Source organism: Macrotis lagotis, chromosome 6, assembly GCF_037893015.1.
Source record: "Macrotis lagotis isolate mMagLag1 chromosome 6, bilby.v1.9.chrom.fasta, whole genome shotgun sequence".
Lineage (NCBI taxonomy): Eukaryota > Metazoa > Chordata > Mammalia > Peramelemorphia > Peramelidae > Macrotis > Macrotis lagotis.
Genome location: NC_133663.1, coordinates 206,424,598 through 206,568,776, shown reverse-complemented (window position 1 = coordinate 206,568,776; position 144,179 = coordinate 206,424,598). Strand labels below are relative to the sequence as shown.

General features: G+C 35.2%; 1 protein-coding gene and 1 long non-coding RNA gene across 6 annotated transcripts; one reads left to right on the top strand and one right to left on the bottom strand.

Moving 5' to 3' along the window:
• Nucleotides 1-38,569: 38,569 nt before the first annotated feature.
• On the top strand, nt 38,570-119,360 carry LOC141491990 (casein kinase II subunit alpha'-interacting protein-like). 5 transcript variants are annotated; one of them, XM_074192678.1, is made up of 7 exons: nt 38,570-38,664; nt 40,736-40,782; nt 43,563-43,700; nt 82,030-82,123; nt 111,456-111,522; nt 116,391-116,448; nt 117,962-119,360. In XM_074192678.1, the coding sequence occupies exons 4-7, from the start codon at nt 82,085-82,087 to the stop codon at nt 119,337-119,339; spliced, it is 1,542 nt and encodes a 513-aa protein (XP_074048779.1). In that variant the 5' UTR covers nt 38,570-38,664; nt 40,736-40,782; nt 43,563-43,700; nt 82,030-82,084; the 3' UTR covers nt 119,340-119,360. The 5 variants fall into 5 exon arrangements, with proteins under 5 accessions (XP_074048779.1, XP_074048780.1, XP_074048778.1 ...); XM_074192679.1 differs by having other exon boundaries at nt 43,522-43,700; XM_074192677.1 differs by having other exon boundaries at nt 43,489-43,700.
• Nucleotides 47,923-55,430, bottom strand: LOC141491376 (uncharacterized). Its single transcript, XR_012469580.1, has 3 exons — nt 55,325-55,430; nt 54,067-54,144; nt 47,923-48,077 (listed from the first exon to the last, which is right to left on the bottom strand). It is a non-coding gene; the product is annotated as an uncharacterized LOC141491376 (long non-coding RNA).
• Nucleotides 119,361-144,179: the final 24,819 nt, after the last annotated feature.

Sequence of the window (144,179 nt, the reverse complement as noted above, 5' to 3'; positions counted from 1 at the left end):
GACAAATTCTTTGATTAGATCACCCAAGGCTGGGGATTATTTAGAAGTAAATAACATAATCAAAATTATAGTTCCAAGCCTATCATCAGAGTAAGTCCAACTCTCATTATAATATTAATTCTTATTAATTGTTAACCAGTCAAAGTTGATTGTCACCCTCAGGAGCATCTACTTTTCCAAGGGCATATAAACTATAAAGTCACTGCTATGAATCATCTTTGGTCCAAGAGATGTGGCCAAATGACCATTCTTTTTTTTTTTAATAAAATGCTAGCATTATTATTAAAATGATTAATTACCCATAAATTATGTCTCTCAAGCTTTTTAAACATTACAGATAACAAAGTACAGTGAAAATTGAGTTGGATTCTGAATTGGTTTACAATTTATCACTATGAAATAATGTGATTATTTGATGAACATGCTACAACTAATAGATATTGGTTATTCCCTTCCAAATAGTGACCCATGTCCAACAGTACTTCTGTTCTTGAGGAAATCTCTGAGAAATTCCTTCAGACATCGAGAAGAAGCCTAACATGGTAGCTACATTATAAACCTCAAAACAAAGAAAGCCTGAGGTCAGGTCTTATTTATTATACCCAGTGAATGTGTGGTCATGGGCAGGTTATCCAGCCTCTAAGACTTTCAGGGGATCCAATGTATTGTCTATGCTGATGAGAGTTTTCTATACTGATTTCTTGGCCATTAGAATCACAAGTCCAGTCCCTATCTTTGATAGCAGCTAAGCTTCAGTTTTTTGAGGTACATTTAATTTTTCTGAACTTGCCAGTTGATATTTAGTGCCAAACTTGCTAAATGAGGCCGATGAACAAGCTAAGTAGTGACAACTAAGGTTCAAAAAGTGATAATTCTTAAGCTATAAATATTTGTTTGCATGACTTATAGAAGGGATGAAAAATTCATAACTGGAAGAAATATCTGGCCCATCTCCTTCATTTGAATAGATAAAAAAATGTAGGCTCATCAAGGTAAAGTTACCAAAAATGACAAAAGGAATAAATTAGAATAACCATCCAAAGCCAGGTCTTTTGATTCAAGTTTTAATGCGTATTTAACCCCGACCATGATACTTCCCTGAAAATCTCTGAGTTTTGAACAATGGTAATATAATTAGAATTAGTATATAGACTTCTAAAATTAAAATCTACTGGTATTCCTAGATAAGATAATTTTTTTAAAAGTCTCTTATTTTATATTTTATCTTATCATTTTATGCCATTTTAGATGATCTGAACTTTAATAATAAATAAGACTTATTTCAACTGAAATTCAAGACCAACCCAGGAAAACTAGCTCTTTCATCAAGCTAAGAAAGAAGCTAACATGATGTCATCAGATAGTGGTAGCTCACTGTCATGTGAAAGTAAAAGAAAGTACAAAAATTTGCTCAATTTAAAGGATGAAAAAATTACTTGGTAGGATGTTTTTTTAAAAGAAAAGTTTCTTTCTCTTTTTCCTTCCTCCTGTTCTTCCTCCATTCCTCCTCCTTTTCATCGTCATTCTCCTCTTACTTCTCCTCCTCCATCTCCTCTTGTTCTTCCTCTCCTCTCTCTCTGCTTCTCCCAATCCACTTCCCTATCCTCTCTCTCATTCCTCAATAGTTAATATACCAAGCACTTAAAAAGTGTTATAAATATTGCATAAGGATATAACCTTGCCACTAAGAAATGTGAACTGGATAAGAATAATGAAAACTGAAAAATGTTTTCTTGGGTAATTTTAAAATTTAAGAGAAATCAAGAGAAATTATAGATAGCTTGTTAATTGTTGTTAAAGTAAAACAAAAAAATCTAAGGCTAAATTGTGAAGATTATAAAAAATTAAAAATAGCTACTCTGGTAAGATCTAAAAGCTGGGTTGATAATTTTAGGAAACTATACAATAGTCACTTTGAGATTTCCTAGTAATGGTAGTGACCTAAGATATATTATGAAAGTATATTATAATATAATGACCATGAGAATGAAGAAAATGAGATATGATCCTGGAATAGATGACTCAGAGGGAGTCAAGAAAACATATCATGAAGGGCAGCTAGGTAGCACGGGAAATAAAGCACAGGCCCTGGAGTTAAGAGGACCTGAGTTCAAATCTGGCCTCAGACACTTAATAATTACCTAGTTGTGTGGCCTTGAGCAAGTCACTTAACTCCATTGCCTTGCAAAAAAAAGAAAGAAAACTTCATGGAGGTGTGCACATTCTTATATGTGCACAATGGAATCATTTATAGAGTATCAAAAGATCAATTCAATCAAAAGGATGTAAACTTAGGTAAGGTTGTTCCTAGGAATACCTGAATGGGAAATTCTAAGTAAAAGTAGTGCTATGATTAGAAACAAAGGGAGTATGAAAAGTTTAAGGGAGGAAAGAAAAAGTCTCCTTTAGTCTCCATTTTCTTCATCTCCATGCTTCACATTTAAATACAGGCATCTACAGGTAGATCAGCAGGGAAAATATATAACTGTGTTTAACCACTTGCTTAGATTTGGAAGTGATGACCAAAGCAAGACCTATTTTATAGGTAAACATTTGATTGTCACAATATACATTTCTTTTTTTAGGTTTTTGCAAGGTAAATGGGGTTAAGTGACTTGCCCAAAGCCACACAGCTAGGTAATCATTAAGTGTCTGAGGCCGGATTTGAACTCAGGCACTCCTGACCGGTGCTCTATCTACTGCCATCTAGCCACCCCTACAATATGCATTTTAAGAGACTTTTGGTAGAAGGAAGTCACAAGTTCAAACCCATTTTCATATAAAAGTCCCTCAAATGGCAAGAAATTATATTTTTAAAACTGACTAAAGTCATAGAACACAGGTAAAAATCATTACTTAATCATTGATATATAATATTGCTAGAACAATACCATTGTATATACAGAGGACTAGAAATTTAGCCACACAAGATAAACTATGGGTGCCAATCAATGAAGAACAAAAAGAAGAAAAAAAAACACCAACAAGAAACAAGTAGTCAAAAACACTGAAGGGAAGAAAGAAGACTTTAATTTAGATTCTTCCAAGCAATATAAAATGCTCTAAATACTCCTTCCTTTCTCCCTTCATTTCTTACTCCATTCCTTCCCCTTTTCCTTATTTCTTTTTTACTCTTAAAAACAGAATTTGATTATAAGAAAAACAAAAGAACTGACCCTAGTTTGTGAATATTAATGGAATAAACTTTCTAAGAAACAGAAAATGATGGTAGAATGACTTATAAAGCAATACCCAATAATTTGCTGTACAAGAAAAGCACAAAATATAAATGTCTGTATGACATAAAAATGAGGTGGAGTAGAATTTATTATGCTTCAGCTAAATCTTTCTTTTTTTTAAAAAAAGTAGTGATAATCACATTTCAGACAAGGAAGCAGTTCAAATAAATAGTGCCAAGAGGGATAAACAGAAAATTCAGTTAGAGAAAAAGAGCATTTAGGGGGGAAAGTAGGCTGCAAGGTACTATATCCCCTACACCTTTATCAATTTCCTACTAATTTTCTTGAAAGTGCTGTCTAGATTTTAGATCGTATACCTACAAGATATTATGGAACTATTTTTTTTGGCTCCCATGAAAATAATGAAAGATATTTATTTCCTTTCTCTTCATTACCTTCTAGATAAAAATCATTGTAATCTTTTGTCCAAAGTCTGGTGAAATCACTTCTTCTCTTGACATCATCCCTAAACCATAGGCAATATTTTAATTTTTGGTTTGGTTTTGTTGTTGCTATTTGTCTTGAATTAACAGTCATTTCTGAATCTATGCATCTTTCCTTCACCTACCAGGGAAGATTTCTTTTGTAACAAAGATTAAAAAAAGAAAATTTTGAACAGTTCAGCAAAACCAGACAACACATTCACCCTGACTAATACTATATGCAACATTCCACACTCATAGCTCTTCAACTCTCCATTGAAAGAAGACAGATTTTCTCAGTTCTTCTCAGGAGTGAGGTTTGGTTATTATAATAATAGTGTTCAGATTTTTTTTTTGCACACACACACACACGTACACTCAGAAGGTTGAATTTAATTTTAACTTTAGGACACTTCCAGCCAAGATGGCGGAGAGAAGACAGGCACAGTTCTAAAGTCTCCTGATCTCTTCCCCATCACATGAAACAAACCTCTTAAAAGAAATCTGACCCACAAAACCCAGAAAGAAAAGCCAGGAGAAAGAACATCTACCTCAGGATTTGTCTCCCGCAGCAGCTTTGGCCAAGTTCAGGCAGGTGAGTCTGGGCTCAGAGGGAGGATCAGCCCTGGATCAGCCAGATTAACAGGTGAATTGGAACTGGGAGTCTGAGGGCCGGAGAGCTGGACCTTCTGGATCAGTGGTGGGGCTGGACAAAAGGGGCTTGGGTCCACGGGGAAGCAGAGGCGCTGGTGTTGGTGCTGTCCCCCTGGAGCTTGGGGAACTGAGCTGGGGGGGAGAGTTCTGGTGCAGGAGAGCTGCAGATGCCATCCCTGGGCTCCTCGGGTCTGAGAAACCCTGAGTCTACACCTCCATTGCACTGAGGCCTCTTCCCAAACAAACAAATGCAAACTACTTCTGCCTCAGGCCCAGGTGTGTGAGCAAAAGAACCAACCCAACTGAGGAATGACCTCAGGCCAGGGTAAATCCCACAATTGATTGAAGGCTAAAGAATTCAATAGTTCCAACTCCTGCCCTCGGGCAAAGGGAGAAGGCCTCTCAACCAAGGTCACAGACAATGCAGAGAAAGCAACCAGCACCTCCTACTGGGCATCCAGAGAAACTGCACTCTGTGAGTAAAGCCTTTAGCGATCCCAAACCCAGGTGAACCAGCCCCCCCCAACTCAAGGTCTTAGCATAATGATGAAGGGTCAGCGGAGAGGTGGATCCATAGAAAAATTCCTAGAAGGGAAAGACCCCAACTCAGAGAGACCTGGAACCTCTGAGGAGAATACAATCTGGTCTCCAGCACAGAAAGACTTCCTTGAAGAAATAAGGAAGGAGCTTAAAAATTTGGGAGAGACAATACCTTGCAACAAGAAAACAAAATCTTAGAAAGAACAATTGGACAAACACAAAAGGAGAATAAATCTCTCAGATCACCAATTGGGCAATTACAAAATGAGAATAATTCTCTCAGATCCTCAAATGAGCAAATGCAAAAAGAAATTAATTCTCTCAAAACCTCAATTGGTCAAATGGAAAGCTCTTTCAAAAGTAGAATTGACCAATTGGAAAAGGAGTTGCAAAAGGTTAATGAAGAAAACTCCTCCCCCCAAACAAGAATGGAGTCTACAGAAACTAATGACTCCATGAGACAGCAAGAGTCAGTTAAACAAAATCAAAAAATAGAAAAAATAGAAGCAAATGTAAAATACCTCATCAACAAAACCACTGACCTCGAGAATAGATCAAGAAGGGGCAACCTGAAAATTATAGGACTTCCGGAAAACATCAAAGAGAGAAAAAGCCTGGACTTTATATTACAGGATCTAGTGATGGAAAATTGCCCAGATATCATGGAATCAGAGGGCAAAGTAGTTACTGAAAGAGTACATCGATCCCCACCAGAAAAAGATCTTAAAATGAAAACACCAAGGAATGTTGTGGCCAAACTCTAGAACTATCAGATAAAAGAGAAAATCCTGCAAGCAGCCAGAAAGAAACAATTTAAATATCAAGGAACCACAGTAAGGATCATGCAGGACCTGGCTGCATCAACTTTAAGGGATCGAAGGGCCTGGAATGAGATATTTTGAAGAGCACAGGAGCTTGGAATGCAGCCAAGAATCTACTTTCCTGCAAAGCTGAGCCTTCTCTTCCAGGGAAAAAAGATGGACATTTAATGAAATGGAAGAATACCAAAAATTTCTGATGAAAAGACCAGAGCTAAACAGAAAATTTGGACACCAAACAGGAGGTTCAAGAGACACATGAAAAGGTAAAAAAAAAGGGGGGGTGGTAAAAGGAAAGAAAAATGCAATCCAGTAAGTTGAAACTGGCTATATCCCAGCATGGGGGAAAAACAGATCCTCATAAATCTTGAGAAATGTAACTCTAACAGAGAGAATATACCTACCCAGAAATGATGGACATTCATGACCCATCCATGAGACTGCTATCTAAGGCTTTAACCCCACTTGGGAGAAAGACTCTAATAACTCTCAGGAATTCTGACTCTATTCAATAGAATATACTGAACTAGAAGGGACAGACACTCAGAATTTTCTATGACTTAGAATGATCTAAAAAAAACACACTACCTCCCTAAAAAAGGGGACAGGAAAGAGACGGGAAGAGGGAGGGGATTGAATGGGGTAAATCTCATTACACTAAGAGGTACAAAAACCCTATGGTAATAGAAGGGAAGAAGGGAGCAGAGGAGAAACACCTGAATCTTCTTCTCATCAGACTTGGCTTAAAGTCAACCTACACATACTCAGTTAACTTATAAAACATCTAACTTTTCAAGTATTAAAAGGGGAAAATGGGAGGCGGGATGGAGAAACAGAAGGGGAGTGGGGGAAATAAGGGGAAATAACAAAAGGAAGGGAAGGGAAAAGGGAAAAAAGGGAAAGGGGAAAGAAAGGGGAGGGTGTGATATAGGAGAACGAACACACTGAAGGGGGTGGTATTCAGAAAAAAATAGTGGGGAATATGGATAAAAGGGGGGAAAGGGGGAAAATACAAACAGAGGGAAGAGAGCATAGAGGGCAATAAAGAATTTGTAATCATTACCTTGAATGTGAATGGGATGAACTCTCCCTTAAAACATAAGCAAATAGCAGAGTGGATTAAAAACCAGAATCCTACAATATGCTGCTTACAAGAAACTCATTTGAAGTAGAGAGATACATATAGAGTAAAGGTAAAAGGTTGGAGCAAAATATATTTTGCTTCAGCTGAAGTAAAAAAAGCAGGGGTAGCAATCCTTATCTCAGACAAAGCAGCAGCAAAAATAGATAGCGTTAAAAGAGATAAGGAAGGAAACTTTATCCTCCTAAAAGGTACCATAGACAATAAAGTAATTTCAATATTGAATATATATATGCACCCAGTGGGACAGCACCCAAATTCTTAGAGGAGAAGCTGAAAGAACTATAGGAAGACATAGACAGCAGAACTCTACTAGTTGGAGACCTCAACCTCCTGCTATCAGATCTAGATAAATCGAATCATAAAACAAGCAAGAAAGAAATTAGGGAGGTAAATAGGTATTTAGAAAAATTAGATATGGTAGACTTATGAAGGAAACTGAACGGGGATAGAAAGGAATATACCTTTTTCTCTGCAGTACATGGAATTTATACAAAAATTGACCATGTACTAGGACATAAACACCTAATGATCAACTACAGAAAGGCAGAAATAGTGAATACATCTTTCTCAGATCACAATGCAATAAAAGTTATATGCAATACTGGGCCAAGGAGATATAGACCCAGAACAAACTGGAAACTGAATATCCTCATTTTAAAAAATGAGTGGACCAAAAAACAAATTATAGAAAGAACTAACCATTTTATCCTAGATAATGATAATAATGAAACAACATACCAAAACCTATGGAATTCATTCAAAGTGACTCTCAGGAGATATATTATAGCTCTAAATGCTTATATGAATAAATTGGAGAAAGAGGAAATCAAGGGACTAAACATGCAACTAAAAAAATTAGAGAAAGAACAAATCAAAAATCCCCAATCAAATACCAAATTAGAAATTTTAAAAATTAAAGGAGAAATTAACAAAATTGAAAGCAAAAAAGCTATTGAATTAATAAATAAAACCAAAAGTTTGTATTATGAAAAAACCAATAAAATTGCTAAACCTCTGGTAAATCTGATTAAAAAAAAGAAAGAAGAAAACCAAATTGCTAGTATTATAAATGAAAAAGGTGAACTCACCACCAATGAGGAGGAAATTAAAGTAATAATTTGAAATTATTTTGCCCAACTCTATGCCAATAAATTTGATAATCTAAGTGAAATGGATGAATATTTATGAAAATATAAGTTGTTCAGGTTAAATGAAGAAGAGATTAAATACATAAACAACCCTATCTCAGAAAAAAGAAATTCAACAAGCCATTATTGAATTCCCCCCCAAAAAATCTCCAGGGCCTGATGGATTCAGAAGTGAATTCTACCAAACATTTAAGGAACAATTGGTTCCAATCCTACATAAACCCTTTGGAAAAATATGGAAAGATGGAACTCTGTCTAACTCTTTCTGTGAAACCAATATGGTACTGTTACCTAAACCAGGAAGAGTTAAAACAGAGAATGAAAATTATAGACCTATTTCCCTGATGAATATAGATGCAAAAATCCTAAATAAAATCTTAGCAAAACAACTACAACAAGTCATCACTAGGATAATACATTATGATCAAGTAGGATTTATTCCAGGAATGCAGGGTTGTTTCAATATTAGGAAAACTGTTAGTATACTCAATTATATCAACAACAAACCTATTGGAAATCATATGATCATATCAATAGATGCTGAAAAAGCTTTTGACAAAATACAACCTCCATTCCTATTAAAAACACTAGAGAGTGTAGGAATAAATGGACTGTTCCTTAAAATAATTAGCAGTATCTATCTGAAGCCATCAACAAGCATTATATTCAATGGGGAGAGGCTAGAGGCATTCCCAATAAGATCAGGGGTGAAACGAGGGTGCCCATTATCACCACTACTATTCAATATTGTTTTAGAAATGTTAGCATCAGCAGTTAGAGAAGAAAAAGAAATTGAAGGAATTAAAATTGGGAAGGAAGAGACAAAACTGTCACTCTTTGCAGATGACATGATGGTCTACCTAGAAAATCCCAAGAGATCATCTAAAAAACTACTGGAAACAATTAGCAATTTTAGCAAAGTTGCAGGTTATAAAATAAACCCTCATAAATCCTCAACTTTTCTATATATGTCTAGCAAGAAACAGCAGGAAGAGCTAGAAAGAGAAAACCCATTCAAAGTAACCTCAGACAATGTAAAATATTTGGGAGTCTATTTGCCAAGACAGACTCAGAATCTTTTTGAAAACAATTATAAAACACTCCTCACACAAATTAAATTAGATTTAAATAACTGGGCAAATATCAACTGCTCATGGATAGGTAGAGCTAATGTAATAAAAATGACAATTCTACCAAAACTAAACTATCTGTTTAGTGCCCTACCAATCAAAATTCCAAAAAATTAGTCTAATGAGTTAGAAAAAATTGTAAGTAAATTCATATGGAGAAATAAAAAGTCAAGAATTGCCAGGAGCTTAATGAAAAAAAAAGTGCAAACGAAGGTGGCTTAGCCCTACCTGATCTAAAATTATATTATAAAGCATCAGTCATCAAAACTGTTTGGTACTGGCTAAGAAATAGAGTGGTGGACCAGTGGAATAGACTAGGTGTAAAAGCAGGAGATGATTTTAGTAATCTCCAATTTGATAAACCCAAAGAGTCCAGCCATTGGGATAAAAACTCCCTCTTTGATAAAAATTGCTGGGATAATTGGAAGTTAGTATGGAAGAAAGTTAGATTGGACCAACACCTCACACCCTTTACCAAGATAAGATCTAAATGGTTACAGGACATAGACATAAAAAACAATACTATAAGCAAATTAGAAGATCAAGGACTGGTCTACCTGTCAGATCTATGGAAAGGGGAACCGTTTATGACTAAGGAAGAGTTGGAGAACATCACCAAAAACCAATTAGATGATTTCGATTACATTAAATTAAAAAGCTTTTGCACAGATAAAAACAATGTAACCAAGATCAAAAGAAATGTAACAAATTGGGAAACAATCTTTACAACTAATTATTCTGACAAAGGATTTATTTCTAAAACATACAGAGAACTGAGTCATATTTTTAAAACAAAAAGCCATTCCCCAATTGACAAATGGTCAAAGGATATGCAAAGGTAATTTACAGATGAGGAGATCAAAGCAATCCATAGCCACATGAAAAAATGCTCTAAATCATTAATTATTAGAGAAATGCAAATTAAAGCTTCTCTGAGGTACCACCTTACACCTCTCAGATTGGCCAGTATGACCAGGAAGGATAATGATCATTGTTGGAAGGGATGTGGGAAATCTGGGATACCATTACACTGTTGGTGGAGCTGTGAACTCATGCAACTCTTCTGGAGAGCTATTTGGAACTATGCCCAAAGGACAACAAAAATGTGCATACCCTTTGACCCAGCAATACCACTATTAGGTCTATACCCTGAAGAGATGAGGAAAAAAGGTAAAAACATTACCTGTACAAAAATATTTATAGCAGCCCTGTTTTTTGTGGCAAAGAATTGGAAATCCAGTAAATGTCCTTCAATTGGGGAATGGCTTAGAAAACTGTAGTATAATGTATGTCATGGAACACTATTGTTCTATTAGCAACCAGGAGGGATGGGATTTCAGGGAAACCTGGAGGGATTTGCATGAACTGATGCTGAGTGAGATGAACAGAACCAGAAAAACACTGTATACCCTAACAGCTACATGGGAGTGATGTTCAACCTTGAAGGACTTGCTCATTCCATCAATACAACAATTGGGAACAATTTGGGGCTGTCTGCAAAGGAGAGTACCATCTGTATCCAGATAAGGTGCTGTGGACTTTGAAAAAAGTGCAAGTACTATTCCCTTTAATTTAGGAAAAAACAGATATCTTATTGTCTGATCTTGTTACCTCTTAGAATTCTCTTCTCTTTAAGGATATGATTTCTCTCTCATCACACCCAATTTGGATCAAGGTACAACATGGAAATAGAGTAAAGACTGACAGAGTGCTTTCTGTGGGGGGGGAGGGAAGCAAGATGGGGGGAATTGTAAAACTCAAATAATATCTTTAATAAAAATAAATTTAAAAAATTTAACTTCAACTTTAAAAATTATTTATTCTTAGCATATTTTTCTTTTTAAAATTTGATTTCCAAATTCTCCCCTTCTTTTCCATCTTCTCCTCCTCTCCCTGAGAAGGCAAGCAATATTTTAATTGTCTATGGAAATTATGTAAACATATTTCTATATTGCAAAAAAATGAGAAAATTATACTTCCACTTTTACTCAGACTTCATCAGTTCTCTTCAATGAAGGTGCATGACATTTTTTTCATCATAAATCCTTAGGAATTATCTTGGATTCTTGTATTGATTAGAGAATCGAAATCTTTCACAGTAAATCCTCATTATAACACTGCTATAACTATGTGCAATGATCTCTCCAGCGAAAACTATGGCCACTGCTCTCCTTGTCTGCCCAGAAGGGACTCTGTGTCTTGGAACCGACACCAGAGTCCCTGCTCCCTTGTGACTGACCACCAGTGCTCCTCTCTACCCTAGAACTGAATATGACAATAGAGTTGCCAATCACTGTTAGCTATACTCAGAATCAGGAAAGGTTCCCCTGTCATCTCTTTCTGATTAGCTGTCTGATCTCCTGACCATCACTGGTGAAGCTACCGCTTGTTGCTACCACTGTTGCCTTGGTGTGCCTAAGCTATAGACACTCTGGTGTCATAGGCTTCTGTTGACTTTTTCAGTTTTTTTAGGTTGCTCCAAAATTTGATGTAAGGTGTTATTTTATAGTTCTTTGAAGCAGAATGTTGAGAAAATTCACCTGAGTTATCTCAACTCCTCCATCTTTTCTTTCTATTTATATTGATGAAAATACTGTATTTATTATTTTTCTAGTTCTGTCCATTTATTATTGGACTAGTTTTGTTCTTTATATCAATTCCTACAATCTTTCTTGTGTTAATTATTAGTAGATGCTGATGTTACTAGCATAATTCCATTGTATATAGAGAATACTAGAAACAGCAATAATCCCTGTACGAAAATTTGTCTGGCCTGTCTGCAGTTGATGGATTTCCATTTTGTTTTTGCTCTTGTTGGATGCCTATTGAATCTTTGGGTCAAAGGATATGGTTATTTTAATTACTTTTTGCAGGACATAATTCCAGTTTGATTTCTAAAATGCTGGTCAAATTTGCAATCCTAACCATCAACAGGAGATTCTTGTCTATGATCATACTTCAAGAATATTTCATTAATTTATTTTTAAAAAATTTTGGGGGGCAGCTAGGTGGTGCAGTGGATAGAGTACCGGCCCTGGACTCAGGAGTGCCTGAGTTAAAATCTGACCTCATACACTTAATAATTACCTAGCTGTGTGGCCTTGGGCAAGCCTCTAAACCCCTTTTGCCTTGCAAAAAAGTTGTAACTTTCCCCTTCAGTGTGTGATGAAGTGTGATGAAGTGAGTGTTTCTGTGTGTTGTGTTGGGGAAAATTGCATATCTCTTGCCACTTGGCTAAGGAAAATAAAATGAGTGAAGATTATCTTTATTTCTTAAAGATTTTTCTATCTTATCCTAATTTGGCGTCTTAGTTGGCTGGAACATTTGCTCCTTATGTTTTCCATTTTCTTCCTAAAAGGTCCCCTTCCCCCAGTAGCCTGGATTGGGTTTGTCCTTGGATAGTAAGGTAACAGGAGAGTGATAGGAGTATATAGTTCCTGCTGTCTCACAGTGTCCTGTGGTATTGCTTTGCTAGTCTGAACTTGGAGGAGTCACTGATCATTTTTCCTCCTTTTTAGCTCCCTTTCTCAACCCATACACATATTCTTTTGTGGGGTTGATTTATTTTTTGTAAAGGAATTAATGTTAAAAAAATATTGACTTTAAATGAAAATTAGAAAGTATTCTATTAACAAAGATAACAGGAGCTATTTTTCTGGTAACTTCTCTAATTTAAAGTATTTTCATCTTTCATTCCATTTGCCAATTTGTTGGGTATGAGATGAAACCTAGAATTGTTTTAATTTGGATTTCTCTTATTATTGATGGAATAAGCTTTCATATGATTGTTTCACAAAATTCCCTTCTTATGCTAGCTGCATTGATTTTGTTCATGCAAAAGCTTTTCAATTTAATATAATCAAAATTATGATATTTTACCCAGCTCAGATCGGTTTTATTCAATATTTACTGAATAGTAAATGATCCTTAAAGGTCAAACTCACAATGCATGCACAGTGTCTCCTCTCCATGCTTTGTTTAGAATTTAAGACATTAGAAATTCTGTGCTGTGACTAATGAATTTGTGGAGCTACATGTTTGTCTCTGAGGCTTCTATGATACTATCTTTGACAAATACCTCTGAGGCATAAGAGGATGAGAGTGCAACTTTTAAACTCCTTAGATATTTGCTGTTCCTTAGGTTTTAAATTTAATAAGGGATTTCTAGTTAATAGAAAGTTTGGTAAATCAGTGTTTTTTTCTGTGTTTATAGTTGAAAGACAAGTTAATGAAGTTAGGGATGTGTGAGTGTCTTTGTGTCTGTGTATTATGTGTAGTTTACTTTTATGAATTAGGAAAAATTTTGCTTTTATAATTTTATATTTGAATAATCTGTAGTATTTAAGTCAATTTATTTTTCTAATGTTAGTTTATTGAAAACCTAAATTAAAAACCGCATTGTTTACTCAATGTTTACAATTGTTTAGAACAAATAAAGTAACTTATTTGTTCCAAATGGTTTACTTAGAATCCCTATGAGTAGTACTGGTGATAGAAGTTTGTATTTCTTCATTAGATATAGTCTTAATAATAATAATAATGAATGTTGGATTTAGAAAAAATCTAATTTAAAATTTCAACCTTATCATTTAACTCACTATCTCATCTTGGGCAAACCTCTCCAACTCTCTGTGCCTTAGTTTCCTCATTTGTCAAATGCATGAGCTATACTAAATGAACTGTAAGATCCCATCTGGCTCTAAATGTGTTATCATGATCTTTGTGGTTGAATGTCAGCAATTTCTTTCCTCTCAAAGAACTTGTTTTTTTTCCTTTTTCCAAATAAAGGGGGAAAGGCAGAAGGAAGAAGTAGGTTTTATTATGAATTTTGAAAAAAAATCTTTGAAAATGTCACTTTAGGGGCGGCTAGGTGACGTAGTGGATAAAGCACGGGCCTTGGAGTCAGGAGTACCTGGGTTCAAATCCGGTCTCAGACACTGAATAACTACCTAGCTGTGTGGCCTTGGGCAAGCTACTTAACCCTGTTTGCCTTGCAAAAACCTAAAAAAAGAAAAAGAAAAAAAAAGAAAATGTCACTTTAAAAAAATGTCTCTTTCCCCTCCAACAATGGGAAAGGCAGAACTTTTACTTCCAAATTCAGAATTCTTTGATCACTAAGAAAAGAACTCATAATTCAATTTAAATATCATTTAAGGTGGGGAAGAGGGTGAACTTAACAATTAGAGGTAGACTCCACCAATAACACTCCCATAGGTTTGGTATCTCTGCTGAGTGCTTAGCTCCTATGATCTACTCTTCCAATTCTCAATCATCTCAATTCTAAATTATCAGGGCTAGTTGTCTCATGAGTTCATAGTCAATTGACCATGTCCACTCTGCTCTCTCTCTCTCTCTCTCTCTCTCTCTCTCTCTCTCTCTCTCTGCTAAAGAGCCTTCTTCCAAAGGTAATTCTTACTTTAAATGCTTTAAATGATTGACTTCCTTTTTCTATGTCTGTCTGGAGGATGTTTCTATTCCTTCTATATCTCAAATGTTCTTGAATTGATTGTTAAATTTCTGCTAGGGGGTGTCTCCTTTTAGTTGAGTAGCTCTGTTGCTAGATGCCATGGTTGATATCAGGGAAAAGAGATATTGAGGAAAGAAAAAAAGAAAAATCTCCTCCTAACTCTTTTCAGTGATGTCCTCCACAGATAGTTCTTGTTTTTACACATACAGAACAGTGATTCCAAAACTCTATAGTACTTAGCTATTTAAAACTCCCAGGGACTTGATCCATTTTAAGCTCATCTAAAAACTGGGCTTTAGGTTGGCCCTTCCCATACTTGTAGACTTGAATTGAATTGACTTGTAAAAGCATCAGTGAATGTTAATGTTATCAACCTTACTCTCCCTTATCTATTCTTTGCTTTCTATAAATAATTTTGGGGAAACCAAATGCCCCTTTACACATACATCCAATCCCATTTATGTCAAATTCCTACAGTTTGTTTTATTTAAGGCAATGAGGTTAAGTGACTTACCCAAGGTCAAGGTCACACAGCTAGGTAATTATTAAGTGACTGAGGTCACATTTGAACTCAGGTCTCCTGACTCCAGGGTCAGTGCTCTATCCACTGTGCCACCTAGCTGTCCCCATATTACCAAATTTTGATAGCTCTCTAGTTTCTAGTAAATTGAGGAGGCTCAAGGATTTACCATTTAAGTGAAAGTACATTTGGTATAATCATAAATGATCTAGAAACAAATATTCTTCCATGACATTACAGATCTATCACAGCTGGAAATAATGGAGATTATACTCATTTCTAAAGTCAAAGTTATATTATATAAAAAAGCAGCTATAAATTTGTAAAATTCTTACAGGCTATTCCATGAGTTCATGCTTACAAAGACTTTCTACTACTAAAAGATAATAAAGAAAATAAAATGAAAAAAATTAAGTTCTTCCTCTCAGAGGAAAAGTCTAGTCCAAATAGAACTATCAGAAAATATAAGACTCTAACTGGGTTATACTTTAAATAATAACAAAATCTAGAACTCATATAGCACTATAAGATTTTGCACAGCACTTTACAAATATTATCTCATTTTGTCCTCACAACAACCCTTGCAAAGAAGGTATTATACATAATTTATGATGAGAAAACTAAAGCAGATGGAGGATTAAATGACTTGCTCAGAGTCACACAAAAAGTGTCTCCAATGGAATTTGAATTCAGTTCTTCCTGAATTCAAGAATGACACTTCCTCTTATGTAACACCAAGCTGACTTAAATCATATCTTCACATTTTATGAGAAAACAAATTTTCTTGAGAGAAAATTCCTTTGGATACCAATAACACACAAGGTATCAACATTTCCCAATGGATCCTGATAATACATAGGCAGTCTAAAATTACTTTTATTAGTTAAAACAAGCAAAATTTAAAAGAAATCAAATAAATTCAGAAAGCTCCCCCCCCCCAATGGGGAACTCTACTGCTTCCCCTCAACAAAAAAGGGATAAGCAGTTGCATTTGAATACTGGAGATTTCTAGAGCAACAGATATATCTTATTTCACAAACCTGTAGTCCAAAGGGGTTTCAGAATAATGTCTGCTCTAACTCATAGAAAGGTAAGGGGGAGGGGCAGCTAGGTGGTACAGCGCATAGAGCACTGGCCTTGGAGTCAGGAGTACCTGAGTTCAAATTTGACCTCAGAAACTTAATTACCTAGATGTGTTGCCTTGGGCAAGCCACTTAACTCCATTCCCTTGAAAAATCTAAAAAAAAAAATCACTTTTTTTTAGAAAGGCAAAGGGGAAAAAAAATATGGATGCGCTCTGTAGTGAGTAAAAAATGATGCTGAGGAGAACTGGTAGGGCAGAGCCAAGATGACAACAGGAGAGGACCTTCTCTCAGTTGCTCTGGAGCAGAACTTATAAAATATGGACTCTAACTACATAGAGAGAACCCACAGAGTGATCCAGTGAGGTAATTCTCCAACCCAAGGTAACTTGGAAAAGAGCAAAAAGGCTTGGCTCCACGGGATCAGAGGGGTGGCCCACCCCACCAGAGGGGTGACCCGCCAGAGCAAAGGAACTTCAGCCTCCTAGAGGCAGCCCCAGGGTGCTGGGAGCTGGGGCTCACAGCAGCAGGGGCAGTTTCCTGACCTACAACCCAGGGAGCACCAGGCAAAACTTGGGGGAACAGCAGGGGCACCTCTGCAAGAGTAAGCACATGAAGCCCAGCCCTCAGCACACACAGCAACCAGCATGGCCAAGGCAGCCCAGATCCAGGAAATAGAAGCAGGTAGACCCAGTAAGCATGAGCCCAATGAGCCCAGGGAGGGGAGTGAAGAAAGAGACTGCAGAGCTCTGTCCTCTGCCCTGAAACAGGACTCTGGGGTTCTGACCACATTCAGATCCTGATCAAAGTCTAGAGCACCCATAGAACAGCAAGGTGCCCCCCCACTTCAGCCCCGTGGCAGAGGGGGACACCTATGGTCATTCACAGACCAGGAGGAAGGACAGAGCCTCATACACAGAGATCCTTGTGGGGATGTCCCAAAAGCTCAGGAAGCACCCCCAAAACAGGCTCAGGCTGGAAAAATGAACAAGCAGAGAAAAAAGAGGAACACGATTGAGAGATATTTTGCCTGTGACCCCAAGAAGGATCAAAATATTCAATCTGAAGATGAGGAGGTATAAGCTCCTGTATCTAAGACTCCAAGAAAAACAGAAACTGGGCTCAGGCCATGACAGAGTTCAAAAAAGACTTTGAAAATCAAGTGAGGGAGATAGAGGAAAAATTGGGAAAAGAAATGAGAGAGATGCAGGAAAAAACCATGAAAATGAAGTCAACAGCTTAGTCAAGGAAATCGCCCCCCCCCCCCAAAAATGCTGAAGAAAATAGCATGCTAAAAACCAGCTTAGGTCAAATGGATAAAACAGTTCAAAAAGCTATTGAGGAGGGGTGGCTAGGTGGTGCAGTGGATAAAGCACGGCCCTGGAGTCAGGAGTACCTGGGTTCAAATCCGGTCTCAGACACTTAATAATTACCTAGCTGTGTGGCCTTGGGCAAGCCACTAAACCCCATTTGCCTTGCAAAAACCTAAAAAAAAAAGTTATTGAGGAGAAGAATGCTTTAAAAAGCAGAATTGGCCAGATAGAAAAAGAGATAAGAAAGCTCTCTGAGGAAAACAAATCCTTCAGACAAAGAATAGAACTCAGGGAGATTGCTGAATTTATAAGAAATCAGGACTCAATACTTCAAAACCCAAAGAATGAAAAATTAGAAGAAAATGTGAAACATCTCATTGAAAAAACAACTTATATGGAGAACATATTTAGGAAAGATAATTTAAAAATTATTGGAATACCTGAAAGTCATGACCAGGAAAAGAGCCTTGACATCATTTTCAAAGAATTACTACAGCAAAATTGCCCTGATATCCTAGAAGCAGAGGGAAAAATAGAAATGGAGAGAATCCACCGATCTCCCTGAGAAAGAGATCCAAAAAAAAACCCAACCACCCCCAGGAATATTATAGCCAAGTTCCAGAACTCCCAAGTCAAAGAGAAAATATTACAAGTAGCCAGAAGGACACAATTCAAATATTGTGGAGCTGTAGTCGGGATCACACAGGACTTAACAGCAACTACATTAAAGGTTCGTAGGGCTTGGAATATTCCAGAAGGCCAAAGAGCTTAGAATGCAACCAAGAATCAACTACCCAGCAACACTGAACGTTCTCTTCCAGGGAAAAAGATGGACTTTCAACAAACCAGGGGAATTTCAAATGTTCCTGTCAGAATGGCCAGAGCTGAACAGGTTTGATCTTCAAATACAGGACTCAGGTGAAGCATAGAGATTGGAGGAGAAGGGGAAAATATGAGGGACTTAATGATGATAAACTGCATGTATTCCTGTATAGAAAAATGATACTGATAATACTCATATGAACCTTCTCATTTAATAGAGCAGGTAGAAGGAGCTTTTATAGATGAAGCACAAGAGAAAACTAAATTTGAGGATATATTGTAGTATAAAAATGGAGTCAATAGATAAAAGGGAAATGTAATGGGAGAAAGAAAAAGGAGAGGAGGAATACACTAAGATATTTCATATAATAAGATTTTTCTTTATTACAATGAGCTATTGCAATGCTATGGAAGCAGGGAAGGCAAAGGGGGAATGAGGGAATCTTTGCTCTCATCAGAGGTGGCTAGGAGAGGAAACAGCATATACACTCAATGGGGTATAGACATCCGTAGTAATAAGGAGAGAAGGGGGACTGGGGGAAGGGGGTTGTGAGTGATGGAGGAGAGGATAGACCATGGGGGTAGAGTGGTCAGATATAACACATTTTCTTTTTTACTTCTTGCAAGGGGCTGGGATTGGATGGTCTGTCCGGGACCATAGGGCCAGGTGGATGCTGGGTAAGAGGTGGTATGTGGGTTCAGGGCCTCTTGGCCCCAGGGCTGGAGATCTGTCTGCTGCACCATTCAACTACCCTACAGCAGAGAAAGAGTGAACAGAGAGACAGAAAATATAGTTCATGGTAGTAGAGAAGTATGATGGAAGGAGTTGCGACCAGCAATGGCAATGGTGGAAAAATATGGAAGTAACTTTTGTGATGGACTTATCCTAAAGAATGTGATCCATCCACGACAAAGCTGGAGGTGTTAGAACACATACTGAAGCACATTTTTCATTATTATTATTTTATGGGGTGTGTTGCAGGGCAAATGGGACTGGGTGGCCTGCCTGGGACCCCACAGCTGTGTGATTGTTGGGTGTCTGAGGCCGGATTTGTACCCCGGTGCTCCTGGCTCAAGGGACAGTGATCTTTCTGCCACCCAGCCACCCCTACTATTATTATTACTATTTTATTTTATTTTGGGGTTTTTTTTTATTTTTGTAGGGCAATGGGGTTAGGGTGACTTGCATGGGGTCACACAGCTAGGTGATTGTTGGGTGTCTGGTGCTGGATTTGGGCTTGGGTGTTCCTGGCTCCAGGGCCAGTGCTCTGTCCACTGCACCACCTGGCCATACCTACAATTATTATTATTATTATTTTTTAATTTTAATTTTTTTCTTTCCCCTTTATTGCTTATGCGGGTCTATATTTTCTTGGGGAGGATATTATGTTTGCTCTTAAAAAAGAATACTTTAGTAATGTATAAAAAACATTATTTGTACAAAATAAGAATAAATAAATAAATAATAAAAATGATGCTGAGGTACAGTTATTTCAAGGACAAAATATTTTTAATATTTTATTTTTATTTTTCCCCAGTTATCTAAAAAAATTTTGACAGTCGTTTTTAAAACTTTGAATTCTAGGATCTAACCATTCTGGAGAGCAATCTAGAACTATGTCAAAAAGGCAATAAATCTCTACATACTAGAAATGCTAGTCTGTATCCTAAAGAGAGCACAAACAAGGGGAAAAGATCCACATGTACAAGAATATCCATAGCATAGAATATCTATGGCTCTTTTTATGATGACAAAGAATAGGAAATTTAGGAGATTTCCATTAATTGGGGAGTGGCTGAACAAGTTGTGATATATGAATATAATGTAATATTATTGCTTATAAGAAACAATGAGCAAGCAGATTGCAGAAAAACTTGGAAAGATTTGCATGAACTGATGCTGAGTGAGGTCATCAGAATCAAGAGAACATTGTCCACTTTAATTGCAACATTGTTCAGTGATCAACTATGATAGCTCTTCTCAGTAATATAGCAATCAAAGACAATTTTAAAAGTCCTGCACAGGAAAATGCCATCCACATCCATAGAAAGAATATGGAATCTGAATGCAGATCAAAGCATACTATTTCCACCTTCTTAAATTTGTTTTTTGCTTTTTCCTTCTTGTGGTTTTCCCCCTTTTGTTTTGATCCTTCTTTCCTAGCATGACTAATACAAAAAATGTGTAACCCAATTGTATAAATATAAACTCTATGAGAGTACATGCTTCCCAGGGTAGGGGGAAGGAAGGTTGAAAGGGAGAAAACTTTACAAAAATGAAAGTTGAAGATTATCTTTACAGTTAAGTGGAAATAATAAAAAGATAAAAAAAATTGAAAAAAATTTGAGCTCCAATTTTTTTCCCTTCCTCTCTTCTCACCCCTACTCCCTTCTTTGAGAAGGCTAGCAATTTGATATAGGTTATATATGTGTAGTCAAGCACAACACTTCTGTAATAGTCATGCTGTGAGAGAAAAAATTAAAAAAACAAGAAAACTAAAGAAAGCAAAAAAAATATGCTTCCATCTGTATTTAGATATCATCAGTTCTATCTCTGGGGATGGAATTTTTCATTATAAGTCTTTCAGCATTGCCTTGGTTCATTGTATTACAGAGGACAGTTAAATCATTCACAATTAATCACCTCATAATATTGCCATTACTTTGTACACAGTACATTTCAATATGTATCAGCTCATGTAAGTTTTTCCGGGTTTTCAAAATGGATTTGTTCATTTCAGTAGTAAACAGACAATTTTGGGAGATTTGTGATGGATATGGATATGCCATCCATATCCAGAGAAGGAACTATGGAATTTAAATGAAGACCAAAGCTTATTACTTTCAATTTTTTAAAAGTTATCTTATGTATTATGTAATTTTGTTATCTCTAATTTTTTTTTCCTCCTTTTGGATCTGATTCTTCTCTCACAACACATTCAATTTTGATTTATGTTTGACATGGTTACAGATGTAAAGCTATATCTGATTCCTTTCTGTCAGGGGCAGGGGGAGGAAAGGAAGTGGGGGAGAAAAATTGTAAAACTCAAAGTCTTAGGAAAAGAAGATTGGGGTGGCTAGGTGGCGCAGGGGATAAAGCACTGCCCCTGGAGTCAGGAGTACCTGGGTTCAAATCCAGACTCAGACACTTAATAATTACCTAGCTGTGTGGCTTTGGGCAAGCCACTTAACCCCGTTTGCCTTGCAAAAAAAAAAAACTAACTAAAAAGAAGATTGGTAAAAACTACTATTGTATGCAGTTATAAATATAAATAAAATATTTATTAGAGGCAAGAGCAACCTGCTCATTATTTCCCTCAGCAGAATAGTAATCCATCACAGTCACTTGCAACAATCTGTTCAGCTATTCCCCAACTAATGAACACCCCCTCAATTTCCAACTCCCTTCCATCAGAAGAGAGCTGCCATAAATATTTTTGTACATATATATATTCCCCTCTTTCAGTCTATTGTAAAAGTTTTTTCAAGCCTCTTTTATGTGAGATAATTTATCCCATTCTACCTCTCCTTTCCTTTTCTCCCTGTACATTCTTCTTTCACCCCTTAATATTATTTTTTTTAAATTATCCTTTCACATTTAACTCACACCTATGCCTTCTGTCTATGCATACTCCTTTCACCTGCCTTAAAAATAAGGTTCTTAAGGAATACTAGTACTACCTTCCATGCAAGAATGTAAACAGTTTAACTTTACTAAATCCCTTATAATCTCCCTTTCCTATTTATCTTTTTAGGCTTTTCTTTAATCCTGTATTTGAAAGTCAAATTTTCTATTCAGTTCTGGTCTTTTCATCAAGAATGCTTGAAAAATCATCTGTTCCATTGAATATCCATTTTTGAAGGATTATATTCAGTTTTGCCAGGTAAATGATTCTTGGTTGTTATCCTAGTTCCTTTGCCCTACAGAATATTATATTTCTAAGCCATCCAATGCTTTGATGTAGAAGCTGCTAAATCTTGTGTAATTCTGATTGTGACTCCATAATGCTTTTTTCTGGAAATGTGCAATTTTTTTCTTAACCTGGGAGTTCTAGAATTTAGCTATAATATTCCTGTAAGTTTTCATTTTGGGGATCTCTTTTAAGAGGTGATCAGTGTATTCTTAAAACTTATATTTTTCCTTCTGGTTCTAGAATATTGGAGAGTTTTTGCTTGACAATGTCCTTAACAAGATGATGTCTAGGCTCTGTTTTTGATTATGGCTTTCAGGAAGGCTAATAATTTTTAAATTATCTCTCTTTGATCTGTTTTCTAGGTCAGTGGTTTTTATGAGCTATTTCACAATGTCTTGTATTTTTTCATTCTTTTGGTTTTTTATTGTTTCTTGATTTCTCAAAAACTTCTATTTGCTCAATTCTAATTATTAAGGGATTATTTTCTTCATTGAACTTCATTTGAACAATTTTGCATCTTAAGGCATTTTTCTCCTCATTGCTTTAAACCATTTAACCTACTCAATTTTTTAAGATTTTATTTTCTTCCAGAAAAACATTGTACACCCTAACAGAAACATGGAGGTGATGATCAACCTTGATGGACTTGCTCATTCCATCAGTGCAACAATCAGGGACAATTTGGGGTTATCTGCTATCTGTATCCCACAAAAGAATTGTGGACTTTGAACAAAGACCAAAGATTATTAACTTCAGTTTAGGAAAAAAAACCCCATTATCTTATTATGTAATTTTGCTCTCTCTTATACTTTATTTTTCTTCCTTAAGGATATGATTTCTCTCTCATCACATTCAACTGAGATCAGTGTATACTATACCATGGAAACAATGTAAAGACTAACAGAATACCTTCTGTGGGGGTGGGGGTGGGAAGCAAGAATGGGGGAAAAATTGTAAAACTCAAAATAAGTAAAATCTTTCTAAACAAAAAACAAAAAAAGATTTTGTTTTCTTTCATATCTATGTGTCTTTTACCAAGCTTTTGACTTTTTTCTTTTTTTGTTGTTGTTTCCTTATTTCCTTGTATTATTCTCATTTCTCTTCCCAATTTTTGCTTTACATCTCTAGATTTTTCAAAATTCATTTTTAGCTCCTCCATAACTTGAGGTCAGTTCATGTGTTTTAGAGGAGCTTTGACTTTGCCAACTTCTTCTGAGTATGTATTTTGATCTTCCTTGTCACATAGTAACTTTCTATGGTCAGAATTTTATTTTTTTTTGCATTTGTTCATTTCCCCAGCCTATTACTTGACTTTTAACTCTATCAAAGTAGGATTCTGCTTCCAGGGTGGAGGGAGCACTGTCCCAAATTTCAGGGGTTTCATGCAGTTGTTTTAAGAGATAGTTCTAAGAACCTATAAGTTTTCAGTTCTTCCAAGATAGTGTGATTTAAGAAAGATATGTTTATTAGTCTTTTGGCCCATGCTCTGATTTGTGAGAGACCACAAGTATCCTTTTTTTAAAGCAGAGTCCTACCTCAGTTCTATCAGAAACTCCTGTAATATCCTTCTAATTAGATTCTCAGCTCCCTTACTGTCTGTGGGTTGAGAGCTCAGGAAGTAGCAACTGCATTTGCACTGGCACAGTCTTAGGCCTTTTTTGGACTGTACCCCACTCTCAATCAGGTTCAACAGTCATTTCCTGATGACCTTCTAAGCTGTCTTTGGAGACTGTGTACTGGGGGATCTGGAAACTGCTGCCAGGAGTCAGTCACCCCAAGTCTGCTCCTGCTTTGCTGGCATGAACTGTGCTTCTCTCTCCCCTTGGTACAACTGACTTTTCTTGCTGACCTTCCAAGTTGTCTTGGGCTGGATAATTGTTTCACCTGTCTTTTTTGTGGGTTGTGCTGCTCAGGAATTTGTTTAGACCAATTATTTAAGGGTATTTGGAGGGATGTGAGGTAGTTTCTGTCTTTACTCTGCCATCTTGGCTCCATCTCAAAATATCATTTTAATAAAAGTAACCCATATCATAATAGTAAAAATGGGTCAGACTGGGGCCTCATCAGCTAGCCAGGGACCTGAGTATGATTAATTAGGCTAACCTAATTAGCTTGACTAAGTAACCAAGAAATTGAGTGTAGAGTCTTTCTCTTTTAATGACCAAAAACTCTGAGTGAGAGCCACTAGAGTCTTTTAAACCTACATTTATCTTCCTTCCAATTGGATTGACAACATATCATCTGAACCTCTCCTGGAAAAGATAATCCTGAATCAGAAGTAGGTTAACCTTCAGGTATAGATGATCAAGTCCTTCTCTGGCAATTATCTGCTTGATAAGGGCAGATTTAGGTTGTGCTGTGGATAGAGCACTGGGCCTAAAGTTAGGAAGACCTGGGTTTAGATTTGAACCTGAGTTCAAATTACTAGCTGTATAATCCTGGCCAAGTCACTTAGCCTATTTGTCTTAGTTTCCTTATCTGTAAAATGATTTGGAGAAGGAAATGGCAAACCACTCCAATATCTTTGTCAAGAAAACCCCAAATGGAGTCACAAAGAATTGGAGATACTGAACAACAATAACAATTGTTTGATGGGCATCAATTGCTTCTAATAATCTTGGGCAGAAAACAAACCAGCCTGATCAGAATGTTCCTTTCCTCTCTCCCCATAACCTGTCACTTGGAGACAAAGTCACCCCTAACTTTGCTAAGGAAAAGTCAAGGACAAAAGAAGGAGAAGAGAGTCATCTCCTAGGGAAAGACCTAGCCCAAACTGGTTCTTTGTTTACTTGTAAAACATCCTAGGGACACACTTTAAACTGGTTAACAAGGAGACGCCACTGGACTAGGAGAGATCATATCCCTCAACTGTGCCTTAGTTCAGACTGGAAGAGAACTTTTTTTTGAACTAGGCTAGGAAAATGGGGTTTTGACAAAATGGGGAAGAAAGAATGAATTGCAGTGTAATGTTAATTATCAAATGATATAACATATCAATATTTTCCTCAACTCTTATAGTGTGGTCTAGGTGAATTATTAGAAAATATAATTTTGAAATGCAACATCCATGCTGATCATATCAACCTCCATATTCACAATGGGTACAGTAAGACAATCACAGTACTTCAGCATTTAGTCATGCAATAGTTATTTCAAGTAAGCTGGTCTGCCTTGTAATGAGAACACACTAGAAAATTGAATGCCCAATTATAGTAAAAGTAAAAAGTGCATTTTTCTCCAAGGGATCCTTACTATGCTTGTATATCCAAGAAGAATCCCAAATGGAAGATATCTCCAGTAGGTCCTTGGTAAGGCATAGAAAACAGCAATATCCTGGATGAAGTCCTCAGTGTAGCACTGTCTCTGGGCTACTCCCTTAAAATGAGACTCACAGATATTCTGGAGGATATACTCCTACAGTGATAGTTTATAAGCCCACACTAGCATGCTTCCCTTTAACAGTCAGCCACTAGACATAATCAACATTGCTTTTGGAGGGTAATAATTCACTTAGCTATACTTATAATAAAAAGAAAGTTTAGTGATGAATTAATTGAGCAAGCAACTAAAAATAAAAAAAGCACCTAATTCTTTCACTTCCTCTCCTCTCATTCATTTTTAAATCCTCTACAATCTGGATTCCAAACTTATCTTTTGAAACTATATTTTATAAAAATTACCAGTTATTTCATATTTACCAAATCTCAGAACTTTCTCAATCTCCATTCTCTTTGACCTCTCTACAGCCTTTGACATGGTTTATAATGGTTTCCTATATACTCTCTGGTCTCTAGATTTTCATGACACTGTTTTCTGGTTCTCTTCCTACTTATATGACAACTCCTCATTCTCCTCTACTGGATCCTCTACAAAGTTGTTCCCAAAGGGTTTGTCCAGGGCCCTCTTTTTTTTTTTTAACTCTATCTCTCTTTGGTCACCTTAGATCACTTTTATTTTCCTCTACATTATCTTATTTGCCACTTCCCTGAATTCCCTGAAGTCAAGCACTATGTTTTTGCTTTTCTTAATGTCACCACAAAGATAAGCATTTAACATAGTAAGCATTTAAATGCTTATTGTTAACTAATAATATCAATGCCCACCCCTGGTACAAAAATGAAATTTTTTAAAAAAAATTAAAAGGATATAAACAAAATTGATTGAAAAATAAAGTGCTGATGTGAGTGATGGAAGAGAGGATGGTCCATGGGGGGGAGAGTGGTCACACATAACACATTTTCTTTTTTACTTCTTGCAAGGGGCTGGGATTGGATGGCCTGTCCTGGACCATAGGGCCAGGTGGATGCTGGGCCTAAGGGGTGGTGTTGGGGCTCAGGGCCTCTTGGCCCCAAGACCAGGGATCTGTCTGCTGTGCCACTCAGCTACCCTACAGCAGAGTCAGTGAAAGGAGAGAGAAAATATAGTACATGGTAGTGGAGAAATATGAAAGGAGGGAGTTGCGATCAGCAATGGCAACGTTGGAAAAATATGGAAGTAACTTTTGCGATGGACTTACCATAAAGAATGTTGGTGTTGGAACAAAGACTAAAGCACATTTTTTTATTATTATTATTGGGGGGGGGTGCAGGGCAAATGGGGCTGGGTGGCCTGCCTGGAGATGCATAGCAGGGTGATCGTTGGTTGTCTGAGGCCAGATTTGGACCCAGGTGCTCCTGGCTCAAGGGCCAATGCTCTGTCTGCCACCCAGTCACCCCTACTATTATTACTATTTTATTTTGGGTCTTTTTTTTTTTGGTTTTTACAGGGCAGTGGGGTTCGGGTGGCTTGCATGTCACACAGCTGGGTGATTGTTGGGTCTACGGGACAGATGTGGGCTCAGGTGCTCACGGCTCCAGGGCTGGTGCTCCATCCATTGCGCCACCTGGCTATACCTACAATTATTACTATTATTTTTTTAATTTTAATTTTTTTTCTCTCCCCTTTACTTTATTGTTCAAGCAAGTCTATATTTATGGGGGGAGGGGGTATTTTATTTACTCTTAAACAAGAATATTTTATTAATGTAAAAAAACATTATTTGTACAAAATGAGAATAAATATTAAAAAAAGATTAAAAATAGAAAAAGTGCTATAAATCATTAGTTAATTTGATTTTTTTTGTTTTTGCAAGGCAATGGGATTAAGTGACTTGCCCAAAGTCACACAGCTAGGCAATTAGTAAGTATCTGAGGCTGGATTTGAACTCAGGTCCTCCTGACTCCAAGGCCAGTACTCTATCCACTGCACCATCTAGCTGTCTCTGTTAATTTGATTTTAAAAAATGAGAATGGAAAGACAAACTATCTAGATTAAAAATATGAAGGGAAAATTCATGCCTAATGGAGTGGAAATAAAGAAAATTATCAGCAACAACTATTCTCAGTTAGATAAGAAAAAAAATCTGCCTGAAAACTTACATGAAATAGATGAATATATGCAAAAAATATAAATTCGAATAAAAAATGGGAAAAGACAAAAAAACTAGTTTCAGAAAGAGAACTTGAGTAAAATATATATGCACATCTAATGAGAAAACAAAGCAAAAAGTTATTGTTCAAGAATGATTTACAAATGCATTCCTTAAAACATTTAATAAACAAATACCTCGTATACTACTTAATTAGAAAAAAATAGAGAATGAAAGTCTCAATGAGTACAAGGCTTCCAGGCCCGTTGGAAACAAATGGAAACAAATAAAAAAACTCCTCTAGTTTTCTAAAAAAAAGTGGAAGTTTTAAAATCTGGAGAAGATGCCAATATCTTTCTTCTTCTGATGGTTTTGATATGGTTTTGAATGAAAAAGTGAGTTTTATTCATAAAAATATTTTCCCCATCATCAATATGCTAATCTCTTTTTTCTCTCATCCTGATATTTTTTTCCCATAGGATAGTTAAAACTTTTATTAATAGTCTTCTCACTATTCATCCAACTTTTTTTTTTAGGTTTTTGCAAGGCAATGGGGTTAAGTGGCTTGCCCAAGGCCACACAGCTAGGTAATTATTAAGTGTTTGAGGTCAGATTTGAACTCAGGTACTCCTGACTCCAGGGCAGGTGCTCTATCCACTGTACCACCCTATTCATCTAACTTTAAGAAATCTTCATCATATTGTATAAAAATCAATAACAATCCTTCAGTTGCTAACTCCCTCTGAAGATTTTCCCCCCCTGAGGATTAATTAGGTAACTGCAGGAATAGTTTGTCAGCTCTTGTCATTGATATCAATTTTCAACAATATTTTCCATTGTGCTTCATTGAAATTGATCCTGTTTCATTGGGCCTGAATGACCCTTGAAACATTTGACTTCATCATATCAACTGCTGCTGTAATATCCTTTCTCCTCACTGAAATCTGCTTTTAAAAAGCTATAATTTTCACATATGGCTATTTTTTTAAAAAATCATATGATTAATAGCTCAAAAAAAGAGGATAATGAAATGTGTACATGTAATAAAATAGCACCAAACTGTCAGAACTAACAAAAAGTGAGAAAATGATATAAAAGTTGTTTGTCCCAAGTAAGTTGCACACCACTGTAGGCTCCAAGGTCAATGTATAGGCAGAATGTTTTGAAACTCTCTCTTCCCTCTCACTTTTAGTCTGATTTAGTCCATTATAGATATTGCCCTTCCAAAATCCTTGGAGGAATTCACTTCATATTTGAAAGCTCCTTATCTCTCTCAATTCCTTTATACATCTCAACCTGTCAAATCTGGAATGTGTTCATGCCAACATAGCTAGCTTAGCAGGTATGATTACCCCAACTTTTCCCAGCCAATGGTCATGAATGTGGCAGAAGTGAATGCCGTGTATTGCTTAGATTTGGTTAAATGTTGAAGACACCAAGGTCATCCACTAAATCCTGGGTCATGGCTTTTGTCTTGCCATTGTTCTTTTTTTTTAAATTTATTTAAGGCAATGGGGTTAAGTAACTTGCCCAAGGTCACACAGCTAGGCAATTATTAAGTGTCTGAGGTCAGATTTGAACTCAAGTCTTCCTGACTCCAGGGACAGTTTTCTATCCACTGCACCACCTAGCTGCCCCCTTTGCCACTGTTCTGTCAGGAAGAGAGAGTGAGACTTCTGACTTTGTATGACTCTGTCACACTTAATCCAATTCTTGTGCAAGTTAAGACATTATCTTCGATGACATTAGTCCTCTTCAGAAATGAAGGACAAACTTCAACTAATGAAAATAGATATTTGTGCAATTATTTACCCTACTTCCTACTGCACCTCCATTAACAAACAAGGAAGAAGACCATTGAAAAGAAAAAGAAAAGCCATTCATAAGAAAGTAACCATCTATATCAAATTATTTATAGAAACACTTGATATCAAAAAAATAGAAACAAAGTTCTTCATTGATTGAGGAATGGCTAAATAAATTGTGGTATATGAATGTAATGGACTATTGCTGTGCTATAAGAAATGATATACAAATACAGAGAAACATAGGAAGATCCACATGAATTAGTGCTAAAGAGTGAAGTAAGCCAAGAAAACAATTTACAGCAGTGTAAATAGAAAGAACAGCATACTAGGAAAAAAATCAGATTACATAAATAAAGAGATATGAGAGAACACCTCCAAGCCACCCCTTCATGGGTGGGGATGTGGGTTCACAGGTATTAAACATTGCACATATTTGTGGACTTTTTCAATGTAATAATCAGTTGTGCTGTTTTCCCCCCTCTTTTTTTGTTGCCTTTTAAAAATACGATTTGTCATATGAGTTGGCTTTCATTCATTATAGCAGAGTAGTATTCCTTCACAATTATATACCACAACTTGTTTAGCCATTCCCTGAATGACAGACATCCCTGCAATTTCCAGTTCTTTGCCACCACAAAGAGAGTGGTTATAAATATTTTAGAATATATGGGTTCCTTTTATTTTCCCCTAATCAACTTTGGAAATAGACCTAGTAATAGTATATGAAGTAATTTTTAACCATAAGAGGCTCCACTTCTCCAACCAAGTCTTCCTGCACCCAATCCCTTCATAGTCCTGCTTGTGACATATACCTATCCAACCTATTTTTCTAAACCTTTTAGAATAGTGCTTAAAAGATAAAGATATACTTTCCTTAACTTTGGTTGAGAATAAGTTCTGATCAACCTAGCAACATCTTATTGTGTCCATTTTAACTATAGTATGATTTTGGAGCAAACTTGAATCATTTAATTTCTCTCATCAAAAAATTCTTTCTTTGTAGAATTGTGGGAACTGATTTAAATATCAGAATTTTTTTTAAATTTATAAATACGTCAGTATAAGGAAAACTTTGTTTTTTAAGACTTTCTAAAATTTCATTTGAAACATTTATCAGATAGAATTTCACAAACAATATTTTCCTACTTAAATAAAATGTTGGACTCATAAAAATCTACACTAAGTATTTGCATTCACTTAAGCTTTGCTGGCTTATTAAAAGTTTGGAAGCATGATCAGAAGTCCTTGCTTGTGAAGATAGATGATTTATTGTAGGCCTTTGTTGTCCATAATAGGTATCTACATAGATTAGATTCACATGCTCCACAAACTATTAGAAAGTGGACCCATTTTTCCTTTCCTTTGGAAAGATGTCAGTAAAGACTGGAGAAAATAATTAGTTTATATACATATATTTCAGCTCACAAATTCATAAGGAAATAGTAAATTATATTACCATTGATATGAACAATACTTTATTCAGTCATTTATTTAGTGCTTTTAATAGTTGTGAAATTTGACTAGTTGGTGACAGTTTCACCTACATATTAATGGAAGATTAAATTCCATCTTAAAAAAAGGAAAGCCTATGAAATGTATTAACTTCCCTTTAAACTGTCCTATTTTATTTTGTTTTCATTTTTCTTTCATCTTTTCAACAGTGCTTAAGGATTTGGAAGATGTTGATTAAAGCATTTCCTCTGATTAATTATATTTTGGCTTTCAATGGCTTTATTTCATTTTAAAATCAAGTATACACACATTGTCTGGATTATACGAGCATCTGCTCTTCTCAGTGCCTGCAAATATTTATATAAATCTTACTCTAGCCCTGTTTGCTCCAAGATTTTACTACTTAGCTAACCCTGATTGCATCTCTTTACAAAATCATCTTCAGGATACGGAAACACAAATAAGAAAGACTAATACTGCACATTTCAGGAATAGTTTTGTACATTGTTTGCCACATAACTGATACAATAAGTTTTCCAATAAACTTTATTCAGATACATCTTTATGTCGTGCATGGGGTTTCATTTACCTCTGATTAATAGCAATGTAAAATTTTAAAAACTACTCCGGATTTAAAAATAATCCTTCCCTTCTCCCTCCTTCCTTCATTCCAAACTCAGAAAAATACTCTGGATAAAAAGGCTCTAAGATGATTGTGCCTGAAAGGTCAGTTAAATGATAGAAGCAGAGAATGTGAAAATCTCCTTTATATTGTATTATATTATATCCTCTTAATGTTCTTAGTCTTTGTTCTTCCTTCTCTCCTTATCTCTGAACCAGAAGAACATTCAAAAACTGTGACTCTCTACATAAATGGAAGTAAGGGAGTAATTTATGCAAGAGATTGTTATTCACCTGGGTTTCCTTAACTTATTAAGAATTGCAAAGGAAGGATTCTAAACCTAAAAACTTATCTTTTATTCAGTGGTTTTGATACTGAGCTAGAGACATCTATATGACTTCATTTTACAAATTGTCCTTTGACCATATATTTTGCATAAAAGAATGATTTTTTTTTCTGATAGTGGCTTTCTGAGGCTGTAGAATTTCTGTTCTTACAGCTTTATGCAATTATGTTCAAAGGGGTTTGAATTAAAATGGAACAGATGTGTCCATCTTTAATTATGGTGTAACAAATTGTGTTACTCTAAGGCTCTTATTAAGTGAAACACTCATCTTTATGTAATAATGGGTCAGACAATTTCAAAATTATTTCAATGAACACAATATATTGCCTATACCACTTCATCTTCAAAAGAATACAAAGCTCATAGGATTAAGAGACTTACTTTTGTTAATCACTGAAATAGAAATAGAAATGTGTATGATTCCATTTCTGAATTAAATCAAAACAACAGCTAGAAGCATATTATGGGTCTCAGCGGTGCCCTGGTGGCATGTGAACCATGCTACTTTGGCAGGACATGGTAATCTCCAAAGAGGATTCAGTGCTGTGTGCTTCGGGCTGTTCCAACCGGCTGGAGCCTACTTGAGAAGAATATGCTTCAGTGTCCCTTCTGTTAACTCTAGAATAACTGTTCTCAGGACCTCTTTGGCTGTGCATCAACCATGAAATTTGGCCTCTTAAATGAGGCCAGCACAGCATAATCCCTAAGCTATACTAATCAATACTTACGACAACAGAAAAGAAGCAAAGCCAGGATTTTCAGTTTCCTTCCTAATTATCCCATTTCTTCCATGGTTGTCATTTTCCTAATGCAGCTTTGTCAAAATTGTGGTGTTATTTTTAAGCCTAGATCCATCTCCCACTTCCAACCTATCATCAAATGCTGCCATTTCCTCCTTTGCTATATCTTTTGGAATCATCTTTTCCCAATCCAACAAGCATTGATTAAACACCCACTGTGCAAGATATTCTGCTAAAAGCTAGATACAGAAAAGCAAAACAAAACATTACCTACACCAAGCTCCCTCCCTCCCTGAAGGTCGTATAATGAACAATAAAAATAGTATGATTTATTTCAAGGTTTGAAAAATGCTCTATAAATATCTCATTTTATCCTCACAATTCAGGAAAATATTTTACAGATGAAGATACTGAGGCAGCAGAGGCAGCAGGTGACTCCTCACATAATTAATAAGCATCTGAAGTGAAATTTGAATTCAGGTCTTCCTATCTCCAGGTATTCTATTCACTGCTATTTAACTTCCATCATAACTTCATTGTTCTTGCTCAGCTAGTCATGCCTGATTTTGTGATTCCATTTGGGATTTCCTTGGCAAAGCTACTGAATTGGTTTGCCATTTCCTTTGACAACTCATGTTATAGATGAGAAACTGAGACATACAGAGTTAAGTGGCTTGACCATAGTCACATGGCTAGTTAAGTGTCTAAAGTCCAGATTAGAATTTAGGAAGAGGAGTTGTCCTGACTTCAAGTCTAGTCATCTATATACTGTGCCATCTAGATGTCCCCAATTTCAAATCTATTCTGATTCTCTACTCTAATATATTTGGACAATATGTGCCCAAACTGTGGTGGAGACTTCCAAGTTTATAATATGCTTCTAGATGGACTTGGACATGATGTTGTCATTTTTGTCCTCTCTAGTACAAAGGACCAACCAACTGTAATTCTATATTCTCCCCCTTATCCTCCCCATTATCTCCTGCATCAGTCCCTTTATTAGTTTCTTTACTTCTACTCCTTTTCCTTCAATTTATACTTTTATCGACCAATTAATTAGTCAATAAGCATTTATTAAGAGGAAAACACAAACAGGTGGGAAGGATTGGAAAAGGCCCCTTTCAGAAGGTGATGTTTGAACTAAGTCTTGTGGAAGCCAGGTATTCAAAGATTCAAGGGTAAAAACAATGCAAAGACACAGAGACAGAACTTTATGTGTGAGAAATAACAATCAGATCAGTGTGACTAAATTGTAGAATGCATGGAGGGGACCTCTGTGTAGGAATATTAGAAAGAAAGATTGGGATCAGGTTGTGGAGAATTTTCAGTGTCAAACAACAGTGATTATGTTTGCTCCTAGAAAAGTAGAAGGAAAATAATGGAGTTTATTGGGTAAGCATATGTGTTAGAGGGGTCAAGAGGTGACATGGTTAGTGCTACATTTTATGAAAATCATGTTGTCAATTGTTTGTAGCATGGATTAGAATAGAGATATATTTGAGTCAGAGAGATCAGTTAGAAAAGTGGAAATATGGGGGCAGCTACCCTGGAGTCAGGAGTACCTGGGTTCAAGTCCGGTCTCAGACACTTAATAATTACCTACCTGTGTGGCCTTGGGAAAGCCACTTAACCCCATTTGCCTTGCAAAAAAACTAAAAAAAAGTGGAAATATGATGAAAGTCTAAATTACATAGAAGCTATGTAATTATAGGGGGTTGTATATGAAATCTATTGTGGAGATGGGAACAATATTTGGCTAATGAGATTATTGTGGGGGAGAAATAAAATATGATACCAAATTTGAGAAAATTGGTGACTAGAAGGCTGGTTGTAAACTCAGTGGTAATCAGGAAATTTGGAAGGAGGTGTGGGCTTGGGGAATTGATAAAAATTCTGTTTTGCATGTTGAGTTTGAGGTGCTGATGGGACATAGTGTTTGAGATGTTTCCTAAGTAACTGATGATGATGTGGGATCAAGTCTCGGTCTGTATAAATAGATCTGATTATCATCAGTAAAATTGAACCCATGAGAGCTGATGAGATCAAGAAAGTGAAATAGCAGACATAAAGGGGAAGAGGGTCCTACAACAAGGCTAGGATGACACCCAAAGGTAATAGGAAGGACATGAATGATAATCCAGCAAAATTGAGACAGAAATAGCAGTCAAGCAAGAAAGAGAAAAACTAATTGAGATCAGGATCAAAAAAGCCCTAAGAAGAGAAAGTAGCCAGAAAAAGAAGGTAACCTGTAAAGTCAAATGCTGCATAGAAGTCAAGAAAGATGGTAAATAAGAAAAGGCTTTCAATTTTGACACTTAAGAGATTATCAGTATGGTACAAGCAAAAGATTGGGCTAATTTTTGCTTTTAAAAGGTATTAAGATTTGAGATTTGATAGACTTGGGGAATAAAAGATATAGCTTCTTGATGTTCAAAGTACAAGAACTAGTACTCAGTAACTAATTTCCTTCAGGATTTACTGGTACAGTCTTACTGGTACCTCAAAAAGATGGCCCTCAAGAGACAGAAAACATCACTCAAATGAATCAAATTTGTTTATTTGCTGACAGTCCTTTCCATGAAGTGCTACATTAAGAAATGTTAGTCTTTGAGCTTTTACTTTCATACTAAATCTCATTCTGAAGCATTTGACTGACATGAATCAATTTTGGGTTCAAAACAATTGATAACTTTGAAAAGAATTGTTTCAGTTGAATAATGACTTTGGATATTAGACCAGAAAGGATTTAGAAGAGAGTGGAAGGAGACAAGATATGGCTACCTAGTGTAGACATATTTTTCTAGGATTTAACTTAGAAGAGGAAAAGAGAGATACAGAATTATAGATAGTAGGCATGATAAACCCCTTGGAAGAGGGTTTTTCCTCTTTAAATGGAAGAGGTTTAGATATGTTGGTAGGCAGCAAAGAATTAACCAGAAGTTAGAGGAAGATGAAGAATAGAGAGAAAGTGAAGGTGACTGGAATACAGTGGAGAAGCTAGGAGGAGACTGGATCAAGGAGATGGCCTTAGAATACAGAATATCCACTTCTTTTATCAGAGAGTGGAATGATAGAGATAGATTGGCATGTGATTAAAGGAAGTCATACAAGATTGGGATTTGAAAAAAAATGTGATTAGTGTTAGGATAAGTAAATAAGAAATTCAGTCACCTTGAGAAGGGAGATTTTTATCCTGGCCAGGGTGATAGCTTGTTAAAGTCTTGAGGGGTGGAAAACTTATAAATTAGTGAGGAAAAAGAATAGGGTTATGGGTCTTAAGAAGTAGGGAAAGAGGGAATAATGCAAAATTGTGATTGAATAAAGAAATTTCAGAGTTCATCCTAAATATAGTGGAGGTGGAATGGAAGAGGTGGGATCTGAGGAGACTGAAAAATGGAGAAATTAGGCTATTTGAGGTGGCATCAATATATGAAGTCCCTTAGTTTAAGGGCAGGCATACTCTTGCCAGACCAGTAATCTGAGAACAAATCCTTCATCTCATCATTTACTTTCTCAAGAAACCTGCAATGACTCCATAGGATCATGTCTTCTGTTGGTTTTTCAATTTAGAATATACACTCACTTTATTTAACCAACTTGTTTTCCATTCATCTCAAAGTAATAATGATGATGTTACATATCACTTTTCTTTTTTTTTGGCAAGGCAAATGGAATTAAGTGACTTGCCCAAGGCCACACAGCTAGGTAATTATTAAGTGTCTGAGTCAGATTTGAACTTAGGTACTCCTGACTCCAGAGTTCATGTTCTATTCACTGCACCACCTAACTGCCCCTACATATCTCATTTCAAGTAATTCTTAATCCTTCCAACAACCCTGTGAGATAGGTGTTGTTATCATTATTTTCATTATATAAATGACCTGAGATTTAGAAGCTTAGTAACTAGTAAAAGTATGCATTCAGGTCTTCCTTCAAACATATCATTTTCATGTGACCTAACTGATTTTGCTTATGTTGTTCATCCTGTCTGAAATTAGATTGACAGAATGTTAAAAGCTGATAGGGATTGTAGAGAACATTTAGCCCAATCCCCTCATTTGATAGAGGAGAAAATTAAGGACTATGAAAATGAAGAAAGTTGTCCAAGGTCATACAACAAGAAAGTAGCAGAATCATGGCTTTAACCTATGTCTTCTGACTCTAAAAGGAGTGCTTTTACATGTTACTATCTTCCTGTGGACCTCCATTATACTCTTTCTTCTCCATTAAGCCTTGTTTGATCATTCTAATCCACATTCTTCTCTGAATCCCATGTTGTATATGTTATCATAGAGCTAATGTTGGGACAAACCTTCAAGGTCTTTTGCTTTACTTTTTATAAAACTGGTATCTTATAGGCTACAGGAAATAATAGTCAGGAGCACTGAACTGAACTTAATCTCTTCAAATTTCATGTATGTTAATTTTTGTTTTCTTTTTAAGTTCTTTATGACAATGTCTCATGATACCACATCACCTTCTAAATGTTCAATAAATACTGCTTGATAAAGGGGATGACATCTTTTGTAATGTCATGGCTACTGTTATGCTATATATTGTTGTGGGAAAGGGGCATTTGGGAAATTTAAAACATGAGTTTGTGATGCCTTCAACTTAAGCTGAGAAAAAGTATACAATGCAATCTTTCAACATGATAGCATAGTAAAATTTCAGAGTTGTAAAGGTACTTAGAGATCACCCAATCTAACCCCTTACAGATATGAAAAGAGATGTAGAGAAATAAACTGACTTTCTCAAGATTAGTAACAAAATTGGCCCCAGGTCTCAAAATCCAGAACCACAGATCACTACACCATAATAGAATGGAATTTGTTATAATTTGTCTATATTGAATCCTGTCCTTATTGAACCATGAAATTCACATAAATTACAAAGGGATTTTGCTGTAAAACAATCTTGCCCCAAAGTGGACCCATTAAAGGATCTTTCAGCATACAGTTATACTATAGCAAAACACTATTGTAAGTTTCTAGATTTCCTGTCCCCACCCCCTTAAGCTTCTGAATGAACCTAACCAACAATTACCAACAGCTTTTGCTACCTCTTCTTTGTTAACATGAGCTTGGCGCTAAAAATCCATTTTTTTTTTTTTTTGGTTCTCTGAAAGTATCTTCTGGCTTTCATGTCTCAATTTTAGATCTATTCACATCAGTCCTCATTTATATGTTCTTTCTTCTCTATGAAAAAAGTAAGTGGTAAGTGAAAAGGTAGTAAAGAGGGCATCTGAAGAGTCTGGAGGTTGTCTCCTCTTAAAGGAAGATAGTCATTACAATCACCCAAAAATGTGAAATTCCAATTGTGGTCATCTTTGTCTCTCTTTTCCCCAAACTCTTCTGAATCCCTAGAACATTTTATAATGCAAATTTAGAATCTAATTACATTCTGTGGTGCTTTGTTCAATATCTTCTCTTGACAGACTATAAACTCCATGAAGGCCTTTATCTTGATTTATATTTCTTTTGTAGTCTCCATAGTTGTGTAATCCACGATAAGTGTTTAGTACAGTGGATAAGTACACAACAAATACCATTTAATTTCCTTTATAATATTAGATCTCATATTTGAGGGAAAAATTCAAGAATTCTTCATGGGAGATGTGGTAAAATTTAGAACAGTAAGATAATTGCTTCGGCATCTGGGAATTTGAAATGATTTCCCTAGTCTGGGAACAACAGGTAATGAGGGCAATACAAATGACATGGATAGGGTTAAATTGAGAAGATATGAAATAAATGTTTAACTTCTTAGATTTAGTGGAATAATATTGATCAATAACTATTTTTGTATTACTTTTGCTTAGTTTATTAACAATCTCAATTCTCTGACTACAAAATGGAGACAGAGTGACATTAATTCAAAGAGAATTCATTCATATGGTTTGTGGAGGTGGAGAATTTGTGTGATTGTGACATAGAATTTTAGAACTTGAATGCAGCAAGGATCTTTAATGGCCTTCTAATTCAAGTCATACCCAGAAGGAATTCACACTATAAAAATGGACACCCAGCTTCTGTTTGAAGATCTTCAATGATGGGAAATTCTACAATTTCTTAAGGTAGCCCTTTCTACTTTCAGACAATTATAATTACTGGAAGTTTTTCCTGATGTGGGAGAGTCAGACTCCATGCCACTAAACTCTGACAATATTTTCTTCCCTACCTAATTCCTCCCACACCCCCACACCCACACCCCCATTCCTTTTTTAAAAAAATTCTGAGAGGGTTTCTTGTTTTGCAGTCTTCAGATCTCTGCAAATGACTTTAAAGTCTATTTCCTTGAGATCCCAGATATATGCCAAACCCCATTTAGAGCCAATTTTATGATTAAGTGTTTTAGGGAAGCCAAGTTGACAAGGCAGATTTGGCGTCCTAACTCAGTCGGCTTGTTTAATAGTTGAAACTCACCCTCACATGTATGATGTCAGTATGTTTTGGACAGAGCTAACTTAAAACCAGACCAGGCAATGACAGCAACAAATCAAACCTAAAAGAGTGTACAGGAAGGAGAAAGTTTATCTTGCCAAAACAGCTTTGAAATTCTCATGTCAGCAAGTCTTAAATTTTAGCCTGTACATGAACTTCACAGAAAAATATTTAAGAAGTTTAGCACATTTCTTTACATGCCACTTTTACCCCTGGCACTATTTAAACTCTAAATTAGGAAATGGGAGGTGGATATTGAGTAGAATTATCGCTTAAATAATGATGAAAATGAATTAGATCAACTGGGAGAGTGAAATTATAGGTCTGAATCTATTGTTTTAGGTGATAGAAATGGAACTGGAGAGAGAAGCAACAGAGAGAAAAAAACACAGACATTGAGGAGTCCTGCTTGAAGCAAAAGAAAAGGCATATTTTCTTATAGACCATTAACTGTGATCTCACTAAAGTGAAGCTTCCTATTAGTACTGAATACTTGTCCTGGCTCATGCTCAATAGCTGTGGGCAGAGAACTAACCCATTCAGCAGAGAAAAAAAGCACCATAGTACCTGAAACACAGGCAATTTACTGTGGTTATGGAAGCAGGGATTTATAAAATATTCTCCTAATCAGGAAATGTTGTTGGTTGTTCTCATTCCAATAGTCAAATAGATCTGTGATTTCAGCAATTTCCATGTTTCCTCCAGTAATACATATTATAACCCATCCATGACTCCCTACCTGGTTCAATGACTATCCATATCCACTAGTAAATTCACCATAGGGGAAACTCAATGTCTCAGAGATCTTTGCTTCCTTTCTAACATTCCAAGTACACTAGCAGTCCACCTGTCGTTTTCTACCTGTATTTTTTTTTATACTTTTACTACTTAAGCTCACCTTCACTATGTGATCAGACCATCCTCTTTTCCTATCAGACATTTCCCTAATGACATCTTTTACTCCTGTTCTTCAAAATCAATTATTGATTCTGTGTTGCAGTTTGTTTATACCCTTGAGTGATAGACATTTAAGTCCTTTTGAAAACTATTATGTGAGATTCAGTTAGTGGAGAAAAATGATTTTTTTTCTCTTCTAAAATGATTAATGCAGAAAAATAACAAATAATATAATTAATAAAATAATAAAAATAAATAGAATAACAAACATAAACATAGTTTCTAATCCTTCCATGGTTTAAATTCAGGAATAAATGGAATCATCATGAAAAGGATCTCTACAACCTCTACAAGTAAAATATCTCTTCCTCTTATCTTCTGATAATTTGTAAATCCTTAACTGTCAAACAAAACCTAATATTCCATAATTAGAGAAGAGGCTGAAAATGCAAATTTCCCTAAAAATAATGATACGGTGATTTAAATGAAGATTTCTTCATGGAAAAAAAATTTGTTAGAAGCTGGGAGAAATTTGAATATTGACTATGAAGTATTAGAAGAGGTGGGCATCATTGTATAGAGTAAGGATGAAGAAAAACTTAATTAGGAAATTTGAAACCACAATTTTGCCTAGAACTAGCCCTACTCTTAGATTTGCATGCTTGGACACAGTTTAATTTCTTCTGTGTGTGGTTAACTCAGAAGGGGTAACAAATAAAAGTAGAGACAATAATTTCCTGAAATTATTTCTAGTTCTAACAGAGACTATGTTTCACACTTCATATTCCTTATTCTCTTGTTTTCTAGACAGCAAACTGCTTTTCCAAAAGGATCCTGCCATTCAACCTTTTCAGGTAAGATTTTGCAAAAATGTTCCTGTAAGTATTATAGATTATATTTGAGAATTTTAATCCTTGAGATTGACTGGGTTCTTTCAAAGCCCTATATCTCTTCCTAGACTTCTTTCAAAGAGAGATAGTGCCCCAGAAAATGATGGTTATACCTTACTTTCACTTGGCAAGATTATGTATGTGTTCAGTTCTAATTGTATTTTAGAAAGGACAATGATAAATTTAAAAGTATGAAGAGGAGAGCACTCAGGGTAGTGAAAGACCTCATGATATTATCATAAAAGATTCTATTGAAGAAACTTCATATGCTTAACCTGAAGAAGAGAAGAGTTTGTAGCAAGAAAATTGATTTTATGTATCCAAAATTCATGCCTTCTCTCAAGGGGAAGAATGTTTAGACTGATGAGAAGACTGAGAATAATGACTAAAAGTTGCATATAGACAGATTCAGGCTTCATTTGAAGAAAAAACAAAGCCATTCTAATGATTAGAACTGTTCAAGAGTTTAATGGCTGTCCAGGAGATAATTGGTATCTCCTCCCTGGGAGATGAAGGAGAGGGCCTTTATGAAAAAGGCTTCATGACTCTTTATTGTGTATTTAATAGAGACTGTACCATGTGTCCTATAAGGTTTCTTCTAACTGAGATTTTATGATTATGTGATTCTGGACTCCCTTATTTCTCCCTGCACCCCCTTCCACAAGGCAGTACTAACACCATGTAATATCATGGATGCCTTTCATAAAATTGAAGGTTTTTTTCCTCTCTATTAGTCAAAATATTTTACCTTTCTCCCTGGTAGATTGCTTTATCTGTGTCAGGAATTAGAGTTGCATGGACATTTTCCATCTGAAAATATTCTTTAATATGATCTGGTAGATATTTGATGAGTAGTTAATACTGACAGAATTGTACACAAAAGGTAAATATCAGGAATCCTATATGGTCCACTAATATTATGCTATTTTTAAATTTTATTACAAACAATGGAGTTTTTAATCTCTATGTCAAGAACTTCAAATTTAATAAAGAATGATTTCTCCCAAGAAAACTTTTTAGTTTGACTTGATTGTATATATTGTTAGGAAATGCCAAAAAGATCCTATGATTTCTTTCAAAACACCAAAGGCAAATATAAGTAGCAATAAACAAAGTTTTACCTTGATGTGCTAAAATTATTCATGCTGTAGCTTAAGGTAAGTATATATTTTTTCCAGATCATTCACATTTTACAAGAGTCAGCTTGGGAAGACAGAAACCAAAAATACTCTTTTTGTTAATAGAATCTAATTTCCAAAGTCAACTAGACCACAAACTTCCCCATTTTACAATAGCTCAGGCAACCACATTGGAAAATGCTCTTCTTGATTTACTATGGTTCTAATCAGCACTTTGCATGTGGAAAACTCACCATGTGTCTCAGACCTCTTTAACACTTATGCTTTTCTAATAAAACTGCCTATTTCTCCCTCTGTCGGTTTTAGAACAAATGCCTTGTCAAAAAAGAGAATTCCATTTTGACAGCTTTTTTCTTTTATGGTTAATTGAGGTGATAGATACACTTGCCATTTATCTAAGCACAGAAAAGAAGATTAAGACATTTTTCTACATGCATTCTCTGTATTAGAAGAGGTCATTTTCTGGGGTCCTTTTAATATGCCTGTGCAATTAATAGTAGTGATAATTCTGCTTCCTATCACAGCATCTTTAAAGTTCTTTTTCAAATTGACAAATAAAACTCCTTTCTATACGTGGGGTTTGAATTAGAGTAATTTTTAAGTTCACCCCCCCAGGGCTTTCTCCTTTCTGTCTTGAAAATTAATACTAGCTAAAAAATACAAAAGATAGTGCACAAATTCAGTCATTTCAAAGATAATGGAATGTGGTTTATAAGGAGGAAAAGGTCATATTTCAAATCCTTTTAATTTCATTCCAAAATTTGTGAGGGATTACCCTAGCATTGTTGGATTTAAAATTATAAGATTTGAACTTTTTTTTGGTGCTAGATATCTCTAAACTTTTAGTTGCCTTGTGGTACTTTGTTATGTCACTTTTGATTTACCAGAGGGAAATTTTTGTGTCTTTTATGTTTTCAGCATGCCAGGGCATGCAAAAACATTCTCAATAGTGATATCCATTATTCATTTTTATGTTAAGTACTCATTTATTACAGCTACCATATTAAGCAAGCATTTTCTTAATGTTATTCCTATTCAAATCTGGAAATAAATTGAAACAAAAAATAAAATTAGAGCAGTTTCTGAATATTAAATTGTCAGAGGGAATAATAAAAACAGACATGCTCTTAGAACTGAACACAGATTTCCTGGGCAGTGACTAGGCTCGTTAGTCTATAAAATGTGTCTTACTACCAATCCCTTTTGGGAGAGATCCTAAACATGTTCTAAACCTAGGCTTTAAAGTGATTCTTTCTAGTGTTATGAGGCGGGGGTGGGGTGGGAGTTAACTAAAAAGCCAGAGTGTATAAGGCAGAGCGGGGGAGCCTGACCTCTCTTTTAATTGATGAAGATCTTCTTGAAACTGAATTTAGCCTATGTGAATGGGCTTAAAACTGAGATTACTAGAATAGAGAGAGGACAAGCTCCCCAAACCCCTGAGTTTCATCAGTGGTTATTTGTGTATTAATTTTGAAAAGAGCAATCCTCATAATCCCTGAAATATCTAACACTGTATTTGTTTATTGGTAAGGAAAATCCTTTTTATTTGCTGGTGGTACCTAAGATCCCTTCTGTCTCTATTCTCCAATGATCCTACCAATCAAGCTGAGTTTTAAGAGGACTCAAGTTCATCTGAGAGAAGTAGCAATCTTGGGATACAAGAATGGTCTACTAAAGAGTCAATTTCTGGACTTCTAAGTAGGAGAAGAGTGGGAAATGAAGAAAAGAGAAATCCTTCATTAGGTAGGTCCATTGTAGTGACGCAGGGGAAAAATGTAGCCGGCTAAAAATTCAGGTGAAACATCTAAGAATTCATGTAAAAGATCTTACCCATTAGAAATTTTAGGAAACAAAAAAATTATTAAAGAATTATTGTAGCTTATATACATACATGTATACATTAGCATCAACAACATAAACCAAAGAATGAGCAGCAAGGAAAGGTAAGTTTTTTTGTCCTTCATTCTCAAAGACAACCATGACATCAGGGAGGGGATGCTATGACAAGCACATGAATTGGATTTGAGTGAGGGAATGCTGTGCTAAGTAATCACCAGCCTTGGAGATGATTCTGAATGTGAAGTAATCAGGGTTAAGTGACTTGCCCAAAGTCACATAGCTAGTAAGTGGCAAGTGTCTGAGATTAGATTCAAACTCCCGTCCTCCAAAGACTCCAAGACTAGTACCATATAGCTGTCTAAGGAAAGATATAGGAGAGCATGAGAGGTTACTTGGGGAGTCAGACTCCAGCTTCACTGGAAGACTAGCAACTCAGCTGAGTAGAGGTCAAGTCAAGTCAGAGAGTAGAGTTCAAGTCAGAGAGCAAAGATGAGGTAGAGAGGGATATGTTCAAGAGGAGCAGCAGCTCAAAAACTTAATCCTTTCAGATGACGGGCTTGTCCAGGACACTGAGGGACAAAGGTACTTAAATAAAAGTTCATTGACCTGAGGGTGAGGTTTATATGACCTTGAACAATGTGAAATATAAAATATTTGGTCAGTGAAGAGGGAACAAACTATAAAATATATTTTTCTGTCTAATATTTCCTGGACCTGAGAATTATATAATAGAAGGGCTGTATTGGGGAGAAAATTAATTTTTTTAAATTCCATCTTATTTTATTTTCACATTCATATTTTTTCTTTCCCACTTCCCCCTTCCCAATTGAGAGAATAAGAGTAACACCGATTATAGTGATTTTATTGTCTAGAGGGCTAGATAGTTGGGTAGGATTGGAGTGTCTAGGTTTTCTGAAAATGACTCCAACCCTTAAAGATGGTATTCCTTCAAGGGGTAAGGAGTTCCCCTGAACTCCAATTCCATAATTTTACAAAGAAATATTTATTTCATAATATTTTAAATTATTATTTCAAAGATGTAATAACAAAGGATACAAATTTATTCTAATTTGAGGTTTAATCCATTTCCCTTCTTAAAGGTAAGGGATTAGTGTCATAGTTTATCTCAGTTCTGATAAATCCCCATCCCAATTCCAGGTCAAAAAGAAATCCAATGATTCTCCCATCTTCTCCCCCCACCCCCCTTTTTCAGGTTTGGATCCCAGTAACCTTAGCTTCTCTGGCCTTCTCTGCTAGGCTTAATGGCTGCAACATCCAGCCAGCCATTTTGGTTCCAAGGTCACCATGGAACATGTACTACCAGGTCTGGTGTAGTTCTACCAGTGTCATGCCAGAAAACTGAATTGCTTCCATTTAAATTGTCTAAGGAAGATTCTGAAGATCACTTGGCAGAAGATACTAGACAGTGAGGTCCTTTCTCGAGATAAACTGCCTAACATTCCAACATTACAGAGAGTGCAACTGTGATGGCCTGGACACATTGTTACAATGACAGAAATACACTATTCTATGGAGAACTCACAGAGGGCAAATGCTCATACAGGGATCAGAAGAAGTGATACTGGGATAAGGGGATACCCTGAAGGTCTTTCTTAAGAATTTTGGAATTGGGCAGCTAGGTGGCATAATGGATAAAGCACCGGCCTTGGAGTTGGGAGTACCTGGGTTCAAATCCAGTCTCAGACACTTAATAATTACCTAGTTGTGGGCCTTGGGCAAGCCACTTAACCCCATTTGCCTTGCAAAAACCTAAAAAAAAAGAATTTTGGAATTGATAATATAGCATGGGAGACATTAGAACAAGACTGTCCGGTATGGCTTGCCCTCATCAGTGAAGATGCTGTACTACTCTATGAGGAAGGCAGAATTGAAGCAATTCAAAGAAAACATGTCATATGTGTTCACAATGACTATTTGTGCCCAACCTTTGGTAGAGCATTCTGAGCTCATAGTAGTCTGATCAGCCACAGTTATACACATACACACTGTAATTTGTCTCAAACACAATGATGTCATTTTGGTCTTCTTCAATAAGGAAGGACAAGAACCAGGTCTGGTCTGGATTTGCACTGGCACCTGAAACTGAGATGGACAAATGAAACTGAACAAAAAAATACAAGACCCATTTTGTGGATCATGGGTAAAAAAGAAAGAAAGGAAGGAAGGAAGTCCTTCCCCTTTTACTCATTCAGTTTAGACAAACTTGTTTTTGTTGTTGTTTGTTCTACCTTTTCAAGTAAGACCATAACATTGTGGAAGTGAGACCATGACTTGCAAGTGAATTAGATTCAAGTGGGGGGGGGGGGATAGTGGGAAGGTGAAGGGAGGGAGAAGAAGGGTTATATAATGTCATCACCCTCATTTTCTCCTCCAGAATCATCAGGGTTGTGATCATAAATGTATCAGGACAACTAGAGATGGCTTGAATGTAATGAGAGACCTTGACTTTTTAAACCCAAGGTCTTTCCTAGGTCACACTGTGCCTGGGGTAATGCCCATTCATTGATTAAGGCTAGTAAGAGGAAGAAGAGGCAAAGAAGTCAAGAATGACCACTTTTACTTAGTCCAAAAAAATAAATAAACAAATTGGGAGGGCAAGACCCTAGGAATTTCTCAATGATTAAGGCAGATAAGAAAGAAAAGGAGTAAAACTATCCTCTTTTGCATAGTTCTAAAAAAAAGAAATCTGATATGAAAAGACCTTCAGGTTTTCTGGTTCAAGCAGAAATAATTGCTATATACAGTCACTGAGTTAATTCAGATTCAAACAATGATCAAGTGAGCTTAGCCTTTTATTGGTGGGACTGTCAATTAAAAGAAAGCTAAATGCACTCATGTGGAAATTCCTTGTGAAATAATTGTGTTGGAACATGCTTTTTTTCTTGATAGTCTTCCTTCTTTTTAATATTAACTTTTTAGGTGTTCACAAGACTTTTCAGTTATAGTAACTCATAGAAATTATTTACTACAACATAAACAGGTTATATCTAGCTTCAGAGGTAGGAATATCCTCACTAATGAAATCTCACTGATATTTGAATTATTGAAATTAGAAAAAAAATTACCTTTTTCACTGACTTTCTGTGGCTGCCAAATGGCAACTGTGATGAGGAAAATACAAGGATGACCAATGGAAGGCATTAAGGGAATTTCTATACACATATCTCTATGCCTGCTAGTCACTTCTATAGTCATAAGGAATAATATTTCTGAGTCATTTTGTAAACTCATACAATTAGTGTTTTAAATTAAAGAGTATACCATTTAACACCTACATTCCTCATAATTTGTCTCTTTTAGTGACTTTTGGCTGGAGGCCAAATTCATCATAATGTATTGAGTAAAGTGTGCATTTCCAGTTTGTATGCATATTTTTATCAATTTGGTAAAGTCCCAATATAGGAAAGCTTTTTGCAAAATGTACTGTCAAAATGTTCCAGTCTTTGGTCATAGTCTTGGCAGATCAAGTCAATTCTAGAGGTCAAAATGATGGGTCCTTAGTTTACAGGAAGTACAAATTGTTAGAATCTATTACCTAATTAAATGCAATTCTGTAATTTAGTGTTAAGAAAGAGGATGTAAATGCATCCAAGACAGGAAGTGAAAGGCTTAGTTACTTTATTAACATCAATTCACTTGAAAAAGAAAAAATTGACAGCTTGGTATGAGAGCCTTCTTACTTATCTAATCTAAAAATCCTATAAATCCTGTGCTTGCAAAATTTTGTCTATAAACCCTTCCAGGTTGTTAATAGTCTCTCCCTCTTGAAATCATTTTGTACAACTATGTGTATAGTTTATATTTACTGTTCTATATTCATGTCCCATCTGCTACTTAACAGCAGGGATTGTTAACACTTCTATCTTAGTATCCCCAGTTCTTAGCATGGGATCTCTCACATAGTAGGCATTTAATAAGTATTAAATTGAATTGAATTGCATTTGGATGAGCCTCTTCAATTCTTAATTTCTGATTAAACAGGAATGTTTTAATGGCATAGATCAGTCTACTTAGTCACAAGGAAAACTAACTTGTGAGAAATTTGGCAAAAAAAAAATTGCTAAACACTTGCTTACTAGTTGTGTTATCAAAACACAGTGGGAATTTAATTTTTTTTATCAGAGCAAGGAATGTGAAGTGGAGTGTATGGGAGAGGACTGAGGAATGACACATACCTGTAATTTCATTTTGGGCAGGGGATTCTCAATGTGGAAATTCCTTCCACTCCTTCAGATCAGCAACTCTTCTCTAATTAAAGTCCTACAGGAACAAGGCAGACAAAGAAGTAAAGCAGTTTTTTTGGTGGTCCCTCAACTAGCATCTGTCAAAGGCAAGATTTGAAACTACATTTTTTGACCTTCACATCTAGCATGCTGCTATCTTTTATGCCATGATACCTTCCAGAAACTCAATATAGAAATATCTGACATAAGAAAACTAAAGCATTCAGAATTCATCTCTCAATAAGATTTTTTTAAAATATTGGGGTTACTCTTTTTATAAGAATCAGAAATCTTTGGAAGATGTATTGCTTTGGAAGATAATGTTTGTCTTTCACTTTCAAAGAAGACCACAACATCAGGCAGGTGATGCCATGAAAAGTACATGAACTGGATTTGAATGAGAGAGACTGTGTAAAATCACTAGACTTACTTTCTCTTCCAGAACCATCAGGATGACTAGAGATGCCCTGGATGTGAGGCAGAGTTAAGTGACTTGGCCAAGGTCACACAGCTAGTATCTGAAGCCAGATTTGATCTCTTGTCCTCCTGAATCCAAGGCCAGTGTTCTATCCTCTACATCATGTCTTGGATGCTATTTAATTCTTGGGGTAGGGGAGAGGAATTTTTCAAGTAGAGCATAAGAGTTAATTCAGCTCCAGAGCTGCCTAACTTTACCAGTTCACTACTCTTTAGAGAACTTAGATCAATCTAATACCTTCTTTCCAGAGTTGCTGAGGGTAAAATGAAATATTTGTAAAGAGCTCTGTAGATCTTTAAGTGCTATATAAATGCTACTTCTTCTTCTTATTATTATTATTATACTGTGACTGTTAGACTATGATACTTTTACATTTTATAATAAAACAGTATGAAATCTGAGCCTCTGTTTATCTGAAAAAGTACAGTAGACTAGTTGACCTCTAATGTTCCTTTCAGTTCTAACTCTATGATCCTATGATCCCGTGTATTATTCCACTTATTTGTTTTCTCAAAATCTAAGAATGCCTCCTCATTCCTGGCAAGGACCACCACTCAACAAATTGCTGTAAGACAGTATGTCTAGGATTGCTATTATGTTTGATCTGTCTTATTAATTCTAATGCTTTCTCCTGTCCTATTCAGTATTTTAAAGAGGCATTTAGAGAAGTTTAACTTTTTATTTAGATAGGCATCTGCATCTAGTTTTCTTTATATATTCAATTTTTGCATTTCTCATATTCTGTAATCCTTATATCTGAATGACTTGAGGGGATTAGGATAGCAAGTGGTTAATACGAACTCCACCTTGTCAATCAATTCAAGAGCTAACTTAGTTTTTATTTAGTTATGAGGTTGGTCCAATTTCTGTCTTGTGAGAAAACTTTATTCAATTTGGAAATTATGAAAAAAATTATTGCTTTATTTGAACCTATCTCTGTGAGACTGAGAAACTGGACCATCTCTAGTTGTTGTTTAAAGACCCTTAACTAAAGACTAAGGCTATGCTGACCAGAAGTCATTGTCAGATTCAAAGAAGGTTGTAAGGAACTTTCTCACAATTATACATTGTAAGCAACCCCTAAGTTTCATCTGAAAACTGCCCTGTACTTATCCCCAAAGTCATTGTTTCCAAGTTCAATTGTTCACAGACATTTGGGGTGAATGGAACATCTTTTTTATTTTATTTCAGGGGAATATTACCTATTCACTCTCCCCAATCCAACTTGGGAGGTCTAAAATCTTTTTTCTATTTAGAAATCAATTTCCTAATGTATTGTTTTCTTTAATTGATTTGGTCTTATTTGATTCATTTTTTTCCATGTATAAAAATGTCTACCTCCAGACCTTGGGTTCCAGACCTAAGCCAAGGAAGAGCCTGGTCCTGATTTGTTAGGTAATTGGAATGTATTGCTTAATAAATTGATATGCTCAGAAGTTCAGACCTTTGTTTTCTCGGTCATTTCATCTTTCACCTACTACATATCTCATATTAAAATGAATTATTCAGTTCAATGATTGAATTTTAATAATGAAAGTCTAATCATTTTCATTATTAATCATCATTATCATCAGTACAACTATAGTTCAGCTGGCAACTAATAGTACTCATAACTACATACAACAGATGAGTACTATCAAATATGTCATGAATTACAATCTGTATTGAATGTCAGAGATTTGTGACCTTATTTCTAAACTTTAGATAGATAACTATATTTCAAAAATAATTTGTTACCTTTGTATCCTATTTACTTTATTATATGCCTTTAAAAGTAAAATTTTTAGAAGGGATCCATTGATTTTACTAGACTACCAAAAGGGTCCATGATTGTTATTTTTATTATTGTTGTTGATCCTTTTTTGAAGAGAACTAATGACATAATGGATTTATTTTTTTACTTGTCCATGAATTAGATTTAAGTGAGTCAGAGAGCTACATAGCTGCAAAGTAGTACAGTAGATTAAGGGTCAGATCTAGAGTCAAAAAGACTCATTTTGTGAGCTTAAATCTGTCCTCAGACACTTAGTACCTGTGTGGACCTGGGCAAGTCACTTAGCTATTTGCCTTAGTTTCCTCATCAGTCAAAATGAACAGAGAAAGAATTGGGGAAAAAACTCCAGTGTCTCTGCCAAGAAATCCCAAATAAGGTCACAAAGAGTTGGACATGATTGAAAACAACTGAAAAACAACAAAAACAGAATTGTACAGAGTTGTCCATCCCACTTTCTCTTCCAGAGTGATCAAAATCCAGAGGCAAGACAAAAGTCTGAAGGACTGATGAGCCTGGGATGTACTAGATGATCTTGCTGTGTTTGTAGAGCACCTAGTGTTCCATAACTGTCTTCATGACCTTTGGAAGAAATTGTTCTCATCTGCCCATTCTACTGGGGGGGGGGAGGGGATCTTCACATGCTTGGAGTAGACACTCCTCCACAACTGGACAATGGGTTTGAGGTCCATGGGTAGCCCTACTCTCAACCTCATTTAGCCATCTACCAAAATGGTTTTACCAAGGTGTGGCCCCAGTTTCTTTGAGCTACAGGTGAGAGTTGGGTGAAAGGTAAGCATAAAGGTGTTGAACAGCCCTGGAAAGGACTCTGTAAGTCCTCACACCAGAGATGCCAGTCCTCCCTGAATGCCCCATATAATTGCAACCAAAGAAGTCTATGATACAAAGCAGGCTAAGAACCCCTAGTATATATTGACCTTGAGACTCAAATTGATCATGAGGTGAGGAGGAATGAAAAACTCTCCAAATTGTCACACCTTTTTCCCCCTTTGTCCAAAACTTTGTCACAAAGCTCTCCCTTTCATCTTCCTGTTTCTTTCAATTCTTTTCAGTAGTAAGTAGTGAAAACTTGTAGTCAGTATGGTGATGCACCGTTTTACATTTGAACTTTTGATTGATTTTATATTTTATCAAATCTAGTTAAGCATTATGAACCATAAAGTAATCCTTTTTAATTAATCAAGAAGTACTGCTGTAGGTCCTTTCACCTTTCTTATCGTCTATTTTGGTTACAAACCTAGTAGTAGCTGAATCAAAGGGTATGCACAGTTTTAATCCACTTTGGGTATAGTTCCAAATTACTCTTCAGAATGGCTGGATCATTTCTTAACTCTACCAACAATGCATTAGTGTTCCAATTTTCCCATGTCTTCTCAAACATTTATTATTTTTCTACTCTGTCATTTTAGCCAATTTGATAGGTATGAAAGAGTATTACAGATTTGTTTTAATTTGCATTTCTCTGATCAATAATGATTTAGAGAATTTTTTCTTATGACTATAGACAGCTTAATTTCTTTGTCTGAAAACTGCCTGTTCATACCTTTTGGCCTTTTATCAATTTGGAAATGACTTGTATTCTTATAATTTGACTCAGTTCTCTGTATATTTGAGCACTGAAGCCTTTATCAGAAACACTTGCTATAATTTTTTTCCCAATTTTAGACTTTTCTTCTAATCTTGGTTATATTGTTCTTGTTTATGTGAAACTTTTTAAATTTAATGGAAGTCAAAATTTTCCATTTTGTATTTTATAATGTTCTCTATCTCTTCTTTTGTCATAAATTCTTCTTTTCTCCATAGATCTGACATGTAAACTCTACCTTGCTCTCTTAATTGACTTGTACTATCCCCCTTTATGTTTAAATCCTATATTTATTTTGACCTTATCTTGGTATAGGGTATGATACAGAATCCTACCTAGTTCCTGCCATTCTATTTTCCAGTCTTTCCAGCAGTTTTTGTCAAATGATGAGTTCTTATAATAGAAACTGGAGTCTTTGGATTTATCAAATAGTAGATTAGTATAGTTACTTACTACTGTGTTGTGTGTACCTATTCTATTATAGTTATCCAATAAACTATTCTTAATAGAAAATTTCTTTCTTTTAGGAAAGTTATTTCCCCAAATTGGAGTTCCACTAGCAGTTACAGTAGATAATAGTTATAATAATTACAATAATAAAAATACTGATTTGATCCATCACTTAGCCTCACATGTAAATATCATATGCTTCAGAAATACCTCAAACTGTGAAATGGCTGACAGCTGTCAAAATAAGGCACTATCTAATGAGAAAAGGAAAAATATAAAGACTGTCCAGAATGAAAATATCCATCTTGATTTGGAGATAAAGACTACTACTCTGGATTTAAGTTTTCCCTCTCTTGTGGGTTTTAATTTGCTGCCATGGTATTAGGGAGGTACAGTGGGAGAGAGATCTTGGTTAGTAATTGATAATAACCTTTCTTTTCCACTTATCTCCAAAGGTCTTAAGACTTCCTCCAAGTAAGTTAAGATATATCTTGATAAATGTCTGCTATTTTTCACTGAGCAATATGATATATTTTCAAGACTTCTATTAAGTCTTGAGACTACACAAAACAGCTGGGACAGCAAGAATATCTATCTATCTATCACCTACCTATCGATCTATCTATCTAGATATATACATACATTGAAAGGGGTCACCAGAAAAGTAATAAAATAATAGTATTAGGACATTAAAACTGTATAATCAGAATTGAATTTACACATTCACCCTTGCATCTTATGCAACATGACATAAACAATGATATTCATAACAGATAATATTAAAAATTAGATTTTTTAGTATATTATGCTATTTTTTATTTCCTTAGAAAATGCCTCCATGATTTGGGTTTACCAATTCAAAAATTTTAACCGTTTCAATACTAAAAGTAAAAAAATAGACAGATAACATAGAAAATAGAGCTAGTCAGATATTAACATTTAAATCATTGCAGCATCTTGTATATATAATCTATTACTGTTTTATTCATTCACTAGATGTTAATCTGGGAGCTAAGCCACAATTTAGTTCATTTTAATTCATTATTACAGTTTTATGAATAAGACCTATTGTTAGAGCTTAATAAAGTTGGATGACTGTTTCCTGGACAACCTAGAGAAAAAATTTGGTCTCTCATGATAAAATACTAAATTTAAAGTAGTACAGAGAAAATGTTTTGGACTTGAAATTTATAAACTGAAATGAAACTCTTTAAAGTTCTGAAACTAATAAAGACTATGTCTAGCATTATCTTTAAATATTACTTCTAGAAAGTATCCAAGGGAGATAGATATTCTGTTACTAAAATCACTAACAGAGATTTGATGTCTAATCCTGAATTTCTTATGTGTCTCTGAACCAATAATTTAAAAACTCAGGTTTTCTGTTCTGTGGGTCAAGAAGAATATTATTGGGGGCAGCTAGGTGGCACAGTGGATAGACCACTGGCCCTGGAGTCAGGAGTACTTGAGTTCAAATCCAACCTCAGACACTTAATAATTACTTAGCTGTGTGACTTTGAGCAAGCCACTTAACCCCATTGCCTTGCAAAAAAAAAGAAGAATATTATTGTAAGAAATAACTATCCTTCAGGATTTATGTATGTAAAGGACTGAAAGAATAAAAGGAAAATATGAAAGTTATCAAAATAAAATTCTTTAGTATTGCATTATAAGTAATTCAAGAAATTGCATATTATTCCTAAAATTGATGAGATACTTACTTCTTACTGACACATTTCCAAATTATAACTGTAAACCAGGAAAACCCAAGGTAGAGAAACAAAACTACAGACCAGTTCCTGAAATGAAATAAAGAATATAAGCAAAAAGACTACAGCTTTATTAATAGCTTAAATTAGCCCACCAAGATTTTTGTAACACCCTGTTTAAGCTTTAATAACTTAAAATTTCACAGGGACTTTTGGAACATCTTGTATAGTGATATAGTTTATAGTCTCCCTATATTTTGTCATAATCAAAGTATTTCTATAGTACTGTGTTTTGTTTTGGTCATTTAATTTTAAAATGATATTGATAAAATGGAGATTTTTCCAGAAAAGAACAATCAGAATGGTAAATGGTCTTCAATTCATTCTCTAGAGGATTATTTGAAGGACCTAGGGATGCCAGTTCCTTTACAATGGGAAGACTCAGAGATGATATAGTTGCTATAGTCAAGAACTTGAAGAACTGTCATATGGAAGCTTATTCTGTTTGGTTTGTAAGAAAGAAAATCAGAAGCCACATGTAGAGAAGTTTCAAAGAAGAAAATTTACTTTCTAAGTCACAAATAACTTTCTGGTTATCAAATAGAGGTGAGATGAATATTGGATATACTATACTGATATTGCTTTTAGGTACAAGTTGGAATGGATGACCACTAAGTTCTCTTTCAACTCTCAAACTCTTCTTCTGCAACTCTGTGATGCTTGAATAATGGTTTAAGATTAGCCTGCTGTGGTATGTGATGTGAACTAGAAGGTGAGGATATTGGAAACCTGAGAAATCAAAAAAGCAGATTGCAGTAGAGGCACTGTGGACATTTTATAAAGCTCCATTTTTTTCATGCATTTTTTCATGTAAGCAACACATCTCTTTGAGGTAAATAATAAAAATGTTACTATTATTCCCTTTTTAGAGAAGAGGTTCCATGAATGTTTCACAGTCACAAAGCTAGAAAAGTCTCAGAGTAAAAGCATCAACAGTTTTTTGACTCCAAGTCAAATATTCTTGCCTTCAAATCATACCATCTCTAGTGAAGGGAAGTAGATAATTTATAAATATATATAATTAATTTGATTAATATAATTCCCTTCATTATTTAATATAATTATATTGTATGATTATTTATATTACTATATTAATTGCATATTGCTAATTTTAATTATTTAATTAAATATAAATATATAATTTAGAGATTATCATTATATCCCTCTTTTATAGGAGCAGAGTGCCCCATTTCATCATAATAAAAATTACCTTACTCTACAAGGCAAAAAATTATTCTTGGGCTCCAACTTCTTTTGTCATAGCTTCCTGTTCACATAAGAGTATTAAAAAGTATCACACATATGTAGTTAGGGTCTCTCTGATTTGATGGATTTCTGAAGATTAATCACGTCATTGACCAAATATGTTTTCTTATGGAGACAGGGAAGGGCACATCCAGAGAATCTAAGTTCTACACACATCAGGATTATGTAACAATGATATTAAGAATCTAAGTTCTACAATATCATTATTGCATAATATCATTGTGTAAGAATAAAGTAAATTGTCTTTGTTTAATTCAGTGATTTCCAAGTACTTCATTTCATCCTAACAGTTAACACAACCTAAGAGGGTACTTAATAGCCTTAAGCTTGATTCTTTAATGCTCTCTCATTCTTAAAACAGAAATCTATTTTCTCCTCATCTCTTTTCTACATCTTTATTAAGGTACCAAATTTGGGATAGTAGATTCTATTTTATTTTTAGAAAATGCACTAAGAAAGTGAAAGTGAAAATGAAAAAGACATTTAATTGAGAGATATTTCAAAGAAAACCTTTGTTAAAAGACCCCCTAAATCAATTAAATTCAACAAACTTTTGTCTGTTATTTACAAAGTACTGGGCTAGGCACTGGGAACACAAAGATTAAAAAAAAGACAGTCTTTTCCCTCAAGGTGGTTACAATATACTGGTGGAGATATAATACATACTTAGAATATTAGATGTGTTCTGAAGAGCTGTAGTCAAAGGAGAAATGCAGATAAAGTGTTGCAAATAAAAATTGAGGAAAGGGAGAACCCTTTCATCTAGGGAACTGAGGAAGGTTACATTTGAAGGAAGAAAAAGTTTGTAAATGATATAGATTAGAAAGCAGTACAATTCATATATTAAAAGATGTATAGTATCTAGAATGAGAGACATAGTTTTCTTGTGATCTTCTGCAATTAGAGTATATATTTTTTAATTAAATTTATTTTTTGATCCATTTTAAATTCTAAACTGTCTCCCTCTCTTCCTACATTGTACTATAGAAGGCCACCATTCAAAACAGAATACATACATAAATACATATTTTTATATATGTATATGTTTATACACATACACTAATATAGATATAAAACTATACTATGGATAGCATAGCTATTTATCATTTACAATACTCAGAATAACTTAGCTGTTCACAGTTATTCTAATAATATTGCTGTTACTTTATACAATGTTCTTTTGGTTCTGCTCATTTCTTATTCCATGTAAAACATTCTATTTGACATTGGGCAACACATTTTAAGTAGAACTTTCACAGAGTATCGTGTATCCAGAAGAGGGTTATTAGGCTGATGAAGAAACATGATATACAATGACTGTTTGATATGTTGCATAAATTGGCACTAAAGTCATTTTCACTGCCAAAAGAAAGTTTAAAAATATGTATGACAACCCTTTTATGGAAGTATAGATCCTGGTTTACAAGATAAATGAACAAAAAAAGCATCTTATTTCTTTCTAGTTGAAGGCATTTTCTAGTTGAAGTGGATATTTAGCTAAGAGAAAAAAGATCATGATCATTCTCATTAAGTGTGTGCCAGCACAGGGTATTTCTTCAGGCACTTAATGAGAACTATCATAGCCTTTTCACTTCAATTAATAGTAAAAACTTCTGTTTTGGGGCGGCTAGGTGGCGCAGTGGATAGAGCACTGGCCTTGGAGTCAGGAGTACCTGAGTTCAAATCCGATCTCAGACACTTAATAATTACCTAGCCATGTGGCTTTGGGCAAGCCACTTAACCCCATTGCCTTGCAAAAAAACAAAAAACAAAAAAAACCCTTTCTGTTTTAAACTATTATTTCATAATGTGCAGATAGTTTATCTCAAATGTTTGAAAACACATATAAACAGGTTGGGAATCATAGTTTAAAAACAAAAGATTGTGAAAATTATGATGGCTAAGGAAGTTTAACATTTGACAGAAATCTTGGATAGTTAGATTTCTAAAGGAAAAGAGAATGAATCACTAAGTAATTCCCAATTATTTCTGTTTTTGCATTAATGATATGGATTTGAATAGGAAATTTTTTTTAGGAAATGACAATTCACTCCATAATTTGAATTAGGAAACAGGAGGTCATGTTCATAAATTCTATTGCATTCAAAATAAAATTTTGAAGAGAATTTATCTTTTTTCAAAGAAACCTATTTTTAAGACCTTTGCCCCACATGCATCTCTACCTATTCAATTTTTTTCTCCTTCAAAATGGAACTCAGGCACTATCTACCTCCTCTATGATGCTTTCTCTGCTCCATCCAAAAATTAGTGATTTTTTCCTTTTTATCTCTTAGAATATTTGTTGATTTCTTTTTGTGTACCTAATCCTTTAATCACAAAATTATTCTTGTAAATTGTTTTACCTTCCCTCATAGATTGTCAGTTTCTTCAGTATGAAAACTGAAATTTTTCATGATGGTTTTTCCAGTATCTAGCATAGTTCAAAAAGCAACTAAACCTCCTCTTTTAAATGGCTTTGGCAGTTGCCTGTGACGAAATTCCTTTTCTATGCAGATTGCAGTTGATAATATTTTGAAGGCATAAAATAACCCATAGTCAAATAGGCAGGTTGTTTCAGAGGCAGAGCTTAAACATTGAATCCTGATTCCAAAGCTTAACCTCAATCTACTACACTTAATAAATCCACTAGTGCTTAATAAATGTTTGCTAAATTGCATTTTTAAAAAAATAGAGCAAAGCAGTTAGGTGGTGCAGTGGATAGAGCACTGGCACTGGAATCAGGAGTACCTGAGTTCAAATTCATCCACAGACACTTAATAATTACCTAGCTGTGTAGCCTTGGGCAAGCTACTTAACTCTATTGCCTTGCAAAAAAAAAACACATGAAAAAATAGAGCAAATCCTTTGAACAAAGTACTATCATACTGCTTTGGTAAATATAAAGAAAGTGTTCTGGAAAACACATCTTTCTCTGTTCTATGAGTGGGGTGGATTAATGTTCTCACTTTCCTGCAGTACAAAGGGCTTAGTATATTGGAAAGATCATTTGACTTGGGGTAAGAAAACTGGGTTTGATTCCCTGACATTTTATGAATGGTGTGATTTAACTTCTCTTGGGCTCAGTTTCCTCATCTGTAAAATGGAATCTTCATATTTGTATTACTAATCTGAAATAAATGTGAAATTCAGTTGAGATATATAAAATATTTCAAACTATAGGGCTCACAAAATGTGAACCACGGTTACTCCTTTGAATGGCTTTATAAAACATAAAATGATTTCCTTTCAGAAAAGGAAGAAAGTTAGGTTAAATAAATTTATTAAATATTAATGTGTTATTGACACTCCAAGTTTACAAAATATTCATTTGCTGTCTAAAATCTAGCAATGTACAAATGCATTTAAAATATACTTTGAAAATAAAGAGCTAGCATTCCTATGTTGAATAATATGGACTCATCTCACCAGTACAACTAGCATTGGATTTACTTTGGCATATTTTCATGAGGATCTGTTTATTCTCTTTCTAGTCCACTATTATGCTTTCCATTGCAATCATTGAGCTTATTTTCCTGTCTGTACTATAAAGTACTGCTGCTATCTGGTATTTGGAATCAATCTTTATGGAATTGATAGGAGGTTTTTATTTTGCTCTGTTTTTAATTAAGTTAGACTAATTTAATTTAAAGGAAACATTGATTCATTATTTACTTTGCAAAGTTCATATTTTATTTTTAAAAAATCATAGAAATATGTTATGTAGTATTTCATAGAGGATTTCTTTTAAACGACTGAGTAAAATATGATTCATGGAATAGATGTACTAGAGAAATGATTTCACTATTTAAAAAAGAAATATAAGGATTCCAGCCTGACTGATTGTGATAAACACAAGATATTTCTGAAAACATTAAAAAGAATATATATATATATATATATATATATATATATATATATATATATATGATGATCTATTTCTTCTGTGGCACTTGGTGAAATTGAAACTAATACATATCTAAGACAAAGTATAATAAAAATTATTATTATTATCATCAATCAATCCACAGGTTGTGAAAATATTCTTTCTATTTACATTTCTCACAATCAAGGAATATTTTACAGTTCTTCTTGCGAAACACAATGTTCTTTAAAGAAATCAAACTATTCACTTCATGTTCTTGGGATATTAGCTAATGGAAAAGGTAGCATAATCATTAATCAGAATCAAAAAAATTAGAAAAATGAACCATCACATCATAGCTTCTCAGAATAAGGAGGAAATTGTGGATTTAACTAATCTAACTCCAATTCAGCTTCCAACAGTTCATGCATAAACATCTAAAGTGATTCTCCTAATATGGTCCATTCTAGTGTTAGGCAATAAAAATAGACAGTCACTCAATAAACATCTATTAAGCCCTACTGTGTTCCAGGGACTGTGCTAAGTGCTAAAATAAAATGGGAAGTTTTTCCTTCTGTTTATTTGAAATCTTCCTAAAGTTTCTACTTTATTGCTTCTAGTTTTGTCATATGAAACTGAGCAGATCAAATCTAATTCTTTGTCAAAATACCCTCCCTCCTTATGCCCAACTCTTACTCTTCCACTTCTAGTGAAGCTGAATTCTCAGTTACCTAAACAAAAACCAATTTTAGTTATCTTTTAATTTCTTCTTTAGTTTCCCCTATTGTAGACTTTTATCTCCCTGCAAAATCTTGTTTAGCTCTGTCTGCTCCCATCTGTAGTGTCCTATGAAGCCTCCATTCTCTGCTTAACAATTTTACTTTTGTCTTAGACCTCTTCCTCTTATATACCTTTTATTCAGAGAACTGACTTCCCTAGGCAAACATTGCATTATTTGTCATCTCATATAGCCCTTATTACTAATTCTGGAGGAGGAGTTCATCTATTTCTTTTTCTCCATTGCCTTTATCTAGACCCTTCCTCTTCCACCATCACTAAGAAAAAACTATTCTTTATTCAGGTTCATTCTATCTAGATTACCTATCTAGATTCTAGGGATAGTTATCTGTCGCCCACAAATTTAATTTCTCTCCTTTCTCTAGGAGTAGAGTAATGGCTCACAGTTTTCTTCTTTATCTCCACTACTCCCCTTAAGAAGGATTGGGAAATTTGAAAATTCACAATGATATTACCTTAAACACTCTGGTCTCCTAGTTCCTTAGCCTCAGCAGTTTCCATGACCTACTCCTTCATTCCACCACACACAGGAATGATAATAATCAATCTTGCCATCACCCACAAGTGTTCTAATTCCATGTTCAAGATTTCTTAAATGCCTGTATCTAACCAAGAACTTCTATCATTCTATCACTACTAAACCTATTCTTCCCCTTCATCATGTACTCTAGTCTTCTCCATATGCAGTTCTCTCTTAGCCCTTGCTCTGATTTGACTTTTCTCCTTTCCTAATCTCTACTCTGTAGTTAGTAAGTTGTCAAAGAAACACAAACATATACAACATTGACCTCTATCCAAGTGACATCTAGTAATTTATTTAATAGAATTAGTTCTTAAATTTATAATTCTTTAGAATTGCAAAAGAAAAGATGCATCAATTTAAGGACTAAGAATAATTCTAGGGATTGCTTTGGTTTAAAAACTTGCAGTGTGGGAATATTATAATAGAGAAGATATCAAGTTGTTTTAAGGACCCTCTGGATATTTACAGGGCAAGTAAAAACTCAGTATTTCAAGATACCCTAGCTCTACAATATTAATTGATTCCACATTTAGAAGCAGCAGCTTTTGATTCTTGGATGAATGAACTGCTTGCTCTTCTCTCTCTGTAATAATACTATAGCTAGCAAACTTTGAGAACTACATGACTTTACTTCTATAGAGTTCTGTTATTGTCCCCTGCTTTTGAAACCTCTATTCTTTTGATATTCTTGATTGCTAACCTCTGTCTCATCTGTTACTATTCATGTGCTATTGATTAATGTAGGAGGAAGTCATACAATTGTGGATGGTTTCACTACAAATTTATTCTTTACAAAATCAGATTTTTACTGTACCAAGGAAATCTTTTTATTCTTTCTATTTGATTCTTTTTTCATTTCATTTGGAACAGGAGCTAGTTCAAAATTTCTCTATTCTTTTTCAAGTCCTTCTTCCATTCTCTCAATAGAGAACCTAAAATCATATTTTACTGAGAAAATAGAAGCCATTCTCCATCATCTCCCAATTCTCTCCTATTCTGCATCTTGAAACCCACGGATATTTTTCCCTATTACTTACTCTTTTTTACTGATGAAGAGGTGGCTCTTCTTCTTGATAAGGTTAATCCTTCAGCTTTTACATTTGATTCTGTCTTGAACTCTTCCATAAGATTGCATAATGCAATTTCTTTTTAATCTTCAATTCTTCCTGTCTACTGCTCCTGCTCCTTTTCAGATGACTATCAACATGCTTATGTTTTTATCATCCTTAAAATTGACCCTACCAGCCTCTCAGGTATTCCATATCATTCCTTCCTTATGCAGCCAACCTACTGGGAGTTGGAGAGGTGGGTTTTTGTTTGTTTATTCTTCCCTGTGTTTCCAATCCTATTATTCATTTTTCAACCCCTTGAGATCTGGCTTTCAAATACTCAACAATTGCTCTCTAAAATTAGTAATGAAGGATCTCTTAATTGACAAATCCAATGGCTTTTTCAAAGCCATCATTTTTCTTGACTTCCTCTCTACAACATTTGATACTATTGATCACCTTTTCTTGAATAGTTTCTCTTCTATGGATTTTTGTAACTCTACTGTCTTTATTTTCTCATAACTTGTCTGGTGGCTCCTTGCTAGTCTGTTTTGTTGTATCAACATTTATGTTCCATTCTTGAACTGTTTGTAACCTGAAGATTCCATTCTGATTCTTTTTCACTTTTCTATTTATACTTGCTTTCTCGGTAGAAGCTTCAGCTCCCATTGGATCAAATCTTATCTTATTACAGGTGTTTTCCAGATGTATATATCTAGCTATGCTCTTAGTTCTGAGCTCTTGTCCTATATCAATTTTTCTTATCAAGCATTTTGAACTAAATGTCCCACAGGCATCTTAAACTCAACATGTCCAAATATTTTTTCCATTATTTTTTTCCTAAACTCACACACCTCTCTAAATTCTTTATAGCTATTGAAAGATCTACCAGCTTTATAGTCACAATAGTTTGCAAACGCAGAGTCAGCTTTAATGACTACTTTTTCTCACTTCACATATCTAATTAGTTTTCTAATTAGTTTTGTTGATTTTACTTCTTCAACAGTTTGCACATATAACTTGACTTCTACCCTGTTCAGGCCCTCACCACCTAGCACCAGGACTATTGTAATAGCTTCCTAGTTCATTTCCTTGCCTCAAATTTCTTCTCCATTAAATTTCATCTTGTACATAGCTGTCAAGTGATATTCCTAAAGCATAGCTTTTACCACACCTCTCCCATGGTTGAGTAGTGCTCATCATTGCCTTTAGGACAGAATAGAAAGTCTTTATTTTCATTTAGACACTTTCATAGTCAGTTCCAACCTATCTTTCTAGTCTTATTTCACATTACTCCCTTCCTTGCACTCTATGGTTCAGACAAACTACTTTTCTTGCTTTTCTTCATGCATAACATTTCAATTTTACTCAGTACCTTTCCGTAGTTGGTCTCCCAAGCCTAGAATTTTTCTTGAGTTCTTCTATACAATATTTGATTCTATTGATGTCATCTACTTGATATCTTCATCACTACCACTTCTTAGAATACCTAGCTTCTTTGAACCTCAGCTCAAGTACCACCTCTTCTAAAAGGGTTTTCTTCTATCTCCCAGGTGCTAGGGCCTCCTCAACTGAATTTATTTTGAATATACCTTACGTATATTTACATTTGTATGTATGGCATCCCCTGATAGAATATTATCTTCTTGAGGGCTGAGACTTTTAATCTTTATGATCTTCAGTGCCTAACTCATTTTGCCACATTGCAGATACTCTAAAGATACCTGTTGATGATGCTGAACGGCTGCATGGGAAGATGATATTGATCTAAATCTTCTCATTTATTAGGACAGTTAGAAGGCATATATAGGCAAGATACAAGAAGGAGTTGAATTTGAAAGTATATTAAAAAGATGGAGTTAATGGGGAGTAAGGAATGTACTGGGTGAAAGGGAAAGGAGAAGTAGAATAGGATAGGTTATTTAACATAAATGAGGCAAGAAAAAGCTTTTGTTGTAGAGTAGAAGAAAGTGAGGTGGCATGAGTGAATCTTATTTCATTGGAACTAACTCAGAGAGGGAATAACTTACACACTCAATTAGGGATAGTAATCTATTTAACCCTAGAGAAAAATAAGAGCAAAGGGAAGGGAAAAAGGGGTTGGGGTGTGGGTGTGTATGGGTATGTATTTGTGTGTGTGTTTGTGTGTGTAGGTGATAGAGGGAGGGAAGATCGTGGGAGAGGATAGTTAGATGCAACACATTTTTGAGGGGGAAAAAGGTGAAAGGAGAGAGAAAATAGAATAAATGGGGATGGGGAGAATAGAATGAACAGAAATATACCTAGCAATAGCAACTGTGGGAAAAAATATTGAAGCAAGTTTCTCTGATAAAGACCTCATTTCAGATTGCCTCCTGTGGGGGAGAGGGGGAGAATGCAAAATTCAAAATCTTACCAAAAAAACCATGAAACTACTATTGTATATAATTGGAAAACAAATAAATATAATTGAAAACAAATAAAATATTTATATAATTTTTTTTAAAAAGACATCATTTCTCAATCATAGATAACTGAGTCAAATTTATACAAAAAAATAGCCATTCCCCAACTGATAAATGACCAAGAAATATGAACAGTTCTCAGATGAGGTCATCAATGCAATCTATTTAAATATATATATGTTTAAAAATGTCCTACCTATTTTTGTAGGAGAAATGTTGTTTGGAATAATTCTGAGGTACTATCTTATATCTACTGGACTGATTAATAGGGCAGAAAGAATAAATTACAGGTGTTGGAAGGGATGTAGGGAAATTAAGACATTGATGCACTGTTGGAGGAGTTGTAAAATGATCCAACAATTCTGTAGAGCAATTTGGAACTATGTCCTTTGGTCTTTAGCCTAGCAGTGGCACTGCTAGGTCTATTTTCCAAAAGAGATGAAATATGGGAAGAAAAGAATCTATATGTATTGGGATATTTATAGCAGCTCTCTTCTGGTGGTGGGTAGCTGAAGATTGAGGGGGTGCCCAGCAATTAGGGAATGGCTGAACAAATTGTGGTATGTGATTGAAATGAAATGCTATTTTGTTACAGAAAATGATGAACAGGATGCTCTTAGGAAAAAAACTTAAACAAGCAAATGCAATGGGAAATGTACCTTATTTAAAAGTAACAACAATATTGCAGGATGATCAGCTGTGAATGACCAACCTTTTCTCAGGAATGCTGTGACCCAAGCCAACTCTGAAGGACTTATGATAAGAAATGTTATCCATCCCGAAGACAGAGCTGATGGTGTCTGAATACAAACTGAAGCATATTTTGTGTGTGTGTGTGTGTGTGTGTGTGTGTGTGTGTGTGTGTGTGTGAGGGAGGTTTATGACAGCACATTTTTAACCTACACCAAGTAACTTGCTTTCTCAATGAGGGGGAGTAGGGTGGGAGGAAGGGGGAGAATTTGAAACTCAAGGTTTGCAAGTAAATGTTGAAAGCTGGTTTTGCATATAGCTGAGGGTGGGGAGAATTTAAAAATAAAAATGAAGTTCTCAGTTCAAAAAAAAAATACCTGCTGGTTGATTCCATGGGAAATTCAAGTATTTAAAGATTCATTCAACTATTCGTTTTATATGTATATATATATATATACATATATATATATATATATCTTCATTGAGTGCTCTCCAGATTAAACCTATCTTATTCTTCATTCAATTTTCATATGACACAATTTCAAATCCCTTCACTGAGTCCTAGAAACTAAGTCAAAGAAAAATTCAAAGTTATCACATGCCATTCAAAAGCAAAAATCTAAAGCCAAGTTTCTTGACACTAAAATCCATTGTATTATCCCAGTACTTTTTGCAAGCCCATACACTTTGCACAAAGGATTGGATTTTACAGACCAAAGAAATGCAATTAGGTTTCAAATAAACCCCACAGGTAAACACAAGGATCTGGAGCATTTCTGTTGACTAGTTGGGTTAATGAAACACCAGAAGTGCTCTGTGTTTGTTCATGTTCTTTTTCACTATTACTACAGCTATGACTCCATGAATGCACACGCATATTAAACAGGTATGGGAATGATTTATTTATACAGGGAAAAATGGTACATAGTTCATGTATAATTAGGAAGGATGTTTTTTGTCATAAATATCCCAGGAACTAAGAAGGCAATGGGAAATATATGACTATAATTGTATGTGTATGTGTAAGAATTAGGGGGAGAGAGAGAGAGAGAGAGAGAGAGAGAGAGAGAGAGAGAGAGAGAGCGCTTAGGTCATTGATTCAAACTCAGATAGAAAAAGAACAACTAAACTGTACATAAGGGATCCCTGGAGACTACATATTGACTTGGGAACCCATAAATTATTTTTACTTATTTAAAAAAATATTTTCCAATAACATTTTAATTTGATTCAGCTCATACTCAGTCCAGCAATGGGTTCTATAAACTGTGTTTTTGACACCTCTGAAGTAGCTAACTGAAAAATAATTTTATTAACATGTTAATATGATTAACCCATATAGCAAATATGATAGATGGGAAAGAACTCTGCTTTGCTATTAACACTCTACATGATTTTGAGTAAGTCTTTAATTTACTTATCCATGAAAATTGGGGCTATTCTTTAGAGTCTCTTATAAATCTAAGATTTTGTGATTTTAGGCAATTAACATGGAAAAGTCAGAAAGATTTTCTTTCAGTACAATACATGTTAACAGGCAGTGTGATATAGTTAGTAAGGGAGAAGATTCAAAGAAAGAAAGACCTGAGTTCAAGTACCACTTCAAGATACTAAGCATGAGACTCTAGGCAAAACAGGTAAACTTTTCAATGCCTCAATTTCCTCATCCATACATAGAGATGTTGGATTTAATGGGTTGCTAAGCTTTCTTATAGCTCTACCTCTATGATCCTATGGTCTAGTGCTATCTTATGCTCACTGTTTAATTATGATTAGCTCAGGTGTAGAAAGAAAAATGGCTTAAAAAATCAAATGAGGTAGAAAAATGTGGAAAAATGTAAATCTATAAAATGAGAAAAAAGTAAAATCTGGATCAAGATGTAACAAAAATGTTTATTATATATACAAAATATTTGTAATATATATACTTTAATTCATGAGAGAAAGGGATCTGTCTGTGGTTAAACTCCCCAGTTCAGAATATAATCATAGAAAGTAAGAAAATGTCAAGGTGTTAAACTAAATGTAAAGAAATATATTTCCCTGACATTCCTTTAAAATATGTGAATAAAGTTCCAATGGAATTGGAAGGGAAGATTGGTCATTTGGTGGAGAAAATTAGCCATGCCCTATACCTTGTAAGTTCTGTGGTCAGTCCAGCCAGGTACTGATAGCCCAGGAAATTGCCAGCAGTTGAGGACAGAATCCAACCCCTGATAGAGGGATTACTATTTTTCTGTCAATGTTGTAGGAAGAGGAGCATTTTTTTCTTGTTTCACCATCCATAGAGGCAATTGTAAGTTAAAGAGTTTGTCAATTCAGAAGAGAATGAGGTACATTGAAGGAGTAGAGCTCCTTACTCTTTGCAGAGTCACAGGTCCAGAGAGGAGTACCATTCCAGGCAGAGAGCAGCTTCAATCTTTGACTATAAAGAAGAGATTTGACAATGAATTCCATAATGAGCTAATTTAGGCATCTGAGACTTGAGCTGTTGAGGAAGAGATGGAATAAGACAAACTGAAGAGCTCACTTAGCAGAGACACCACACCTGGGAATGGGGAAGAGGAAGGAAGAGACTGTGAACACTTCATAAGTGAGAAAAGACCCTGGGACCCTTTAGTCCCAGAGGCATTTCCTGTCTTGATCATTTGTATTCCATGCTTATAAAGGGTATGTAATATTCGATATTGCATGTAGGTATATGTTTGCCTAGGCCATCTTATGTTGTTTGTGCCCACTCTTCCCATTGATGCTGTATAAACTTACTTTTTTAAAATTTTTATTTATATCAATGGGATTAAGTAACTTGCCCAAGGTCACCCAGCTAAGCATTTATTAAGTGTCTGAGACTGGATTTGAACTCTGGTCCTCCTGACTCCAGGGCTGGTGCTTTATCCACTGTGCCACCTAGCTGCCCCCCCTGCATGGAAGAGTGTAACCTGAACTTATGAGTAACGTTTTATAGCTTTTGTTTCTACCATTCCATTTTAGTAAATTTATTTCTTCTGATCTGTTTCTTTTGACTAACTTATAAAGGTAAGTTAACAGTGGAATTTGTGAGTTTTAGTTTTGGTGATCAGTTCTTAGAGAGAGTAGTCTCACCTCAGGGATTTAACCTTTAATTAACTATGTGAGGTAGAAGCCCAAAAGAGGGTGCTTCAAATTAAAAGACAAATATGGAAATAAAAGAAAAGAAAGACAGAAGATTCCAATTAGGATATAGTTTCAAATTTTAAGACAAAAAAAGTAAAATTCTACCCAAAGCTAAAAGAAAAAAAAGCTAGACTATGAAAACATAAGTAGGTACTTGTTAAATGGATTTTCAAGATTTGGAATTTGAGTTTTTAAGAACAAACAAATTAGAAAGCATTTATTATTTGCCTGTTCTGTGTTAGACACTATCCTAGATGTGGTAAGTATAGATAAAAAAATATATAATAATCCCTACTTGCAAGAGGTTATTTTTTTTAGGGTTTTTTTTTTTTTTTGCAAGGCAATGGGGTTAAGTGGCTTGCCCAAGGCCACACAGCTAGGTAATTATTAAGTGTCTGAGGCAGGATTTGAATTCAGATACTCCTGACTCCAGGGCCAGTGCTAGGTTATATTTTAATAGAAGAAACAAGCACTGATTAATCACCTATGATGTGTTAGACACTGTTTTAGTTGCTCAGTATTTTTAGTTAACAATAACTCCAATTTATTAATATTGTAAGAAGGAAAGTGAAAAAAGAAGCTTATTTGAAATCTTATTCTTAAAATGATAGTGATAGTTAACTCTTTTCTACTCTATCTTATTATCTTTTTGGCAGCAAAAAGATACATTTCCACAAATATTTAGAGAGAAAAAGGGGAAGCAATTATTACTGTACTGTCACTTAACAAAATCCCAGGGAACCAAAAAAATTGGGCCTATGTTATTTCTTGACCTTGGAATTTTTAAAAAATACTAATAAATATAATACAAAAAAACCTCAAGAAACTTCATTTTGCAAAAAAGTTGATATTAGAGTTTTAAAAATCTCAACCACTTATAGTTTTAGGAAAGAATCATTTTCTATCTGTAGGACTCTGTATTTAAAATTCCACACTTCAATCAGAGACCATGATGCCAAGCAATTGGCCACAGAAATAGGCTCCTGCCATGGAATTCGCCTGTGGAAATCATTACTGCAGCAACTCTCTCTCATATGGCTGACAGAAGGGGGCAGGGAAGGGTGAATCATTGTGTTTGCTTTGCTTTGGTTCTGCCTAAGAAAATTGCTCAGGCAATTGCTTTTCGTAGCATGTAATGCTGTTAGTTCCTTTCCCACTGTTAACAGACTCCTACTCTCAAATACCACAGAAGGATAGAAGGAAGAAAAAAATTTATTAAATCTTACTAAGGATTTTGGATCTAGTATCAAACAAGACAGAACTTTATATCTCACCTTCTCAAACTCTATGCTCATTTATGAAAATTCCTCCAAGTTCAGAGGAACATAAAATTGGGAACTATTTATCTAATATTCCATGCCTAAGAGGCAGCATAGTATGGAAGACAGAAAGTTAACCTTGATGCTTAGGAAGATTTGTATGATTCTGGACAAGTCATTTAAACTCTACATTTTTTAGGCAGCACCAAAAGAAATTGCATAGAAGGAATTGGCCTTCATTGGTAAGGCAATGTCCTCATTTGGGTGTACTCTCTACCAATGAAATTACAAGTCCCTTCTTTACCTTTCTGCTAAACTAAAGGTTTCAGCCCAATTTTCTTTTTCTACAATATATTGTAAAGTTCCACACAAAAAAAGGTAAAGTTCAAATTATACAAAAACAGGAAGGCCTTGATTACATTTTTATGGTTTTCTTTCCTGCTCTATTTAATTAGTGAAATCTGTTTTAGAAATAGGTCTTGTTAAAGATTTTTATCCTTGCTTACTAAATTCAAGTCAGCACAAATGAGGAAACTGCTACTGGAACTTTGACGGCAGTTATTTCATTGTTGTATCTATTTTTATACATTTGATAAAGTTACTGAAGTAACCTTCCAACCCAGGTGATACTAAAGTTGTACAGATAAGTTAAGAATATATATATATATACATATACACACACACACACACACACACACACACACACACACACACATATATATATATATATATATATATATATATATATATATATATATATATATATACACACACACATATATTCCATGGCTTAGGATTTTCTTCAAGCATAGTAAAACTGACATTCTATGGAAGGAAAACTCAGTGAAATAATAAAAAAAATTAAATTGCTACAAAAGAGTACAGAGAAGAGATGTGCAAATTGCTGATTAGTTAGATGAAAGAATAGAAAGGAAATGAAGAGCTTGCTTCCCATTCATCATGAAAAATATATGGAGAATTTTCCTATTGAAGACAGAGTGAGAAAAACATGTTTATTACTTTGAAGAATAGATTAAGAATCTGATATTTGCTTATCTTTTATGTATATTACAAGACAAAGAGCCTTAGTAAATTTTGATAGGATTGATATTTTTCTTGAGGTCAAAATTATATATTTGTTTACATATTTATTTACCTATAAATAAATATATATATAATTTAGTTTCCCTAAATTATAGTTTCTCACTACTCAGATCTCTGCTAAATTTTCATATGTTTTACTTGGAAAATAGTATCATACTCCAAATAGAGAGTCTAACTTTGAGTGGAGAGCAGCAAGGGGAGAGAGAAAGAAAGAAGAGAGAGAGAGAGAGAGAGAGAGAGAGAGAGAGAGAAGAAGAAGAAGAAGAAGAAGAAGAAGAAGAAGAAGAAGAAGAGGAGGAGGAGGAGGAGGAGGAGGAGGAGGAGATAGTGAGAAAGAGACAGAGAGAGACAGAGAGATGGAAAACAGAGAGACAGAGAAAGGATGGAAGAAAAGAAAAGAGGAAGGAGGAAAGGAAGGAAGGGGGGAGGAAGGAAGGAAATTTACAAATATTTCTGGTTAGAAAAATTATCTTTGTTAACAAAATATAAAAGAGTTAAAGATTAATTTTTTCTTTGACTTGAAGGATCAATACATTAGCAAAGATTTAAAAACAATTTATTATTCTGGACAGGTTTGGAAAGTAGAAAACATGACAGAAAATGACAAAAGCAAGGAGATGAGGAGTGATAAAGAGCAGCTGGGGAAAAAAAAACTTGTTTAGATAGTTTTAATAATGCATGCTGGTCAGGGCAGCTAGGTGGTGTAGTGGATAAAGCACCAGCCTTGGAGTCAAGTAGTACCTGGGTTCAAATCCGGTCTCAGACACTTAATAATTACCTAGCTGTGTGGCCTTGGGCAAGCCACTTAACCCCATTTGCCTTACAAAAAACCTAAAAATAATAATGCATGCTGGTAATTTATTTTATTAATCAAAGAGCAGAAAAAAATTTTATATGCAATATTCAACAATAAAGCTTCTAAAATTATTCAAGTCCTGCTTAAAGGAACCACAAGAAAAAAATTCCCAATATTTTAAATACATTGTTAATATTGTTTAAATGCAGTGTCTTGTTGAGTTTGCTATCTTGGATGAAAATGATGAGAAAAAAATGTATTGTTATGTAACCTCAAGAATTATGAACATGAAATAAAGCACATCATTAAAATATTCTTTCTAGTGCCATCTAGAGGAAATGGTTTTTCCAGTGCCATTTCCTAAAATGTAAAATTTCAAGAATGCCAATTATACTATTTTCACAGTCCCTATAAAGTCAAGAATCAGCTGAGATGTTGAGAATCGCCTCTAGACTATATTGTGCTTCTCTGTCATCTTAAACTATGCTAAGTTTTATTTTTAGCCTAGGGATTTGAGTAGTGTTCAGGTTAACAGGAGAACTCCCTCATGTTTTGACATTTTGGTGGTTTCACAAACAGTACTAGTTTCCTGTAGTAAAAACATAAATTTGTCATAACTCTAGGTCCATAAAAACAAATCAAGATAAATCATCCGTGACCACTTAAAGGCCAATTGTGACCTTTAGAGAGGGGTAATGGAACACTGTAATTAGTTGCTGTTACATGGATCCACGCCTGAAATTTTCACTAATCTGGACTCAGTGGATTGCTTAAGTAAGTATTTGCATGCAAGTTAGAGAGAGCTGATATCCTTCTGTGTCAAGTGTCACCATAACTTTAAAAATTAAAGATGGAGAGAGTCTCAAGTGGGTTTCACCAGGCAGTCTGATTCAGATTTTATTATCAAAATGGGTTCCTAATAAGCATGAAGTGTCCTTTCAGATTAGTCATGCTTCAGTACTTCCCCGCTCCCATTCATTCTGCACCCTGCCTTCTCTCCCCCTCCTTCTGTGCTTTCAGACCAGTCTCCCTCCTCCTTGTCCTATTACAGAATGGACTCAGTATGGATTGAACAAAGCAATCTAAAGGGGCTGATTTCTATAAGCTAGTTGATCATTCTTTCTGAAATCTGAAAATATCTCTATCATCAGTTCAGAACTTGGTCAAAATAAAGCAAAAAGTAGATAAAAATGAAAACACACCAAATAGAAAGCTCCTTGTTTAAAGAACAAAACAGAGTCTCCTCCTCAAAAAAAAAAAAACCCTGAGATTAAATATGAATATGTACATATATTTCATCTATTGTTGTTACAATTCACAGTCTAGTTTTTTGAAAATAGAGGTACAAAAATATGCTTCACAGTAGTTTAAAGTAATTGGATGGTATGGTGGATAGAGAGTGATCTTGGAGTAGGGAGGAACAGAATTCAAATTCTACCTCAGATACTTACAAATTACTTCTTACCCTCTCTCAGGTTCAATTTTGCCATCTTCAAAATCAGGATAATTATAACACCTTCCAACCTATAGGGGCTGTTGTTTTAAGGGTCAAATAAGGGGTGAGTGTATGCATGTGTGTTTAAAATAAAGAGGAAAAGGAGGAGGAGGAGAGAGAGAGCAAGAGAGAGCGAGAGAGCAAGAGAGTTGTTGAGTTATTTCAACTCTTTGTGATCTCATTTGGGCCTTTCTTGGCAAAGATACTGGAGTGGTTTGAAATTTCCTTCTCCATTTCATTTTACACATGAGGAAACTAAGGCAAAAAGGGTTAAGTGACTTGTCCAGTATATCTGAAACTGGATTAGAACTCATGAGCACTGGTCTTGGAGTCAAGAGGACAGGAGTTCAAATCCAGCTCCAACACTTGACTCTTACTAGCTCTATGACCTTGGGCAAGTCACTTAACCCTTACTGCATCCTATCTAGGTACCTCTCCAGTCATCCTGATTCATATCTGATCAGTGGACCCAGATGGCCCTGGAGGAGAAAGTGAGATTTGTGACTTAGCACAGTACCGCCTCACTCAAATCCAATTCATATGTTTGTCATGGCATCACATCACTGTTATTATGGTCTTCTTCAAAAATGAAGGACAAACAGAACCCATGAAGATGAGTCTTCCTGATTTTAAGTCCAGTGCTCATGGTTGTACCGTGTATATGGGGCACCACAAAAATATTTTTTATTAGTTACCTGACACTGAAGTATTATAAAATTATACTAGACATACTTCAACACATATTTTTATGTAGTATGCACAAAACATTTTAATTTTTAAAATTTTTAAAATTTTAATAAAGAATTAATTTGGTAACCTGAGAGCTATTTTTTAAAAATTCTTTTCTCCAAGACTTTTCTCCCCTTTGGGCTAATTGCTTATACATACATACACACACACACATATAACGTGCAATATTCTATTATGTGAACTATTATAATATTGTATATAATATATTTCTCATATATATAGATTTCCTTATATAATAATTATATTAATAAACATTATTATATCATTTCTGTTTTTCTTACATGTGTTATTGTTGTTAAGTTATGTCTGACACTTCATGTCCACATTTGGGGTTTTCTTGGCAAAGTAAGATCAGATTCCTAGAGTTTCAAATACCTTCTTCATAGGTCCCAATTTTAGAGTTGAAAGTGATGTAAAAATGTCTAGATTTATGGTCCAATAATTCTATGATACCCTCATTCCAAATTTTAGGGACGTTGAAGCTCCATGTGTTGCCTGTCTGTAGGCTAACTTATTTGTTACTCCTAACTAATAATTGTCTCAGACAAATGTTGAAGAGGCAGGACACAAAGATGACAAGTTCTCCCTTTATTTTACAGAATGCCAGAGCTTGAATATCCCCTTAGTCCCTAGTTTACTCCCAATTCAGGTGTTGTTCTCTAATTACCAAATCAAACAACTGTATCTGTACTAGTGGACAGAAGATGATAAAATTTACTTCCTCAGGCTAGTACTTCTCACTTAATGTTGCTATCACCTGCTTAGTGTTTAACACAATGCTCTAGGAAGTGCCAAAACATAAGGAACAGATAAGAAGATCCAGAAAGCTGACCCAGAAAATTAGGCCACTGGTGTACCTGGGAAAGAGGACCACTAGGCCATTCCCAATCACACAATGACCTCTCTGTGACCCTCAACAGTCTCTTACACATATGATTTATTTTTCAATTAGATATTTATCTCTAACTGGGTAAATTAAAAAAAATTGTTAATCAGCAGGTAATATGTGAAGGGAGATGCCTTAAGTACTCTTCCTTTGATTTTTATTTACAACTTTTCAGTCAAAGGAGATATTATATAAATCATTGAATTCTTAAAATTTAAGGAGACTAAGTGAAATTTTAGTTTCCTTAGATAACCAAATTCAGAGATTTGTCTTTCCTCATTAAAATATAAGTCTTTGCAAACAGTCACTGTCCTATTTGCTTGTTTTTGCTTCTTTGGTGTTTAGTACAGTGCTTGGTACATGAGAAATAATAAATGCTTGTGACTTTGTCTTGCCATAGAGTATTAAAATGAAGAGGGACAAAAAATATGGTAATATATTTATATAGTTTTGTGAGTGGTTGGAAATTCCTCATTCTCTTTTTACTCCCAAGAGATTTTCCGTGCTAGAATCCTGAAGCATTGAATATTTATCTCCCTTTATACAGCTGGATGATGTCAGTCAGCATGAATGGGATAATATTCTATTTAAAACAACATATCTGTAAATTCTATCCTATTAATTTAGATTTACAAGACTTTTTTCTATTAAAAATCCTTGAACAGAGATGTTATTTCATCATTTGGAATAAAACTTGACTCTGTTTATACTGAATTTCCAAATTAATATTTCTCTTTATTGTAAGTACTAATAGTCCTTAAGTTGGTAGGTTCATATGGAAAGGCATAGCAGGCAAATAATTTAGTTTCATTTCTTGATGAATTCTCTCCAATTTACTGTATTATTAAATATTGTATGAATTATTTAAGGTCCTTTATATCAAAAAATATTTTTCTCAAAAACAGAATCTGAATAAATTGGCATTAAGTAATATTACTAGACACAGATGAAATTATTTTCCTTTTAACCATAAAAATCTGTTTTCAATATTTCATCTATATTAAAAGAATGTGGAAAGATATACCAGAAGGAAATTGGAGTACAATTCACTTCATTTGTGTCAAAAATAAACTGATTACTTGGTGACAAACATTTATCTTTGATTTTGTACTTGACACTGAAATAAGCCTTTATTTTGATCTCATTTCTTAGTGTTGCCTGATAAGAGAAGGATTTTTAAAACAAAATATCTATTACCTTTCTTTCAGTAATGATAATCCTAGGGGTAGCTAGGTGGCTCAGTGGATAAAACTCTAATCCTGAAGTCAAGAGGAACTAAGTTCAAATCTGGCCTCAGACACTTAATATAAATCACCTACCTGTGAGACCTTGAGCAAGTCATTTAACCCCAGTGCCTCGGGAAAAAAAAAAAAGAATACATGAAATCAAATCCCATCTCTGCCACTTATTACCTGAATGATCTAAGACAAGTCTTTCCAGTTCTCTGGACTTCAATCTCTTTATAAGTAATAATAATAATCCTAATTAAACTGATCATTTCAGAGAGTGATAGTCTATTCCATAAATAGAAAAGAGAATAAACTGGGGACATTGAAACACTTCTAGTACCACCTAAATCATGGCCTCACATAGTAGACTTACCATTTAGAAACATTAATTCTTAGACCACAGATATTTAGAGTCGAATTAAATGTTAAAAAAATCAAAAATCAGAAAATTCTTCTTTATTTTCTCATTTTTCTCCAAAAGAGATTGATTTTTATTCCAGGAAAGGAGGAAATTTGAACCAAGGTTGGTCATTTTTCCTCTCCTCATAGAGGAAAGACTAGAATTAAAGTCTCTTTTGGAAAAAATAGGGGGAGAAGATAGATAGCAATCTATTCCCTTAAATGTTTTTAATCTAAAGGAAATAAAACAGACTAGGAAAAGATATTATTATTATTATAAGTATATTAGAGAATTTTTTAAATGGATGAAATAATGTTTATTCAGCACTTATCCTGTGCAAAATCCAAGGGATAAAAATTTAGTGGAGTCCCTACTCTCAAGGAGCTTCCAATGTTGTTAGAGGAAATAAAGCAATAAACTTCATTCATAAGCAAACAAAAAAAACCTCCAAATTTTAAGAATTTATTGTAGAAAAGGGGCAAGATCAAACATAATAAGCAGGTTTGATGACTGTGCCAGAGTACCTTTCAAATGAAGAAATTACAGTGAGGTCAGATGGTGGGGAAAACACTTCAAATTAAAATATACAAAAAAAAGGTAAACCTAATAGGATTTCACAATCTATGAGGTAAAGGAAAAGGAAGAATCAAAGGACTTTGATTTAAGGGTAATTAGAAATGTGTAGAGTTCTGGGAAGAAGTTAGTAGTGAAGAAAAGAATGAGGAGTAAAGAGCAAAATGAAACAAACTAAAACTATTCTCTCTAAAGTTACCTATATTGCCAAATTTTGCTCTATCTTCATCTTTCTTGACAACTCTGAAGCCTTTGATAATGCTAATTATGCTCTTTGATCTTTTCTTTCTGGCTTTTCATGATATTGCTTCTGTTCCTCCCTACTCCAAGATCACTCTCTATCCACCATACCATCCAATTACTTTAAACTACTGTGAAGCATATTTTTGTACCTCTATTTTCAAAAAACTAGACTGTGAATTCTAACAACAATAGATGAAATATTTGTACATATTCATATTTAATCTCAGGGTTTTATTTTTTTTTTTTGAGGAGGAGACTCTGTTTTGTTTTTTAAACAAGGAATTTCCTATTTGGTGTGTAATTATTAAGTGTCTGAGACCAGATTTGAACCCAGGTACTCCTGACTCCAGGGCCAGTGCTTTATCTACTGTGACACCTAGCCACCCCTATAATCTATTCTTTTGAGAAGTTTTGTTAAAATTTCCTTTGAACTCATCTATTATTTATTGGGGAACAACTCTTAGTTTTACATATTTGGATCAATTTCTTATCCTGGATATTCGATTTTTGTCAGAGATATTTGATGCAAAATTTTTTCCCCAATTAATACTTTATTTTTTATCCTAGCTGCCTCATTTTTATTCATAGTTTTTCAGTTTCATATAATTGAAATAGTTTTTACCTTCAATTAATTCCTCTATATCTTATTTAATTAAAAATTCTCCTAGTCCCTAAGGCACAGAAAATATTCAAGAGTTTCATGTAGCAATGGATGTTGTGAAATTTAAAAAACAAATTTAACAAGGAAGAGGAAGGAGAAGGAGACAGAGAAGAAGGAAGAGAGATGATGACAACTAAGCAATGGAGAAAGCAAAACAAAATGTTCTTGGTCTGAATAGGTGAAATCAAATTAAGATGTGAACTTTGGAGAAATGTAGTTCAAACAGCGCTCCCACCGAGAGTATAACAAGTGAGCACTCCACAAAAAAGCCCTGATATGCGTATATATGTTTGGGGGGGGGGGGAGGAAAGAACGAGAGAGAGAGAGAGAGAGAGAGATGACTTATTTATTTATATCTTTATTATTTTAAGAGAAGAACAGAAGAGATGAGAAAAGGAAAGGAAGAAAGAGAAAGTAACAGTGAAAATGATCTCACATAATCCAAGGGTACCAGTCACATCTACACAAACAAGGTTTAAGATTAAGATTAGGATTACACAAGAAAGGAATGGGAACTAACTGACACTTCATCCTCATGCCCTCATCTGAACTGATGAAAGGAAGGAAAAACACACATATAGATATTCAACAGGAAAAGGAAAGAAAAGAGAGAAAAGGAATAGAGGATTGAAGAGAGGGAAAAATAAGGGAGGGATGTATCCAAAGCAGACTGAGGGTAGAAGGCTGAGGGTCACATGATTAAAAGTTATCATTTATATGAGGACCTAGCAAAAGAGAAAAGAAGGAGTGGTTAGAGGTAGGAGAATTAGGAGAGAGTAATATCCCCCCAAACCTAGAGAACTGAGAGTATTAAGGAGGAGAGGGTGATCAGTACTGTCAAAGGCTGGAGAGAAGTTAAGGAGAAAAGACCATTGGATTTGGTAACTAAGAGATCACTGATAATTTTGGAAAGAACAGAAAAATGTAACTATAGATCAATATCCTTAAATTAATATTGATGCAAATATTTTTAAACAATATCAATGAGAAAGTGATACCAATATATCATAAAGACCATAAACTATGACCCAGTTGGATTTGTACCTGGAGTGCTGGGTTGGTTAAATATTTAGAAAGCTGTAAGCAAAACTAATTTTAAAAATAACAAAAATTATATGATTATTTCAATAGATATAGAAACTTTTTTGACAAAAACACATACACATATCAGACAAATGGAGATTTCTTAAAATAATAAAAATTATCTATATAAAACCAAGAGCCAGCATTATTTGTGATGGAGATAAACTAGAAACTTTTTTCAGTAAGATCAGGGATAAAACAAAGATGTTCATTTTTCCATTACTGTTCAAGAGAGTGTTAGAATCAAATTGAAGCATAGGCAAAGAGTAAGCAAAACTATCAATATCTGTCCAGTATATCCAACTTTTTCTCATGTTTTTGCCATTCCTTGCAATAAGTTGGTAACACTTTTGTGATGTTATCTTGTCAATCTCTTTATTTAGTATTTTTTTCATATAATCCATAATTATCCTTCCCTCACTCCATAATCATTTCTCAACTAAAATGAAAGCAATACTTGGAATCAGGGGTGATCTGTGGTCATCTTATTACTATTTTACATTGAACAAGTCATCTAACTTCTCAACTTCAGTTTTCATTAAAATGGGCAGAATTTCCCATAATTCTTATTTTATAAGCTAGTTCTGAGGATCAAATGAAATAATATAAAGTGACATATGAAAATCAACTAGCAATGCTTAAAAACATAGTCCTTTTAGATACTTGCCACACTATTTTTCATATAATTTTTTTGTGAATGTATTATTTTCCCTAATAGATGACAATCTCCTTGATGAGAGAAACATTCATCCTCCCTCAGTGCCTTCTACACTCAAGAAAGACTTTTGGATGTGAATGGTTGAATTAAATTCCACAAACTCTTATCATTCTATTAATTTCTTAATATTCAATTTGTACTGCTTGCTGTAAGCACGTGTTTCATTACCCCAACTTGTATATTCTAAGTTCCTGGAGGGAAGGGACCATTTCTTTTGTTTCTTCCTTTTCCTTCCCTCAGCAACTAAAACATTACTCTTCCCATAATAATATTCAATAAATTCTTGACTATCTACTTGCAAAGTGCTATTTTGGGATTACCAGATGTAAATTTTGAGTTTCAAAAAGACTTTATATTATAAATTTAATTTATTCTTGAATAAATTAAAAAAGATAAATAGAAACTCATCATGGCAATTTATATACACAAAAGATTATTCATTAACTTTTCATTTTAGACTTTCCACTCTTGCTATTTTCACAACTTTCCTTTTAAATAAGCTTAAAATATTATGTCCAATTAAGAGAATATTATACAGTGTACATCTATAATCAGAAAAATCATATTTAAAAGACATTAAGAACCACTGTAGTACAACATGAGTGATTAGGTTGATTTAGTTTTAGAGTACTTTATAAATGATATTTAAATCTGATATAATTAGGATGCTGCTGTATTTAATATTCAGAATATTCCATGCCTTTTTATATTTCTAATCATGATAAATTAAAAGTAATTCAAAGTATTTTCTTTTTTCTTCCAAGTGTTAGAACCTTAATCCAGTTTTAAATAATAACAGCATTAATGAATGTTCATTAGAATTAATGAATGTTTACTTTGATTTTTTAAAAAAGTCTGATTTTAGGAATTTATATCACACTACTGTTCTTCCTGAAAATGACTTATAGGTGAAGTTAATTTATTCCCTTTACTTATTGAGATTAATTTTCAAACCAATCTCATCAACTGAATCATAAACTTGCCTGAAAATTAATGTTGCAACTCTTGAAATGCCACGGTGTTAACTAGTTTTCAAAAACAGGTAAGGCTCTGGGCCTTGATTCTAGAAGACCTGAATTCAAATTCAGCTTTAAACATTTATTAAATGTGTAACTCTTGGTAAGTCACTTAACCACTATATGCCCCAGCTTTCTCAATTATAAAACAAAGTTAATGACAGTACCAATCTTATCGGCACTATATAAATTCTTATCCCTTCACCCACTTCCCTTTGTAGGGGGCTCGCCAATGGACAAAAATATTTCTTTGTCAAAAATTATAAATTATTAATAAAAATACCACATATTTTATAATATTTTCTCCCTTTTTATATTATTGTATGCTCATCCCATACCTATGGGGTAAGGCAGGACAGGTATCATTGCACAAACATTGCAACTTTAGAAATTGAGGATCAACAACTGATCCACTTAATAGTCAAAGCTTTTAAATGTATACTTTAATCAATGGGTCAAATTGAATCACCCTCCCCCATATTTTTTTTAGGTTTTTGCAAGGCAATGGGTTTAAGTGGCTTGCCCAAGGCCACACAGCTAGGTAATAAGTGTTTGAGGCTGGATTTAAACTCAGGTACTCTTGACTCCAGGACTGGCGCTCTATCTACTGCACCACCTAGCTGCCCCTAAAATTTTTTTTATCTTTAAAAATCAAGTTAACAGATTAACTCAAACCCAAAGTTTATATTAATGCTTTGATGTTATGAATACTCTCTCCAATTGTTGTAGATCTAGAGGGCAGCCCATTTATGTCTTTTTATCTTATGCTGCTTTTGTCCATTTCCTCTCATAAATCTCATACAAGATAATAGACTGAACATGCTTCAGACCTTTCTCCAGATTCCTTTGCTCAGTGAGGATGCTAATGGAACATGTGTGCTCATCATTTATTATATTCCATACTCTTGCTATAGTCAGCCCATTTCCTTTTACATTTCTCTGATAACTTTATTTATGATTTTTACCTGTATAATTATTTGCAATAATACAACTACCAAAACCAGGCAGGCAAGTCAGCCTAGTCCAAGCAGCAAAATGCTAGAGAGATAAAAAGGAGATAGAATATATCAACTGGCCCAAAGTACTGCTACCACCTTATCCCATTTCTTATGTAAGAGGAAAAAAAATCCAAAACTTTCTTTCAAGAGATCTTGGGAATAGTAACTTCTATAGCAGGCCAAAGATTCTGCTCCACGCTGCCTTGCCTCACCTCAAGCCATTGTCCAGAGCATCAGTATTGGGAAAGAAGAAACCCAACCCTTGCTTCTTCAAGCAGTCACCACTATTTTAGAACTAGAAACAATATGCATTTACTAATTTGCAACTTTATCATGTTCAGGATACTGTTCTAAGTTCTGGGAATACAAACACAATGAAAAAATTTCAGCCCTCAAGGAGCTTATGTTCTAATGTGTGAGGACAACATATAAAAGGAAAATTGGAGAGGAATGAAAGAGAAGTGGGGTTGGGCACTTAGAATTAAGAGCTGGTACTTGGTAGAGAAAGTCAAGGGTGCAGCCTGGAGAAGAATGAGTCCCAGAAAAGAAAGTGTACATCCTTGAAGTCCTTCATACAATGTCAGAAATGAATTGAAATGACACTAAAGAATACACGTCACCATCTGCCTTGCTGTTACTTTCTGAGGAACACAGCCTTTGCATTCACTCTTCTCATATTAGAATATAAACTCCCAAAGAAGGACTATTTTGTCTATCTAGAAGGATTATCTTTGAATAAAATAAATGCTTAATAAATGCTTTGCATATAATAAATGCTTAATCAATGACTTTTAATTTATTTTTTTCATCCTTTATTTATGAAGAGTCCCATGATATGGGTGATAACTTAATTTGTGCTGTGAATTGGATTTAAATGAGACAAGAGTTGCACAGTCATCAGACTCACTCTCTCTTCCAGAGTCATCAAAGTCCAGTAAGAAGGCAAAAGTCAAGGCTATTGGCAATGATCCAGGATGCAGTGGATGATGTTGGCATCTTCAATGTCTGGTCAAGTAAGGGCTTCACAGTAGCTGCTACAAACTGTTCTTATCTGCCCATTCTTCAAGAGAAGTCTTCACTTGCTTAGGGTAGATACCCCTCTAACACATTGACAGGTTTGAGGTCTGTTGATTTCCCCCTATCTGATTTAGCCCATCTACCAAAACAGTTTCCTGGGGTGTGGCTGCTGTCCATGACACAGCTTTTTGGAATCATGGGTGAGAGTTGAGTGCCAGGTAGACACCAAAAGTGAATGAGCAACTCTGCAAAGGACACAGTCATCCCTCTCAGCAGAAGTAGTAGTTCTCCTAGAACACCCCATCTATCATGTGTCTTTCTGGGTTACTTTGAGAGACCTACTCTTCTAATTCTTTGAGGACTCTGTTATTCCATGACTTTTAGGCTCACAAAATCACAAGAAAAATATGTATGGTACACATACATTGTTTTGAAGCTGAGTAATTGTTTGTTATGAAGTAAGATTAATGAACTAATCATTAGAGAACACAAATAGGCTAAATAACTAGGAAATGTATATGCCTTTTAAATGCTTTAAAAAACAGGGACTATATAAAGATAAAGTACAGTAATTATTTGTATGACATGTCCTACTACTTTGCTGCTTCAAGGAAATATGATTTATCAATATGGTACTTAGATACCAGACATCTCACCAGCCCTGAAACTGCAGACTCTTCTGGGTTCTTGGGAACAGGAAGTGTTTATGTTTCTCTGGTATTACCTTTTATAACATAGGATCACCCATTTATCACCAAAAAGAGTTGGAGAAAGGCTTTAGTAGAGGGTGGTATGATTACTGAAATACTCACTTGGACTTATAAATGTAAGTTTGTGAGCTCACTCTAATGATGTAGATTGAATTCCTTCCATTCCTGTACATTTTCTGTAACTCTTATCCATGACCTAAAAATTTTCCATAGGGTCCAACATATTGGAGGCCTTTTTTACTTCCTTTTAACAGCCTGATGGTTAACAATGAAGTACTTTGGCTATTTACCTGTTGTCTTGCTATTAAATATAAATATATAAAAATAAAACTGAAAATATAAAAATATTGTTATATTATTTACCATATTATATTATAAAAATATAAAATATATAAAACATATTTAACATTAAAATTAAAAAGATACTTCTTAGTTTTATATGTTAAAATCTAGGAAACAGGCATTCTTCATTCCTTCTGTACTCTCAAATAGTCACAACACTGGCTCATGCTTTCATCATTTATCACTTCTAGGATTAGAATTTTAAATCTCTTTGTTTAGATTTAAAACTCCTCAAAATATGGTCTATTTCTCTAGTGTTCTTTCACAAACTCAATAGTCCAGTCTTATTGGTCTATTTACTATTGCTAACATATCTTCAAAAACATGTATAAATGGTCCCCCATACCTGGAATACTACTTCCCTTACCTCTGCCTCTTAGAATCTTTGAGTCCCTTAAAGACTCAGATCATATACCATTTACATTAGGAATCTCTTCTTTATTTCCAAAAATGCTGGTATCTTTCCTTCAAATGTGACCTTTCATCTATTCTGTATCTTGTATTGATGTATTCAAACATGTGTGATTGAATTAGAGGAACTATTGGATAGAAAAATATGTTTTATACTTATTTTCATAATGTTCCCTCTGCAATTACCATGTATCTTACTTTTATCATTTCTGAAGGCAATGTATACACCTACTCCCATCCCATTGTTCAAATTATTGAGATGGGCCAATGACCTTTTAGTAAAGACCTTGCCCCTCCCTGACAGGGTCAAGCCCCTATCAACAAAACAATGGTCCCTGCCCTAGCCTGAAAATTAAGTCTTTGAGCTACTGTCCCTCATTGACATATCCCTTATTACTTCATCTCTGCTCTCTGAGTTATTGACCCCTGCCTACTGCTCCCTACATCCCCCTTAAAAGCTCACCCTTTATTCAGTTGAGTTGCTTGTCTTCTAGTGAAGCTAGCTCATTTTGGGGGAGCTTGATCCCCTGGGTAACCCTTCACACTCATACCTGTCCTTATTGTTCAATTTCTCATGGCAATTTATGTTGATGTGGCTGCTGCTAATCCCTTTAGAGCTTTCTACTCTTTACTCTTTCTTTCCTGTATCTTCTACTAGCCACAGCAGTACTTAAATCAACCTTTTTTTGTCCCTAATTTTTTTGTGTGTGTCAGAGTTGGTCTTTTACATTAATTCTTTCATAGTCCTCCTGAACTTTTAGCTGGCTAAATTTTTTCCTGGGCATCATTTTGGTGTCCCTGAGTGGGTTGGCATCCAGCAGGAGACTTGCTTCTCAGGTAAGCCATTTCTGGTTGTTTTGTTTGTAAGCCTACCCTCTCTCTGGTTTAGAGTCTCAGCTGAGTTTTTATGTAAATTTCCCTCTGCCTAGGTTCAGAGTCCTGGCTGAGTTGCCCAGTAGAACTTGATTTTTTTGGAGATTTTTTTCCCTTAATATCAAGAAGGGACAGGAGCAGTGCCCAGAGACCCTGGTTTGTCAGAAGTGCTGGGACAGCCTTCCAGAGACTCTGAGGGTCTTGGAAGGCCCTGGGCTGTAGTCCTAAGAATACTTGGGTTTTGGGGTACCAACCAGCCTTAGGTTCCTCCCAGAATACTGGGGATGAGGGTGACAGTTGTGATTAGCAGTGAATCTGGACTGCAGTTTAGTCCACCGGTGTTTAAAATGTGGGGCTTTTTTGTTTTGGGTTTTTTGTTTTGTTTTTTTGCTTCTGAGGTTTACACAGCTTAGGCTGTGTTTTATTAGGAGTCAATCTAAAGCTAGGACCTTAAAGAATAGAACAGCTTAAATTTTTCCTGGCTTTCTTGATTGTATGGGATTATGAGTTTGCTCTGATCTTACTGTCATAGTCTGCTGTGTTTTTCTCACTTTTTCCTCCTTCCCTCCCTTGAAGAGGCAGTACTTTCTTTTTGCTTCCTTCTCTCACCAAGCTAAACTTCCCTCCTCTTCTAATTGCTAAGAGGATGACTGGCTATGGCCACATAGTCCTTATGGTATGTGAGTGTGAGGGAATTCCAAGCTTTATTGATGCAAGGAAACGTGCTCATAGGGGATGATGAGATCAGTAGATGGTAAAGGGAATTTTCCTTCCTTTAACATCTAATTTAGAGGGTCTGACCTTCAACTTGGATTGCATTGCTTTTCCAGGGCAGTCTGGAAGGACAGGTCTTGGAAGACCACCCAAAAGGGATCCCTCCCCAAAAGACAAAATCTCCTATAAGAGATTTGGGTCACTCCCAGGTCACCACCTCCTCCCATGGACTCTGAGAGAAGGGGGAGGTGGCCTCTTTGACTCTTGTGGAACCTTGGCCAGCTGGCCTGGCCAAAATTTAATCAGCAATCCATATGGTCTTCTCTTAAAACTTTCTAACTTTTCTACCCCTTTCTTAATATGCTGCAACTTCCTTTAATAAATTTCTATTTTCTTTCCAAAACCTGCATTCCCAAGTTTGAGTCGTGATTCTTTGCAGGGCAGAACTGAACCCAAGAAACAAATCAGCAGTAACGTTGCCACTTTTTTTGGAAAAGTTTTTTAAAGAGGTGGTTGGTTTTAGGGAAGTAATCAGACTTGGAATATACCTTTTGTTTCCTCCTCCCTTTTTTGCTTTAGCCCCTTTGGGCTACTCTCTTCCTTTCTCTCATTATGATGGTATGTGGGTGTGAAAAAGCTTCCATTACTTGAAGCTTTTCTCAGAAAAACTAGGAATTTTACTAAGAGTTAAGTTTTTTTTAGTTTTGGGGTCCATGCTTAAAAATGATAAAAGAAATGAAGTACTTCAGGGCATTCTATGTGTACAGGTATGACTAAAAAATGACCCTAAATTATGCCTAGTCTTAATTGGCATGATCTCAAAGAAATTTAAACTACAGGTGCCTAATTTATATTGTCTTGTTTGAAGAAATTTGAGTGTTTCTTCTCCCATAATCTCTTCTCTCCTCCTTCCCCCTCCTTTGCCATTTCACTGGACTCCACCCAGCCCACTCTCTCAGTTCAACTCTTACTTCTGCCTTGGCTCTCTTACCCTCTTGATTCTGGATATGCCAAAGGGGTGTATTTTGAAATTATTTAATTTGGAAGTATTAAATTAGGCAGTCAGGCATTTTGTAAATTTATGAATTTTTTTCCCAAATATTTATTTAAGGCAAGAGGGTTAAATGACTTGCCCAAGGTCACACAGCTAGTTAACTATTAAGAGTCTGAGGGCCACATTTGAACTCAGGTCCTCCTGAATCCAGGGCTGGTGCTCTATCCCCTGGGCCACCTAGCTGCCCCCTCAATTCTCTATTTTTCAAGGTCATCAACTCTGGAAAAGGAGTTGCTTCGTGGAAGTTCTAAACAACTAACTTAGTTTGAATTTGATATGGAAATAATTCAGGAATGCTGGTTTTGGAAAGAAACCTTGACCTTTCCTTACTGCTCAACAGTAAGCAAACTTGGGTTGCTTAGACTGTTTATGTTGCTTAGGTTTGAGAGGTTTAACGATAGACCTTCCCCTACCTCCTGCTAACCACAGCAATACTTAAATAAACCCATTTGTCTCTAAAAAATATGATTTTTCTTAAGACTGTTTTGTTTTATTTGCCACATTCAAAAATCCTAAGGGATATTCTTATTGTTTAAAGGGATTTTGAAAGCAATGGTTTGTTTGTTTCTTTTTAACATGGTTAAGAACTGAACCTGTTTAAATATTGTTTTTTATAAAAATCTAGTTCTAGATGTAATTTAGAATTGTGGTATTTTTCCATCATAACTTTTTATTATATTTCATTTAAACCATAATCCTTACAATAAAATGAATTGTAATTTTTCCTTGCCTGAAGTCCTGATTATAGAAAGTTGCTATATTTTATATATATTTATATTGAACTATATATTACTACTAACTGATTTGGTCTGTGTCTGATATCAAGTATATTGATCAAAGGGATACCATTTTGTCAATGATGTCAGTAGTCCAATAGAGTTTGACCTGCATAACTACTGTTCTCATGAGGAAGTTCCATTGAGGGAATTACTAACAGCACAGCTGAGTGAGGTAGGTTTCTCTTAACTGGTTATAAAGTTCTCACCTGGCAGACTTGAAGCCAGGTTCATTTCTATGGAATGTCTGTATGACTTCTGCCTGGAAGAGAAATCTAAATACATAAGGGAACACCATTAATTTTTTTTTAATTTACTGTAAGAATGTGAGTCATTTGACCTACAATTCTCTAAATTCTTACAGCCAGCTAAACAGTATTTATCCTTATTTATAGCTACATTATTACTGTGTTAATTGAGATCCTTTAACTTCTCACAAAGCTATGGGTTCATTTAGGCAAATGATAAAGATTTGTGACATCAGGAAATGATTATCACTACAAGTTTGTTTTTTAAGGAAAGAATATCTATGATCTGTTTCAAAATTTTCTTAATAAGAGATCCATTTCTTAATTTGGAGTTTTTCTTCATTTAAATATGGCTAAAGTTAAAAAGTTACTGGACAGGTGTGTATTTTTATACCATCCCTGAGTCTTTGGCTCCAATTCAAATTGACCTCCTAACTTTTGATGAATTCATTTTTGAATTAGAATTTATATTCTTAAGAAAGTATTCTAAAAAAAATTCTCATAATTTGTTCATTAGCGAAAACTCATCCTCCAAGTATAAACTAGGTTTTAATTGATTAATACTAAGTATAAAGAACTGAGTAAATAATTGAGTTGTGGATTCCTTGGTCTGGAAGGTTCCAGATTACTTTTTTTTTAAAAATGACAAACAAGTGGATATTTTTAAATGTCCTTTTCCAGAAACCATCTCTCCAGCTAATCTGAGCTGGAGGAAATCTGTCTCTGAGATCAAACCTGGATAGGACAAGTTAGATACATTGATTCAATTACCAAATGAACTAATCTTTGTTAGAATCATGGAATGTGATTTTTATTGTTTCCCTGCATTGCATTTTTTCCCAGATTTCTCTTCCTGGGGCTCCTGCCTTTTCTCCTTACTGGTCCCTATCTGAACTTGGATAGAGTTTAATCTTTCTTGTAAGGTATATACACTCCAGATTACAGGTGATACATCATGATCTGGTAGCCCAAGCAAAATAGCACCCTGAACCAGAATCTAGGAGTAAGCACCCCTTGAAAGAGCTCTTCCTCCCTGACTCCCAAAGAATTTGGTTCTAAATTGTTTGAGTGGGGAATAAAGTAGAGGAAATATTAGACAGAAATATGTTTTGTAATATTATGTTTGCTCTGAACTGATCATGTATCTTACATTTAACATTGCTGAAGGCACTGTATACCCCTACCCCCATTCCATTGTTCAAGTTACTGAGATGAGGTCAACAAATTTTTATTAAAGTACATTGCACAAGTACAAACCCCTATCATCAAAACTATGCTTTCCCACATCTCCCTTAAAAGCTTACCCTCTCATTCCATCAGTGCAACAAGCAGGAACAATTTTGGGCTGTCTGCAAAGGAGAGTGCCATCTGTATCCAGATAAGGAGCTGTGGAGTTTGAACAAAATTCAGGGACTATTCCCTTTAATTTAGAAAAAAAACCCAGATATCTTATTGTCTGATCTTGTTACCTTTTAGACTTCTCTTCTTTAAGGATATGATTTCTCTCTCATCACACCCAATTTGGATCAAGGTACAACATGGAAACAAAGTAAAGACTGACAGAGTGCTTTCCGTGGGGATGGGGGGAAGCAAGATTAGGGGGGAAATTGTAAAACTCAAATAATATCTTTAATAAAAATAAAATTAAAAAAAAAAGCTTACCCTCTGCTCAATTGACCTACTTGAAGCTACTTGAGAAACCTTGACCTTTCCTTACAGCAAGCTTGGGTTGCTTAGAGTGTTTATGTTGCTTAGGGATGAGAGGTTTAAGGACAGCCCTTCCCCTACCTCCTGCTAACCACAGCAATACTTAAATAAATCCATTTGTCCCTAAACTTTCTTCTGGTTCAGAGTTGCTCTTTTACATGAATTCTTTCATGTTCCTCCTCAACCTTTAGCTGGCTACATTTCTTCCCTGCCTCTGTTCCCATCATTTTCCCCTGCTTTATCATTACCTCATCTAAATTTGTACTATGGGATGGGGGTTAAGGGTGTTTATTGCCTTCAGCAATATTAAAATGTAAGAAACCTGATCAGTGAAGAGAGAACATTATTATAATAATTATAAAACATATTTCTCCGTCCAATATTTCCTCTACTCCATGTCCCCATTAGAATGCAAACTCCTTGAAATCAATGATTTTGTTTTCTTTTTATTTCCAGTGCTTGGCATAATACTTACAACACAGTAAATGTTTAATAAATGCTTTATTTATTGATTGATAGGTCATTTAATTTTTTTATTTAATTGATTGTTATGCCTCACAAAAATATCATCACCAGGTAGCCCAGACTATTGGTGATGTGCCTCTCTAAAGTAAGCTAGATTGTTCTTCATAAAACAGTTTCTTAGGGAGACCAAACTTGAAGTCTTCCTAACATAACGGAACTTCCAAAAGCTTCTCTATCTCTAGAATAATCTTTTGAAGATCCAGGGTCACTTCCATGTCACTATGAGGTAAGGCATCTTTGCAGAAGACTTTGATGATATAATTACTTTTCCCCTAATGCCTAATTTTTTTACGATAGAGTGGTAAGGGTTTTAAGGAACATTAACATTCTATAGAGTTTAATGGGCTGAAGCAAAGGATTTTAAGTCACTGTGTTAAAGCACTGGTCTGGAAGCTCTGGTTCCATGAGTTCTGATTCAGTTTTAGTGATCTGTAAAATAGGGATAAAAATACTTGGTTGTATCTTCCTCATAAGATTGTTATTAGGAAAATATTTTAGAAATCTTAAAGTTCTATAGAAACAGGATATTATCATAAATCTCAGAGTTGATAATTTTCTAAATTCATTGGAAATGAGAAAACCATGTTTAGCATAAAGCTCTTATTTGTGAAAAGGAGAATGACTCATTTCTCATTTGTGTGAGAGCTTGGGAAAAGAGAGACATTTTGAGATTATGTGATTCCAGAAAAACTATGGGAAGCAAAAGATGTAACAAAAATAATAGAATTTGAATAGCAGACATAAGCCTCAACATATTTTGATTTCCAACTTGCCTTCTTAAAGAATTTTTTCTTGCTTGAGAATGGGTAGTCTTTCTTAGTTGAAATGTATAATTTCCTGGAAAAGTGTTTATCTGTTTAGATAAACTTCTTTACTATCATTATTTGTAACAATATTTTGGATAACTAGAATTTAGTGTAAAGGAAGCAGATGTTCATTTAGAGTAGTACTCCGGGGTGGCTAGGTGGCGGGCATAGTGGATAAAGCACTGGCCTTGGAGTCAGGAGTACCTGGGTTCAAATCTGGTCTCAGACACTGAATTATTACCTAGCTGTGTGGCCTTGGGCAAGCCACTTAACCCCATTTGCCTTGCAAACATAAAAAAAATGAATCCCCCCCCCCCAAATTAACATGCTTCAGACTAGCTTTTAAAATGAAGATATACTTGATGCTTTTTTTGGTGTATTTTTTATCATAGTTTTATATATATATATATATGATTAAAAGAAAATATAGGGTTAAAATAAAGTAACAGAAAAATATAAATTAGACATGAAGTTTTATTCTCTGAGATGTACCATCAAAGTTATAGGTGGAGATCATCTCCAAGAATGAATCACATTGAACTTGGACAAAGAGAAACAAAGAATAGGAAAAAATCATTAACCATCTTTAGTGGACTAACCATGAGTGTTGTACAGTGATTGGCCCATAATGGGTGCTTGGTAAATATTCATTACCTGATAATGTGCTGTCTTTGCCTAGGAGTTTTTAACTAAGAGGTAGAGAGAGCCACACTGCTGTGTGAGCCAGAGCTGGAGTTGAAACATTTAGAGATTATTGATGCTTTCCAGAGCAGAACATGGGCAATGTTCTAAGCAATGTCTATAAGGGGCAAGGAGAATATAGAAGTGGTTGAATGCCTACTCTCACAACACCTCCCCCCAATGCTCCAATGCTCCAATGTGTTTAAAATTATCTAGTAAGAGAGTTGGGGCAGCTAGGTAGTGTAGTGTAGTGGATAGAATACTGAATCTGAAGTCAGAAAGATTCCTCTTCCTGAGTTTCAATCTGATCTCATATATTTGTTGTGGGACCATGGCCTCACTTCTTGAGAGTTGGAGAAGGAAAAGATGCACTTCTGTATCTTTGCAAAGAAACTTCTAAATGAGATCACAAAGAATTAGATAACTGAAAAGATTGAACAACAATGCCAACAAAAGAAATTTGTAGTTATTAAAAACTGGGTTATTGTTGGTTAATGCATAGTATTTTAAAGTTTTTGAGGCGTTTTATATGAATTTTTTCATTTGAATTTTGCAACAACTCTGAGGTCATTATTGCATGAAATGTAATAACATGTTTCAGATGAGGAAACTAAGCAATATAACTTTTATTATTCACACAACTAGTAAATGTACTAGGCAGCATTTGAACCTGGGTTCCTAATTTCTAGTACAGGGCCTTGATCACTATGCCAGGATATATCTCAAGGATTATAAGTTATAGGAAGCCAAGTAATTATACACAAAGTAAGTACTTTACTGACTTCCTCAGACTACCAAATCCTTTCCCAGTTGCCTAAAAAGTCGTCAAGGAGAGGAACAGCCTGGAGATCAGGGTTATGGGAAGGAAGTTTTTGTTGTTAGTTGATTAGTCATGTGGCCAAGATATTGCAGTGGTTTGTCACTTTGTTCTCCAGCTCATTTTACAGATGAGGAAACTGAGACAAACAGGGTTTGCCTGGTGTCACACAAGAAATAATTGCGGCTAAATTTGAACTCAGTTCTTCCAAACTCCAGGGCCTGCATTGGAACTACTTAACTGCTCCAGGGATTGAAGGTAGTAAGTATTCTGGTTGGTTGGTTCATTGACATCATTATGCTAGAATCAAGTTACTCTGTGTTCAGATGTGGTTGATCAGACCAATATGCTCTCAGAATGCTCTTGTCACAGGTCAAACACAAATAGTCCATTTGAACATTTGGGATGTATCATCCAAATTTGTTCATCTCATGGTTTTTCTGAGTTATTACAATTCTGCTTTGCTCATAGAGCATAGCACCCTCTCTGAGGAGGGCATTCCATGTTGGGTGGTCTTGACCTAGTGTCTCCCATGTTACACAATCATTTCCAAAGGTTTTTAAAGAGATCTTGAGAATGTATCTTTTTCCCATTTTGATTTGATTCTTCTTTCACAACATGATTAATATGAATTTATGTTTAGTATGGTTTTACATGAATAGGCTATATTAGATTGTTTTCTATCTGGAGTAGAGGGAAGGAAGGAAGGAAGAGAGGGAGAAAAATGTGACACAAAACCTTGCAAAAAATGATTGTTGCATGTAATTGGAAAAATAAAATAGTAAAAATAGATATGACTAAATTTTGAAGTCCTTTTACCTTTAGGCTCCCTGGGAGTGATGTCTTGATTTAAGAGCACATACCTCAATTATTTGGTATTTGATGAAATACCCTCAAAACTCCCCATTTAGTGAGCTTAAATGCCTAAGAATATCCCTGGGGCAATTGAATGGATTATTCAATCATCCAAACTTTTAATTTCTCCTTTCACTATAGGTTTGAGTGGGAGAAGTTGTTCAGCCTTCTAGTTTCTTAACCATAATCCCTGGGGACTCCAATCCATAGTGGAGGTGGGCAGGTAGGAGAAACATATTCTGAACTAGCTAATTTTAGGCATTTTTGAGAATTTACACTGCAGAATCTTTGGAACTAAAAGTTATTACTTTAAGGATTTCTCCTCTATTTTCTTTGGCTTTTCATTAAATGAGAATTGTGTCCACAAATTGTGAACTGTATCCTTGCAAATTTGATGTCCATTTACTGGATGGCACAAGGTATTGGTAGAATAATATAGTTGTAGAGGAGGATCGGGTCAGAGAGCTGATGTTCCCTTTTTTCTGGTATGGAGTTTTTCTTCTGTATGTGTGAAAACCTTGAATTGAGGGAATATAACATTTGACCAGATGTGACTAGACCTTGTTTGGCAGGGAATTGTGGAGTGCCTTGTTAAAAAAAGAATTCAAGCTCCAAGTTTAACCACTTGTTTCTTTAGCTCTGTTGTGTGCTAGGTTCCTATTCCTTAGAAAATACCTAGCAAATGTCTATGCTCTTTCCTTTTGGTTTGCCCAATTTGCTCTCATTAGAAGTTAACTGCCTGAGGTTACTGTGAGTTTGAGAGGTCCTGGATCCCCTAGGGTTGGAGATTTCTGATAGTGAGTAAAGCTTCTAATCAAAGACAATAATCACTAACAAGAAATTTGCTTCAAATCCAATCAACTACCTGAGTCCCAGCCCCAGCCCCACCCCCAACTCCACCTCAACTTGTGGAACTAGAAAAGACAATCAAGCCAACTCTTCCATTATTCCTGAATAAGGTGTGTCAGTCTACTTCCCAGTGGCCCCACTCATTCTCTCCCTCTGGATCACTTTTGTCCTATGTGAGTTTTTTTCATGATTAGAATGAAAGCTCTTTGAGGGCTTTGCTTGCATGTAATATGAAAATATGATTTTTTCAGTCCTTAACACATCTTTATTGAGCAACACTTATAAAGAATGAAGCATAAGTATGATCTTTGCCCTTGGTTGATAATCTAGCAATGGAGACAAGATATATTTCATAATACAAGTTTAATTTCCTAAGTGCTACTGAAACCAGAGTAGAACTTATTTCTAACTTTGGGGAATCAGATAAACCCGGATTGTATAAAACAATTGCCAAGTTAGATATACCATATAGTGAAATAATTTTTGTCATTTTTTATTCATTATTCCTGAATGACATAGGATCATAGAATTATAATTAAAAAATTGAAGGGACCTGAGGGGCCATTTAGTCCATACTTTTCATTCTAAAAATGAGGAAACTGGGGCATAAAGGGTTACTTGAACTTGGGATCACATGGGTAGTAAGATTTATTTAATTAGTAAGATTGGATGCTTTCCATTTGAAACTGATAGGTATTTAATGTACATGTTTTCCCCATTCCCCCTCTCAAATCTAGATATTAAGCATTTTCAATTGAAATGGAATGGAAAATCAGTTATTCTGTATTGATAAAATGTGTTTGATAAAATTTGATAAAAAAAATCAGACCATTCTAAAGCCCAGAGGCTAAATAACAAACTAATGAGATAATTGCAGGACTTAGATTGGCTATTAAAATTTGTAAAAGGTTGAAAATACATTTTTCCTGAAATGAAAATGTCTTTTGATCCCACTGAACTCTTTTGGCTACATTCAAAGTCTAACTGATGGTTCAGTACTAACAGAATGACTTTTTCTGTTAAACATGATTCAAAGCCCTTTCATGAGATTTAAACAAAACATAAATTAAGCTGTAATAAAATAAAAAAAACAGTGTTCCGTAGCCTTTAAAAATGAAAGGGAACAAATGACAGCAGTTCATAATTAAAGTAATCTTGGGCTTTTGGAAACTGATGAGTTGTATCTCTTGTAAATACTGTGTTTAAAAAGCAGCATGATCCTTGTATAATAGTGATAACACATGGAACTTTGTTCAGTCAATCACCTCAATGGGATAATTACATATTAATCTAAAACAAGTTGGAAATATTAAATCTTGCCTTTTGTAGAATTTTGTTTTTGTTGATGTTGGAGGAGGGTATTTGGATCTGAACCTGAGCTTTCTTTGGAGTAAGGAACTCTTCCCACTGTGTAAATTTTCTTCACCAAAACACATTCTCAAATCTTTGATAATAGATAGTTTTAAGGAGCTACTCATAGTCACAGCTAATATGTGTCAAAGGCAGGAGTTAAATTCAAGTCTTTCTGATTCCAAGACCAGCCCTTTGTCAACTGGGTCATATTATTTTCTCAGTTAATTCTATTTACATGAATTCTAAAATTAAGTTTTTTAAAACCTGAATTAGAAAATGGGTTAATAGAATTTCAAAAATAAAAAAAAAACTCTCTGTAGTATTTTCAGATGTTTGTCATTGAATAGGAAAATAAGTCTAATTCTAATCTGAATGTCTGATTTTTATACTGAGGGAAGAACCTCTTTCCAAAGGGATGATGTTAAAAATGCTTAATGGCAAAACTTTAAATAGCTCTTTAGATTTATTTATTTAAAATTCACCGCTTAATTCAATTAATGTACTATTAATTAAAGCTCACAATGATTGGTGCTTTTTTATAATGGGGTCATAGCAACTCTTTTTGAAAACTTGCAAAGGTAGTGCCAAGTCTAGCTTTTTTTTTCTGTACTCATTTAATTTTCCATTTTTCCATTTGGTGTCTGCTAATATAATGTTAATGGAATCTGATTTTGTGACTTGAATATCCTCTACTACTTCTGAAAGTGCAACCTGCTCCAAAGCCACCTAAGAATTTATCTTACTGGATGGCCATTAACAGACCCCATTAATGTCATTGCTTAATTAGTAGCAGATGGCACTGAATTCATGGCTTGTTGCCCTCAGTTAAAAGAAAATCACTGTATCTCAGGTTTGACTGAGATTTTTGAAGGAATTAAGTCAAGTTTTCTACTCTTCCTATTCGTATCACTGTGCAAACATTCAAGAAGCAATTGTGAACATAGTATTATTAAACATTGTTCAAACACCTTCACAGTGCTCGACTATGAGTGGTTTTTGATTATGTGTTGATTTTATGAGACATGCTGTGTGTGTCTGCCTGTGTGTGTGTGTGTGTGTGTGTGTGAACTAAAGAACCAAGCCAAAGTAGTCACACACAAGAAATCTGATTTTAAAATCAAAATATTTTTCTAATCATTGAAAGAAAGAAAATAGAACATTTTGAAATTTTGGAAGCTTTAAAACCAATCTCAAAAAGTGTCATTGTAAGAGCTGGGGATACAAAGAAAAACACAAGATACTCCTGACACTATCTGATGGAGATAAAAATGGAAGATGGAAACAGGCATTTTTTATAGCACCAACTAGATGAAGCAGCTTATATGGCACAGGGAATAGAGAACTGAGTTTAAATCCTGCCTCGGACATTTATTAGCTGTGTGACCCTACAAAACCCTTAACTCTGTTTGCCTCAATTTCCTCATTTGTAAAATGAATTAGAGAAGGAAATGGCAAACTACTCCAATATCCTTGCCAAGAAAACTCCAAATGGGGCTGTGAAGAACTGGATGCAAATAAAATGATTGAACAACATCAGGAACTGGGATCATGCCAGTCCTCCTGAGCTATTTTTTGCCACTGGATTCAGATGATTCTAAAGGCATGAGGCTGATGACTTTGCATAGCCCCCACCTCACTTAAATTCAATTCATGTGCAAGTCAAGATATCATCCTCCTCCTCAGAATCCTCTTTGATCAAACAAGCTGAGAAATTGGAGGAAAATAGAGGTTAAACTATATCAAGTTTAAGTTGCTGGAGTTTGAGTGGGGCAATGACATGGTCATTCTTAACTTTAGGAAAATCACTGATGGTTGAGTGAACCAAAAATGGATTGGAGAAGGGCAAGAAAGGAGGCAGGCTCACCACTAAGTTACTGCATTAGTCCAGATAGGAGATAATGGGGCCTTTTATCAGGTATAGACAACATCAGAGGTATTACAAAGCTGAATTATGAAAATTTATTTATTTTGAATTTTACAATTCCCCTCCTAATCTTGCTTCCCTCCCCCACCCCCCACAGAAGGCAGTCTATTAGTCTTTACATTGTTTCCATGGTATACATGGAAACTAAGTTGATCTAAGTTGAATGTGATGAGAGAGAAATCATATCCTTAAGGAAAAAATAAAGTATAAGAGATAGCAGAATTACATAATAGATAACAGATTTTTAAAATTAAAGGTCTTTGGTCTTTGTTAAAACTCCACAATTCTTTTCCTGTATACAGATGGTATTTTCCATACAGATGGTATTTTCCATCGCAGATACCCCAAAATTGTGCCTTATTGTTGCATTGAAGGAATGAGCAAGTTCATTAAGTCACCCCCATGTTGCTGTTAGGATATACAATGTTCTTCTGGTTCTGCACATCTCACTCTGCATCAGTTCATGTAAATCCCTCCTGGTTTCTAATAGAACAATAGAGTTCCATCACATACATATGCCATAATTTGTTCAGCCATTCCCCAGTTGACGGACATTCACTCAATTTCCAATTTTTTGCTACCACAAACAGGGCTTCTATGAATATTTTTGTACAAGTGATGTTTTTACCCTTTTTTATGATCTCTTCAGGGTATAGACCCAGTAGTGGCATTGCTGGATCAAAGGGTATGCACATTTTTGTTGCCCTTTGGGCATAATTCCAAATTGCTCTCCAGAAAGGTTGGATGAGTTCACAGCTCCACCAACAATGTATTAGTGTCCCAGATTTCCCCTCATCCTTTCCAACAACATTGATCATTGTCCTTTCTGGTCATATTGGCCAGTCTGAGAGTCTCAGAAATGTATTAATTTGCGTTTCTCTAATAGTAATTTAGAGCAATTTTTCATATGACTATGGATCACTTTGATTTCCTCATTTGTAAATTGCCTTTGCATATCCTTTGACCATGTCAATTGGCTAATGGCTTGTTTTTTTTTTTTAAAGAAATTTGACTCAGTTCTCTGTATATTTTAGACATGAGTCCTTTGTCAGAAATACTAGTTGTAAAAATTGTTTCCCAGTTTATTACATTTCTTTTTATCCTGGTTATAGTGGTTTTGTCTGTGCAAAACAAGCTGAATTATTATTATTATAGCTCTTGGCAATAGACTGATGCAGTGGTGGTAAAGATGGGAGGAAACGGGCTTCAGGAAAGGGTTTGTGTTGGGTGAAGAACTCACTCTCTTTACCCTCCTGGTTAAGAAAAGGCATAGATTTTAAATTTACAAGTTTACAAGTTACTACATGAAGTTCACAGGGAAAGGCAAAAGGTTGCAGGTTAAATTCTTTGGAGAAGCAGCAAGATAGTGAATTTCTTAAAAGACAGACTGATTAGCAGAAACTGAGGTTTTATAAAAGGCTAAAGCCCTTAAAAAGGGAAAAAAAAGGAAAGAAAAGATGGTAAGATTAACATAGATACAGTCACATGGAACTGGGGCCATATTGTTTTAGCAGTATGTCCAGACCATGTGGATGTAGCTTAGAGAAAAAAGAGCCCTCTCCTACCAGGAATCTAGGAAAGAAGAGAGCTCCGCCCCAGTGGATTTTTGCTTTCCAGCATTTCAGCAGTAGGTGGGATAAGCGTGGTGCTTGAGGAGTGGTTTAGCACCTAACTTCAGGTTTTCTCCTGCACCAAAGGTATAACCAAAAAAGTAATGAAGTTTGTTGTTATCATAATTTTCTTAGGCTAAAATTGAAACAAAAGTTAGTTTTATCCATGAAGTTTTATTTTCTAGGATTTTACTGAACCCATGGGTTGATAGTATCATTAAAAATATCAACCCTGATTCAAAATTTTGGGGGCATTTTATACAGAAAGGACAAGGAATCATAATGCTAAGTGAAGCAATCAATGAGATGTCATATAGATTATATAGTGTACATTATAATCCTCTCATAAGTTAATAATATTTGCTTCAAATTCCTATTCAGAAGAATCCCACTTAGACTGATGAGAGAAGACAGGCTTTGACATGGCACAGAGACAACATTCTTAGTGAAAAAAAGTTTTTTAAATTAGAAATATAAAATAAGATTCAGACAAACTCCACCAACTATACAGCTCTGTGTCTGGAGTTGCCCTGCTACATTGGTCCAGGTCAGTCGAGAGGAGAGTGAGGAATTAAAGACAACATTTATTGTATTAAATTTTATATTTGGAGAAAATGGTGGTGTTATTATGGTTAGAATTTGTCTAGAACTGGGAAGAAATCTGAGAGGGAGACAATTGTTGCTTTTTATACATCTAAGATTATATATATTTTAATTTAGGAGCTTTTTCACCTTTTAAAGTATATTTAAATACAATTGTCACTTTCCTTGGAGTTTTGGTGAATCTATGATCTCGCTAATTGATGTATTGCTCCAATGATAGAAGTTAGTATTTTTCTAATCTTTTCATTGCTTGTCATCTTTTCCCATAAATCCTTCATGTGCTGGAGGAGTTCCTCTTGTTATCTGAGTAGCTTGTGTGTGCCAATATACCATACATTTGGTCATTTGGGATGCATATACCTGGAAAGGTATATGTATGATGAGAAACACTTTCATTGCTCTTTTTCAAAGGCTGGGTTTTTTTTGGTGCCCTTTGCTCTTTAGTTTATCTTTGTCCTTTGTAACTTAATCCTAGACAATATTAGCAGAGATTTAGGTACTAGGAAAGAGAATGTGTATTTATTTGAATGCATAGATACCATTTTTAGATCTCCTAAAGTCAGTTCAAAGACATTGCATGATAATTAGCTGATGATTACACTAGGAGTTTCCAAGAACAATTGTATTTTGAGTCATTAAAAATAACAAATGGCTAGGAGAAGGAGGAATAAGAACTATTCCAGAAAAAAAATGACCTGAATTGGGGGGTGAGTTTTGCTTTGTTTGTTTCTTTGAGGGTAAGGGACTGTCTTACTTCTTTTTGTATAGCCTGGTAAATAGTAGGAGCTTAATGTTTGCTGATTGACTTTAATGTTCTTGGCTTATCAAATTTCTATGTGAGGAAACTACTAATTTTCAACTAACTGTTTTAGTGTTTTTTGGGGGTAAATTTTATCAATAAACTAAAATAACTTTTAAAGGAAGGAAGGTAAGACTATCTCATTACATTGGCGGGTTAGTATCCAGGTGTGGTGTTGGATGCTTGTAATCTCTGCTATAAGAGACTGAGGCTAATATCATGAATTGGGAATTTCTGAGTAGAACTAGGGTTATTTTGTGATTTTGTGATTTTTGTCACAGGTAGATAGAATGAGACCAGAGGAGTGGGAGGAAGGGAACAGATCACTGCAGGTTGGAAGAATTGACCATGTTTGAAAATTAAATAGGGAAATATTGGAGAGAGAAATCAAGTTTTAATAATTAATCTGTTCCCTCTGTACTGACCATGTTATCTTCCTCTACCCCAAATTGTTCAAGTTATTGAGATGAGGTCCATGAACTTTTGTAAAGTACTTGGTCCTCCCTGAAACCATATCAACAAAACAAGGGAGCACTACCCTAGTCAGAAAGGATTACATCTTTGAACTACTGCCCCCATTCCACTTATCCCTCTTTACCTTATCTCTGTTCTCTCAGCTATCTGCCCTCCTGTGTCTCCCTATGTGCTCCTTAAAACTCATCCTCTACTCATTTGAGTTACTTGTTCTTTTTCCAGAGGGAGACAGTTTCATGAAGGTGGGTATGTTTTAGATACCTTCCCATTCAAACATCCCTTACCTTTCCTCAAGAAAAATGGGGCTTGTTATTGTTGCTGTTCAGTCAACCAATCCTCCTTGTGACTGCTTTGACAGGTCGTTCTGTCCTCTATCTTCCAAAATCTGTTCAAGTTCATATTCTTTATTTTCATGACACTATCTATCCTCTTCCTCTGTACCCCCCTTTCCTTTTGCCTTCAATCTGTCCCAGCATTAGGGTCTATTCCAGTAAGTCCCATTATGTGAGGGAAATATTTAAGCTTTAACTTCTGTATTTGATCTTCCAGAGATTAGCCTGTAATATGGATTGATTTGATCTTGCTCTCCAGGGATTTTGAAATGTCTTGTCCAACATCATAGTTCAAAAGTGTTGATTTTATGGCACTCAGCTTTCCTGAGTCCAACTCTTACAGATATACATTGCTAGAAAAACCATAGCTTTGACTATATACAGCTTTGTAATTATCAAGAAAATTCTTAATTGGAATTTGGAAGTTAAACAGTACTGAATTCAGGCTATTTTAGGTTTCCTCTTGAAAAACTTAGTTTCTGCAATGTAATTAATCATTAAATATTAAATATGCCAGGCACTATGCTATGAAAAGAGTGACAAGACAGTCTGCCCTCAAGAAGTTCACAATCTAATGGAGGAGCTCACAATCTAATGGATTCACCTGGGCAGGGCATAGGGGGAGTGACATTCTTTTGATCAGTTGGGTTTTTTTTTTAATATGATTTCTTCCCTGGCTGTTTTAGAAGAGAACAGTTTAAAAAAGATAGATAGTAAATTTTTATGACTGATTATATGATTTTTACATTAAACTCTTACTAACAAAAGTTAGTTTCATATTTTTTTCTAATTTTTAGAAAACCTGCATATTCCTTGAACTTGCCTTCTCCCACATCTGGGTCTTTGTTCATACCACATATTTTAAGGCACAGAGGGATTTCCACCTCTCCTCTAAACCCTACCATTATTCCTCTCATTAAAAGTGATTTTTTTCTATTGCATTTTCCAGAGGATTTTGTTTCTTCCAAAGTATATATAATATTCTGATTTGTAGTACATTTTTTTATCTCTATTAGATTATAAATACATGCAAAGCACAGATTTTGTCTTATTTCATTTTAATATTCTCATTCATAAATTCAGAATTTTTAAAAATTACACATTTAAGATTTAGTTTCTAAATTTAGTTTCTATATTTAGTATTCTTATCATTTTATTGAAATAATCTTCATAAGAATAATAAAAAACACTTCCTGGAGTAAGACATCAAAAAAAAATCCCTTTTCCTTTAAGAAGCAGTTCAAGGGAGAGATTGTGATTACTACCCCTCACCCTCATTTTTTCACTTCACCTTCAGCTCCTTCAGCTTTGTGTTTTGCCACCAATTCATGTGTGAAACATTGTAAATAAAACTGTAGGATTCTGGTTTTTAATTTTACTCTGCTATTTACTTTCCTTTTAATAGGTGAGGTCATTCCATTAACAGTCACAATTAGGATTACTATGTATCACTTTCTATTATACTTTATTTCCTGCTTATCCTTCTTTCTTCTTTCTACTTGTTCCTCATCAAAAAAAAATTTTTTTTTATCAAATACACAGTAATAAACGAACCTAGTATCTAATGCTTGATAAACTCAAAGATCTAAGCCCTGGGAACACTCACCATTTGATAAAAACTGATGGGAAAACTAGACAGCAGTTTGGCAGAAACTACCTATAGTCAGAAACTACCTCACACTGATTAGGTCAAAATGGGTATATAATTTAAACATAAAAGGATAATAGGATAGAGTTCCATTTTATCCTAAAAGGATAAGAGAAAAATAGGATAGAGTTCTCTCAAAGTTAGTTAATACAAAGTAATCATAACCATGAAAAATATTTTTTGCCCAGTTTCTCTGATAACGACCTCATTTCTCAAACATAGAGAACTGAATCATTTATAAAAAATACAAATCATTCCCCAGTTGATAACTGATCAAAGGATATAAAGAGGAAGTTTTCAGATAACATCAAAATTATCTGTAGTCATATAAAAATGCTCTAAATCACTATTAATTAGAGAAATGCAAATTAATATATCTCTGAGGCTCTACCTCCCACCTATGAAATTGACTAATATAATGGAAAAGAAAAATGACAACTGCTGAAGGGGATTGGGAAAATTTGGGCACCAAATCACAGTGGAAGTTGTGAACTAGAGAGCAACCGGTAATACTACTGCTAGGTCTGTATTCCAAAGATATCAAAGAGAAATGGAAAGCACATATATGTACAAATATATTTATAATGACTTTTTGTGGTGGCAAAACAATTAGAAAGTGAAGGGATATCCATCAAATTGTGGTTTATGATTGTTTGAGGAGTAGTGTGCTTTCAGAAAAATGTAGAGACAAGAACTGATTCAAAGTGAGGTGAACAGTATATATACCGTAACAGCCAATATATGATAATCAATTGTAGGCGGCTTAGTTATTTTCAACACTACAATGATCTAAGAAAATTCTGAAGGACTTAAGATGAAAAGTGCTTTCCATCTCCAGAGAATGAACAGATGGAATTTGAATGCAGATTTGAGGCATACTTTTTTTAACTTTATTTTTTCTTGTTTTTTTGTTTTATTTTCTTTCACAACATGATGAATATAGAAATAAAGCAGTTCAAGCTCCATCTCCCGTTTGAAGTTTTTACTAATTATCTCAATTACTAAGTAGAGCCTTCCATCACAAATTTATTTTACATTATACTTTAATTATTTTTATTAATTTTATGTTGTATATATTTTTATTCCCAGTGGTTGGTATCTGGAAATACTTAAGTATTCATGGGGCAATTGATCGAAAGACATTAGAATGAAGCAGCATTTAAAAATATCTCATTGTCATTCTTTTTCTTAACTATTCAGCATTTTTGTAGATTGAAGCATATTCACTTTTGTTTTTTGATTTTTCTTTTGGTCTGTTTCTTCATTTATAAAGCTAATATGGAAATGTTTTATATGACTGCACATATACAACTTATGTTAAATTGTTACTTTTCTTGGGAAAGCGGAAGGAAAAAATTTGGAATTTAATTTTTTTAAAGAACATTAAAAATTAAATTTATATAATTGAGAAAAGAAAATTGTATTGCAATTATGAACAAATATTTGGCATTCTATATCACAAGTGAATTGTGAGATAGAAATACTCTGGATATTCATTTAAATGAATGCATTGGCTTGGAAACTACATTGTTATTAAAATGGTTTCATCAAAAAATCAAGATGTTTCATCAATTGGAAAAGGAGTTAAAAAGGTAATAAATCCATGTATAATCTATAAAATGATCTGTGATTTCAGTGAAGTGTTCTTATTTAGTTTATTCAAAATGTTGCAATAGACATAAAACATAATCAGCTTTTTTTAAAATTCTAACTTACTTGTTCAGCTGCCCTTTAGAGTGGTTTAGATCATGTTCCCCATGCTGTTTTTGTTACTGACTTAAAATTCAAGCTTTCATTGAGGAAAAAAAATATTTTGCATACTTTATTTACCTTTATAAATAGGAGCTACTGGACTTCATCATTGATATTGTCCATTTTATTTTTTATAGTGCTCTGCTCTTATCTTTTTCTAAGCTGTAGTTTTTTAATTGGAAAGAAGATATTAGCGTTGTAAAGTTGTGTTGAGAAGAAATATTTAAATGCCTGCTGAAATAGTTTCTCTTTTTCATTTTGTTTTATTGTAGAAACTTTATTTTTTGAGTATGGGGGAAATCGAGTCATAAATTGATTTGTTGGTTTGGAAGAGAATTAAATGACATTAGGCACAAAGGCTAATAGACTGAAAACTTTAAAAGATTTGTGATTTTATTGGTGTGACTTCTTCCCCAATTCCTTCAGGTTTTAGTAGATTTAAAAAGGACCTTAAAGGACAACTTTGTCCAGTCCTTTCTTTTACAGATGAGGAAATTGAGGCCCAGGGAAGTACAGGGACTTGTCTTAAATTATGGATGAATTACTTTGAATAAGGAGTAATTTTGATATAGTTTCATTTTGTTAAGGTAGTGGTCATGTGTGTGTGTGTATATATATATATATATATATATATATATATATATATGTATATATATATATATGTATGTATGTATTTCCACTGACATTAGGACAGTTCAGAAGTCTGATCTTGATGAGCTAAAATCAGTTCAAGTTGGTTTTTCCACCTTTCCTTGATTCTTTTTCATTTGATTTCAGTTAACATATTCATTTCATTGTTTTCTTTTTTGTGTGTCCTTAACTCAAAGAAAGGAAATTGCTCAAAGAACTACAATGATTATTAAGACATTTTAACATTTAATTCTATGTGAGGAAACCAAGTATTTCAACAATCATTTAAGGCCACATTGAAATAAGATCTGATACACTAAAATAGAATTCTGCTTTCACTTCTGAGTCTCTATGCCGATGATCATTTTATTGACTTACTAGGAAGAAGTATGATGAATACTTATGATCTCATCAAGAACTGTTGGCAATTGAAAACATACCGAATTTAGAAGAAAGTAGCCCTCTCCCCAAAGGTAATAGTCACAGGAATAAATAAATTGAGAGGATAAGAGATCAGACTCATGGTGGGGCATGCACATTAAACATTGCCTAAGTAGGAGTCAGTTGAGATTGAAATAGAGGAACAGTTCAGAAAAGGACCAAGAGAGCAAAGTTGAGAGGGGAGAGAGCATGTTCAATTAGTCATGGTTTACACTGTCCAAAGATGCAGAGTTTAAGAAGCATGACTGAAATAGGTCATTAGATTTGCAGATTAAGAAGTCATTAGTGGGGGCAGCTGGGTGGCACAGTAGATAAAGCACTGCTCCTCTAGTCAGGAGGATCTGAATTCAAATCATCCTCAGACACTTAGTTGTGTGAACTTGGGCCTTGCAAAAATTTAAAATTTAAAAAAAAGAAGTCATAGTGACTTTGAATGAACAGTTTCAAAAGAGTGGTGAAAGGTAAAGAAAACATTTAGGTTCTGGTAAGAAATCAAGTGGAGGAATTTTAATGGATTTAATGAGGAAATATGGTCACTTTCAAGTCACCCTGCCACCTAAGGGTGTAACTCTGACTATGAACAATGCACTACTGCTCCTCTGTGATGTCAGGATGACCTTAGGTCATTTGTCTAGAACAGGGAACTACAGTGATCAGTCCTGGATAGATGTTTAGGGAAGCACATCTACATTTTTCCTCATCAATAGGGCACATTCTTCTCAGGAAAGTCTCCTCTTTTTTCTGATACTTATTTTTCTTCAGTTGCTTTGCTTCTTTTCTTATTCCCCTTAGCTTTCCCCTATGAGGGAGACTTGCATCCATGAAAGTCAATTGCATTTGGATTTGCAGAAGTTACTGCTATTGGGAATATTTGAAGTAACATGCTTCTTGCTCCTCTTGAAACTCCTACTGGTAAGGGGTATTTCAGACTTAGGACTGGGCAGGGAGGAATTGAGTGGAAGCTATCACTGATAATAGTGAATGGGAGAAGAAAATGACTGAGACTTTTAAGATCAGTAGTTGAAAAGACCAGTCTGTCTTCATAATCTAGGTTTCTTTTTCCTAGAGCTAAAAAGCGCCTTCCTTATCGTACACCTGTAAGCCTAGGCAAAAGAATGTATTGGATAGAATCAGAAGCAGTATACTTTGTGTGGGAATGTGTTCTTTTAGGTTTTTGCAAGGCAAAAGGGGTTAAGTGGCTTGCCCAAGGCCACACATCTAGGTAATTATTAAGTGTCTGAGCCTGGATTTGAACTCTGGTACTCCTGACTCCAGGGCAAGTGCTCTACCCACTGCCACCTAGCCGCCCCATGTGGGAATGTGTTCTAAGGAGGCCCAAGTGACCAAGATCATTGGATTCTGTTCTTGGTTTTATGACATTTCATAGTATCTTGATATTTCATAGTATCTCTGATAAGTCTCAAAATAGAAATCATGCATATTTAAGTTTAAAAATTCAATAACTATTTTGCTTTAGGAAACAAAGTCTGTGTCTGGACTCTGGGCATCCCAAGACAAAACTGAATGATTCTTTCCTTCAAAGGGTTTATTATATTAAGTACAACATGAAGACAATTATCTGTACCTTTAGTGTAAAGGATTTGCCATTCTGGGGGCAAGAAGAATAATGTCCCAAAGTAGCATACCACTCCATTGATTGGCATCAAAACTCAAAAATCATGATTTTAGTAATCATTATTTTAATTCTATCCAGATTTCTAGGAGATAATTACATTCACTTGTTAAATTAAGTATTTGGCATTTCAGAACCAGAAAAGTTAAATATCTTTGAAAGGAGTAAGTTCAGTACAATGTGCTATATCTAGATGTAGATATGTAATATGTAGTAATATGTAATATGTAATATATAGACATATTAACTGAAAACTTTTAACTGAAAGCAATTACCTAACTATCAGAGGCCATAGTTTATCTATATGTTATATAGAAGGGTATATTGTTGAGTTGTTTCAATTGTGTCTATCTCTTTGGGACCCCATTTGGGGTTTTCTTGGCAAAGATATTAGAATGGTCTCATTTTTTTGATGGGGAAAATAAGACAAAGGTTAAATGACTTGCCCAAGGTCGCACAGCCAGTAGTAGTATCTGAAGTCAGATCTGAATCATGAAAATGAGTGTTCCTGACTTTATCTGCTTCATCACCCAGTTACTATCTATATCTGTATCCATATCTAAATATCCATATGTATATATATATATATATATATATATATATGCACACATTTATATGTACACATACAAAATGAATTCAATTTTCTATGGAATTTACTTTTTCCCTTTTTTATCTTAATATATACAAAAGTTATGAAGAACTGTTTCTAAATTTTATGGATATATGTATATAAGTAGGTCAGAAAGTACCTGGACAGGCTCAAAAGCATTCTGAAAAAGACAAAAAATGTGGAATTAAGGAGACTATCTAATGGGGCTTCTTTTTGGTGAGGAAAAAATGGAAATTCAGGTTTAGAATAGAATTATGAGATGTTACAATTGGATATTTTGGGACCAAACAGCATAAGATCGACCATAGAGATAGAGATAATTTTGATTGCCAGTTGAAGATGGCCAGCTCTATGCTGTCAGCATGATCTTTAGTCCTATGAATAACATGGCATCATAGGACTCAGTCCCAGTTAGTACAGGTGTATGAGGAAGAAGTGTGTGCCTGGTTTTCTCTATATCCTGGAACATAATCTTTTCTGGTGAGAATGCTCTGTTTCTGAATGGAATGGACTTTTCCCCCCCTCATTTGCTTCATTACTCTTAGACATATGGACAATAATGGAAGAGGTCAAAAAGTAATCAAGTAAAGAGAAATCTAAAACATTTAAGCAGGGAAGTTTATAGATCATCAAATCTTGTGTTTTATTCTTTTTTTCTTAAGGCAACTATGGCATTAGAGAGCCAACTTTCTTTTTTTTTAAAGTATTTTTTTTAGGTTTTTTTGCAAGGCAAACGGGGTTAAGTGGCTTGCCCAAGGCCACACAGCTAGGTAATTATTAAGTGTTTGAGACTGGATTTGAACCTAGGTACTCCTGACTCCAGGGCCGGCGCTTTATCCACTATGCCACCTAGCTGCCCCAGAGAGCCAACTTTCAATGAAGGAAGATTTGGGTTCAAATCTCATCAATGAGTGCTAGATCATATGATCCACTGGCAATCCCAAATAGAAATTTTTCTCACTAGGAGTTTCCTAAACAAATATGTATGAATACATTGAAGATTTGTCCAATCCCCAAAAGAAAAACCACTTATGTTTGATGTATTTTTAATACCATAATTTCCTATACTGCAATCTCCCATCCCTGAATGTCTCCTTGTGACATTAAGAAAGGACAATTAGCCAAAGACCAAAAAACAAAATGTTTATCTGAAGAGCTTTAAATTAAAAGGGTATGCATTATCTCACAGAGGCAGTAAGGAACCATTGAGGTTTATTAAGGGGAGAAATATTGTTGGTAAAGCTTTAGGAGGATTCTTTTGTAGTTTTATGGAAGATAGATTGAAGAAGAAAGACTGATGAGAAATCACTAATCCAATTTAGGAGTCTATTGCAAATAGTACAAATGATAGAGAGGTGGTGGTCCCCTCAATAGAAAATAAGGGTGGAGACAGTTAGGATTTGTCACATCCACTTCTACATGCTATTAGGGTACACTTAGATCATACTTGTATCTCTCAAATAATGCCAATAAAGGATTTTTTCATTCATTAGAGACAATAATCCAATGACTCCCAGCCAAGGCTATGCATGGCATAATAGCAGGGGGATCCCATTTTCTTTTCTGGTCTGTTTTCATCATTTTTCTCAGTCACCCAACTTCATGTGTTTAAGAATGCAAACAGAGAAGGGATAGAAAATTTGATTTCAACAAAGGAGGTGGCTGATTTCAAATCAATACAAATACGAAGACAGTTCTTAGGTTCTAGAGTAATTTCCTTCTGAATCCTTTACAATCCTCAATTAATGGCACGTTTGAACTAACTTCTAAAAAGGAAGGCCTCTTGATAATGGAAGGACTGTATGGTTGAAGGATTTAAGAGAAGCCCAGGTAATACAAAACAAAAATTTCCAGTTCTTTTAAAAATAGTGCACTATTTTAGATCATCAAGCCAATATATATTTTTCAAGTGCTTAATGTGTGTCAAGAAGTGACACACAAAAAGGTGCTGTCCTTAAAGGAGCAAATATTTTAATGGAGGGCAAAAATCCAATGTACATACAAGGCAGAATAGATAAAGGGTAAATTAAATTTCCAAGAAAGGATAAGGAAAGGTCTTTTGCAGAAGGTGGGATTGTAGCTGGGTTTGAAGCAAGCCAAGAAAAGTCGAGTCAAGAGAAAAGAGAGCATTACACTCATGCCAGTGAAAATGCAGTCAGGAGAGAGGGATGTCTCTGTAGGAGGCTAGTGGCTTTAGATCTTAGATTATGTGGAAGGGAGAAAAATCTCAGAAGATTTAAAAAGCAAGAGGGGACAAGGCTAATAGTTTTAAAATCATACAAGATTTTTTTTTAAAAATTTTGGAGTTTACATGGACTCATTGGAATTTAATGCATAAGAAAGATAAAATGGTCAAATCTGCATTTTAGGAAGATCATTTTGGTGTAACTGATTAGAATAAGGAAAAATGAAGCAGGGATACCAAAGAGAAGGCAATTAAGGTGGTAGGGTGGTGGTATTATCACAAGAAAAGGGAGTATATGGGAGAGATATTGCAATTTATTTCAAATTTGAATAGAAATTCATAACCTTTTTTTGGCATCATGAAAACCATTGACAATCTGAATGAATACTATGAATTTTTCTCCTGAATGCAAAAATAAAGTAGATATATTATAGGATGAAAAAACCAATCATGGTATATTGAAATATTGAAAAAAATCTTTTTAATTTCATGGACCCCACCCAGGACAACCCCTGGGCAATTATCACTAAATTTAAAAACTATATCTCTTTTACTTCATTTCTCTTAAAAAGTGTATAAAAAGGGCACCTTTATGAGTTCTGAGTCAAGTCTGAATTTTAGATGATTTTGAAAAAATTAAGCAATGTATTAAGTAGAGAAGATTTTAGACAACCAGAAAGACAGAATCTCAATTAAGATAGACCTTGGGACTAATAAAATAAATAAAGATAGACCTTGAGAGCCAGAGGTCAATCTGCTTATGACAGAACCATTTCCTGTACCATAATTTCACTAAAATATCAACATGCCACCATCTAAAATATGCTTGAATTGAAGATCTGTGGGGAATTCACTATCTCCAGAGGCTAACCAGTCCATTTTTAGATAGGACCCTTAGAGACTATTGACCTGAATTCTGCCTCAACAATTCTAGCCATTGCTTCTAGTTCTACCCTCAAGACCCAAACAGAATGTCTCCTCCCCCTTGTCCCCATTGAGTGGGATGCTTTCCTTCCTCAATTCAACCTCTTAATTGCCCAGGCTTTCTTCAGGATTCAGCTCAAATCTCCAAAGAGGTCTTTCCCAGTCCCCATAACTTCTATTTTTTTCTTTTTTTGGCTTTTGTAAGACAATGGGGTTAAGTGACTTGCCCAAGGTCACACAGCTAGGTAATCATTGTCGGAGGTCAGATTTGAACCCAGGTCCTCCTGACTTCTGGGCCAGTGTTCAATCTACTCTACCACCTAATTGCCCCCTTCCCATAACTTTCAGTGTCTTCTGAGATTACTTCCTGTTATACCTCATGCACCTAGGTCTGTACCTAATTATTTATATGACTATCTTGCTAGAATTTTGAAGTCATTGAGAGCTGGGATTATTTTTACTTTTCTTTGTATGTAGTAATTAGTACAGTTACTGGGACATAGTAAGGATTTAAGAAATGATTTTTATTGTATTTTTATTCTATATCTCTTCCCAAACAATATACCTTTTAATTCCTTGTTTTTTTTCTTCCTCTGAACAAAGAAAAGAAAGAAAAACAAATTGTTTGTAATCTGTAGGCCCTGGAATCATTGAATATTAGAGATAATCTAAGCTAAGACAATTTATACATAAAGAATAAAGGATGTGAGAATTGTGCTAAGGTCCTAATATTTTAGATTAGAGCAAGAAGTCAACCTCTTCATTTTACAGACAAAACTGCTCCAGAAAGATTCAAGTGATTTGCCCCAAGGGGCAAGAGTTGAAATCAGGCCCTCTGTGATATGAAACTCAGTACTCACCTCACATTTTGCAAGTATTAGCTAATTGTGGGCTTTAGTTAAACAAAATAATTCTAAAACAACATTAAGGTATTAGAGATCTCCCTGATATAAATCATAGGGATATTCAAAAATGCTCCTCAGAGCATTAAATCAGTCCTTAAAGTGACCTCTGGACATTCTTTGTATCTTTATTTTAATAGGTCTTGTTTCCTGAAGAAAACATCTCTAGGAGATTGAAGCGAAGAAGATGGAGAAAACTGCCTGATGGTGAGAACTCAGGTTTTTCAGCCTCAAATGCTTCTCTCATCTTTTCTTATGTTTCCTGGCTACTAAAAAAAATGACTCAATCATGTTTCCCCCATAACTAATTTAATTTAGCAAAAGTTTATTAAGCATTCCTTTTATACTAGGTACCAGAGATATAAAGACTAAATGAAAGCTGTCCCTACTTCAAGGAACTTATGTTCTTCTGGGGTATATGAGGAATTCAGGGGGACCAGTGCCTCCAGTGTGAGGGTATGCTGAACTCTTTTCATGGTTGTTCACTACCTTTGGTGTCAATTTTTCAACTAACTCTCACCTGTGAATTCAAGAAACTGTAACATGCACAGCAGTCACATCCCAGCAGACAGCCTAAACCAGACTTAGGATAACCTGAAGGGGCTTCAAATCTGTTTGTGCATTGGGGAAGAGGGGAGATCTATTCCAAGCACGTGAAGACTTCCCTTGGTGGATGGATAAATGAAAACAAATTGTTCTAATGGCTGTAAAGATATAGGAAGCAGGGGTTGTAGACTGCTTAGAGCTACTCATGTATCAAAGACCTCAAGGTCATTCACTGCAAACCAGTCCATTGCCAGTCATCTTGACTTTTGTCTTGCCACTGAAATGTGATAACTTTGGAAGAAACTTTTGGTAGAAACTATGGCTCATATCATTTTACCAATTTCACCTGCTTTGAAGTCCTGTGGCAAAGAGCAAGGGTTGAAGTAGCAGGTGTGAATATACTGATAACTATAATCATAACCCTGCACATAGTTGTCTTCTCACTAGATTGGAGCAGCTGTAGGATTTGGCAGCCCCTTAGGTATCTGAGCAACTTTAAAAAAAATAGTATTTTACAAAAATTGCTGGAAAAATTGGAAAATAATATAGCAGAAACTAGTCCAATATATCTATATCTATATATCTATATATCTTTTCCTTATATACCAAGATAAGGTTGAAATGGACACATGATTTAGACATAAATTATAAGGTTGAAATGGATACATGATTTAGACATAAAAGGTAATATAAACCAATTAGGAGAACAAGGAATGGATGTTCAACTCCATGAAAAAGGGGAGGAGTTTATGAACAAATAAAAGGGAGAACTTTATAAAATGCAAAATGGATAATTTTGATTACATAAACTAAAAAGTTTTTGTACAAATAAAAGCAATGCAACCAAGATTAGAAGGAAAGCAGAAAACTGGGAAACAATTTTTTTTTATAGCTAGCATATGATAGATTCAGCTCTTAACAGAACAGTATTCAAAGATAATTCTGAAGGACTTGAGAATTGAAAATACCATTTTACATTTATAGAAAGAACTGGATTCTGAATGTATACTATTTGCAATATTTTTAATAGTTACATTTTATATTTTTTCCCTCTTGTTTTTTTCTTCCCTGATTCTTCCACAACATAACTAATATGGAAATATGTTTAACATGTGTGTTCATGTATAACCTTTATCGGATTGTTTGCTGAGAAGAGGATAAGAAAGTGAATGGAGAAAAATGTGGTACTCAAAATCTTTCTAAAAAATAAATGTTGAATATTCTTTGTGGTTGGAAAAAATTAATAAAGAGAAAGTGAAAATAATATTTTATTTTTTCTAATTTTCGAGTCTACTGAATTTCATATTGTCCATAAGCATATTCACCTTCCTTGTACCAATGGTGAGTAGAATCATCTTCACAAAACTTTTTGTACGTTTTTTTTTTTTTTTGGTTTGATCACAGGTTAGAATCCCCATCTACCACAGTTAGGTTAATTTTCTAATTTTCTAATTTTCTAATTTCTAACATTCAATTTAAAAAAAAAACATTGAGTTCCAATTTTTTTCCCTCTCTCCCCTAAAATGGTAAACAATTTGATATGTACAATCATGTGAACATATTTCCATATTAGTCATGTTGTGAGAGAAGAAAACAGATCAAAAGAAAAAAACCAAAAAAGTGTGAAAACATATGCATTGATCTGCATTCATACTACATCAATTATTTCTCTGGCTATGGATCGCATTTTCCATCATTGAGTTCTTTGTCATTGTCTTGAATCATATTTCTGAGAAGAACTAAGTTATTCATAGCAGATCATTGTATATTGTTGCTGTTGCAATGTTCTTCTAGTTCTTTTCACTTCAAATCAATTCATGAAAGTCTTTTCAGATTTTTCTGAAATCTGTCTTGAAAATCCAGTTGGTACTATTTATCTCCTAGTATTAGGGAAGGAACTAGAAAAGGTGCTCAAAAATTGTTTCATCTAACCTAACTGTGGTAGATGGGGATTCTAACCTGTGATCAAACCAAAAAAAAAAACGTACAAAAAGTTTTGTGAAGATGATTCTACTCACCATTGGTACAAGGAAGGTGAATATGCTTATGGACAATATGAAATTCAGTAGACTCGAAAGGTGAAGAACAATTTTTGCATGAGAACTCAGCAGCTATCTCATCCAAATAGCAGACGTGAATAAAACTTAGGCAAATGGCCAATTCACAAAAAAGTTGGATACCATTTTTTTTCTGGAGTAACTGCAATGATAGGGAGCATTGTGAAGCTAGTAGAGATTTCATGGATCATATTTAATTTAGTCAATAAGCTTGTATGCTTCCTAAGAGGAATGAATGACTTTTCATAATGTGATAGGCCCTTGCAGGAAAGTGCCATGCCCACCATCATCTGTGTCTGTGCTCCCACTATGATGAACCCTGATGAGGTCAAAGGAAAAAGAAAATTTTCTTTTTGGTTTTTGTGAGGCAGTAGGGTTAAGTGACTTTCTAGTCACATAGCTAGTAAGTATAGTTTGTCTGAGACTGAATTTGAACTCAGGTCCTCCTGACTGGCTGGTCCTCTATCCATTGTGCCACCTAACTGTCCCCAAAAAAAATTTTCAGGAAGACTGGGAAAACCATCATCAATGTGCTGAAAAAAGAGACAAGTTTGTAATTCTGGGTGACTTTAATGCCAGAGTAGACTCAGACTATCAGACATGTCAGAGTCTCTTGGGAGGAATGGAGAAAGAAGCAGCAACAGCCATGGTTCACTTTATATTGAGGACTTGTGCATCTCGTGACATCATCAACATTTGCTTACCTAAACACAATAAAACTTCTCAGATGCACCTTTGTAACAAATGTTGGTATTGAAAGATGTTATTGTAAGGACAAGAAAACACAGGTTGTGAAAAGAATGAAGGCATTGTACAGCACAGTGCTGAACCAATCATTGCCAAGATAAGTGTACACTGAAGTTTTTTCTTGAGATAAAATGCAAAGCATTCAAACTCTTAAGGCAGAGAATACAACTCTGATGGGTTGGCCACATGGTTTGAATGAGAAACATATTTTTGCCTAAAAACTTAATTGATGAAAAACTCACACAAGGAAAGTTCTCATACAGAGCTCAGAAGAAGCAATCCAGAAGCAGAATAATCCTTTGAGCATGAAAGACAATGACTATAGTTCTGAGGAAAAGCACATACAGATAAAAAATAAAGTGATTTCTGGAGAGTGGAAGAAGTTTATCTGAAGGGGATCAGGAAAGGAAAGTTATTTTATTGGAAAGAGTTACCCTAACTTAATCTTGAAAGAAAATGGGAATTATATGAAGAGTTCACAATGAGGGGAAGTGTTCTGGGAATGTTAGAGGGCAACTTGTGCAAAAGCTGGTAGGTGTGAGATGGAGTATATGTACAAGGAGCCACCAATAGACTGACCACTTGGGCTAGAAAAAATAGTGCATAAAGAAGATTATTCAGATTATTCAATAGGAAGAAAAGGTAGGCTGAGCCATTTGAAGGACTTTAAATTGTCAAGGGTTTAGTTTAGAAATGTTATCCTAGAGCTTCTTTGGTAAGAAAGTGCCCTGATCAGACTTTTGCTTTAGAAATGTTGGCAACTCTATGAATGAAAGATTAGAGCAGAATAGAATGGAGGTGGAAGAGGACCCTTTAGAAGGTTAGAGAAGTCCAGTAAGAGACTGCAAATACTTGAACTAAAGCAGTCTCACATTGAGAAAAGAAGAAAAGGATGCATGTCAAAGATGTTAAGTAATTTTAACAAGAGTTACTAAATGAGGATATGGAGGATGAGTTAATTTAAGAGTTGAATCATGACTTTGAGATTAAGAACTAAGAACTAGGTTTTCGAGGGTTGTGTATATGGAAGAAATTTGAGAGTTAGGAAAAAAAGGGGTAAATTTTTGAGAGTGGTAGCAACAATATCCTCAAGGTCTTACCCCTTGAAGGATAGGCATATATAAATATATATATCCTTATAATTTATTGAAACCATACTCAATCCAATATTTAGTTAAATCAGGAAATTAAAGATTCAAAAAAATGCAGTTTCCTGTGTCAAAAAGTCAAGGCACAAGTAATTACCTGCCTCTCTTCTCAGGTTTTCAGTCAGCAAGCCAATATGAGCAACATTGGTACAGGGGGAAGTTATGCTTTAGCTGAATCAGTGTTGTATTTAGCCCTTGCTAGGGCTAAATAAAATGTTCTTTTCTTAACTATGGAATATTCTATGAGTCTGTCATTTAATTCTAGTTTCAAAATTCAGGTACTATACTGGTTTGAGTCAGAACTAATCTTACTTTATATGGAAGAAAGAAAGTGAATTTTTATTGTGGACTTGAGTTTAAGATGAATATAGGATATCACTTGGAGATGTCCAGCAGATAGCTGAAAATGGTAGTTCTCTATCTGAACAATATTTTCTGTCATAGACTTTTTCAAATTCCTTCTGTTTCATTTCTTACTTTTCCATAGGTGTGTTCCCTATATATGTTGCTTATGTTTCTTTGATCTTTGTAGAGGTCAATAAATTCTCTCCAGTTCACATTACACTGTCTCTTTCAGGACCCTTTCTTGCTGAGAAAACCTGGAGGCTGCAATCCTTAAATCAAAGGATAGAAAGGTAAAGTAAAAATTCCTTTGCCTTACTATTTCTCCGAGTCCCAGTTTTTGCAGGGACCAGTATAGTTAATGGATCATAGAAACCAATATGGTTAATGAACTGAGAAAGCATATACATGAAGCATGACCCCTTAGGCTTTTATTGTTGCCTTGGGTGCTAAGGAATGATATCCTTCCTTCAAAGTGAATGTTTTCTCATGACTTCCTAGAATGATATTTTCTCTCTTTAGGATTGTTGGGAGCCAGGGTCTCTAAGCTGTTTGACACAGTCACGTCAAGAAGACTCAAGGCAGTCACACTGCCTGATGGAACATTTCCTGCTTCAATATATATATATATATATATATATATATATATATATATATATATATATATTATATATATATATGGATTCCATGTATACCCATATTTATAGGTCTATTATTGATTGCAAAACTTACTCATCCTAATAGTGGAATGACTATAAAGGAAGGATTTCAGAGAAATTCCTTGAATAAAACAGATTGTGAACTCGGTCCAAATTTAACAGGATGGCCTCTCCCTGAGACATACAAAAGGCTTCAACATTATGAAATCTTTGGAAGATACAGCACTGGGAGTTCCAGGGAGACATCAGAATATATACAGGGAAAACAGATATGAGATGGGTCAGACAGAATTCTAGGAAAATTAACAGTTTTGCCCCCTTTATCATACACAGGAATATATGATAAAGATAGTGAGAGAATAGTTAGTATAAGTGACCAATATGTGAACTCTAACAGCCTTAGTTTATTGGGAAAGAATAAAAAGTCATAGGAAACCGTAGCGTCTACCAACAAGGGCTGAAAGGAAAATTGGTTATTGAAGGAGTCAATGGACTGGTGGACAAACATAACTACCCTCACTATAGGTTGTCAAGGGAGCATATCGAAAAACATTACATATGTAGCACAAAAGCATAAAAGCATTCCATTAAACAAATTATATCAAAGATTATTATAAGGAAAGTTCTGTTTAATTAATAACTTTACTATGCAGCAACAAACTAGGCAACAGGCAGGTTGAGGTCATCACAATCTGAGAAGGGACAAGAAAATTAACTACATGATTGATAATCACACTTGTAACCACTACATGATCAAACTTGTAACCATATGAACTATATGATTAATGATGAAAATTGTACACTTTTGTAACCAAGGAAATGATTTTAGTTTGCTTGTTTGATATGATTCTGAGGCTATAAAAATAAATCTAAGCAGCTGACAGCAACCTGCTCCTGCCTTTACCCACTTGTTGACTCAACTTATTTTGCCGACTCTATCCCTCCTGTCAGGTTCCAAGGACCCTGCAGAGGCTGGACCCCGCATGGGATATAATTATAACAATGTTTTTCATCTGAATTTTTGGATTAGTTTCTAAAATAGACCACTTCCTAGTTCAACTGATAGACTGTTGAATTATGTCTTATTTCCTTTTGTTTCAGCTATCAGTCTCTGACTTTTTAATGTTTTCCCTCTTTGCTATTTCAGGAAGAAGCTTATTGACAATTTGACCAACAAAACCAGGGGAACAGAGTTAAGTTACCATCTATCACCTTATTCCTGCTATTATCCAATGTTAGGAGGACAATTACTAGGTGGAAATAAAAAAGTCTGGCAAAAGAGATACTTAAAAGGAACTTTGGATTTCCAAGTCTTGCTAGGAAATCTAAGAGGTATTAGAGCATCATATTCCCAAGTCAAGCGCTTTCAAAAAAGACTTCAAGTAAAATCATCGAGTCATACCTGCCAGATTGCACATTTACCTTGCACTAAAGAACCCCAATTCATATCCACCCCAACACTCTGCCTCTGTCATCAAGCTAGGTCAACATCATACCTTAAACACTGGGCCATGGCTCCACTGAAATCCAAGCACCAGGTTAAGATTCTGCAAAACCCCAAACAGTCTAAGTCTACGTCTAATAGAGAGGCTTCATGGAGTTTGTTTTACCTTAAACCATGCATAGTAGATGGTGTGATTATCCCCAATGAAATTGTTAAGAACATAGTCAGTTCTATCCCCCAGAGCAGAATTCACAGGGACATTCGAAAACAGATTCTCTTGAGGTGGATGAGAGGGCGTCCTAATCCTCAACCTGGCCCACGTTTATCATCAACTTATACAGTCTGTTTAGTTTGTGCCTCATGGATCCGATATGGCTGCTCCCACGTTAAGGGAAGAAAAGACCCCAATGGAGCCAAATTAGTAGCCATACCTACACCTTTGCCTGGTTCTGAGGGGGAAATGGGCGTGAGATTAGTTCTCCAAATTCCACAACCAAAACCAAGATCCATTTCTTGCCTTCCATGTCCTAGCTATGAAGAACAGTGCCCTCAGGCTCCTGAAGAATATGACACTTTGATCACATCTAAGGGAGAGAGGAATTCAGAATCTCTTATGCTCACTGAGGCTGCTACTGCTACATTACAGGCTCCTATCTTTGCAATACAATCTATGACTCCTGCCATTCAACCCCAGAGAATCAACCACCAGTTTCAGGGTGTTAAATGGCTGCTTTATATAAAAGCAATGACTGGGCCTCTGCCTCAATATCCACATTCGTCATCTTCTTCTTCCTCCTCTTCCCCCTTTTCTCCATCATCTTCTTTCTCAGACTGTGCATCCCTTGAATCAATTATTTACCACCGACTGCCTCCAGGAGTCTATTGGCTTGATTTCATCTACAGCAAAGATTACCAAGCAAGGGCAAGAAGAATTTTTGAAAGACACCAGCCCTCAGGAGGAAATATACCTGCAAACAGCACCACCAAAAAACTGCTTAGAGAAAAAACACCAACAGGATCTGGGACATTTCTCAAAGCAGTCCTGGAAAAAATTCAAAATAACATTTTCAAATTAAATTAACATCTTTTCTCCTTAAAAATATTTTTACCCTCCTTGTGTATCTCTGAAATGTGGCAGTTTTCAATTCATTTCTTTTTTATTCATATTTAGGCTGGAAGACATTGATCTTAGTTCTTTCCTTGGGAGAAGGGGGATTATAAGTGGTTGAGTTATTAGTGACTTTGCTAATAAACAGGAAGAATAATCTCTATATTCTCCCTTCCCTTCAGTTCCCTCATCTTCTAGTTTATAGTCAGATAAATTCAATTCAGAATGAATGAAACCAAGGATTACCTTCTTTGTCTTTTCTGTAATACAAAGAATATACATATTTTATATGTGAATGTATTTTTAAATGTTTTTGCTTCATATGACACTTAATGAAATCTGTAAACTCATTATTTTTTTAAGATTTTATTTATTTTAAGTTTTACAATTTTCCCCCTAATCTTACTTCCCTCCCCCCTACCCCTCCATAGTTGGCAATCTACCAATCTCTACATTGTTTCCATGGTATACATTGATCCAAATTGAATGTGATGAAGGAGAAATCATATCCTTAAGGAAGAAACATAAAATATAAGAGCAAAATCAGACAATAAGATATCAAGTTTTTTCCCCTAAATTAAAGGTAATAGTCCTTGGACTTTGTTCAAACTCCACAGTTATTTCTCTGGATACAGATGGTATTCTCCATTGCAGACAGCCCCAAATTGTCCATGATTATTGCACTAATGGAATGAGCAAGTCCATCAAGGTTGATCATCGCCCCCATGTTGCTGTTAGGGTGTACAGTGTTTTTCTGGTTCTGCTCATCTCACTCAGCATCAGTTCATGCAAATCCCTCTAGGCTTCCCTGAATTCCCATTCCCTCCTGGTTTCTAATATAACAATAGTATTCTATGACATACATATACCACAGTTTGCTAAGCCATTCCACAATTGAAGGACATTTACTTGATTTCCAATTCTTTGCTACCACAAAAAGGGCTGCTATGAATATTTTTGTATAAGTGATGTTTTTACCCTTTTTCATCATCTCTTCAGGGTATAGACCCAGTAGTGGTATTACTGGATCAAAGGCAATGCACATTTTTATTGCCCTTTGGGCTTAGTTCCAAATTGTTCTCCAGAAAGGTTAGATGAGTTCACAGCTCCACCAACAATGTACTAGTGTCCCAGATTTCCCACAACCCTTCCAAAAATGATCATTATCCTTTCTGGTCATATTGGCCAATCTGAGAGGTGTGAGGTTATATCTAAGAGAAGCTTTAATTTGCATTTCTCTAATAAGTATCATTTTTCTTAGTGTCAGTTCTGGACAAATAAAGCCTATACCCACACACTTTAGTGCTTCCATATCCAGCATTCTCTTCCTGATGTGCTTTTTGTTTTAAACTCTTCTCTGAAAGGACTATTTAGCACTAATGTCCAATCCAGTGATACTGTCCAACCTACATGTTCATGGTTTTGCCAGGAGTAATAGACTGCCAGTTCTTGAATCATTTTTCTTTCTCACATGGGACATAAATTTGAATTGGAAGTCCTGACTGAATGAAAAAGATATTAACTATTTTTAAGTATAACCTACATTGAGCTCAGAATTGCTACTCCCCCAAGGACTATCAAATTCTGGTCCCTAATTGTATGGATTTCTTACTTTCCTGCTGCCCCAATACCTCATTTTTTTTTCTAATCCCAAATTTACCCCTTTTCCCTGCTCTTCAGATAGCCTCTATTCTTATGACCTCTATATGACTTGGTTTCAACTCAACCAAGACTTCCAAGTCTTCAGTTTTATCATTGCTTTAAATTCTCAGGTTTTCCAAAGGGATTCCCATCAGTATTGCCTTTTCTCAGTACAAAATAAGTTAATTATGAGTGTTACTATCTTAGCACTGGCTATCATTTATTCCTGTTGTGAAAGGAATACCCCCAAATGGCCAAGAACCAAACCCTTCTCAGGAACTGAGAATTTCCAGTGCCACAAATGATACAACCCACATCTTTATAGGAAGGAGCTACCCTTATATCCACCAAAGGATTTCTAAGGAAACCCCTCATTTTCACTATTATCAGAACTCTCCTTAAAAGTCTGTAATATGTATGAGATTGTATTTTGGAAGTTCAGAACATTGGGGAAAGAAAACTATTCCTACAATCCTTTAGAGCAGATGATCTTAACATGGGGTCCATGAACTTATTTCAATTATATTCATTTTTCCTTTGCACTCAAAATTTTATTTTCTTTTAAAAAATTTTATTTATATTAGACAATGGGGTTAATTGATTTTCCCAAGGTCATACAGCTAGGCAATTAAATGTCTGAGGTCATATTTGAACTCAGGTCCTCCTGATTCCAGGACCTGTGCCTTATTCTCACTGTGCCACCTAGGTGCCTCCTAAAATCATTTTTCACAAGTATGCCAAAGAATTCTGATCAAAACACTCACTTTTAAAGAAAGGCATTGACATTCCAGTGGGCCTACGTGGACCCAGGTTACAGGATAACCTATAACTTATCCTATAGCTTGACATATTGAATGAATAAGCTGAGACATTACTCTGGTGATACTAACTTGTAATTCCCGAACTATCTACAGGAAAAAACCTATAATGCATGTTTATAGAAATTTTAGGTCAAAGATAAGCATGATTTTAAGGTGAGAAGTCAGAATCAGAACATAGACTGTATTACAAATATAGTTGGGCCTGTTTCTAAATGACTTCATTGATTGTTTTTCCAAGTACACTTTTGTCACATAGGACCAAGCTATCATACACACAAACACACATAGTGGCCTGTAGGCAAAAAAACACACTCCTCCAATTCCAGTCATTGGACCTGGATAGAGAATAAAAAGTGCACATACAAAATTGAAAGGAAAGTAGAGTAAATGCAAAGGTGGTCCTTCCATGCTTTGCAGGATAAATCCTTTTATGAATATAAACTACTAAAAAGCACAGATGAATCAGCCAAATTAAATCTTAACAGAAGTAGTAACTGACCTTCCTATTTAAGTAACTTCCTGCAATTGTGAGATGTTTCTCAAGAGTAGAAGTTCCACTACTATCCACTAAAGTTCATATTACTATTGGGGTTGAATGCTGAATTTTTTCAGATCCACAACTGATCCTTTGTCAATACATACCATGCCACATTATACATGAAATCAAAGCAAAAAGCATTTAATGAAACAGGCTAGCACATCTATCACATCTATACATATCCAAGGGAGTACTGACCAGCTTCTAATTCTTTAGTCATCAAAGAATTTTAGGAGAAAGATGTCAGATCATTTGTGTCCTGACATAGTAGATTAGCTTCTGAAGCTTATTCTACTCACATTTATTTGAGGCATAGCAAAGACTTAAGATGGCCAGCAACCTGCCCCTTACACACTTACCTCATTTAAAACCATCTCAAATAACGATCAGTTGTCCAAAAAAGTAATTATCACAGAATTACACAAAAACCAGAAGTCCAAATAATTATCAAATGCCTACTAGGCGCCAGTCAGTCTGAAGAACTTCATAAATATTTTATTTGATCCCTGCAAAAACCTTTGGTTAGTACTATTATTCCCAATTTACATTTGAGGAACTTGAGACAATAGGGTAAGAGGTCCACCAGAAAAGCTCAACCAACACATGTAAAAGCCTTCCAGTGTGGAACAATGATTGTTCAGAGAATTGTTCAGGGAAACCTGAATCCTGAAGCATATAGAGGTCATAAGAATAGAGGATTCTGATGAAGCTGGTAAAATGCTCATAGCTCAGAGGCCTTAGAAGTAGCTGAGTGTTAGCAACTAGTAGTCATAACACAGTGCTCAAAATATCAAAGGTTCAGCAGCACTGTTCAATATACTTTTTCTTGACATTAGGCTCTGTGAAAGAGGGTTCCATTTCTGTGATAGAAGATCTAGAGAAAGCTAAAATTCCTATCATTAATATGAATATATTAATTTATATCCTAGAAGGTAATTCAGGTGGAGACCAAAAAAGGCTCACTACAACACCAAGAGAAAAACCTAAATGGCACAAATTCCCACTAAAAGAGCTGTTTGAAGAATTAAATAGAAGACAATTAGATGCTTTCAAATTCAACAACAAACCTAAAAAATTACTTAAAATCAGTTACACTTAGAATCCTTTTAAGTAGTGTGCTTTAATTTCATTGATTTTACATTCAGAGTTCACAAAGGTCTCTAAAATATTGTATACATAATTTCTTATTTAATAGCCTCTTAACAAAGTCTAATAGAAGAAAAGTTGATAGTCTAGCTTGAAGGTCAGAAATCCAAGAGAAAAAATCCATAGCAATCAGAAAAAAAATGAACCAAACACAAGGACCATAAAAATATCCATTTTTTAAAAAATATGTTAAGGCAATGGAGTTGTGTCTTGCCCAAGGGCACAAAACTAAGCAATTATTAAGTGTCTGAGATCAAATTTGAACTCAGGTCCTATTGATTCCAGGGCTTGTGCTCTATCCACTGTGCCACCTAGCCGCCCCAGTCTTTTGGCTTTTGATTTATCCATTCTTCTAATGTTTAATGTCTCTTCCTTTATGCTTATTTTAAATTTACATATTTGTTGACATTCTAATTATATAAAGATATATTCAGTTCGTTAATCATTTTTTGCTTTGCTAATGTGTATTTGTTGGGATATGATTTTTTCTCTGACATTTTTTTCTTTAGCTGTATCCCAGAAATTTTGTTATAATGTTTCATTATTAATTTTTTATATAAAACTGTTTTCATGATTTGTTCTTTTATTCATTCACTATTTAAGATTTTGTTGTCGAGTTTCCATTTAGGTGTCATATAAATGCTTATCCCCTTCCCCTTCTCTTTTCCAATTGATGATTTTAATTCAGTATGCATTTGGGGTAAAACACATATTTACTATTTCTGCCTTTAAAGATATGTTTACAATATCCCTAAGGATCATTTCTTTTAAAGATCCATGCAGCACTGAGAAATACATATATTCTTGAGTGGGATATTCCCTCTTAAGAGTTAATATTCCTCACTATTGTTCTATTAGAAACCAGGAGGGATGGGAATTCAGGGAAGCCTGGAGGGATTTGCTTGAACTGATGTTGAGTGAGATGAGCAGAACCAGAAAAACACTGTACACCCTAACAGCAACATGGGGATGATGAACAACCTTGATGGAGTTGCTCATTCCATCAGTGAAACAATTAGGGCAATTTGGGACTGTCTGAAATGGAGAATACCATCTGTATCCAGAGAAAGAACTGTGAAGTTTGAACAAAGACCAAGGACTATTAACTTTAATTTAGGAAAAAAAAACACTGATATCTTATTGTCTGAGCTTGCTATCTCTTATACTTTATGTTTCTTCCTTAAGGATATGATTTCTCTCTCATCACATTCAATTTGTGATCAATTTGGAAACAATGTAAAGACTGACAAACTGTCTTCTGTGGGGGGTGGGGGAGGGAAGTAAGATGGGGGGAAATTGTAAAACTCAAAATAAAATCTTTAAAAACAATTTTAAAAAGAGCTAATATTCCTAGTGAAGTACTCTCAGGGTACAAATAAAGACAGACTAATAACTCTTAGACTATTCTTAGAAGAAAGAGGGAGAGAGACCTTGCATTCCAAGCCAAGCACCCTCCCCATTCTGTTGGGGGGGGTGGAATGGTGGACTGTTTTCAGAGAGATATTGTATTTTTAGTTAGTCACCTATTTGATGATAAAACTATCTTTAACTGGGAGAACAGTAGACTGCTCCTATGAGAGAAACCTTGCATTCCAACAGAGCTCATAGGATTCCTCGTGTTTGATGATAAGTAGACTATTTCAATAAGATATTTATAATCCAGAAGGTTATTCTCACCATCTGGATGGTGAGGTAATATTTTATGAAAACCTTTCATTCTTTTTGTTTGTTGCTGGGGTAGAATTTCACAAGTAGAATGCACAACTCTGAAGATTAACCAATGAGTCCACAGAGAGGGATGATAAGAAGGAGGAGGGGATCACATTAGGCCATATAATCTTGCTTGACTGTCAATTGGAGGCAGCTCCTTGATCTTCACTACCTTTGTGAGACTTGAAGTGTGCTCTTTTCTGGAGAAAAGCCAAAATAAACTTTATTTGCTCAGAGGAGTCTCCATTTTTTTAAGTGGATTTTTATCCCACACATTCTTTACAATTCCATTTAGAAAATGTTATGTCATTTAGTTCTAGTTTCCATACCTGTTTGGTTCTATATTCTCTCTTTTTTTTAATCTTTTTGTTAGAGTTACTCAAAATTGAGGGAGAGTTATTGAAATGGGACTATTATGTCTATGTATTCTCTTTTAGTTAACATTTCCTTTCTGAATTTGCTAAAGTCATTTGAACTATTATATACTTTTTCTTTTGGTACCCTTGTGCATCTTATTCCTTTTTTCTTTTTCTTTTTTTATAGGTTTTTTTTTTTGCAAGGCAAACAGGGTTAAGTGTCTTGCCCAAGGCCACACAGCTAGGTAATTATTAAGTGTCTGAGACCGGATTTGAACCCAGGTACTCCTGACTCCAGGGCCAGTAGTGCTCTATCCACTGTGCCACCTAGCTGCCCCAGTTACATGCTTTTAATACTGATATTGGTTTGTTGCTTATGTTTCCTTTCCAATAATTTCTATAATTCCCCCATTTATACTTTTTATTTTATTTTTTTGCTTTGTTTGCATTATTACAACTTTTACTTTTTTTGTTTGTTTTTTGCAAGGCAAGGGGGCTAAGTGACTTGCCCAAGGTCACACAACTAGGTAATTATTAAGTGTCCGAGGCTAGATTTGAACTCAGATCTTCCTGACTCCAGGACTGGTGCTGTATCCATTGCACCACTTAGCTGCCCCCTTAACTTTTGCTTTTTAAAATTTACTTGAATCATAACAATTTTCCCCGGTCACCCTTCATTTATATTCTCTATGTATCTTTTTCTTTATAAGTGTATTTTTTTTGTAATATTTCAATTTCTTTTAAATCCTTTATAAATCTTAACCTGTCAAATAATCAGGAACATGTTCATTCCAAGATAACTAGGTAAGTATGTTTATTCCAAATCTTCTAGAACAAACTCATACACACACACACACACACACACACACACACACACACACACACACACACATATATGTGCAAACCATATTTCTCCTTGTATAAGACGCACCTTAATTTATTACATAAAGTTATCAAACTCAAATTTTATTCATCATGAAATTCAAGCACCTTCTGCTTATAGTTTTTCAGGCATCTTTTGGGCAAATCTGGTACATGTACATATGCTTAGTCAGTTCTGTTTCATGAACCAGAAGCATCAGTTGTGTCCTCCTTTGAAATCAGTACTTCTTTTTCATCACAATTCTTCTTGCCTCCTGCTGAAACATCTTTGTGGACACAGGAATTCCACTTGCCCTTTGCTTTTCAATCCATATCTTCAATTCCCTCTCTAACTCAGTATATTTTGCTGACTTGCCTCTCATGATTTTCTTCTTTCATGGTAGTTTCTTCTTTCCATAGCCAGTCTTGGATTGTTTTCTCTGTTGGAGGAGAACTAAACTGCCATTCAGCAGCAAAATTCACCTTCATTTTTACAAACTGGATCACTTTGAACTTGAATTCAGCACTGTATGAAAATCTTTTCTGAGCCATTTCTGGGCAGAATGTGGCAAAATATAACCTAATATAGCAGTAACAAATGCAAAACAATGAGGGCAAAGACATCAAGCAGAAATGCACATAAAATAATCTAGCATTATGAAATGTTGAGAGCTGCTCTGGTGAGTCTGAGTGAAAGGTCAGTTTATGACCACAAACCCAGGCTTAAATGACCTTTGAACTGAAGGCTCTCCACGGAACTCTGCCGTGATAACACAACTGCATCATCCATGATCTCACTTGTGTGATAGCCCTGTACCCGAACTTCTTGACCTGAGTTACATCCTACTAGGTTACATTCTGCACAGGTTTGAGATATGTCATTGTTTTATCTTGTTTGCTAATTTTGTGGTTTTCTGCTATAAAGAACCATCTGATACTGTGAATAAACGGCTCTGCTAGTTTTCCTGCTAGTACTCCACCATATTTCACTTCTTTCTTGAATCAAACTAATCCCCCTGCTGGTGGAGGAAGGGGGGCTATTAATGACAAATGTTCCCAGTTTTTAGACCCCCAAAGTTTTGGAAAATGGTGTGTGTGTTTGTGTGTGTGTGTGTGTGTGTGTGTGTGTGTGTGTACAGATATTAATTATACCTCCTACTGTACATACATTAACAAATCGGGAAAGAAGATTATCAATAAAAAGAAGTTCTCACATAGGTAAAAAATGGCTAAAGAAACTGTGGTAAGTGAATGTAATCAAATATTATTGTACTGTGCAAAATGATGTATGTGATAGAGAAGAATGGGAACATCTTCATAGTCACTCATTAAGCAAATGTTAAAGGGTGGGATTTGAATCCAGGTCTTCTTAAGGATAAAGCCAGCATGCTATCTACTATAGCATACTCTAGAATAGGCTAGAAGACCACTTTTTTGGGAATGTCATGGAGAGGGATTCTTTTCAGATGCAAATTTCAGTAGATGGAATATGAGCATCTCTCTAATTCTGAGATTATGTGAATCTGGGACCACTAGTTATCCTCAGACAATATATAATACACTTTATGATATCTAATTTCTGTATCATTTTCTAATACTTCAAAGACATTTTGAAAACAAAAACATTACTGCTACTTTAATATTTGAAATAATAATTGAAGATCATATGTTTAATTGCTTGGGTATTTTGTTTGTTTGCCTGTTTTCCCCAGTAATACAGGATAAGTAAAAGACTATTTTGTAAAGTAAATTATTTGCAGTTTAAAATTTTTTATTGACATTCATTCATTCTGATTTTTCTTTGACTTCCTGAATCTTATTTATAAAAGGGTAATACATATTTAATTATAATTAACATTTAGTAACTTATCTAAAGTATTTTCTTGTTTAACATTCTGATTTTATTCTGTATGCTAGTCTCTATATACATATTTATGTACATATATACATAATATATATTTGTATAATTGTGGGGGGACACTTGGGAAACTAATAACAACTATTCATCTTCTTGACTTTTCTGGCTACTTTAAAGAGGGATTTTTAAAAATAGAATAGCTATGAATTATATGAAAGATCTTATTTTCCCATTTCATTGTGTTTACATATATATATACACACATATACACACACACACACATATATATATATATATATATAGTATGTTATGTATCAAACAGACTTATCTCTGAACTAAAATAAATAATTTGACAATACTCAATGGAAATGAATTCAAGTCTCTAGAGTAATGTTCTTATATGCCAATAGTATTCTTAGATTAGCAATATTCAATATAAATCTTAGTTATTTGCCTAAGATATTTTATGAAGTATTTCCCTCTGACAGCTGCTTTCCTTCTAGGCTTAATGCATTTCTTTTGTATTTGCAGAAGCTTTTCTTTTTTTTATACATTTATTTATTTATTTTTATTTATTTCTTTAAGGCAATGGGGTTAAGTGACTTGCTCAAGGTCACACAGCTAGGCAATTATTAAGTGTCTGAGGCTTTGAACTCAGATCCTCCTGACTCCAGGGCCAGTGTTCTATACATTGTGCCACCTAGCTGCCCCTTTAATTTTTTTTTATTTACTGAAGATTTTCAATTGCAAGTAATTGCAATTATTCATTTTCTTTTTTATGATTGCCTCTAGTCTTTATTTGTTTGAAAACTGATCCCCTAGGAGATCTTGCTAGCACAACTCTTTAGTGACTGAAGGAATAAAACAACAGATCTTGTCAGGATTCTTTGCAAATCAAGCAATTTTTGACTCTCCAAACTTCTATTTTTTGATCCCTGCAACCATTTAGTGAGCTAAGTGCTACTATTATCAGCATTTTACTGATGAAGAAACTTGAAGCAGAAATTTTCCCAGGGCCACAAACCTAATAAAAGACTGAGAAACAAGTTGAACTGAAATCTTGACTCCAAGACCAGCAAAATCTGCTAACCTAGTTGCCTCTCTAAAGGAATGTTCATATTGGAATATACTACATAGTACATGAATGGAATGAGGAAATAGAGAAGAATTTGGTAATAAAATATAATTTTAACTACCTTGTAATTAGGAAGTCACCAAGTCTTCATTCTTAAGTGGAAAAGTAAGACAATAAGCTATGTAAAGTTAGTTTGAAATTTCCTCTTGGCAGAGTATTCACTAATTCTGTGGTTCATTTATTTCTAAAAAAGGACTTCTGAAAGCAGTTTCCTTGGAGGCAACTAGTCATTTCATTGGAACATGATTTCTTGACTTTCACTGATCATTACTAAGTGGGGAAAAAAAAACCCAAACCAGTTTATCTTCTCTAGCTCATTAGATCCCTCACCTTAGTTCTCTTGGATGATTTACTCATAGCTCAACTTATAAGTCCCATGTAGTATTTCCTCTCAAAAGGTAATAAAACAGTATTTATATACAATATAAATCAGTTATAGATAAGTTAACTTATTCCACACACAAAAATAAATGCTTAACTTAAAAGATGTAGTGGTTCTACTTAACCACTATCACAATTGTCTGAAAAAGGGGTACTTAAATCCTTATCAGATTGCAAATCACTTAATTAAGCAGTTTTATTTCCCCTAGTCCTTATTACATCATTGAACCACCTTCTGGTACATAGTCTGACAGAACTTCTAGGCTTAGACCAAACCTCTGGTTTGGTGCTTTTCAAGAACAGTGATGCAGCTGCTAGCCTCTCCTTCCTTGCTGCCTTTCAGTTCTGACCTAATAACATTTCCACTTGCCTACCACTTATAAGATCACCTCCAAGCTTGGACACATTGAGTTTGGGATGGTTCCTCATTCAGTTAAGATCAGAAAAGAACAATCACAAAAGACAGGGTCCAAACAGTCTCAGGCTCCTCCAAGCAGGAAGGGTACTTTATTTAGATACTATGTAGCCACTTGAAGCCCAGGGGAGGGAGAACTAAGGCATATATGTGGTAATAAGGCAAGTTGCTAAACCTTCTTTCTGTAAGCAACCGGAAGGAGTCCCTAGAATCAGCCAGAAAGGAAGAGAGAGTTTAAGAAGATTGTCATTTTCTTATATACTTTCATAGAATTATTAATTCATTTGGCTCTATTGCCAAAAAGGAAACTACCATCTCAAAATGCAAATCCCTTCACTTGAGTCAAGCAGGTCCCGGAGCACCCATGTGAACAACTGGATCCTGCAATGATACCTCTAAGAATGTTTCGTGTGATGGCTTCTAGAGAACAATGAAAATTCATTGTACTGATGCATAAGTCTAATGTACACATCAGAAAATGTAGTTGGCTAAATGTTTGTGTCTCTGGCAAACACAAAAGAATTGATTTAAAAGACTGACTCTGACCCAGAAGAAATGTTAAGGACAAAAAAGGATTATTTAAGCATTGCTGTGGTTAGCAGAAGTCAAGAGAAAGAAATAGTAAAGGCAGTTACAAGTCACTGATCCCCTAAGGGGATTAGCAGCAGCAACAGCTGTATCAGGAACATCAGCAATATAAGTCACCATGAGAAAATGAGCAGAGAGGAAAGGTATAGGATCATGAGAGGTTACCTGGGGGATCATGCTCCCCAAGAGTGGGCTAGCTTCACAAAGCAAGGCAACTGAGTAGAGGATGAGCTTTTAAGAGGATAGGGAAAGGCAGATGTAGGTGGGAGGAAAAGGTGGTTGGTTCTTGTCATTTGTCTGACTGTGACTGATCAGAACAATACAAGCTTGTAATGCTCTACCACAGGTAGGGCACAAATAGTCCATGTGAATACTTGGAGTGGGTACTAGTATGTGCATGTTCCATGCACCAATGGTGAGTAGACTCTTCTTTGAAGAAGTTTTTGTAGAATTTTTTGTGTCTCTACCGCACCATGGGATCCCCACCTGCCACAGGTAATCAGACCAGGGTAGGATAAGCAGACAGTTTTTAGGGTACCTTTTCTAGCCCCTTCCTTGCACCAGGAGATGAGTGGTGCGATCTTTAAAAGGCTGCTCAGTCACCCAGGAGGCTGCTGTTTCCTGCTTTCAGTGGAGAAACAACCCTATGGCCTGGGCTGCCTGTATGCAGGATTGTGACCATAGCTCCCAGTGTATTCACACCTGCTGCTTTATCACTTGCCTGTCACCACAGGACTTTGAAAAATGGTTATGAGTAGTGACTTTTGTTGCATGCATAAATTGAATTTGTGAGGCAGAGCTGCAGGAAATCAACTGCCTCACTTTCCCAAAGTCATCATGATCCAGCATAGCAAAGCAGAGTCAAGACAACTGGTGATGGCTCTAGATGCAGTGAATGTCTAACCAAGCTCTAAGCACTCCACAGCACTTGCATCAGTTGGCTTCATGACCATTGGAACAAATTATTCTCCTCTTCCCATTCCACCAGTGGAAGATTTCACATGCTTGGGGGTACACCCCCCTCAACTCAACGATGAGTTTGAGACTCCCTCAGTTACCCTTAAATTGGTTTAGTCCTCCTGATAAAATGGTTTACTGGGGTGAAGCCGCTGTGCATGCTACAGCTTCTTGGAGCCACAGGTGAGAGTTGGGTGGCTCAAGTGGACATCAACGATGGAAATTAGCCCTGAAGAGGGATCAGCAGCCCTTACACCAAGGTATGAGACTTCCTTGAACACACACCCTACATCCTAGAACAAGTTGCTTAGAGAGCAAAGATGAGGTGGCTATGTTGATTTGGGATCATACATCAAAGACTTAATTCTTCCAGGTTAGGGCAGGGAACCATTGTTTTGTGACAGGGGCTTGTCTTTGCCAGAGGGGGCAAGGTACTTTACTAAAAGTTCACTGACTTCACCTCAATAACTTGAACAATGGGATGGGAGTAGGGGCTTATATTGACTTCATCAGTGTTAAAGATAAGATATGGAAGATATGTTAAGTGTAAGATGGTCAGTGCAGAGGGAACAGATTAATTATAAAACACATTTCTCTGTACAATATTTCCTCTACTTCAGTAGCAATATTATCTTTCCAAAAGAAATGAAAGATTTAAAAGGAAAAAAAAAAGCTACTGAATTAAAACAAATACTCCCAGACTCTTTTAAATAAAATATAATTTTCATAGTTGAAAGCATTATCATAGTCAAGTAATATATATTGTTATAAATCAAGTTTAAATGTTTTGAGTATTAAGCTTTGATGTAAACTATCATACTTAGTGAAGGAAGAATTTTTTATCTAGGACAAATGAGAAACTTTTTTTTTTTGCAGTTGAGAACTAAGAACAGATAAAAGAAACACTCTTCAGTTTGAAATGGCTGCAGTACTAGACAATGAACAAAAATTGCAAGCTGCTAAGATGGGTGGCAGCTGGCTTAAAGTTAAGTCATTAATAGGAACGTTTAAATTTCCTAACTGAAGAACTTGCTATATACTATCTTCCTTAATGACTTTCTTTCTATTACTAATAATATGGTATAACTCCAAGACGTTTAAAAAGAATACCCTTTCTCACTCATCATTGAACAACTTAATTTTAAACTTTCTTTTTAGTTGATGGGGAAGCTGTATGGTAATATTTCAGTTCATTTTCATATCCTAAAGTACTGCAATTAACACTTCTCCAAGGAGAGATTCTAACACTTCACTGTTACCTATGCGGGCATGTCTCACGTTGGAGTGTAATGCCTAGTGAAAGTTTGAGAATGTGATTTTGAAACAAAGCTTTCCTCACTGTATTGATTAATACAAGATTGAGTGAAATAATTTGCTTTAAACACTGTAAGTACTTCATTAAACATTTCAGTTTTGTGTATATGACAGCAAATGCTTTATAAAGCCTCATCAATACCTTCGCTTTTTACACCATAATTATTTCTTGATGTACCCCACTCCTATGGGGTAACTCTTGTAAAGAGTTAAATAAAATTCACCAATGCAATGACCAAGTTTCACGTTTATACAACATCTCTCACTTGTAGTCCTCTGCCTCTCTATGAAGAGGAGGGAAGTGTGTTTCACAATGTCCACAAGTATCAAGACATCATTGACAATAAATATTCTGAAAGGAATTAATAGACAAATATAACTAGTGGTGTGTTGTAATTGAACAATTAAAGGAATTCCTTGCTCTATTGCACTCCTGTGGAAATAGGTGCATGATCTGGCATCTTCCTTTGGAACATATACTCTAGTCTTTTGTTGAAAGAGAAATGCTTTGATATATAAGCTTGCCACTGTCTATTGATTCCCATAACTGAGGTGACATTAGTTTGAAGTTATGCTGCTGGTGACAAAGACAAGTGGAGCTCTATTCACTCTACCCTCATGCTAAAATTAGAGTTGTAAAGAATAACTTGTTTGTCCATCATTTTTGAAGAAGACCATGATGTCAAGAAGGTGATGCCATGACAAGCAAATGAACTGGATTTAAGTGAGGGTGCTATGCAAAGTCATCAACCTCACTTTCTCCTCTGGAGCCATCTGGGTCCAGTCACCAGACATGGATTGAGACACCTTTGAAAATGGCCCTGAAAGCAGTGGGAGACCTTGGTTTTTTATAGGTCTTTCCTAGGTCTCAGGTTTACTGAGGTAATTACCATTCAGTCATTAAATCTAATGAGAGAGACAGAGAGACAGAGAGAGAGAGAGAGAGAGAGAGAGAAAGAGAGAGAGAGAGAGAGAGAGAGAGAGAGAGAGAGAGAGAGAGAGAGAGAGAGGAAGTAAAGTGGACAAGAATGACCATCTCCAAAAAAGGGAAAAAAATTGTTAGGAGGGTAAGACCCTTAAGAATATAATATGACAAATATAATAGTACATTGGTTTAGAACACATTGCATGAACTTAGCTTCATAAAAATGCAGATCCAGCATCTGTAGCTTTCTTCATGTGATAAACAGTACACCTATTCTATACACTAGTTCTCGTGTCCCTAACAGGATAGTGTTACATGATGACAATAATGCAATAGCCAACTTGTCAAATTCAATGAATAAAAAGAATTCAGCACTCTGCTGCTCTAGGTAAGCATGCCATTTAGTCAGGGTTGGATTTTTGACAGTGGTGGAAGTAGGCTCTGTAGAACTACTGTCAATCACCTCTTTAGGGGAATATATGTTTGTAGGGGCATCACAGGAAAATCTCTGGTAAAGTGGGGAAGCAGCATAAAGTTATTTTTCTAGAAAAGAACTATATACTGCCTTTTAGTTCTTTTGAACAGTTGTGACCAGAACAGTGACTGCCATATATTAGGTTGAGGGTGTTGTCATAGGACCTAACAAAATTCATCAGTAAATATAGCAATATCTAATTAATATGGGAGACTAGGGTCTGCAGCAGGTAGTTCACAAATCTGTGCTACAAGTGCTATAGCTTTAGTGAAGGCACTAAAGTTTTAGTGAATGCTATTCACATTTCCATTTCTACTCTGCTCCTTTTTTTTATAATGACATATAATAGAAGTGGATGTAAATATTGAGAAAAATGGGGTTTAAAATCTATCTAATATCCCTGTAATTCCAAAAGGACTTGCAACATATTTATAAGAGTAAGAATGAGAGTAGGGAAAGCTTGACTTTTGTTAATTACACAAGTCTTGTTTTACCTGACCACATCACTTTTGGTAATTTTACAGGATGTCCCAGGTCTTACACCTTTCTGGGTTTATTGCCCATCCCCATTTGAGGACAACATTTTGTAGCTGGTCAAAATGATGTGGTAGCAAAGGCAAATCATTAGATGTTAGCATAATATCATCCATATAATATTCAGGAGGATACCTACAGGGAACAGGATTGTATCCATATGGAGATCAACCAGACTAAGACTGTATATATGTATATATTTCCCTGGATAGAATATGAAAAGTCCATTGTTTGCTCATGCAAAATAGGAATATTTTGTTATTCCTCTTCAAAAGGAATAACAAAAAAAAGACATTAGTTAGATCTAATATGATATGTCATTGTCTACCGTCTCTAAGATAGCAATTAGGTCTATTTCAGTGATCAGATATGGATTACAGTAGTGACCTTGTTTAATTCCCAATAATCAATTGGCATTTTTTCCCTCAGAGATCACCATGTGATATTTACTTTAGCCATTTCCAGAATTACTTCTGATATATTCTGATATTGCTTTTGTTTAATGTTCAACACCCTCTGTGGTGTTGAGAGAAAATGAATGTCCATTTGGCAAAACTCTCCCCAAAGGAGAGTTTTTAGCAGTAGCACCCCATAACGATTCTATTCCTATAATATTTTTAGAGTTTGGTGTAATCTGCAGGATGTTCTTGGTTGGGGGGCGCAAATGCTTGATTTGTAGCACAACTTGAGTTTTTTTTTTGGCTGGCATTATGATACCTCTATAACCATCAATATAAACAAGGGTTTCTATATGAATTTCTATGAATGGGATGGGCAGCTAGCTGGTACAGTGGATTTAGGTCTGACTTGAGAGTCAGGAGGAAGGAAGTTTGAATCTGGCCTCAGAAACTAGAATCTTACTAGTTGTGTGACTATGGGCAAGTCACTTAAACCTGATTGCCTCACATCCAGGGCCATCTCCAGTCATTCTAATTTGTATTTGGCCACTGGACCCAGATGGCTCTGGAGGAGAAATTGAGGCTGGTGGGAAGCAGCAATCTGCTATCTCTTTTTTAGCCCTAGGTCTTTTTAAAACTTACACACTGGGGTCTTAGCAGTTAACTCTTGCTCTGTGACATAGTACAAAGTAATTACTAATGCTCAAGTTACTTTAGTAATTGTTGCCCTAGCCTCTTCACCAACACAGAACCCCCCCCCCCAATTCAATTCATGTGCTTGTTATGGCATCACCACCCTGATGTCATGGTCTAATTTGAAAATGAAGGACAAGCATTATGAATAGGGTGCATTTGGCCCCAATGTCTGCCAGGGTGAGGAATGCCTGTTTATTATGCCATGATCAATGCAAGGGTACTCCTACATATGATATTCCTCAATATATTTTTAACCTGATCCTTAGTCTTGTTCAGGTTTAGGTTTCTTCTAGCCAGCAAGGAAGAGGTAAAGAGTTTTTGTCCCTTTCCTCATATCTAGAACCTTATCTTCTTCAGGAGAGGCTGATGGAATTCTTTCAGTATATTGCTAATGGGGTTTTACCATCCTCTGCCTCTTTAGTAACACTGCATTAAATTGTCTATCTTTTTTTCATGGTATTGCAGCCCAGGTCAAGCCACATTTGATTCCTAATAACCCTCTTTGGCCCATTTGTTTGCTAAAGTCTTTTCTGACTTCCCTTAAATGGCTATTATTATTCTGATAGAATTTTGATCCTGGATCTCATATGATTTGGTCAGTGCTTCCTCAAAGTCATAGGCTGATATCTTACCAGGAAGCCTAAATTAACTAAAAAAAGGTCCCCTCCAAGGTATTGGAGATAAATTAACTTTAAAAATTTGTTCCTCATACCATCTGCAACAGGTTCTCATCAGGCTCATAGAACACAGGTTACAGGATCAACTCTCTAAAAATATCATTAGGGTCCAGTCTAGAGTCCTTACAGGATTAATAATCTTATCTAATAAGGAATGATCTACCAGCTTCTTCTTGTGCCATTCAATCATTGTTTGTAAGGGTGGACATGAAGTGACACCACTCATCTTTTCAGCCTTAGATCCAGTTAATCACATCTACCCTATTATCCTGTAACCAAATTATTCACCCAGGAACGGATTTCCTTTCTGATGTAATCTGGTACTAAACCTGTTAATTCTCCAAGTGTATAGTTTCTGAGTCTTATAATGTATTGTTTTGGAGGTGGTGCACCTTGATCTTTCCTAATATACTTCTGCTTTATCTGGCTGTCTAATCTGGCCATCTAATACCTGTCAAACTTGGTGTGATTGCAGAAGATTGGCATCAACCTTCTGGCTACAATTCTACCCTCTACTCCTTGTCTGAATCCATTTCCTCCAGGACTCAATTTTTGGATATTCAACTTAACTCTTAACTCTTGGTATGTGAGACCCTCTAGTTCTTATGAAATGATATGCTAAGGTGAAGAGGTACTTTTCCTATTCTTTCACTCTTTAGTCATATCCTTCATCAAATGGGAAGTAGCAGTCTGGTATCTCTTTTTAGCTCTAGGTCTTTTTTAAATTTACACAATGGGGCCTCAATAGTTAGCTGTTGCTCAGTGACATAGTGCAAAACAATTAATAATGGTTGAGTTACTTTAGTAATTGATGTCCTGGCCTCTTCACCAACAGCTGGCCATTTCATCTCTGCTTACAGGGTACTCAACCATTGTGAAGTCTTTTTTTTTTAGTTTTTTTCTCAAGGCAATGGGGTTAAGTGGCTTGCCCAAGGCCACACAGCTAGGTAATTATTAAGTGTCTGAGATTGGATTTAAACTCAGTTACTCCTGACTCCAGGGCCGGTGCTCTATCTACTGTGCCACCTAGCAGCCCCCTTTGTGAGGTATTGAGAGCACTCCCTAGGTGGCCCACATGAATCAATAATTCATATTCCTGTTTATTCAGGGATCTCACTGGAACTTGCCTCCCTTCCCTAGTCCATTTCCTGGGAATTCTGTTTACTATATCAATTGTTGTAGACACTTGACTGGGAATGGGACAATGAAGTGCTTATAATGCAGGAATTCTAAAGAAAGAGGTATACAAAGCCAGGATGATCAGCCTAAGTTTTATCAGGGGATTTACTTCTAGGAGACCCCTCTAATTAATACCTTGTGATGGATGGCAAGCAAGAAGGACATCCCCAGGTGTATAAGTCTCTGCAGATACTTTGTTCTTAAGCTATTTATGTGTTTTACTGAAACTGTTTAAGAAGCAAGTATATTGATGAAGAAGAATGTGGTCAAAGGAAGGAAGATCTAAAAATGCTCAACTAAGACCCAGTTGGCTTATAAGTCACACATCATTCTTGTCCTAGTGAGAATATTTATGAGTTTCTTGCTCCTAACTTCAACCATGATCCATGTAACCCACACTGACCAACTATCACTGAAAGCCATCAATCTGGTCTAGCTAAATAGCAGCAAAATATCCTGTAGGAGAGATAGGTGGTGGTATATGTCTAATGGTTCAAACCATATTGATTACCAACTCTTCTCAGTGGCAATTATAATTGCTAAAGACCCAGAAAGAGAACAATTGCTACTAAGTTCAACATCAGGAATTGATGTTGTATCACTGATGGAAACTATAGTAAAGAAGAATTAGTATCTAGTGCAACTACACATAGTTAGAATGTCAGAAGTAAGCTTGCCAAAAAGAGTATTCTATAGAGAACTCACACAGGGCAATTGCTTACAAGGAGGTTAGAAGAAGCAATACCAGGACACTCTGAAAAGTCTCTCTTAAGAACTTTGGAATTGATTGTACAGTATGGAAGACACTGACATAGTACCTCCCAATATGGTTTTATCACCAGTACCCTCATCAATGAGGGTGTTGTGCTCTATGAAAAAGACAGAATTGAAGCAGCTCTAAGGAAACACAATATCCATAAGTTTGGATTACCTACCCCAGGTGTTCACATGGACTACTTGTGCCCCACCTGTAGTAGAGTATTGTGAGCCCATATTGGGCTGATCAGTTACAGTTGGGCCCATTGGAATTTGTCTCAAGCATAATGATGTCATTTTGGTCTTTGATAATGAAGGTCAAGAACCAACCAAATATATACATATATATATATATATATATATATATATATATATATATACATGTACATGTACATGTATATATATATATATGTATGTGTGTGTATATGTACATGGTTTATATATTGTCACATCTATTAGAATGTGAATCCCTTGAAAGAGTAAGGTTATTTGTATCCTTCTTTGTATCCCCATTGCTTAGAATAGTGTCTGACAAAGTGAAAATGTTTAATAAATGCTTTTTGACTAATTGAGTAGCTGACTGAATAAGGAGATTGAGACAGAGGAAATTGATACCCAAAGGGAGAGTTTCCTTAGCTTGAAGTATGGTGGTAGAGACATTTAGAAAAAGTATATTTGAAATTTTAATAATATTCAGATCCATCATCAATCCATCCATCCATTCCTCCCTCCCTCCACTCCTCCCTTCTTTTATCCTTTTCTAATAAAAGTGCTCCTACCAATGAAAATCAACTCTTCTGACAAGGTAGACTTCAGAGAGTTAGGAACTAAGAGGTGCCCCAAATCATTTAACTTTAATGTGTCAGAGGCAGGGTTTGAAACAGATTATTCTGATTTGAATCCCACAGTCTATCCATGAAACTCTCTGAAAATTTTCTGAGAAAATATTATTCCAACAGGCTGTCAGTATGTCAGTATTACCATTTTACCTTATAGAACTAATGAAAGAGGAAGAAAAATTAAAAAAGGAAAATAAAATAAAATCATGAGAAATAATTTTCTTTACCTTCATAATATAGTCACTATCACTGCAGATGCAAATTGTCTATTTTTGCATCATTGTAATATTGTAGACAAGACAGTTAGTACATCAGAAATTTAAATGCTGTGGCCATATGAATGTGTGAATTTATGGGAGACCAATAATAACTTTAATTCTTGAATATTAATGTATTTTTAACTACCTCTTGTTTTTGAAGGTAATAGAGTACAATGAAAAGGAACACAAAATTTAGAGTAATTGATTCTGATTTTGAATCCAGATTCTACTTCTTGTTTACTTCAGCCATCTCTGGGCCTCATTTTCCTTATCTGAAAAAAATGAAATTATTGGAATAGGTAGTCTCTAAGTTCCTTAATATACTTAGAAGTTTTTGCCTCAATATATGTACAAACTTGATAATTAAATTTAAAGAGAACCGAATAATGCCTGGTCTATGTCTCCAATAGGAGTTGTAGAACCATTAAGAAAGGTATTATTGAATTGTATTTATCTCATTGATGTACAGACATGGATGATTTATACTTACGAATAGCCTTTTTGGCCATCAGGCATCAAAACTACAATCCTGTCAGTGGAAAATTGGTTGGATTCTCACAACAGAGAACATTCCTCAGGTAAAATTTCTACTTGTGTCACTAAGAGGGACCTGTTATTTCTGTTATGCAGTTTATTGAAGGTATAGTGGTGATCTACAATTTATTTTTGCATCTATAAAAACCTCTATGGTGCTGAGTCAGGAAGAATTCAGCCTCAGAATTTACTAGTTGTATGACTCTGGACATGTCCCTTAACTTGTGTTTGCTTTAATTCATTGCAGCAAGGAGTGGCAAACCACTCTAGTATCTTTATCTAGTAACTATTATTTTTGCCAAAAAAATTCCTTGGACATTATTGATAGACTATGGTAAACAAGGTCATAGAGAGTCAGATATGTCAAAAGGACTAAACAACAACAAAAAAAGACCTCCATGGAAGTTTGCAATTGAATTTAGGTGATTTCTTCTTCTATTTGTGTGATAGATGACTACTAAGACGATAGTATGGGAGATGGGAAGAAACCACATTAGATTCTATATTCAAATAAATTCAATGTAGAGTAGTGAATAGAATGCTTGAAGCTTAATTCTTTTTTTTAAAGAAAGATTTTATTTATTTTGAGTTTTACAATTTTTCCCCCATTCTTGCTTCCCTCTCCCCAACCCCCCCCCAGAAGGCATTCTGTTAGTGTTTACATTAGTTCCATGAATGTTTTTGGTTTTTTTTAATTTTTTTAAATTTTAAATTTTTTTATTTTTTGCAAGGCAATGGGGTTAAGTGGCTTGCCCAAGGCTACACAGCTAGGTAATTATTAAGTGTCTGAGGTCGGATTTGAACTCAGGTATTCCTGACTCCAGGGCTGGTGCTCTATCCACTGTGCCACCTAGCCACCCCGATTTCAGTTGAATGTGATGACAGAGAAATCATATCCTTAAGGAAGAAATATAAAGTATGAGATAATAAAATTACATTATAATATAATGTTTTTTTTTTCTAATTTGATGGTAATAGTCTTTGGTCTTTGTTCAAAGTCCATAATTCCTTCTCTGGATACAGATGATATTCTCCATTACAGATAGCTGAAAATTGTCCCTGATTGTTGCATTGAAGGAATGAGCAAGTCCATCAGGGTTGATCATCACCCTCATGTTGCTTTTAGGGTGTACAATGTTTTTCTGGTTCTGCTCATCTCATTGAAATTTAATTCTTCACTATCTAGTATTATTGCCTAGAAATACTGAATTTCTGAAACAAAGATGATTTAGTGTGTCAAAGAACAATAATTACTTTAAATTTTTACAAATATTTCTGGTCAAAGGTAGATTTTTCTTAGCTATTTTAAAGAATGGATTGTGTCCTCCTTAGACTTTTTTTTGTTGATATATTAGTTTTTCAAATATGTTATGAAAGTTTTTTCAACATTCATCTATATGCATATGTATATTTTTAAGTTACAAAATTTTCTTTCACCCTCCCTTCCCACCCCCCTCCCCTCAGCAGTGAACAGTCAGGTTAACATTGTACATACTTATTATTGATATAAACATGTTTATAGATTAGTAATTTTCAGTATGAGAAATTAGCATTAAGGGAAAGATATACATAAGAGATAACTTATATTAAATGTGCATCAGATTCTGAAGGTTTTTTGCTTTGTTTTGTTTTGTTTGTCTTCCTCTGGATGGGTATAACATTGTCCTTAGCCAGTCTAATGTGGTTGTCTTAGCTCTCTGAACTGCTGAGAGTTGCTACTTCCATCAAGGTTGATCATCTCAAATTGTAGTTGTTAACGTGTACATTGTTCTCTTGCTTCTGCTTCCTTCACTCAGCATCAGATCCTGTAAGTCATTCCATGCTTCTCTAGAGCCTGACCATTTATGGTTTCCTATAGAACAATGACCTTCCATAGTATTCATGTACCATAACTTGTTTAGTCATTCCCCAATTAATGGACTTGCTCAATTTCCAATTCTTTGCCAATTCAAAAAAGGGCTGCTATGAATATTTTGGAACATGTGCAACATTTCCCATTTTTTTTTATAATTTCTTCTGGATATAGGCCTAAAATTGGAAATGCTGGGTCAAAGCAAATGAACATTTTTATTGCTCTTTGGGCATAGTTCCAGATCTGAGGTCCTTCGCCCCCCACCCCCAGATTCCCTGGCCTTTCTGCAGCCCACCAGGCCTTGGGAACAGTTGCCTCCTCCCTCAACATTTCTACATTGAGTCCCACCTCCAAGAGTCACCAAAACTTCTCCTCTCAGGTTGAGCCCACTGTTACTTGCCTGGTCAGGCTCTACTCTTACACCTACCTATTCCTGTGTTTTTTTCCATTCAGATGATGGACCCTTCCTAAGATGCCATATTTTTTCCTGGAAGTGTCAGAGGGCAAAGATGAGGACATTGAGATCCTTAAGCAACTCCAGAACCAGTTCAGGACTTTGTCCTTTTCCAAGCTTTGCAGAACCTGCCCAAGATGAGTGAGCACTCCAAGATGAGTGGTCACTTAGCTAGGAAGAGATGCAGTTTTCCCTTAACCTAGAGAAGGGCCTGGATCTGGTCCTTCTAAAGCAAGACACCCTGGGCTTGAGCCAAGGGGATCCACAACTCTGGAGAGCTCCTACCTGGATGAGGAGATGAAATTGCAGATGTGCCTGGGCCACTACCTGATGGCTCTGCACCTCGTGTGGACCCATCCCAGGCTGGACTGGGTGAATACTTGTTCCAGAAGCTGAGCCTAAAGCAAGACTAGACTGAGCCACTTGGGCAAGAAGCTCCCAGGGCTATGCCTACAATAAATAAAGCCCACTCATTTGTTTTTTTTAAAAAAAGAGAAAATTCTTGCCCATAAGGAGGTTGCAATCTAATGGAGGAAGAGAATATATCTATAAGGCAATGGGGTTAAGTGATTTGATCAAGATCACATAGCTAAGTAAGTATTAAATGTTTGAGGTTGGATTTGAACTCAGGTCCTCTGACTCCAGGACTGGTGCTCTATCCACTGGACCACCTAGCTGCACCACAGGGATATTAACATAGATCATAATAAAAAGTCTTTTTGAATCCAAATCTAATATTTGTTCCACTCTTCCCTCCATCACTATTCTCTTTTAAAGTATCATGAATGTTTACATGAATCTTTGTGTCCTCAGTGTTAAACAAAACAGTATTACAAGTCCATGAGGCAGGTAGTACAAGTGCATTTGTTACAAGAGAAATGTGGACAGTTGCAAGGAGTTCACAATTCAAACACAAGCTTGCATATTTATGAAATTGCAACAAAAGAAGGAAGAGTCAAAGAAATCTCCCAAAATGAGAGTGGCATGGAAGAAGGAAAGGAGCACTCCCAAAGGAAAGGAGAAATGTGATGGCACAAGCAGCATTCTTTTCCCTTGGGAACTTCTAGACAATGGAGATAGGATGATCTGCTTATCTACAAGGGTCCCAGTTGCACAAGCAGTTTCTCAATCTAGTGCAGATTGACTTGTGTCTTCTTTGATTCACAAGGATGCACAGGGAGTCCAGCTCTGGGTGCAAACATCAAATTATGTCTTAATGATGGGGTTTTGTGCTTAACATGTTCAGTCTCCTGCATACTCTGGTTCAAGTGGATATGAAAAATATAGCAATTCAAGATGACAAGTTTGAGGGACCCTTAATATCAGTAAATGGTGATGAGAAGTGGGGAATTGTTGTGGTAATGAGGACTATGGTTGTGTGACTCAAAGGCAGAAACTAACCTCTTCTTCCACTATTCTCCAAGAGTGGGGAGGTCTAGATATATTCAAGCCAGAGCGTCCACTTTTCTGTTGATACCAACAAACTTGGGTAATTTCAAGCTCACCTGCATGT

What these genes read in the sequence shown, in the direction of transcription:
- LOC141491990 (XM_074192676.1), top strand. Translation starts at nt 105,863, where the DNA reads ATGAGGGAGACTTGCATCCATGAAAGTCAATTGCATTTGGATTTGCAG. An exon ending in TCCTCTTGAAACTCCTACTG is followed by an intron (nt 105,974 to 111,455) that starts GTAAGGGGTATT and finishes TTATTTTAATAG; the next exon opens with GTCTTGTTTCCTGAAGAAAA. An exon ending in TTAAATCAAAGGATAGAAAG is followed by an intron (nt 116,449 to 117,961) that starts GTAAAGTAAAAA and finishes TTGCTATTTCAG; the next exon opens with GAAGAAGCTTATTGACAATT.